The 144,179-nt window shown below is 39.5% G+C and overlaps 3 protein-coding genes and 1 non-coding gene across 7 annotated transcripts; 1 reads left to right on the top strand and 3 right to left on the bottom strand.

Moving 5' to 3' along the window:
• Positions 1-9,775: 9,775 nt before the first annotated feature.
• On the bottom strand, positions 9,776-33,573 carry DYRK4 (dual specificity tyrosine phosphorylation regulated kinase 4). 2 transcript variants are annotated; one of them, XM_010330027.3, is made up of 13 exons: positions 33,454-33,573; positions 33,236-33,346; positions 31,722-31,860; positions 29,916-30,079; positions 26,519-26,655; positions 26,076-26,216; positions 23,642-23,780; positions 23,034-23,115; positions 19,044-19,216; positions 16,523-16,583; positions 13,608-13,737; positions 10,864-11,033; positions 9,776-10,280 (listed from the first exon to the last, which is right to left on the bottom strand). In XM_010330027.3, the coding sequence occupies exons 2-13, from the start codon at positions 33,293-33,295 to the stop codon at positions 10,039-10,041; spliced, it is 1,638 nt and encodes a 545-aa protein (XP_010328329.3). In that variant the 5' UTR covers positions 33,296-33,346; positions 33,454-33,573; the 3' UTR covers positions 9,776-10,038. The 2 variants fall into 2 exon arrangements, with proteins under 2 accessions (XP_010328329.3, XP_010328330.2); XM_010330028.3 differs by lacking the exons at positions 33,236-33,346; positions 33,454-33,573 and having other exon boundaries at positions 9,984-10,277.
• A 28,067-nt stretch (positions 33,574-61,640) lies between these two features.
• On the bottom strand, positions 61,641-80,920 carry RAD51AP1 (RAD51 associated protein 1). Its single transcript, XM_003942182.4, has 9 exons — positions 80,815-80,920; positions 77,946-77,995; positions 75,724-75,865; positions 73,270-73,373; positions 71,447-71,533; positions 70,787-70,936; positions 69,097-69,261; positions 65,636-65,785; positions 61,641-62,996 (listed from the first exon to the last, which is right to left on the bottom strand). The coding sequence occupies exons 1-9, from the start codon at positions 80,829-80,831 to the stop codon at positions 62,860-62,862; spliced, it is 1,002 nt and encodes a 333-aa protein (XP_003942231.3). The 5' UTR covers positions 80,832-80,920; the 3' UTR covers positions 61,641-62,859.
• Positions 80,921-81,256: 336 nt separating this feature from the next.
• FERRY3 (FERRY endosomal RAB5 effector complex subunit 3) lies at positions 81,257-125,975 on the top strand. Of its 3 annotated transcripts, none has more exons than XM_074403414.1 (14): positions 81,257-81,365; positions 83,984-84,178; positions 85,888-86,033; positions 89,294-89,475; positions 93,697-93,796; positions 93,901-94,022; positions 96,936-97,042; positions 97,551-97,748; positions 98,585-98,713; positions 104,271-104,345; positions 109,319-109,521; positions 118,243-118,300; positions 118,885-118,952; positions 121,360-125,975. In XM_074403414.1, the coding sequence occupies exons 2-14, from the start codon at positions 84,001-84,003 to the stop codon at positions 121,504-121,506; spliced, it is 1,713 nt and encodes a 570-aa protein (XP_074259515.1). In that variant the 5' UTR covers positions 81,257-81,365; positions 83,984-84,000; the 3' UTR covers positions 121,507-125,975. The 3 variants fall into 3 exon arrangements, with proteins under 3 accessions (XP_074259515.1, XP_003942233.3, XP_074259516.1); XM_003942184.4 differs by lacking the exon at positions 121,360-125,975 and adding an exon at positions 119,573-120,828; XM_074403415.1 differs by lacking the exon at positions 81,257-81,365 and adding an exon at positions 82,370-82,550.
• On the bottom strand, positions 99,687-99,803 carry LOC120360792 (U5 spliceosomal RNA). Its single transcript, XR_005577211.2, has one exon. It is a non-coding gene; the product is annotated as a U5 spliceosomal RNA (small nuclear RNA).
• Positions 125,976-144,179: the final 18,204 nt, after the last annotated feature.

Here is a 144,179-nt window from a genome sequence, read left to right as displayed (position 1 = left end):
TTACAAAATATTAAAGAAATATAATTTCTTGTAGAAACTGAAATGGCAGTGTTCTATGTGTATTTGGGAGAATGAAAACAGAGAAACTCAGCCTAGATGTAGAAGAGGAGAACAAAGCATAAAGAACTCAGAAACAATAAGGGCTTTGAGTCCTAAGTTGAAGAATTGGGGTTCCAGCCAAATTCGCCTAAAGCTCTGGTAGATAAGAAAACCCAGCCACAAAGTCTAGGGTCATCCTCAAGACTTTGCTAAGTACCATATGTAAAGCAATTCTTTTTGCATTTATATTTTGTGTGTTAGAGACTACTTGTACTCCTGATGCGTATTCTGCTCTACATCTACAATTATAGGACAAACATCTGGGCACATAACCCACTAACTAAAGTCTATACTTCCCAGACTCCTTTGCGCACAGGTGTGGCCATGGGACTAGGTACTGATCAATAGAATGTGTAAAGAAACAATATACACAACTTTCAGATAGTGCTCATAAAAAAAAAGAGCTTGCTTTCTCTTTCCCCTTTTTCTCTTCCTACTGGCTAGAATACAAATATGGTGTTGAATGTGGCAGGACCACAAACTAAACCTCTTGGTCCCTATCACCCTAGAGCTGCCATATCAATACTGAACTGCTTAGGTTCAAGTAAGTTATAGGAAGGAGAAATTACTTTCTATCATGTTGAAGTTTCTGTTATTTTAGCCTCTGTCAGAGAAGCTAAATGAGCATTCTAATTAATATTCTTATAAAGTCATATCAAATTCACTTTGTACTATCATTCTTATGAAATACATTAAACGAAATGTTTCTCTTCATTTCACAAATGGGAAAACTGATCAAGACCACTGAATTTGTCAGTTTTCACATTTCTATGAAGAACTGTCTGAGACTGGGTAATTTATAAAGCAAAGACGTTTAATTGACCTACAATTCAGCATGGCTGGGGAGGCCTCTGGAAAATTACAATCATGGCAGAAGGCAAGGGGAAAGCAAGGCACCTTCTTCACAAGGTGGCAAGAAGGAAAATGAATGCAAGAGGAACTACCAAACACTTATAAAACCATCAGATCTTGGGAAAACTCACTATCAGGAGAACAGCATGGGGGAAACCCTCCCATGATCCAATTATCTTCACCTGGTCTCTCCTTTGACATGTGAGTATTATGGGGATTATAATTTAAGATGAGATTTGAGTGGGGACACAAAGCCTAACCATATCAACCATCGTCTAAAAAAAAGTTATTTTTCTCTGCCAAAGAATGATTATGGCTTAAGGTATAAGCCAGACAAAACTCAAAGTTCATTTGTTAACATAAATGTGGAGACCTGAGTGGGTCCTTATTGGGTACAGTACATGACTGTGGGTCATCAGTTTCAGTTAGAAAGAAATTAAACAGAGTGGAATGAAATAAACTCAAGAGGGGAAATTACTTTGTTCTTCCAGACACCACAGTGGAACAGAGATCACCTTGTCACAGGCACAGAATTTCAGGGCTTGGAGGAGATAAAAAGATCATCTTATAGAAGCTTAGTCCACAGTGAGTTAGCAGAGACAGCACTAGAGCTCAGGGTCAGTGTTTGTTACAATGCCACCCTGACATTTTTATTTTGTCATTTTTACCATTAAACATTTATTAAGGGTAAACTGAGTGCAACACACCATAGTTGGTGCTTGATGCAGCAGGGATGGTTTAGAGGGCTTCCTTGTATGTTGCACACAAACTCCTGAGTGGCAAAGCAGGATTTTGACTTAAGTCTGTCTGTCTCCAATGCCTGTGTAATTTCCACTACTTTCCATTGCCTCTTTTAATAGAAGCAACCCGATGTCAAGATGTAGAGTTTTTACTTGTTTTTCTTTGCTTGTTTGCTTGTTTGTTTATGCAAATAGTGTTGTCATCATCTCAAAATAATTTGTGACAAGATAGTATTGTAAGCCTCATGGGAATCCCTCAAACCAAAAAACATGCAACAGATACACAAAAAATAAAAAGCAAGAAACTAAACCATAGCAACAGAGAAAATCAACTTCACTAGAGGAAGACAGGATAAAAAAAAGGAAAGAAAAGACCACAAAACAACCAGAAAACAGATAACAAAATAGCAGAAGTAAGTCCTTACTTATCAATAACAACATTGACTGTAAATGGACTTAACTCTCCAATCAAGACAGAGTGCCTGAATGAATGAAAAACAAGACCCCCTGATCTGTTGCCTATAAGAAACATACTTCACCTATAAAAACACAAATAAACTGAAAATAAAGGAATGAAAAAAGATATTCCATATGAACGGAAACCAAAAAAAGAGCAGGAGTAGCTATATTTATATCAGACAAAATAGATTTCAAGACAAAAACTATAAGAAGAGACAAGTTCATTATATAATAATAAAGGAATCATTTAAGGTGATTCCTTAAGTACCTAGAAATAGAAATTCCATTTGACCCAGCAATCCCATTACTGGGTATATATCCAAAGGATTATAAATTTCTTCTATAAGGACACATGCACACGAATGTTCATTGTAGCACTGTTTACAATAGCAAAAACCTGGAACCAACCCAAATGCCCATCGATGATAGACTGGACAGGGAAAATGTGACACATATACACCATGGAATATTATGCAGCCATCAAAAACGATGAGTTCATGTCCTTTGTAGGGGCATGGATGAACCTGGAAACTATCATTCTCAGCAAACTGACACAAGAGCAGAAAATCAAACACCGCATGTTCTCACTTATAGGTGGGTATTGAACAATGAGAACACATGGACACAGGGAGGGGAGCACTACACACTGGGGTCTGTTGGAGGGAAATAGGAGAGGGACAGTGGAGGGTGGGGAGTTGGGGAGAGACAGCATAGGGAGAAATGCCAGATATAGGTGAAGGGGAGGAAGGCAGCAAATCACACCGCCATGTGTGTACCTATGCAACTATCTCACATGTTTTTCAAATGCACCCCAAAACCTAAAATGCAATTAAAAAAATATACAGATTGTGGGAGATTGTAAAAAATAGCTACGGACTTTCACTTCTTGGTAATGTGCTTTTTCAGCTTTTCCCATCAAGAAGTGAAATCTCTTTCCACTCCTACCCCTGTGAGATTGAACTTACAGTGTCCTTCAGCCAGTAAGATGCAGCAGTAGTGATCATACCAGTTCCATGCCTTGGTCTTAAGAAGCCTTGTGTGATTCACTTGATTTCCTGGAACCCTCCCCAGGCCAGTCTGCTGGATGATAAAGGACAGTAGAGCTCAGTTGATTAAACTAAGGCCATCCTAGATTGGCCAGCCCCCAGCCAACTGGAGAGCTGACCACTGAGCCCAGTCTAATCAGAACTACCCAGTTGAGACCAACCCAAATTGACAGCCAACAGAATTGTGAGTTATAAATACAGTTGTTTTTGAAGCCACCGTGTTTTGCAGTGGTTTGTTCCCACTAACTCACTCTAGCAAAAGCTAACTCATACACCAATGTTGGAGGAACTAGATGAATTGGTCTGAGATGGACCTTAGACACAGTATATTTTCAAAGCTCTGGGTGATTCTCATGTGCACCCAGTGTTGAAAACCACCAGTCTAGATGAAGACACTCAGTGCTTCATGGGCTGGGTTATAAGTTGAGTTAGACTAAGGGCTAACCCAATGGGACTCCTTTGAAGCTTGTTTAAGTTATTGGCGTATAGGTGGTATTTGATTACATAAGTTCTTTAGTGGTGATTTGTGAGATTTTGGTGCATCCATCACCCAAGTGGTATACACTGCACTATGTTTGTAGCTTTTATAACTTGTCCCCCTCCCACTCTTCCCCCAAGTCCCGAAAGTCCATTCTTCGTATCATTCTTATGCCTTTGCGTCCTCATGCCTTAGCTCCCACATTATCAGTGAGAACATACTATATTGGTTTTCCATTCTGAGTGACCTCACTTAGAATAATAGTCTCCAATCTGAGACATCTAAATTTAAAACGAATAAACAGGCTAGGTGAGAATCCCAGCACTTTGGGAGGCAGATCACTTGAGGTCAGGGGTTCGAGATCAGCCTTGCCAACATGGTGAAACTCCATCTCTACTAAAATAAAATAAAAATTAAGCTAGGTGCACGCCTGTAATCCTAGCTCCTTGGAGACTGAGGTGGTGGGAGGATTGCTTGAGCCCAGGAGGCAGAGGTTGCAGTGAGCCATCCATTGTGACACTGCACTTCAGCCTGGGTGACAGAGCGAGACTCCGTCTAGGAAAATAAAATAAAAGGAATAAAGAAACTCATTAACTCATTAACTTAGAGAAGATAATAAACCAAGTATAATCTGTAGAAAAACATTAATATTTTAGAAAATCTAGGGCAAATGCAAAGATGTAAGGGATTTTGATAAAACCAGGTTTAATCTTGACCTTGTACAGGTGGAGAAACTGAAGCCCAGAGGGTTTCAATGACTTGCTCAAAGCCATACAATTAATTTGTGGCAGGGTTTAGATTCTGTATGAGGCCTTATTATTATTATTATTATTGGTCTATTTTTCTTGATTCTTCCATAGAGTGACAATAAAACGATCCTTCTTTTGACTTACCATATGTGAACTCGTATAGAACATGTGCAAAGATAAGTCTAGGACAGGCTATCTCTAAAGTGTTAATAGGTTAAGGAAAAGATAGCTTTTATGGAGCATCTCTTCTCTTTTGTGATTTATAACAAGGATCACAGTTTTGTTGATTATAAGATGTGTCTTGCATACTGTCAGATGGAAATTGTAGTCTCACTAAGAAGAGCAACTTTACTGATTTTTATGAAACCACAATGGGATGCAGTAGGGGGAAGAGTGCTTAATTTCTTCCATGAAAAGAGAAAGAAGGCAACTGAGCCATGGTCAATGAATTAAAGTAGTTTATTTAACATTAATTGCAGAATTTACAGCACTACCATTTAATGATAGGAATAAAAATAGAAAGAATCCAGTGTAAGCGATGTCACAGACAAAACATCGGGGTAGGAAATGAGCAAAAGTGAAAACGCAATTAACATTCAAAGAAATCTTGCAAAAAGACTGGGAGCTTATCAGGGAGTGGGCATCCTCTTGATGATGAAGTGTGATCCTCATCCCCACCGGGATTTCAGGGCAGCCACCGAACATATACCCTGTTGACTATCCCTGGAAAGTCTTTCAGCACAGTCTGACTTAACATGTTTGAGATGAGGCAAAATCTGGCATATGCTTTGGAAATACAGCTCAGGGTGAAAAGACAGTAGTAGTGTGGGTTTGTGTGTGGGTTTTCTTTTTCAAAACAGAAGGGACTGCAAATTTTAGGGATGTGTTTTCCTGATTTTAAACATGAGAGGTGATGTCAAAGGGATCAACTGAAAAGAACAGTTTAAAGTTTTCTCCTATGATCTTCTTGGGAATAATATCTGTGAAAGCAAGAAAATAAAGCAAGAGGCATATATGTGACTGACTCTCTGATCTCTTGTCCTTTTGGAATCTGGAAAGAGACCTATAAAAGGTAGTTGGGTTTGTACTAAAGAGCTGAGTTTCTAGAATAGCTACCTAGAAGGCAGGTTGCAGAGTATGGTCTTTGAGCATATGGTCAAAGGAGGCTCACACTCTATAGCCATTTTCCCATAATTTAACGGGTCCCATCTTAAATTTTAAAACTTTAAACAGACCTGGGACAAATTCTTCTCTCTTTACCTTCTCCTTTCTTCCCTCATTATAGTTACCTTTCAATACCATCAAGCAGTGAACAGTATAGAAGAGAGGATGCAAATCCTGCAGGCCAGCAGGTGAAACTTAAAGGTATTTTAAATAGCAAAAGTAAACACATCTGAGGCCAGGGCCTAAAGTGGGAAAAGAACCAGGACTGACTTGGATTCTGAGAACAAAACTCGATAGAAGAAAAGACACTGAAACTTGTTTTCACTCATTTTGGTAGAAGGATAGTTTCTCTTGTAATAATTCACTGACCAAGGAAGGATCTACAATACCTATGTTAATAAAGTATAATCTTGGTGGAAATATTTGAATAAAAAGAATGAAAAAAAAAACTGGACAGGCTCTTTCTCTCTGGTCCAGGATAACACTTTTAAGAAATGCAAAGGATGAAGAAGAAAACTCATTGAAATGCTGGTCAATCCCTAATTATCTTTTTTCATGAAGCTCTTTGGCATCCTAGACCTGGGGAGAAACGACTGAACTGCTCTTGGATTGAAGGAAGATTAGGTGATGGAAGATATGAATTAAAAGAGAAACCAACCCCAAGAATTTGCTGTTATCATCTGAGTCCCTGCATCTAAACTTCAGTGGTTACTTATTATCAGTGTGAAGCTTGTGTTTTTATTTCAGAAATTTCAGTATGCCAGGTGTTTTCCAGCCTTTCATGGTAAGAAGTCTGCTGGCTCCACTTGGACTTATGTAACTAAACAGTATAGCAAAGAAAGGAAATCATATCCTACCTTCAAGGAAGTATCTGTTAATGATATGACTACCCATCCAATTGCCAGATAGTCTTTGGATTTCTTTTCTTCCCAGATGGCAGGATCCTTATCATAATCTGAAAGAAGTTTCCTAGAGAGGAAGCGGACTCTTAAGCTAAAGACCAAATTGGACCAAAGCAAAGGATATAGGGGGAAAAAAACCCACAAACTCTGCAACTTTTTGAACAGGACTTTCAAGCAGAGGTAAAGTAGGCATGGATGAGTCATGTTTTTGGCTGGGGCAACAGCTGTGGCTCAGCCTGTCCCCTAAGACACATCAACAGCACAGGCAATGTGCACCGCCCCTGCCCCCTGAGATGGGAGCAAGGCACAGGGAGATAGCAGGGTCTCCTTTTCCCTCTTATATTATCCAGATCAATGAATTGAGAATAATTAAAATATAACCTAGAAACAAAACAATAGAAAACCCCATTCCATGCTTTGTTTTCTAAATAATCATCTCCAAAAGGTATAGACAGGATAGTTAAACAAGATGCAGAGGCTGGTGGGAAGGGGCCTTCTGATCTGAAAGAGCCCCACTGGATGGGGAGTACCTGGACCCTTTGCAACCCCAGGATGAAGGAAGAAGCCTTTGTTAATGTCCCAGGTGAAACCACCAGATGGGCTGCAACCGCCTTGATTGGGTAGAGTGCAAGGTAGGGAAAGGGGAGTGCCTGGTGAGCCCCAGAAGATTCAAGGTTACTATTTTTTTTTTTCTTGCCTTTCATGTATGAATTGGAGTCTGCCTTCATGCTGGCACATGCTCAAGACCAGGGGATTGCAGTGAAGTGTTGGCGTCCAGAGAGAGTGAGGTTAGAGAGTTTTGGCCCAGTTCTCTTTAAAGCTGACAGATATAGAGGTCTCTTCCTAGTATCAAAACCCACCTTCCAGCCCATGATCTGCCTTTTCCCAGGCCAGGCCTATGTTTCCCCAAGAGGGCAGAGGGGAAAACCAGGCCAAGCTGAGGTCATTTCGTAGTTTTGTGTCTCCAAGGAAAAGGGCATCCACTGGCACAAAGCATTGAGTAAAAACCCTTGAATAACAAAATAACAACATTCACCATGTAGCTACTTCAGTTGTCTGGAAAACTCAGCTTATACTTGATTCAACATACCACTTTCCACAATATTTAAAAAAAAAAAAAGACATAAAATGGCATAACAAAATACACCTTGGATTTCATAAGACAAGTCTTCTTGGCAAAGTGTAACGAGCCAGACCCATGCATTGCCTGTGGTTAAAAAAAAAAAAGCGGCGGGTGGGGGAGGCTGGGTACACTCATGTCTCAAACACCGCTCTGTTTTCTTTGGTGAAGCCAAAGAAACAAAAATGCATTTGAACTTGGTAGATTCTATAATATCTGCATTAAGAGGAACAGTTTGTGGGTTTGTGGGTGTCAGGAAAACTTTGCTGATGTGTGGTCTATACATGTATCAATCTGGTAATTCCTCATTCTAATAAAGAATTTTTTTCTTTTCTGTGATACACACTGCCACACTGATAATATGTATATGAATATTTTCCTTTTCGTATCTCCAGATGATGTTTATTGTCTGAGATTAATTCCCACCAAGGTTTGCTGTCAGTATTTTAACACCTACATTAGTATATGGGTCCAGGGTCATAACCCCCTAAAAGCCATCATGCAACCTTATTAATCTGTCTTGGGATTCCAGTTTAGTGCTTGGATTTATTTCCTGATTACACTACACAGAAAAGTAGGACATCTACCATCCCAACTCTAGGAAAACCATCTCGTATACAACCGTATGAATGAAGGCCATCTTGATGGTCTCAACACTAATTTTTATGATGCAAATTTATAAACTGATTTTTGTAAAGGACAAGGTTTTAAAAGCATCTTTAACTTGATGTTTTCTATCAGCATAAATAAAACAGTCATGAATAGTCATTAAAACCGGTTGCCAGTGATAATCTGCATGAAGGAAAAAGAACCCTGCGAATGGCTATTGAGTTGGAAGTACTGTTTTTGATACGTAAGAGATATTCAGAATGCTCACACTGAAAACGCCTCAGCTTTTTAAAGTATAAGAAACTACCGTGAGTGGTGTCTAGATTTCTAATGAAAGAATGCGAAATAACAACGTAACAACATTCACCATGTAGCTACTTCAATTGTCTGGAAAAAAATGAGGATACAATTTGGATTAACTATCTTGGACTGGTTTTAAATAGTGCTTTCTACTGGATTGGCCGAAGCATCTAAACAGCCTGGTATCCTGTGAGAGTTTGTTATTTTCTGAGTAGACGTTCTTAAAGAGTATTGTCTTTAAAATCAGATTGTCTCTTCTATATTGAAAGCATTTTTATGTTTTCTAATTTAAAAATTAATATTTTCTTATAGATACTGTGCAATAAAGCTGAAGTAGAATGTGTGGTTTTTGTAAATGCTTTAACAGTTGATAAAATTTTACATTTGTAAAATTAATATATTGTATTGGTACAAAAGTTTTAAATTATATTTTTAAAAGCTTACAAAAAAATAAAGCTTCTCTGTGATATTACATCCAAATCCATTGCTTTAATGACTTGGTGTCAATGTTCATAAAATATTACACAGTAAGTAAAATGAAAAGTGTATTGAGGGGAGGTTATTCCAAATGGCAAGTAAAAAAGAAAACTAAAACTATTTTTATATACTCTATATTGTTTCTGATGCTATAATCTTAAGTTTCATGTAAAAGTCTATCTGCCCTATTATAATCACATAAAGGTTATGTATTTGTGTAGATAAGGATTAGAAAGGGAAGTGAGAAGGCATACTTAGATGTGCGGTCTGGTGGATACATGAATATGTCCTGCGTGTTTACTCAGCTTCCCCTCCTTCGGGAAACCTTCTGCCCCTTGCTGTAGTCTGGAGAAGCATCAGTCACGGTGCCTTCACCTTCGCTGTGGGCTTGGGGCCCAGGCTGCATCCCAGTCTCCCAGGCACAGTTTCTGTGTCACAATCATTCTGGAGACTTCCAGTCAGCAAGGAAGCCTGCATCTTTTGACTGGATGTTGGTGGTTAATTTCCGGGCAGAGCCTGCCATCAGGATGAAGTCAATCACAGAGAGAAGCAAGGCTAATAGATGAAGAGGGATTCTGAGCCCTCCAACGTCATTTGAATTCCTGGATCCTGCTGTGCCTGAAACTACATCTACCCTTTCAGAGTCCCCAATTACGTAAGTCAATAAATGTCTTCTGTTGTTTAAGCTACTTTTGAATTTGGCTTCTATCATTTTTAAACAAAAATGCTGACATAGGCTGGGAGTCATGGGCAAGAACAAAAAAAAGAATGTCTGTTTAGAGTTCCATTAATGATGCTGCAACACTGATAGTTAAAAACTATTCCCACCCCCAACACACAAACACATATGGAACGAATTTAAGTGTGAGGACATCCTCCCCCATCCCTCATAAGAGAAATCGTGCCAATTGGCCATATTAATAGAGTTTTTTTAAATAAACTTTTCTGTATTAAAAAGCAACAGTCTGAAGTATTGTCCAACGTTAAGTGCTGCTTAATGCAAATCCCTGGTGGAAAGGAGCAGGGCACGCCCTCAGCGAAGGTCATACGATGGGGGGCAAAATGTTTGTGTTCTTTGGGGAGGAATTTTTGCTCTGTCCCGTGGGGGTCATGGACACTTCTGCCCCAACAGCTGCCTCTGACTTCGAGGGAGCTTCTACCAGTTGAGGCAGCTGAACAGTGTCAGCTGTGCGCTGGCGAGAGTCCTGCTGATCACCTGAATGCTGAATATGCTTCACGGGGCCATCTTTTGTTTTGTCTGTAGCCTCTCTGGTGATCTCATCTGCTGAAGGAGAGAGAAGGCAGAAAGAACAAGCATTCAAATGCGGATTATATGCGAACCGTCCTTTGGGCTGTAAATCACTTAGTGGAAACCATGACTGTGATGATATAAAAACAGCTCATTTGTAAAGCGCATTCCATGTGCCAGGCATTATTCTAAGCACTTTATGTGTACTAATTCATCTGATCATTTCAGCGACCCTGGAGAATAGGCATTATTCTCGTTCTCATAAATGGAGCTACTGAGCTACAGAGAGGTTAAGTCCATACCTGATCAGCGGTGGAGCCAGAATTTAATCCCAGGCAACCTGACTCTTGTGACCATGTGCCTAACCACTAGGCTATATTGCATATAAAAAATTGCATAATACCATTTTCTGGCACTGACAGAAATTCTAAAGGTACCCCTTATAGGGCATTAAGGGGTGGACACAGTTAAGGAAAAGGGGAGGAGGAGAAAGGAAATTGATTATAGGAGAATAATGGAAAATCCTAATAAGGAGCAAAAAAGGAAAATCGCAAAGGTAAGACATGGCAGGCTTCCCAGACTATGTAGGGAATGGGACTGGCTATTTGACAGGCTGTACCTTTTTTGCTCAAGTGATGACAGCCTTGAACCTTGTTCTTCCTTGTCTCAGAGGAGAAAACAAAACTGGATTTCCTCAGGTTCTGGGGCCTGGCCTTGAGGTTCCTAGACTGATGAATCCAGGCATGCTTGAGGGCCTGGTCCGGGGTCATGCGAAGAGAAGGTTCCCATCTGCACCCCAACAAAGCCCAGCATGGGTTACTGTTTTACTTCCTTTTAGTATATTAAAACATTTAAAAAACCCAATGAATATTTTTATTTAAGCTATGTTGATATCTCAAAGATATCATCATAGAACAGAGATTATGGCATATAACTTAAAAGTACCTGGAAACAGCTATTGAAAATAATCTTTTTAGAAGATGTGTATAACAAGCCAGGGAATATATATTACACAAGTCTTCCAGAATGCCTAGAAATTCCCTTATAAGAAATATTATTTTACAAAAGCTTAATCAGTGGGATTTAGGTTTTGGTAAGCTAAGCATATTAAAAACAAAGAGATGCTTAATTTCAATTTCCAGACTACAGAATTGGGGCTTCCAAATATATTGCAAGAAGAGTTATAGAATTCTAGAATATTAAGATTTGCAAGGGGACTTGGATATAATCAAATCAAACTTCTAATTCAGTAGCAGAATACATTGACCAAACTCCCACCATGGGATCACCCTACAATTCTTGAGTAATTTCAGTGACAAGGTACTAACTCTCAGAACCATCTATTCCAATTTTTTAAAACTCTGATTCTTTGAAAGTTCTTAACTTTTATTGTACCAAAACTGGTTTGCTTCCCAGTAACTTGAACCTAGGTCCTGATTCAACCCATTAGCATCATACAAAGTAACTAATTCTTATTTTATGTTTCAGCCCTTCAACTATCTGAAAATATTTACATCGCCACTAACTAATGATTATATGACATGGTTTTCGCCATCTGGCTACCTTCTGAGATAAGGATATTTTAGCAGTTGTCTAACTAATGTCCACATGGTGGGAATAGCTTCTATAACTGCAGGGAGACAGTATTAACATTCTAGACTAATCAAGATCCTAAACAGCTCAAGCTCTCATTTCTGAGTCAAATGAACTGCTGTTAAACAAACCTCTCCTTTCCTGGACTTTTGGAGTTAGCCTACAATGTCTAAACACCAGGCTTTACATTTATGCCTACTGAACTTGGCTCAACACTTTTAGTCTCTCATTCTAAGATTTGCTAATTAGTAATTAGGTAACAGTCCCCATCAGCTTGACTGCCTCTTGCAAGTTATGAGTAATCAGTCCTTTGCACTAAAGAAGAAAATAATGTGGCTGGGCATGGTGGTTCACGCCTGTAATCCCAGCACTTTGGGAGGCCAAGGTGGGCGCATCACGAGCTCAGGAGATTGAGACCATCCTGGCTAACATGGTGAAACCCCACCTCTACTAAAAATCCAAAAATGTTAGCCAGGCTTGGTGGCACGTGCCTGTAGTCCCAGCAACTCCAGAGGCTGAGGCAAGAGAATCACATTAACCTGGGAGGCAGAGGTTGCTGTGAGCCAAGATCACACCACTGTATTCCAGACTGGGCGACGGAGCAAGACTACATCTCAAAAAAAAAAAAAAAAAGAAAGAAAGAAATGAAAATAATGTCTTCCTTGGTGCTGAGCTGTGTTCTGGATGTTGGGGTTTCTGGATAACCCATCTGTCTCAGCAACTGGTTTCTGTTTGTTAAGGGAGAGGTAAAGATGGGGTATGGAATCCTTCTCTTCCTTGATTATTCTGATAAGTGAATCTCGTGACCCTCTAAGTTGGGAATACTTTCAACGCTACCTCATGGTTCCCCCTCTGAGCTAGTACCAAAATTCCAGAGTGCACAGAGGCCAGAAGAGTATTTTGCTAACACCTCTCCATCCAACTGGAAGAAAAAGAGAATATAATGATATGGTCTTCTAAAAATACTAAATTATAGGACTGATAGAACTGGAAGGGAGCTTAGGAATATCCCATTTTATAGGAAAGGACACTGAGGCCCAGAAAAAAGTGATGACTTGCCAAGGATCACATGGATAATGCACTTGCTACTCAGTGGAGACAGATTTACCTCTTAAACAGTTGTAAAATAATAACAACAGCTAACATTTTCTAAACACCTTTTAAGCTAGGCACTGTGCTCAGTACTATGACTTAAGTATAGATCTAATCTCTAAGATTCAAAACATGCATATAGGTTGTAAAAAATTTTACATAATAAATGGTTTACAGCTCACCCTTCCCCTAATTCTCTACTATAAGAGGATTTGGGTACTAAATCCTAGGGGGTTAGGGACAGGCCCTGAAACCAGTTTAAACTGGATGTGTATGCAAATCATTACAACAAGCACTCAGGAGCCTGGCTTCAGCTCACAGAGCAGGATACTTAAGACTGGCCTACGGTCTCGCTGCCAAGCTGTTTGAGGCCAGGAAGATGCTAAACTCTACCACACGCCGTGTAATCAAGGGCAAGTCACTTAATCTCTTTGAACCACAACCTCCATACCTGCAAAACAGAGCAAATCACCTGCCCTGAGAGCACACAGTAGGGAGAGAGAGACGTCTGATGAGTCAACACATGTAGGAGCAATTTGTAGACTTCAAAGGTCTATCGTTAGCATTTCTTGTTACTTGTATAACTGTCTCCCAGCCTTAGACTTTTACCAGCAAACGTGTGTGAAAGGACAGCGTTTAAGAGGAAACCCAGAGGCAGAGATATTCCAACAAACTCACACCAAACACCTTCTGAGAAAGTCCAGGAAGCTGGTGTCATAGGTTTTCAGCACCATCGTGAGGTCCTTGGAGTCTGGGTATCTTTTCTTCCCCTTGTTGTTGGTTATACTTTTAGGTAAGCCTTTGGAATCTGTAGAGATAAAACATTCTGTATTTAGTTCCAGGCGTAAATATTTAATGGTCACATCATGCTGCTGCTTAGAGTGGCCTCTGTGGCTGTTTTGCTCTTGGTCTTACACACTCGCCTCATGCCACCCTCCAATAAACATACACACAAGCACACCCACAGTCTCAGTTTGAAATAACCATGTGTAGATTGTCCAAGGAATACAATTAACTTTAAAAATTTATATTTTTCTACTATTCAGTATGTTCTGAGCTTCCTTCTACTACCTCCTCTCCAAATCAAATAGTTTAAATGGTTTAGCTCTAGCCGAGATAAGACAACCCTAACGATGACAATAACAATAGTAAAGTGAAACTTAAGGGGCAAGGTCCTGTGAAATCGCACAAATATCCATTTCCTTTTGAATCATGGCCTTAGCCCTCCCACTTCATCCTACATTGCCCTTTTTATGAATGACCAAAGAAGAATCAAGCTCACAGTCTTATAAATAACAAAGCCCGTAAAGTCATGGTCATGTCATCGTTTTCCTGTGTAAGTTTTTCTCACTCTAGCCCTCATGCCTCATTCCGTCCATCCCCTTCTTACGGCCTGGGCCACCTCAGTATAATATCTTACCAGGCTTAAGACAACACCATTTTGCTGCTAATTAGGGGTTTTAACCAGGAGTTTCCAGGGGCTGAGGAGCTGTTGGGAGCCCAAACCTGGGAAAGGGGGAGTCAAGAAGTGAAGAGAACAATGTTTCCCAGACTCATCTTGTCATAAGAACCACAAGGAGCTGTTATTAAAAATATTAAATCCTGGGTCCCATCTCGATCTTCCCATAGCATACGTTATAGAAGAGAATCATAGGAATTAGCTTTTTTAGCAAGCTCCCCAAATGATTCCTACATTTGGATAAAGTTTGGAAAACACTGACGAGGATGCATTTTTCTCAGCAACATTCCTTCTTTTGCAGGAAGCGAAGATACGGATGTTGCTGCAAAAATCCCATCACCATCCTAAAGCCTAGTGCTGATGGTAGAAATAAGCAACTCTACGAAGTGGACACGCCCATGTCTTCAGTACCTTCCCACGAAGGTGCTCTGTGCTTCCTTCCTGCTAGTCCCCACCTAGATGCTATCGCATAGTTCAGTGTTACAGGCTCAAAATGTGTCTTCCCACAGTGACTCTGTCTAGTCCAAGAGCCTGAATTATTAAGTTGTGGGTAGAAAAAGTATATTTGGGATCCACAGACTAGTTCCCTTGCTCCATGTGTAAGTTATAATGGGGTGCCAGACAGAACCTCTCTGCCCACCACCAGATTGCTCGGTTAATGTGTGGGCACCATTCTGCGGCAACCAGGACACTGCCCTGCTCAGAAGCAATGTCTCCAAAGCTCCAGCCATGATTACAAGGCAATGCTTAAAAGAGTTAACAATTGGAATGAATGGCATGGGACCAACTAATCAGAATGAAGACAGCCGTGGCACTGGGATAGGATCACCGAGCACCTCCGCTTGCTTGGCCTTCAACTTTGAGATTTTTGGATCATAGGGAGTCTAAGGAGTCCTGGGAGAGGGCCAGGGAACCTGCAGCTGTGGCAGTGCTCAGGGCTGTGGCTTTTTACGAAATGGTAAAGAAATAGACAAATTATAACCCCCACATGGCTGAATCAGTGCACACTGACCAGAGTGACTCAATCCCTTTTGTCCATGAGGAAGTTTTGGACCTTCCTACTGATGGGGCGAGTTGTGAACAGAAGTTGTGTGATTTGCACACACATTCAGAGGCTGCTCGCAGCTGAAATTCAGAGGTGGGAGGACCAGGAATGTCTGGGATTGCATAGTCGGAGGGAGTCCATGAACCGACCTGACGATGGCTGGTTAGAAATGTCACTCCAGGTAGCGTGGAGTCGCTGTCTATGGAGCTCCCTTTTGCTCCTGTCTAGCTTTGCTCCACTTTGCTGACCTTCAGGCTACTTTGGCTGTTTCTATCCTGGACACTTAGCTTCCAGTGGTTCTTTACAGGGATTTTAGGTTTGGGACTTGCTGCAACTTTTTGGTGCATGTGCCTTGAAAGCGCTGCCTCAGTTCGTTCCTTGTTGACCCATCCTCCCTCTTGTGTAGCACCATTTAAATAGAAAGGCAGCGGATCATAAAAATCCAGATTCTGGGAATCAGTAAGGAGGGGCAGCCTGGGCTGTGGACAAAGTTTACTCCCTGCAATCAGACAAATGACATACATATAACTCCCAGCCACAACTCATCAAAGCAAAACTACTCTGATGGTCCTTGCTTAACCATTGCAATGAACCTGGCACAGTGAGGATCTGGCGGATAAGAAGACTTTTAGCAGGGGAGACAATAATGCAGCAATGCAGGAATTTCACTATTCTTGAAATGAAGCTTCTGCTCTTTGATTTCCCTGCACAGTGCACAGTGTGAGAGGACAAGTTGCTTGGGAGAGTGAGGAGAACTTCCAGGAGAGGATGCAGTTACAGTATTTTGAGGCTGTAATACTTGCTGATAGCTCTTCTCAACAGGGATCTAGCCATTCTCTTTCTTCTGCACATTTTTACTGTCAAGATCCCATTCCCATTGTGGCTGCCCCATCCCATCTCCACCATGCTATCTGGGTCCACTGCTCATTATCTTTTACTTCTGCGGAGGAAGCTCTTAATCACAGCCCACCCTTTGGTATGGCCAGGGGAAAAGAAAGAAATGAGCTTTAAGGTATGGCAGGTGTCTTCGAGGCCTGCAACACTTCATTAGACACAATAAGGAAAAGAGAGTTAGACCTGAGGACTCACCGAAAAAGGTCTGTCTCCTGGAGGCCGTCTGAATGAAGCGGGCTGGCGGCAGGCCCAGCACCTTAATAAGGACAATTCAATTGATTCACTCTTTGTGGGATCAGAGATTCAAAGACCGAGGGGCAGGGCATACTTTGGCCAGGCTTTGCCTTCTACATATAAGGATTTAACGTATTAAGTAATAACATCGGGTGAGTAGCCGAGCAAACCCAGAGCCTGGGCCTTTTAACTCCTAATCCAGAGCTGGTTTCATATGCTAAGAATCAACAGCGGCCATGTTATTCTAAACAGACATCAGCACCAACTAGAGGTGGGCCACCACCTTGATGGCAGCCAGATGTCCTTGCCAGAGCAAATAAACTGGTATATGTGCTGCCACGCCTGAACTAAAGAGTGACATGTCCCAGCATGGAGCACTGGAAAGGGAGGAGAATAGAAAATGAAAATCACCAGATGAGCATCAGACAATTACAAGACAAACACCTTCTTGAAAGGAAAAGTGTAGCACCTACTTGTTCATCTTCTCCTTCTGCAACTTAGAGGGGCGCACAGAGATAAGGAAGTTACAGTGTGGGTCACCTACCCTTGCTGCTCAGTTCCCAGCCATAATCCATGCATGATCCTGCTCTTCTGTTCCTCAGCCCCTTTGACACTGAGGTCAAGAGGAAGCTGAGTCAGTTCTGGGACTGTAGGAAAGTGGAAACATAGGCCCCATTTTCTCTGGCATTGGAAGCAGGAGTGGTCTGGGGATGCTTCATTCCTTACCAACCTTAGAAGCCATCTACCCGGCTCCCCTCATTTTATAGTCCAGAGCCGGGAAATGAGTGGTCAAAAAGACGGAGCCAGAGCGAGACCCCAGGTTTACTGACTCACAGGCCCATGTTCATTCCACCATGGCTGCTTCTACCTCGATTATTTTCATATTTTATTAATAGTTTCAATCATGAAATGAAATTCTCTATGTTTAGTCATTCTCAAGGCTATATGTGTTTCTGTAACTTTGAGACAATCTGGAAAATAGAAATTTGACAAAGATAGATAGATAGACAGATAGACAGACACACACCTGTTCACTGGGAAAATCCTAAAATGTAAAATTTTAAACTTTTAAGGTTATTTTTCTATTTTGTCTAATTTAGTTCCATAACAAGGTGGCTTTCAAGTGAAAGCATAATAGATCTAATTCATAATCATAACATGAGTTTTGGTAAAGCCTTGCTACTGGGAGATAGTTTTCCCAGAAAACTCATTTCCCACAGTGAATGACTACTACCTGAACAATACACATATTTTGAAGTCAAATAATTTCCAATTCTTTGTTTTTAACATTTTAATCAGGTTGTCAGCTGACAGGATGGTAAACATAATTTTAAATGACAGATCACCATTTGATTTTTACATAGAACTCAAAAGGAGTCACCAAATTAGACAGCCTTAACTAGAACAGGCTTCCTCTCTGGGTTCACATCTGCACCACCAAGCAATTGGAATCACACTGATTCTGAGCCTGGGCATTCTAGTAAGAAGCATCATTCACCTATGGGTAGAAGCATTAATTGGAAAAAGAAAACCTGGCTCTATTCATTTTTCTAAGAGCTGTATGCTCAATAAAATTTCACATTTTACTTTTGATAATTATAAAAATTTGCACACCAGATATATTTTAACGGTAACTTACCAGAAAAAAATTTTTACACATGAAGCTTATGGAATCAGGAAAATTTTAAAGCTATAAAGATGATAAAAGTTTCTGAAAGGCAGGTGCAGTGGCTCACACCTGTAATCCCAGCACTTTGGGAGGTGGAGGTGGATGGATCACAAGAGATCGAGACCATCCTGGCCAATATGGTGAAACCCCATCTGTACTAAAAACACAAAAGTTAGCTGGGCATGGTGGTGTGTGCCTGTAATCCCAGCTACTCAGGAGGCTGAGGCAGGAGAATTGGCTGAACCCAGGAGGCGGAGGTTGCAGTGAGCCGAGATCATGCCACTGCACTCCAGCCTGGGCGACAGATCGATACTCTGTCTCAAAAAAAAAAAGTTTCTAAACATAAGCATATATTAAATTAGAATAAATTCCATAGAGGAAGTAAAGAAAATAGTAAAAACAAGAAGCAAAAAAGAACAAAGCAAAATAAATGTACAACTCTTAAGAACTTGTTCACATACTTTCAGATAGATTTTAATGGGTGTCATGTCACTCTGGTTTTGTATTCTTTTGGACATTTCTGAAAAGGTGGTGTAACACTTTTATTTTAAAATGTCACTATTTACAGTATGATGGAAATGACATCCTCTGCAACTATTTAAATTTAAGATAAAAATGTTAGATGTCAACCTGACAATGTACAAGGGGGTACACAATTTCAAAACTACTTTTAGGAAACACCCAACCAAAGGGGGAAAAAAAAAAAAAAAAAGTAGGCAGGCCATGGTCCTGGGCAAGTCTGATGCAGCCCAGGGTCTGAGAGCCAGCCCACGGTCTCCGTGGGAGCCGACCTCCGGCCAGCCCTCCCCGTACCTCCATGATGCAGGCCAGCTGCTCCACCTCATTCTCCCCTGGGAACAGGGGGGAGCCCGTGTACAGCTCTGCCGTGATGCAGCCCAGGCTCCACATGTCAACGGCCATGTCGTAGGGGTGGCCCAGGATCACCTCTGGGGATCGGTAGAACCGGCTTTGGATGTACGTGTATTCTGCGGAGGCAAAGCGAGAGAAACCTCGTGGGAAAAACTTGGCGCTCTGCAGAACACGCTCCTCCAGGACGCCTTCTCGGGGACGCTGCGCCCCCGCTGGCAGGGACGGGGAGTGCAGCCGGCCGGCACTTGGGAGTCCCGTTACACGTAACAGCATCAAACCCGCACAGTAACCCAATCACAAGGGAGGTGTTACCGTCCCTGCTTTGTAGATAACGAACTCCAACGTGGGCATTGTTGTAGGACAGTGAATTTAAGTTAGCCAAGTTTACAACAAACAAAACATAAGACAAATATAAGACTAAGTTTTCAAAACTGTCAGCTTAATTTGGGGTAGACAGCTTCTGAGTCTTGCGGCTTGGCAATGGGAGAAGCGTGTCGAGTTGGAAAGGAAGCGTGCGAAGTGTATATTCAATACAGTGTGTGCACGTATTGTATGGAAAGAAAATCTCAACAGATGAGGATGAATGGACTGAAGTTGAAGAAGTTGAACGCGGTAGTTATTTCCACATAACTGGGATTACTGGTTACCTGGGGAGGTGCAGGGATTCTGTAATCACTTCTCTGTTGTTTAAATTGGTTACTGTCAGAAGATAATAATTCTGTGATTTAAAACAAAATAAAGATTTAATAAAAATAATTTTTTTTCCATCCAGACTTTGATGGAACAGAAAATAGGAGACGATCAATTCATTTCTTCAAGATGTAACTTTGGTATTCAAACAGGATAAAGATACACACACACAAAACCCTACAGACTGGCCTCACTTAAGACCAGACATATAGAAATCTCACATAGATCTGTAGCAAATTAAAGACCACAAATTATTTAATTTTAAAAAATGTTAAAAATTGAAACAAAATCCAAAGAAAAAATTTAAAATCATCCATATCTTTAGTTTAAAAAGATATTTATGTAAAGTAAAAAGTTGAAAATTCAATCCCAGGCTCTTCCAGGTTCATCTCTAGTGATCACCACTTTTAACAGTGTGGTGCAAATCCTTTTACATCTTATTTACACTTATCTATTTACATCTCATAAGTTTTATTACTCAGTTTTTTCCACTTGCTTCATCATGGACCTCTTTCTAAGCCATTACATTTAAATCTCTCTTTTCAAATAGCTGTGTGGTATTACAGGATTAATTTATTAAACCATTTTTCATTTGTAGATGTTTAGGTTGGTTCTGATGTTGCACTAGTTAACAGTGCTGCAGTGAAGATGTTCATTCTGTGGGAACATCAGTAGTCTGTAGGAGAGGTTCTTTAGAAGGGAATTTATAATTTTTGAAGGTTCAAAGTGAAATGTTTGGTTAAAGATGCAAAAGTAACCTCCCGAAAGATAATATGAATCTGTAGTTCCTCCAACAGTGTGCGGGGAGTGAACGCTTTATCTGCTCCTCCAACAGTGTGCGAGAGTGAACGCTCTATCTGCTCCTCCAACAGTGTGTGAGTGAACGCTCTGTCTGCTCTCCAACAGTGTGCGAGAGTGAACGCTCTGTCTGCTCCTCCAACAGTGTGCGAGAGTGAACGCTCTGTCTGCTCCTCCAACAGTGTGTGAGTGAACGCTCTGTCTGCTCTCCAACAGTGTGCGAGAGTGAACGCTCTGTCTGCTCTCCAACAGTGTGTGAGAGTGAACGCTCTGTCTGCTCCTCCAACAGTGTGCGACAGTGAACGCTCTATCTGCTCCTCCAACAGTGTGCGAGAGTGAACGCTCTGTCTGCTCCTCCAACAGTGTGCGAGAGTGAACGCTCTGTCTGCTCTCCAACAGTGTGCGAGAGTGAACGCTCTGTCTGCTCTCCAACAGTGTGTGAGTGAACGCTCTATCTGCTCCTCCAACAGTGTGCGACAGTGAACGCTCTGTCTGCTCCTCCAACAGTGTGCGAGAGTGAACGCTCTGTCTGCTCCTCCAACAGTGTGCGAGAGTGAACGCTCTATCTGCTCCTCCAACAGTGTGCGACAGTGAACGCTCTGTCTGCTCCTCCAACAGTATGCAAGAGTGAACGCTCTGTCTGCTCCTCCAACAGTGTGCGAGAGTGAACGGCTAACACTGGGTGTAATTTAATGTCTTATTTTTTCTTCAAATTAATGATATCTATGATTGTATATGATCACGTACAAGAAACAGTAAGAAATAGATAGAGGTCTCTACCCCTAGTATTTGGCACAGAGCTCCTAAAACCTTTTTAATTTCTTGAGGGATAGGGGTTCCACATGTATCTCTTGCTCTAATAATTGACCTTTTATTCTGGATTCTGACACAGAACTCCTAATCCCCGGGAACTTCTTAGGTGATAGGACTCTCTTTGTTCTGGTGAGATGACTCTTGGTGAGCTCCTGGACAGGGGCTGGCTGCCAGAAAGACTAAGCCATGATTAGAAGCTTGGAACTTACAGTTCTAACTCCTTTCTTCTAGGAAGGGGAAAGGGCTAGAGATTGAGTTAATAATCTCAGTGACTATGTGATGAAGCCTTCATAAAAATCCCCGAGCTGCAGGGTACAGAGAACTTCCAGGGTATGGGAAATGTGATACTGAAAACGTGGCATGCCCCCAAGAGGGCATGGAAGCTTCACATCCCTTCCCAAATATTGGCCTTGTGTATCTCTTCATCTGTGTCTTTTATTATATTATTTATTAATAAACTTGGAAATGTGTTCCCCTGAAAAAAAATTGATCTGCCAAGCATTTGGAAACATCCATCTAGCAGTCCTTTCTTCAGCCTCGAGAAGCTTCCTGTGACAGCCTCCGCCACCTCAAAGGCTGCTCCCAAAGTCCCTCGGTTATGTGTCCTGAACACAGCCATGTTTATCTCTAATCATTGTACTCATCATATTATTTTTATCTTTCTGTCTCTTGCATTAGTTGGTAAGCAACCTGACAACAGAGAATGTTCATTTTTTGTTCCTGGTACCCAGGACAGTGACTGACACAGAACAGATAATGTCTGTCTAATGATACATGTTCTCTATAGCAAACCTGATAGAAGGCAAAGGAACGCACTATTAAATCGAGTTCAGTAAATGCTGTGAAAATGTACACCAGAGCTAGTTTTTGGATCCTAGTAGAAAAAGTATAAAACCTACAGGATCTGGGGCAGCAAATTCCAAACTTCAGAATGACTATGGTTTCTGAAGTGCAGGCTCCTAGCTACTTCCCAGAAATCTGGATTAGGAACACGTTGGGTGAGGCCCTGGAAATAATAATTTTTCAGAGCCCCAAGGCAATTTGGATACGCATTTAGTTAGTTTTGGGACTCACCGTTCTTGGGTAATTCCATATCCACAGAATATGAGAGCTTGAAAGCACCCTTACAGTATTTGGATACAACTTTCTTGTTTTATTTTATTTTATTTTGTTTTTTGAGATAGAGTTTCGCTCTTGTTACCCAGGCTGGAGTGCAATGGCGCCATCTCGGCTCACCGCAACCTCCGCCTCCTGGGTTCAGGCAATTCTTCTGCCTCAGCTTCCCGATTAGCTGGGATTACAGGCACACACCACCATGCCCAGCTAATTTTTGTATTTTTAGTACAGACAGGGTTTCACCATGCTGACCAGGATGGTCTCGATCTCTTGACCTTGTGATCCACCGGCCTTAGCCTCCCAAAGTGCTGGGATTACAGGTGTGAGCCACCGCGCCCAGCCAACTTTCTCATTTTATAGATGAGGAAACTTGGGCTCAGAGAAGTGAAGTACCTTGCTCAAAATCATGCTGTAGGGGTGGTGGCTGAGCCCAGGCTAGAAGCCAGGTGACCTTGTATGTGAAGGGAGGGAAATTGCAATAGGAAAACTCAGATGACAGGACCGGCATGGGCCTACCTTTCTGGTTTTCATAACAGCTGGATCCGAAGTCAATGACTTTGACAGAGATTTGGCCCTTTCGGTACAGCACGATATTTTCCTAGAGAGAAGAAAAGACACACGTCAAGCTACGGTAACGCTGCCCGAGGCCCTCTGCTTACCTAAATGCTCCCCATCCTTCAGGGTCCAGTTCAAACATGACCACCTCCAGGGGCCTCCTCCCACATCCTCTCCCAAATCCCGTCCTCCTCCCCTCTGACTTTCCATTTGATTTGCGGTCGGTATTTCTCGTTTGGACCTCACACTCACTGCTTTGCAGAGTTTCTTTTGCATATATTGTGTCACTGTCCCCATATTGATTGTGCAACTCCTGAAGATTGTGACTTTGTGTTTATCTTCTGTGGCACCCGGTTCTAGGCCTTGCTTGCATAAGGCCTTAGACAAGCCATTGACTGAATTGGTTGGGCATTCCCATTAAACACCTCCCTTGACATACTGCTATGACAGTAGAGCACCAAAAAAATGTCAAAGGCAATGATTCCATCGGAGTTTGTGATTCTTACACAGCCTGGGGAATAGAATGGGTATTTTCAGCATTTCCATGCCAGGACGGAGGTGGTACTTACGGGCTTGAGATCGCAGTGAATGATTTTCTCCACGGAAAGCATTTGCAAGCACTTCAAAACAGAGAGAGTGAAGCGCCGGACTATCGACAGACTGAAGCCTTGAAAGCTGTTATTCTTCATCAACTCGTACAAGTTGATTCTGGAAAAGAGAGGGGGAAAGTGATGCATGTGGGGGAAGAAACAACAGAAGGCTGAGTTGGAACCTGCAAACAATTGTGTATCACCTGGTTTCCCTTGAGTAGGAGGCAAGCCTCAGACCAGGAGGCGGGGCTTTCATGTCTTACAGATTCGGCTTTCCCACTGAATCACTGGGCCCAGGGTGACGTTCAGCTGTGCCAGACTCTCATATGTTTTCTCATTTCTTACGTGACAAGGCCCTGAAGCACTTGGTTATGCAGGCGGGTTAAGAGGTTGGCCCAAATGTCTGAAATAGTCATAGTTCCTCAGGCCCTTGGGAGGGACCCAGGAAGCCCACCAGTCACTCAAACAAGTAGCCACTCCTGCCCAGGCCTAATGAGGACTGTCTGAGGACATCAGGCTCCTGACAAGTAAGGAACAAGAGCGTGGGCAGGTGGGGTCTGAAGCCAAAGGGAGCCCCTGCTCTACTCCAAATGTGGCTGTTTGGTCCCATCTACCTGTTCCCTTGAGAAATGAAAGCTCGCTCTTGCCAGAGAATCTTAAACTCTCTAGGGTGGCAGAAGCCTACTACATTATTTGAAGTCTACAGAATGTTAGAACTTAGGAATGTTAGACACTAATACAATACATTTGAAAAAGAAACATTTACTTGTGAGCTGCCAGTTGCAGCCTCCGTGCAAGCTGTGAGATGGGCAGAGAAGGGGATAGCACAGCCCAAGCACAGCGTCAGCCTGCCGCTGCTTCCTCCTCACCTTCCATTTCTAAGATCATCTGGCTTTGGTAGTATTTAGCAAGCCACTCATTCTTAATTTTTTTTTAAGAGATGGGGTCTTGCTATGTTGTTCAGGCTGGTCTCAAACTTTTGGCCTCAAGTGACCTCCCAACTTGGCCTTTCAAAGTGCTGAGATTAGAAATGTGAGTCCCTGTGCCCAGTCAGAAGCCATTCATTTTTTTTTTTCTTTTTTGAGACAGAGTCTTGCTCTGTTGCCCAGGCTGGAGTACAGTGGCATGATCTCAGCTCACTGCAACCTCCGCCTCCCAGGTTCAAGAGATTCTCCTGCCTCAGCCTCCCAAATAGTTGGGATTACAGGCACACACCACCACGCCCAACTAATTTTTGCATCTTTAGTAGAGATGGGTTTCACCATGTTGGCCAGGCTAGTCTCAAACTCCTAACCTCAAGTGATCCACCTGCCTTGGCTTCCCAAAGTGCTGGGATTATAAGCGTGAGCCACCATGCCTGGTTGCCTTTCATTTTTGAGGGCTGCAATGGAGATGTGAGACCTGGCTCTGGCCCCATCCTAACTAGTCACCTGGGCAACTCCCTCATCTCTCTGGGCTTTGGGCTTTGGATTCCCCCTGCCCACCCCTGGCCCTCTGACTTCCCAGAGCTCTTTAAGCATAATGACATCCTAACTGTGCACTGTGATTCATGGCCAAGAAAGGCAGACTGGGCTGTCCTTTTAGCCACAGAGAACATAATTTACCTCTGCATATCAGAGTCTCAACCATACTTTGTAATAGCAGGTGAGGAGAGTGTCACCTTACCTGCTAATTTAAATGTAGCCGGATCCTAGAATTTTAGTATCAGCAGTGGTATCATGGGAGCACTGAGCTGCCAGCTTGCTGAATCCAGTAACACTCTGAGAGCTCACCCCTGATTATTCTCCTTTGCTAAATGCATTCTGGGTTTCTAGTTTTATGTAAATTGCATCAGATGGTCTTCCCAGAGAGAAAAATAATCAAATTAGCATGCCCTTGCAATTAGCAGGCCTTGTCAGCTCCAATATTCAGCCAGGCCACGCTGATCTATTTAAGTCAGGCTCTGCTCTCTTACCAAATATATCTGCTCTTGTCCTTATTTACTCAAAATCGAAAGCCTTTTCCCACCCTGAGCAGCCAGCTGCCTTTTCCTTTGGGTTTCAGCCTCTGTACGATCAGGTCTGACAGCCAATGAGTGCAGAATATGACAGCAAACAAAGAAAAGTCCTTTTGACTACTTCAGTTTAGCTCTTGAGGAAAGAGGGCTTGTTTTGGTTATGTCACCTAGCTCAGTCCCCAGCACCAGGGAGGTATGTCACAGGCATGCTGGCAGGTGACAGGCATATCGAGATGGCCCACATTCGTCCCAGCCTCCTTGCTCCTGGGCCTTCTGGATAACTGAGTGACTGTCAGGTCCATTCTAGTTATTTAATATTCACGTCCAGAAAAATCTAGTGTTCTGACCGCCACGTTTCCCTTCTATCACTTAGGTAACTTTTCCAGAGCAAATGGGTTAGGAAGAAAAGGAGCTGACCCCAGGAGTTCGAAGGTGATGCAGAAGTGATTGCGAAAGTAGAAGAAGTCCTTCATGTGCACCACATTGCAGGCATTGTCTCTGTCCTTCCTTCTGAGAGCCTCCAGGATCTTCAGCTCCACCAGGGCCTGCTGGTGAAATCTGACGTGATTGGGAGTGGCAGGGAGCGGGGGAAGGAGAGACCGAAACATCAGTGTCAGGTCACACTGCAGCCATCAGCCCCTCCCCAGGACCCCGGCAAGACTGTCTAGTGGGAGGAAGCACTGGAAACGCCGCGTTCTCACCTCCTCTTTCCCCCTCATGGAATCAGACAGGTAGAGTGAGAGAAAGGAAAGCCAAAGGGAGATGGGAGGGAGAGGCAGAGTCAGGAAGGGCTGTCATTCTTCAGGGGCCAGAGGCACGCAGTCCCTCCTCTGTGGCCTATGCCACTCCCCAAGCCACACCTCTTCTTGTTCTTGATGATTTTCAGGGCCACCAGCTCATTGTTTTTGTGATCCAAGCACTTGGCCACCTGTCCAAAGGACCCTTTCCCGATCATCTCCAGAACCTCATAGCGGTAGGCAATGTGATCATGCAGGACCTGTGGAAGCCAGGCCAGAGGTGAGAGGCAAAGCCATGGGCTCCGGGGCCTTCCTGGCACGGGACCCTGGCATTCCCATCCCCAGATCGTGGCTCACTCCTGGAGGAATTTTCTGACTGCACTGGTCACTTGTGTGACTCTTGCCCTCATCTCATTGCGACTGCAAGGGGAGCTTGTTGCCTGGATTCTGGGCCACCCACGTGGTGCCAGGAAAAGTCCCACAGGCTTGATCCATGTCAAGCAGCACAAAGAACACTGGATGGTTTTAGGAAACTTGAGATCTAGTCCCGGTATTGTAGCTCTACTTCTAGTCCTCTAGTTTTCTGAGTGTTTTAGGACCTATACAATATGAGAGTTGGACAAAGTAGCACTGAAGGTCCCTTTCAGTTTGGACATTTTATAAGTCTTGAAGCTAAGCAGCATCTTTGGTTTGGGGAAAGTTGTACTTATGACCCCTGATGTGTCTCTGTCAGTCAGAGAAGGATTTAGGTCTCCTCTGCCTCTTCCTGGCCAAATTTGGTTCCCCTTTGGGCTTACTGGGATTTAATCCTTTCCTGGAGTCAGCAGTACAGAACTCAGACCTTTCTTGGTGAAGAGAAATATTTCAAGAGCCAGAATCACCCATGTCTCTCCCTATGCTGGAAACTAGGGAACAGGGGGTTAATCAAAGCCACAGGAAATTTTCTATTTAAAAGACTTCAGCTTTAGACAAGCCATTTATTCATTCTGAGCTGCAGGGATGTTGTCTGTAAACTGAAGACGCTGGGTAAGATTATCTCTAAGGTCCTCAAGCTCTGTGGATCTCTAATTTCTAGTGTTACACTCATGAGTCTGGGAGAGGTGAAGGATTAAGTGTTTGTGGGCAAGTCCTCAGGATATGTTTGTAAATGTGTGCTGGGAGTCCGTTCATACAGGAGGAATCAAGACTGAATTTGAACATGTACAGCTTTCCTGATGTAAGGATGTAGGTTAGTCTGTAAGGGTCTGTCGTGAGAATGTATGGGAAAAGGACAGGGATGGGATCCGCACACATGTTGCTATAAAATTACATATGCGTTTTCTTAGCATTTGTGCTAGCCTTCTGCATACCACCACTTTGTGTCATAATTGTTTGTTTGCATGTCAGCTTTGACATTGATTGTGGTTAGTTGAAAGCAAAAACCATTTTGTATTCATTTGTGATAGCTTCCTTTATATTTCCAGAGTCCAGCAGATGTCCAAGCTTATGACAGATTATCACTCAATACATAGGCATTCAATTAACATTGGTTGACAAAATAAAGTGAGAATGCAGCTAGGCTGCTGGCTTGGGAATTTGGCTATGTGCAATATGTATTTGCATGTATACTGGAATGCAATAAGGATGGTGATTCTGAGCTTACAGAGAGCACACATTATCCTCTTCCCCCCGACACCCCCTCCCCCACCCCGAAAACCAAGATTTGAGACTGAAGAACTGAGCTCCAATGAATTAACTTAAAAGTAGTACTGACACCCTTAGGGAATTCCCAGAGACCCTAGGCTCAGGTAGGAGCAGAGAAGGGAGCAGGGAGGGAGGGGTTGAGGAGATCTAGATGAATCAGAGTTGGACTTTATACTGGAGACTCCTGGCTGGCACAGTGGCTCACACTTATAATCCCAGCACTTTGGGAGGCCAAGGCGGGTACATCACCTGAGGTCAGGAGTTCAAGACCAGCCTGGCCAACATGGTGAAACCCTGTCTCTACTAAAAATACAAATAACAGCTGGGCAAGGTAGCAGGAACCTGTAATCCCAGCTACTCTGGAGGCTGAGGCAGGAGAATCACTTGAACCTGGGAGGTGGAGGTTGCAGTGAGCCGAGATTGTGCCACTGCACTCCAGACTGGTAACAGAGTGAGACTCTGTCTTAAAAAATATTAATAATAATATATATACCCACATATATGTGTGTGTGTGTGTGTGTATATATTTATATTAGAGATTCCTAACCAAGTGTTGTCGTTTCTGGGATGACGACCTATAGCTTTTATCAGGCTCCCAAAGAGATTCTTGACCCAAAAAACGAAACGAAATCCTTGCTTCTCAAAGTATGGTCTGAGGATCAGCGGTACAGGCCTCACCTGGAAGCTCAGGCCCCAACCCCAGAACTGCTGCATAAGCATTTTAACAAGATACTCCAAGTGGTTTGTGTTCATAGGAATGCCAGACAAACACGGCCCTAAATGCTGTTAATAAAATCTGCCTTGGGCCGGGAGCGGTGGCTCAAGCCTGTAATCCCAGCACTTTGGGAGGCTGAGGCGGGTGGATCACGAGGTCAAGAGATCGAGACCATCCTGGTCAACATGGTGAAACCCCGTCTCTACTAAAAATACAAAAAATCAGCTGGGCATGGTGGTGCGTGCCTGTAATCCCAGCTACTCAGGAGGCTGAGGCAGGAGAATTGCCTGAACCCAGGAGGCGGAGGTTGCGGTGAGCCGAGATCGCGCCATTGCACTCCAGCCTGGGTAACAAGAGCGAAACTCGGTCTCAAAATAAATACATAAATAAATAAATAAATAAATAAATAAATAAATAAATAAAATCTGTCTCTTCTATGAGCCATCAAGAGACTCTTCTTGCCTCTTAAATCCAAAGTTGTGATGAAATGTCCTGAAGAGGAAACTCCTGATAGCCCACAGCCTAGTGGACGAAGCACCACACATCCCACCATGCTGTACCCTGGGAATCGCTGCTCAGCTTCCGCCTTCAGGCTGGGAAGAGGCAAGGTCCTGGGGAAGCCCAGGGTACAGTCAGGAGGAGGAGGTGGAGTTGCTGAATGAAATTAAGCTCTATGCACGGGGGACTACAGTGACAACACCTTTTTTGTCTGTGGGGATCTACTGTAAATAAAAAAGAGTCCATGTATGGGCTCGTACTGAGGAGGCAAAAAAGGGGATGTTGGGAAAACTGCACCTTATTCCAGTCTGGCCTGTTCCAGTGGGCTATGCAGGGAAGGGGCGTGCACCCAGGAGCTCACCCAGGATATCTGTATTTTTAGTAGAGACAAGTACTCTTGGGAGAAAATCATCTTCCATGAGTAGAGTCTTTTGCATACTAAATTGCAAGTTTCCCCATTTTAAAACGCGGTATTTCTTTGGTTTGGCACCTACTAGAATACTTCAGGACATCTAGTCTCCAATATATCAGCACCAAATATTACAAAATACCCCTGCTTTTTTCTTTCTAGACTATCTCTTGTCCCCAGGCCCCTGGAGGTTCCCATGTCCCCTCCCCCATCACCTTTAGATAGGAGCCGTGCTCATCATCAAAACTCGTCTTGCTGAATTTCTTAGGAGCCACGTTGAGCTTCTTGGCTTCAAGCCCCAGGAACCATAGCTCCGTGTAGCCCAGGATTTCACTTTGCTCATACGGAGAGAGCTGGTTCTTAAAAAGCTTTAGGGCCTCTGTGTGAAAAACACTGCAATTGTGAGTTAAGTTGAGGCAGCATGGGACTTGCCCAGGATGCAGACGGTGGCATCCCTTCCAGGTCACCAGCCATCAGCCTGTTCCCCAGCTGGTTGGCTCACTGAGGACCGAGCATCTGGCATCTCACAAGATGGAAATATGGCAAGGATAAATGTCAAGGTGTTGTATTTATTTCAATAAATCAAGAAAAGAACACAAAGAGAGGGAAAGGGAGAATGCAGTCCTCCAAAACCTGTGGGTTAGAGCAGCATGGGTGAAAATTCCAGGAGTAAAGTTAGAGTCAACAATCGTATATAGTTTAGGTGGCAAGTTGCCCGAGTTAATGTGGAATTTATAATTAGTCTGTCTTGAGAAGCTTTGAAAACTGTAATGTCTGCAGGGCCAGACTTAAAGGCAACATTAAAGGCCCAGAAGGCTTCACACTCAAATCTGCAGTTGAATCAAGAAGGACCTGAGAGATTGCGAGGAGAGATTATGAGTTAGGACTTATTTACGCTGGCCAGATCACATCAGCGCTCTGGTGCATGGTCAGGGGTAAAATTCACAGTAATTGATAAACTAAAGCATTCTCAGAGAAAAGAAAGTAGGATTAGGACAAAGGGCACCATATGATTTGACAAAATCTCTAATGCTTCAACTGCAAGGAAAAAGAAAAAGACTTACAGGGAACCAGACTTCTGTCTTCATATATGTGAAGGGCAGTTGTGTGTAAGCTGAATAAGGCATGTTCTTTGCCCAGAAGACAGAGCCAAGGCCTAAGATAGCAGGGGGCAGATGGCAGCTCTGTAAAGGCAGAACTAGCTCAGGACTGAAATTACCTCCTCATGCATAGTTCCTGAGGTTGTTTAAGAACAAGCACCAATTTCAGTTTCTAAGCCGTGGTAGAAGAACTGTAAAGCATCTGATGATGGCACATAGCGGATACTCTCTTCCTTTGCATCCTAATAGGTTATGAGTCTCTGAACCCTATTAGGAGTCTAGCTCCTGGCCAAAAACCCATGTGTAATCTTTCAGGCTTGACCGCAGGCAATCCACAAAGGCTTCACCTGGCAAGCCTCACAGGCAAAGCTGCCCTTCCTGCACCAGAGCTGGCACACAGCCAGTGCATTGCAGTCTCTGGAGGAAGCTACAGCCAAGGACCGGGACCCCTGGCTGGCCATGCTCTTCTACAAATCTGTATTTCTAATCAAGAGCCCCCCATAGAGGCTCCTCTCCAAGACCTCCTTATCAAGAGGAAGGAGCAAGCTTCCACACCGTTTGCTCTGTCTGACTCGGCATTCACCTAGCTCTTCCACCCTCTCAGTGCCTTCCCCCTGGCCCCTGGGTCCCTAAAATGACAGGAGCCTTTTGTCTGGGCTCCTTAGGCAATGTGATGCTTCCCTCCGTCTGCATTGGTACATCTGATCCTTGCCCAGAGCCACTCCATGGGGGGAAATGCAGCCTCTTGCTTATATGTGACAGTCAGAGGTTCAACATTTAACTTCTACTTTCCTCTTGGCTTGCTGCCTTCATTGACTACTCTGGCACCTGGCAGCTTAGCTCACTCCAGCGCAGCTTAGCTCTTCACACCCTGACCTTCCATAACCGCCTCCCCACCCTGCTACTGCCCCAAAGGCATACCTGCTGCTGTCAGAGGCACCTTGTGCTTCCTTGGTGACTTCTCCTCTGCCTTGGAATCCTGGGTTTCAATGCTAGGGTGGAAAGGTATTTCTGAAGCCTTGAGCTCTGAGGTCGGCATCTGATTGTGAGCTTGATTCTCCTGTCCAGGAAAAGAGATTTGCAATAAATAACTACTTAAGACTCTCCTGGGTGCCATAAACCACTTATCTAATGAAAAGACACCTAGCTCCAGCCAGGCTGTTTACGTAATTCTCCAGGGAGGAAAGAAGGATTAAGAGACTGTAGCTTCTCCCCATCTCTCTCCCAAAGGAAGTATCTGTCCGACTCACACTATTCCCTGGGAACCCCCTGTACCTTACAGTAGGCTGCTGACAACCCCAGCAACATCTCACTGTGGGCACTGTGGGAAGGGATGGAAATGGGTTTTTCAGAGCTGCTCTTTTTTTTTTTTTTTTTTTTTTTTTTTTTGAGACAGAGTCTTGCTCCATTGCCAGGCACCAGGCTGGAGTGCAGTGGCGCAATCTCGGCTCACTGCAATCTCCACCTCCTGGGTTCAAGCAATTATTCTGCCTCAGCCTCCCGAGTAGCTGAGACTACAGGCGCACGCCACCATGCCAAGCTAATTTTTATATTTTTTTAGTAGAGACGGGGTTTCACCATGTTGGCCAAGATGGTCGTGATCTCTTGACCTCGTGATTCGCCTGCCTCAGCCTCCCAAAGTGCTGGAATTACAGGTGTGAGCCACCACGCCCGGCCTCAGAGCTGCTCTTAAGAAGGTGAGTTCCCGACTAGACAAAGTGACTTGCCCAGAAGCACATGAAGTTATGTGTGTATGACACCTCTTTAAGTTGGCCATTTCCCATATATTATCTCATATGGTCCCTACACAAGAGAAGTAGGGGGACGTGGGAGGAAACTCATATTTTATACGGTTCCACCTTTTATGCACCAGCACTTCATTTTTCCTTTCTTCAATGAATCCTCCTGACAGCTCTATAGAGGGTCAGTTTTGTAGCTAAGAAAAGGTCAGGGACTTATTTGCTCAAGCTTATCGTCATTGTAAAGAGTGAGAACAGGACTAGAACCCAGCTCTTCAGCAGATACTGTGCTTTTCCCCCCCATCCTGGGCCTTTGTAAAACTGATTTTGCCTGTAATCCCAGCACTTTGAGAGGCTGAGGCAGGCGGATCACGAGGTCAAGAGATCAAGACCATCCTGGTCCACATGGTGAAACCCCGTCTCTTCTAAAAATACAAAAAATTAGCTGGGCATGGTGGCGTGTACCTGTAATTCCAGCTACTCAGGAGGCTGAGGCAGGAGAATTGCCTGAACCCAGGAGGCAGAGGTTGCGGTGAGCCAAGATCGTTCCATTGCACTCCAGCCTGGGTAACAAGAGCAAAACTCCGTCTCAAAAAAAAACAAAAACAAAAACAAAAAAAACAAAAACAAAACTGATTTTGAACTAAAACCAGGTCTTTCACATACCTGCTCAGGGTCCCATCCTCCTGCACTCACCTGATACAGCAGGGATGACGTCAGCAGGACTTTGTTGCTAATGCGTGGGAAGCTTACCATATTCTTCTTCCCCTTAGTGTCCACAAAGGGAAGTGAAGTAATCCTGGTGTTCTATAGAAGGAGAAATTGGATACATTACAGAAGCCTTAGGCAAGAAAATGTCTACAGGGTTCGTTTCTTCTAGCCCCTCCCCAACCCCCATCAAGAATGAGCCTAACCCAAATCTGGACATAACGCTATTCTTAAAGTTCTTGGCAAGAAAATCAGATTCCAGAGCAGCAGAGTCAACAAGCACACGGGCTCTGGGTTTGAGTCGCTGCTCTACTACTTCCTAGCTGTAGGCTTTCATCAGGTCACACTGACTCTTTCTCTAACCCTCAATTATTTCATCACTACCACGGGAACAAAAATGGGGTACCTCATAAGGCTTTTGTGAGGTAAATGAGTCCATCTCTGTGGAGTATTCTGTAAGTGGTGGCCAGTATTATTATTACTGCAGTATCTTCTCACCCAAACACAGGGAAGTCCTTCCTGTTATATCATGCAAATCTTCCTCAGTGCAACTTAAGCTTCCATTTCCTGTATGACTACATTATTGACTTGACTGACTCTCCTGGATCCCTGCCCTCACACACTGATTGACTGACTGACTAATCAGGAGAGAGGTCACAATAGCTACAATTTAGAAGCGACCTACGTGTCCATCAGCAGATGGGTGAATAAAGAAAATGTGATATTTAAACACAATGGAATACCTGTTCAGTCATAAAAAATAATGAGATCCTGTCATTTGCAACAATAGGGTTAGAACTGGAGATCACTATGCTAAGTGAAATAAGCTAGGCATAGAAAGAGAAACATCACATGTTCTCACTTATTTGTGGGATCTAAAAATCAAAACAATTGGATTAATGGAGGTAGGGATTAAAAGGATGATTCTCAGAGGCTGGGAAGGGTAATAGTGGAAGGGGAGAGGTGGGGATGGTTAATGGGTACAAAAACACAGACTGAAGAAGACCTCATGTTTGATAGCACAACAGGGTGAATATAATCAATGGTAATTTAATTGTATTTTATTGTATGTGACACAAAGGATAAATGCTTGAGGGGGCGGATACCCTATTTTCCATGATGTGATTATTACACATTGCATGTCTATAGCAAAACATCTCATGTACCCCATAAATTTGTGCACCTACTATGCATCCACAAAAATTAAAAATATTTTTTAAAATCATGTGGCAATGGGGCATGGTGACGTGGATAGAGTGCTGTCATCATGTTATGATACCTGGTGTGATAAACTGGCCAGACTTACCCGTTCGAAGCTACCCTGGCGATCTGCCTCCCCTCATTGTCTCCTAGGGAAAAGAAGCTGACCATCACTCCCTACCTTATAAAGGGCTTGGGTCATTCTGGAGTGCTTGATATTGGAAGGTGGCTTCTGGACTTGAACGGAAAGTTTACCTTCAAGCTGGATCAATTGAAAGAAAATAGGAATGGTGCTTGGCATGGCGTCATCCCAAGCTGCACATTTTTGTTTCATGACAATGAACAAACTATGCTTAAAGCCAGCTCTCCTGACCCCTAAGCTAGGAAGAGCCAAGGGAGGCTCCAATAAGTACTCAGTGAATGTATGAATGTATGATGATCCGAACAAATGATCGTTCCCAAAGTGTTCATCCTGGATGGGCTTGGCCTATGGTTCTCATGCTTTAAAAAAAAAAAAAAAAAAAAAAAAAAAAAAAAAAAAAAAAAAAAAAAAAAAAAAAACAGGCCAGGCACAGTGGCTCACGCCTGTAATCCCAGCACTTTGGGAGGCCAAGGTGGGTGGATCACAAGGTCAACAGATCGAGACCATCCTGGTCAATGTGGTGAAACCCCGTCCCTACTAAAAATACAAAAAATTAGCTGGGCATGGTGGCACGTGCCTGTAATCCCAGCTACTCAGGAGGCTGAGGCAGAATTGCCTGAACCCAGGAGGCAGAGGTTGCGGTGAGCCGAGATCGCGCCATTGCACTCCAGCCTGAGTAACAAGAGTGAAACTCTGTCTCAAAAAAAAACAACAACAACAACAATATGGCCTTTTTTTCCCAACAAAATCTTAACTAGAGACCCCGGATATGGTAAGGAGTAACAGCTGAGCTGCTCTTGCTCTTTAGAAAAGAAAATGCCCATTGCCTTGCCTGGAAGTCTTTTCACCCTGAGTGTGACTCTGAAGGTGTCATGGTGGAACCCACCAGAACACAGGCACCCAGCCTGGACACCGGTGACCTGATCAGAAGAGACTTCCCACTCAGAAAGGGTAAGGAGGAGAAAATCAAAATACTAGAGCAGGCCGGGCGTGGTGGCTCAAGCCTGTAATCCCAGCACTTTGGGAGGCCGAGGCGGGTGGATCACGAGGTTGAGAGATCGAGACCATCCTGGTCAACATAGTGAAACCCTGTCTCTACTAAAAAAAAAATACAAAAAACTAGCTGGGCGTGGTGGCGCGTGCCTGTAATCCCAGCTACTTAGGAGGCTGAGACAGGAGAATTGCCTGAGACCAGGAGGCGGAGGTTGCGGTGAGCCGAGATTGCGCCATTGCACTCCAGCCTGGGTAACAAGAGTGAAACTCCGTCTCAAAAAAAAAAAAAAAATACTAGAGCAGTGTGTCCCAGAGGGTAGCAAGCACACCACAGAGGAAGGTGACATAATGTGTGCAGTACGCAGATAGACAGTTACCAGGCTGGGCGCAGTGGCTCAAGCCTGTAATCCCAGCTTTGGAAAGCCGAGGCGGGCAGATCATGAGGTGAAGAGATTGAGACCATCCTGGCCAACATGGTGAAAGCTGGTCTCTACTACAAATACGAAAATTAGCTAGGCATAATGACGCACACCTTTAGTCCCAGCTACTTGGGAGGCTTTGGCAGGAAGAATTGCTTGAACCCAGGAGGTGGAGGTTGCAGTGAGCTGAGATCGCACCACTGCACTCCAGCGTGGTGACAGGTGTACACTCCCAAGCCTAGCCAACTATTTGTATTTTTATTTTTGGTAGAGACAGGATCTTGCTATGTTGCCCAGGCTGTCTTGAACTCCTCGGCTCAAGCAATCCTCTTGCCTTGGCCTCCCAGTATTAGGATCACGGGCATGAGCCATCATGCCCCCAGCTAAAGCTCTTTTCAATTCTCCTTTTTGTGACCGTCACAGCTCACAGAAGCATTCTAAACAGCCAGAACTAAACTGTGAAGCTTCTTTATTCCAAACTTTTGGTATCAATGTGTACTGCTTTTATCATCAACAATACCACTGTTTAAAAGCAAAAGATATTATAGCAGATAACTGTAAATGGTCCCACGAAATGCAAGGGAGGAGAAGGCAGTAATAAGTGCAGGAGCACTTTCTCCATGAGAGCCTGGAGAGAGTGGAACAGGCTTTAGGAGGCAGCAGGGAAACTGCGCCGGGAGAGCCTCAGTCTATGGAAACAGCAACTGTGGGAATCAAGAGAGGGTACTGGAAATGCTGGGCTCACAGGTAGCCTGAGGTCATTAAGATTCTCTCACACACAGGCCCGCATTGGAATCTTGGGATTCCCTGGGGTTTCTGGCTTGCTTGCCATCACTAGGCGACATCACTAGGCGATAGACCCATAGGACCCAGACAGTGCGTCAACACGTCACAGGTGGGCCGATGGGGGGGTGAAGTGTGCTCCAGTCTCAAGTCCTGACCCAGGGCCCTTCCTCTGCCCTCATGTGTGTCTGTTTTTTGAGCTAGCTAAGCACTTGGTTTCGCACACTTCTGTTTTCTCAGAAAAAAAAAAAAAAAAACACAGCAAATTCCATCCGCCTGTTTCAGCTAGCTCACCTTTCTCCAATAAAAGCTGAGTTCAGCTTAAAAGCTGATGATTAAAGGAAGGGGGAAAGTCTAAACCAGCGTACTCACCCGCCCCTACTCTGTACCTGGCATTTATGCAAAATAGCTACAAATGTGCCAAATTGTTCTGTCCAATTACTTGGTCCTGTGATCCTGCTCTCCTTCTTGCCTCAAAGATTCTTCCAGCAACACCTCCCTCCTGCCTCCCCAAGCCGGAAGGACACACAGAATAACTGAGTTGGGAGGGACCTTGGAGATGCATTTATTCTTAACGCATTTACGGAGCGTGTCTATGTTCCAGGCAGTGCACTAAGCACAGAAGATCACACAGTCCAGGCTCCCTAGAGGTAGAGCCCAGAAACCTGTATTTTAAGCTTCCCCAAGTGAGTTCTGTACAGACAGATTTGTTAGCCACATTCTAATATAATCCCCTCCTTTCGAACTAGTCTCTCCCACCTCTGAACTTGTGTTTTTCTTTATGTCATTGATGTGTATGTATCCTTTCTAACTTTTTACGAATTCTTCTCATACTCCCCCAGGAGATTCCATGGCAACAAACGTTAGGCTTTCCATGATGTGCCAGCTCTGGAACTTCAAGACCAGTTCCTCTGGTTGGGTCATCGGAGGGTCCCACAGAGCCTACCCTGTGTGTCAGCGTCCATGCCATCATGACAAGAGGCTAAAGTGAGCTGGGACCGGCTCCAGAGCCAAGGTTGGATCTGCTGTGTGTCTCAGGAGGGAGTAGGGTTTCACTGAGTGTCTTCTTCCTGACACTGCTTCTTTGTAGGATGTCACAGGGAAGTGCCTCAATTGCAAATTCATATTAATGAACACAAGCTGACAATCATCTCACTTTCAAAAGTGAGTCAGGGCTGGATGCGGTGGCTCATGCCTGTAATCCTAACACTTTGGGAGGCTGAGGCAGGTGGATCACCTGAGGTTGGGAGTTGGAGACCAACCTGGCCAATGGTTTTAGTAGAGATGGTGAAATCCCGTCTCTACTAAAAATACAAAGATTAGCCAGGCGTGGTCGCAGGTGCCTATAGTCCCAGCAACTTGGGAGGCTGAAGCATGAGAATTGCTTGAACCCGGGAGGCGGAGGTTGCAGTGAGCTGAGATCATACCACTGCATTCCAGCCTTGGCCACAGAGTGAGACTGTCTCAAAAGAATAAATCAATAAAAGTAAGAGGCAGAAGGCTTTTTCAAACTTCAAATTTGTCACCTGATTTCTCACTGTGAGTGGCATCATTATATGAGAATAAAGATACCCCTTCACGATTCTTTGCCCACTACACCCCGAGTTCAACCACTTGCTGTAATGGTCTCTTAAGCAGCTTTCCCGCCTCTCCCCAGTCCATCCTATCCTCTACCCTGCCTCCTGAGCGCCCTCAGAAATTAAACGTGAGCCTCTGATCACGTTAGTAAGTTGCCTATATCTCCTAGCGACTTCCCAGGAAGTAGAAGTCCTGGTTCACAAAGCGCCCCCAGCCTCAACCCTTCTCATGGCCCTCTCCCTGCCTTTGGGCTCCTGCCATTTTCAAATATGGCACTGTTCCACATCTCAGCACTTTTACTCCTGCTCTGTTTCTGCTTGGAGTGTTCTCCCATCATTCACCCCACCACCACATCACCAAGTCCATGTCCTGATCGTTCACCTGCATTGAGGCCCCGGCCGTAGCAGCGCTTTCTCCAGGAAGCCTCTTTGATCATTCCCTCTTGCATTCACATTCGTAAGCCACTCGCTACCCCATGCTCTGTACTTCTACCACAGCACCGGCAAAGGCTTGTTAGACAAGGTTGTTCTACTAGTTTCTTCTGCTGGTCTGTAAGACTCTTTAATAAAAGCCCTGGGTCTTATCTCAAAGCCTAACATAATATCCTGCATTAGAGACTGGGCATCCCTAACCTGAAATGCTCCGAAATCCATAACCTTTTGAGTGTCAACAATGACACCACTCAGGTGCACAAACTTTGTTTCATGCACAAAATTATTTAAAATATTGTATAAAGTTGCCTTCAGGCCATGTGCATAAAGTGTATCTGAAACATAAATGAATTTTGTGTTTAGAGTTGGGTCCCGTCCCCAAAATATCTCATTATGTATATGCAAATATTCTTAGATCTAAAAAAATCTGAAACTCAAAACACTTTTGTTCCCAAGTATTTCGGATAAGAGATACTCAACCTGTAGTAGGCATTTAATATGCACTAAAGGAGGAGGTAAAGAAGGTGAGAGGGAAGGAAAGGAGAGAGGGAGGGAAGGAGCAGGAATTTTCAGGACCTAGCACTTGTCCTGAAAGATCTGAGACAACTTTAGGCCGCCCAGGGAGACAGCTGAGCTTTGACGTCGGTCCTTCCCCTCCTGGTGGGCAGTCCGCCCTTGCCCCGTTCTAGCCTCATTCCCTGCTCCTAGTGGCTTGTATTCCCACCAGGAAGCAGTGATCCCCTGTTCCCTGGCCTTTCTTTTGGAAGAAGAGCCTCTAATCAGCAAATTCACACAAGAGAAACTTCTCTGCTCATGCCTGCCTCTCAAAGGCAACTGCAATTGCAAAGAGAACCCTGGAAAAGGAAGCACTTTGTCCCAAATAAATGAACTGGTACTCAGAGGAGGCAAGAGATGGTTCACGGTGGGGAAGAAGAACCCACCTGGTAGAAGCCTGTTCCCATTACGAATCGCGCGGACCTGACCGTGTAATCTCTGTGTCGGAGCGGATGAAAGAGGAACCCCGAAGGATGGAATTCCCAGTCCCAGGTCCACTTCAGTGTCTTGTCCCTAGGTGCTCTGCCTTCCGTCTACTCTGCATTCTCATCATGTCAGGCCCTGCCCCCCAGCATGTACAGGCTCTCTCACCTTGGGTAAAAAGCTCCGTTTACCCAAGGGCCACGGGGGAGTATATGTCCTGCTCCTTTACCCTAAGACCCAAGGGATAATAGGACTGGTCTATTTAGGGCTAGTTAGAGCAGAACTCCAGAGGCATTGACTTGTCTTATTACCTTGGACCGAACGCTGGATCTCCTCATCTGGACAGTTCAGGGAAGACAGCAAGTGGACTCTGCAGGCCTCAGGCCACCCAGCCTTTTCAGAAAGGCACACCTCCATCATACCATCCCTCCTCAGTCATACTTCACAGGCGATTTTCCTATTTTCTCAGCTGACACCTCTTTCCCATTTAAAAAAAAAAAAAAATCCCCAAGTGCCTCGTGGTTGGATGGGCAAGTGAAGCTCAACTTCTGTGATATCAGCTCACAGCTTCTTCCTTACAGGCTCTGTCATCCTTCCCAGAGGCCAGAACTACCAGGAGTTAAAAACAAATGCATTCACACAGGGAGCAGGTGTGACCAGGAGAGAGAAAGTCCTTGGGGATTTTCTGCAGAATTCAACTAGTTAGACAATTAGGCTCAGCAGAGGAAGGGAGGTGCCTGGGCTCCTAAGAGCCCCCATAAGGGATTAAGCTACCCTGGCTGCTACTGACTCTGAACAAATCACAGCATCTCTCCCACAGCCACTTGAAGCTAAGAGTCTACCTTTAAAGTCCCTTTACTGTGCATGAGGAAGCCCAGGAAGCCTAGATAAGGAGGAGCCGCCTTCAGATCACACAGACAGCCACAGTTGCACCCCCGAGACCCATTAGTGGGATGACTGTAGCCAGCCTCTTGGGAGGATCAGATTTTCATCTTATGGATGTAGTAGCCTCCCTGGGGTCATGCCCACCAGCTCTGTCCCTGGTAGAGGTGGAAAGAGGAGACCCTGCCATCTATTGTCCAGCTGTCTGGACCTCCAGGCTCTTGCCCTTCCTTCAGTGACAGAGCACTGAAGGAAGCCTGGAGGTCCAGACAGCTGGAGTCAATTTCTAAGGCATTCGGCGCAAGGTCTTGGGGAGATACTTCGTCTTCTGGACTTCTGTTAAATGCATCTTGGAAAATCATGATGCTGAATGTAATCTTAGTGCATGTGTTGTATAATGCCCTTATTTTACAGACGGAGAAAGAGAGGCAAAGATTATCCAAGTGACTTGTCCAAGATAACACAATTAACAGCAGCAAGCCCAAGTCTAGAACCTAAGCCCGCTAGCCTCTTTTTACCGTCTCATGCTGCCACCCAGTGATCTCCTCTGACGTCTTTGTGTTCTGCCAGGAAATGGAGTGGCAAGGGATTATAAACAACCTTCCCTCCAAAGATCTCTGATTAAAAATAAGATCATGCTTTTACTCTGATAGTGCCTGAATACAGCTGACAATGGAGACATTCAGAAAACAGACATTCATTCTATAAATCAGACATGAAATTTTCTATAACATAACGTGTATTTATGCATCGTATAGGAGGGTTTGAGTAGATGATTTCTAAGGCTCTGTTTGTATCGATGTAGAGAGAATGCCTTTGCCTGCTCTTGCATATGTTATTTCTTCTACCTAAAATGCCCTCCCTCTGGTCCACATGCAGCCTCTTTGCATAACTCCAGGGGGAATGATCCATTCAGAAGAAATTATGAATAAGGAGTCCTGTAACACATGCCATGTGACAGTACCAAAGTGGCTGGCATGTCAGTGAAGCATGAAATGGTACCCTGGGCATTAGCCAATGGCTTCAGAAAACTTTGGGCTCCCAGAGAGATGTTTCTACCTGCATGAGAGCACTGCCATTCCTCCCTGTCACTTGCCCACATGCTCCCACTAGGCTGTGCATGCTGTGAAAGGAGATGTGCGTTGTTTATTTTTGTATCCCAGCACCGAAAACAACGCTTGGCCCTCAGTAATCACATATGGGATGATTTAATAAAAGAGTTCATCAGCCAAGGGTCTTGAAGACTTCACAGGATAGAGAAAACTACATAGACTTCAGAGTCAGACAGATTTTGACTGGCATTCTTACTCTGCCACTTGCTGGCTATGTGGCTTTGGCCAACCATTTACACTCTCTCAGGCTCAGCTGCCTTTTCCACAAAATGAGACTAGTAAGCTCATATTTTTAAAAAAGAAAAAGTTAAAAGACACAAGACAACAAGGTGCTGTGGGTGAGAATTAGCAGAAACTATGAACACCAGAATCTGATCCCGCCCCTCGTATTTCCAAGTACTTATATTTCCAAATATAACATCCAAATATTGGAATTATCAGGTAAAACTTATAAGTTAAAGAACCTAAAAATATTAGTAAAGTGTATGACTCCATGCAAATAACCAAACAGATTTAAAAATGAACAAATTAGAACTTTCAAAACTAAAAAATATAACAGTTGAATTTAAAAACCAAATGAATGGGTTTAATAACATATTACACATAGCCAAAGAGACCGTGAGTGAACTGGAAAAGATGGGTTTGAAGAAATTAACCAGCAAACAGCAAAGAGACAAAGAAATGAAAAATCTAGTCAGAGATTATAGATGTAGAGGGTAAAACAAGTTCTAACATACATTTAATTTGAGTTTCAGAAGATGAGAAAGAATATGAAAGACATAATGACAAAATGGCTAGAAGAAAGGCAAAATTATAAAACTTGTATAACTTCAGAGTAGGGAACGATTTATTAAGGCAAAAAGTGCATACCATAAATTTACCAGCTTTTAATTCATTACTTCTGTTTATCAAAAAACAACATAAAGAAAGTAAAAAGAAAACCCAAGATTACATAAAAGCTGCAGCATACAAGAGATTACTACACAAATGTCAACTGCTCTCTTATATACCAGAAATGAACCATTGGAATTTGAAATTAAAAGCACATTATCATTTACATTAACACTCCCAAGAAATTGAAATACTTAGCTATAAATATGACAAAATATGTATAAGATCTATCTGAGAAAAACTACAAGACTCTGACAGAAGAAATCAAAGATGATCTAAACAAATTGAGATATTTTCCATGTTCATGATCAGAAGGCTAAATCTCCTTAAGATGTTAGTTCTTCCCAACTTAATCTGTAGATTCCACACAATCCCAATCAGAATTCCAGCAAGTTATTTCACGGACATCAATAAACTGATTCTAAAGTTCATATGGAAAAAGAAAAGACCTAGAATAGCCAACACAAAACTGAAGAACAGCGAAGTTAGACGGCTGATGACCCAACCTCATGACTTACTATTAAGCTACAGCGATCAAGATAGTGTAGCACTGAAGAAAGAATAGACAAATAGTTGAATGGAACAAATTGAGGTCCCATAAACAGACCCACACAAACAGAGTCAACTGATCATTGACAATGGAGCAAAATCAATTATGGAGAAAGGAGTCTCTTCAACAAATAGTACTAAGCCCAGCATGGTGATACACACCTTTCGTTCCAACTACTCAGAGGCTGAGGCCAGGAGATCACTTGACGTCAGGAGTTTGAGGCCAGCCTGGGAAATGCAGCAAGACCTATCACAAACAAACAAAAACAGTGCTGGCACAACTGAACACCACATAAAAAAAATATTAATCTAGACACAGACCTTATACCTTCCACAAAAATTAACTCAAAATGGCTCATAGACCTACCTATAAATCACAAATCTATAAAACTTCTAGAAGATGACATAGAAGAAAATCTAGATAACCTTCAGTTCAGTACTGACTTTTTAGCTACAATAAAAAAAGCATGATCATGATGAAAAAAAATGGATAAGCTGGACTTCATTAAAATGAAAACTTCTTTGCAGAAGACTTTGTTAAGGAAATGAAAAGAGAAAACACAGACTAGTAGAAAATAAGTGCAAAACACATATCTAATAAGGGGTTTGTGCCTACATATACAAAAAAACTCTTAAAATTCAACAATAAGGAAACAATCCAGTTAGAAATTGGCAAAATATCTGAATAAACACCAGCTCTCCAGATAAGATATATAGATGTCAAATATGCATATGAAAAGATCCTCAATATTATGTTATTAGGCAATTGCAAATTAAAACAATGAGATGCCACTACACACCTACTAGAATGTCCAAAAACATACACTGTGACAACACCAAATGCTGGCAAGGAGGTGACATAACAGGAATTCTTATTCGTTGTTGGTGGGAAGGCAGAATGGTACAGCTAGTTTGGAGGATAATGCAGCAGTTTCTTTTGAAGCTAAATGTAGCCTTAACCTGCAATCCAGCAATCATGCTCCTTGGTATTTATCCAAATTAACTAAAAAATGTATATCCCTATAAAAAACCTGCACATGAATGCTTACAGCATATCTGTTTATAACTGCTAAAATATTGGAAGCAACCAAATTATTCTTCGATCAGTGAATGGATAAACAAACTGGTACATCCATACAGTGTGGTATTATTCACTGATAAAAGGAAATAAGGTATCAAGCCATGAAAAAGACGTGGAGAACTTCGCTAAATGAAAAAAGGCAGTCTGAAAAGGCAACGTACTGCATGATTCTATGGTACGATACTCTAGAAAAGGCAAAACTAAGGAGATAGAAAAGAGTGGTTGCTAGGGGGTTTGTTGTGGGAGAAAGGAATGAATAGATGGACAATGGAGTATTTTTAGGTCAGTGAAACAATCCTTTATCATCCAATAATAGTAGATAAATGACACTATGCCTTTGTCAAACTCCATAGAATGTACAACACAAAGGAAAACTGATGTAGACTATGAACATGAGTTAAAAATGTATCAATCTTGGTACATCAATTGCACCAACTACACATGAATGTGAAATGTTAATAATAGGAGAAACTGTACAGAGGAATAGCGTATATGGAAAGTGTACTTCTCTGCTCAATTTTTCTGGAAACCTAAAACTCCTCTTTAAAAATTAAGCAAATAAAAAACAGACAAGCCAACAACTAGGAGAAGGTATTTTCAGCACATACAACTGACACGGGATGAGTAGACAGAATATGTAAAATATTCTACAAATCAATAAAAAGGACAAACAACACCACAGAAAAATATTTAAACAATAAAGGCATGACAAAGCTTTTCAAAGAAGAGGAAACACAGATGGCCAATAAATATATGAAAAAAGGTTCGATCTCATTAACAATCATCATCAAAATACACGTTAAAATGCAATAAATTGGCCAGGCGCGGTGGCTCATGCCTGTAATACTAGCACTTTGGGAGGCCGAGGTGGGCGGGTCACAAGGCAGGAGATCAAGACCATCCCGGCCAACATGGTAAAACCCCTTCTCTACTAAAAATATTTTAAAAGTCAGGCGTGGTGGCACGTGCCTGTAGTCCCAGCTACTCGGGAGGCTGAGGCAGAAGAATTGCGAAGATCACACCATTGCACTACAGCCTGGGTGACAGAGCGAGACTCTATCTCAAAAAACAAACAACAACAAAAAAATTAATTATTGTTAGTAAATTGGCAAACTTAAAAAGTCACACAATATCAGGTCCTAAAAAGGACGTGGAACGACTGAACTGTGTGCGCACTGCTGTTGACCAGGTACACTGGTACCAGTGTTTTGGAAAACAGTTTGTCATTATCTGGTAAAGTTAAGCATTCACATATCCTGTTACCCAGCAGTTTCCCTCCTAGGAAGACACCTTAGAAATGCCTAGACAGGCACACTAAGAAACATGCACAAGAATGCTCATAGCTGCATCATTTTAAATAGCAAATATGGCTGGGCACAGTGGCTCACCCAGCACTTTGGGACGCCGAGGCTGATGGATCACTTGAGGTCACAAGTTTGAGAGACTACCCTGGCTAACATGGAGAAACCCCGTTTCTACTAAAAATACAAAAGTTAGTTGCACGTAGTGGTGCACACCTGTAATCGCAGCTACTTGGGAGGCTGAGGCACAAGAATAACTTTAACCCGGGAGGCAAAGGCTGCAGTGAGCTGAGATCACACCACTATACTCCAGCCTGGGAGACAAAGCAAGACTCTTGTCAAAAAAAAAAAATCAGGGCTGGGCATGGTGGCTTACATCTGCAATCCCAGCACTTTGGGAGGCCAAGGTGGGCAGATCACTTGAAGTCAGGAGCTCTAGACCAGCCTGGCCAAAATAGTGAAACCCTGCCTCTACCAAAAAAAACAAAAATTAGCGGGGCATGGTGACAGACGCCTGTAATCCTAGCTACTTGGGAGGCTGAGACAGGAGAATTGCTTGAACCTGGGGTGGAGGTTGAAGTGAGCTGAGATCTTGCCACTGCACTCCAGCCTGAGTGATAGAACGAGACCATATCAAATAAATAAATAAATAGCAAATACACAATAAAAAACAAAATATCCATTAATTGTAAAACTGATTTTAAAAATGTGGTGTTTCTTTATAATGAAACACGGCAGTTAAATTAATTGATAACCAGTGTTCCTAGAACAGAGGATCATCGTCTTATTCAGACAATCAGAAGAGGCCTGATCTATCCAAGTGAAAACCAGCCAAATGTTATACCAGTGTACACTGGCTTAGTACTAAGCATAAAAAGCAAGTTGCAGAAGAACGCGTAACAGTATGATTCCATGTATATAAAAATCAAAAACATGCAAAATTAGCCAATATATAGTTTAGAAGATTTAGAAACAGATCATCAGTGGAAAAATAGATATAGAACTCAACAAGTAGTTATCTCAGGGGACAATGAACAGGACAAGATGCAGTGGGAAGGGACACGCAGGGGACTGCTTTTGTAAAATCTTGTGTTAGGTACACACAAAAGTGGCCATGGCGCTGCAGTATCATTCTTTATACCTTACACATATCTCTTTAAGATTCTTTCACATATATTCAACACTTAATAATGAGAATTATTTCTTGAAAAGAATGTATGAATTACAGAATAAAATCTGAATCCTGATTTCAGCTTTTATTCCTGACTGACTTTGGGTACCTTGCTATATAAATCTCTTTGGATCTCAGTTTCCTTCTCTGTAAAATGGAGGCGATGACCACCTCAACATTGTTGAAAGAAGCGAGCATACACTGCTATAACACACACGGGAAAGGCAGGGATTGCATTCCGAACATCTCTACTCTCACCTCCAACGTCGAACTGCCACTCTATTTGTCATGGCCTGAAGAAGCTTTCAATAGAAGTATCTATTGCTCTGATTAATTCTTGTACTCAGACATGCGCAACCCCCCGCCACAATTCCTGCTCATTTCACATTCCTTTGACATAACCAAAAGTAATTTCAAATCTTTGTTCTTCTTTCTTTTATTAGAAATCAAAGCACCAATGAAAATGCAGAACAAAGAAACTGGTACTTCCCATGTAGATCTCGGGAAGAATGGGGCCCTGGGAAAGAATGGGGAAGAGTATATAAAACTCTCCTTCAGGGCCCCAATTCATCCCAAATGTAGATATTATATACAAGTATATGCCTATCTTCATTGAGACACTGATTCTAGATTGGCTGCTTGTGATTACATTTTAGATGTTTTAATGTTAACTTGTAATGATCATTACAAGTTCTTCTAGTCTGAGTCTTCCATTTGCATTTAAAAGTTGAATGCAGGCTGGGCGTGGTGGCTCACTCCCATAATCCCAACACTTTGGGAGGTCAAGGAGGGTGGATCACAAGATCAGGAGTTTGAGAACGGCCTGGCCAATATGGTGAAACCCATCTCTACTAAAAATACAAAAATTACCTGGGCGTGGTGGCACACACCTGTAGTCCCAGCTACTCCAGAGGCTGAGGCAGAAGAATCGCTTGAATCCAGGAGGCAGAGGTTGCAGTGAGCCTAGATTGTGGCACTGCACTCCAGCCTGGGCGACAGAGCGAGACTCCATCTCAATTAAAAAAAAAAAAAAGTGAATACATTACCATAAATAATAGTGTGCCACCTTAAAAACCTAGACAAAACTAGCAATTAACATTTCTGCTGCTTGCTCTCTCTTCAGTTTCGTCTGATTTCCATTCCTTTGCCCAACACCAAATGGTCGGATTAGGGTTTTGTTTTGTTCCTGCTTTTTGTATAGGGAGTGCTGATGAGACAGGGAAATGAAACAATGAATGGCCCTCAGATATCCTCTTCCACTGTGTGACACTCGTTGATAAGCCCATCTCTTATAGGAAGAAGCCCCTTTCTGTTAAATGGAGAGACAGGGGGAAGGTAAAAGCAACCAATATTTATTGGGCTTCCAACCTTTGCCAGCCGGAGAGCTCACATTCTCTTATCTCCTTTAATATCACCGCAATCAGAGAATGCAGGAATTATTCCAGTTTCACAAACAGCGAAGGGTCAGAGACAATGAACTAACTGAGGTCTCACAGCTGATGATGAAATGGACACCTGTCCCCACATGACAGAAAAGAGCTTTTAAAAAAATGTACATGACCCCTAAATATTCTGATTTCAGTAATCTTTAAAACTTCCCTGGGTGTTCCCAACACACAATCAAGGCTGAGAACCACTGGTCTATTCAATTCCAACTCTTTAACTGCCAGGGAAAATAAAGGTGAGTCACTACCGTTCTCAGCATTTAATCAAAACATCTCATCTTCCTACAAAGAATCCCAGTTTTACAGTTTTTGAGTGTTTTATGGCCTATTTTGTTCTCCACTGCATTCCTAGCCCCTAGAATGACATCTGAAATGAGTAGACAGTAAATATTTGTAGGGGGAACAAATGAATAAACACACTCCTAGTTTTTATTCCACAAGTACACATCAAGTGCTATTCTGTGCGAGGCTAGGTTCTGAGGATCTGGCATTGAACCAGTCCAATAAAACTTTGCCATTGGGCAGTGTCCATTCCAGAGCAGCAATGTCCGACAGAAATATTATATGAGTCATGCATATAATTTTTAATTTTCTGGCAGCCACATTAAAGAGGTAAAAAGAATCAGATGAAATTAATTGTAATAATATGTTTTATTTAACACATATTCAAAATACTATCTTAACATATGAACAATATAAAATTATTCTACAACTTTATTGAGGTATTAATTGGCCTATGATAAAATATAAACTACAATATGACATAAAGAAAATACAATAAAATAAGACAAAATACTAACCCAACTATAAAAAATTACCAATACGTCATTTTACATTTATTGTTTTCACACCAAGTCTCTGGAATCTGGTGTGCATCTGACACTCACAGCACGCTCCCCCCGCCCCAGTAGGAGACATGCCAAGAGCCATGTGCCAAGGGCTACCATATTGGACAGTGCAGTTCTAGAGGGCAAGACAGACAATAAACAAGCAAAGAGATTTGTAATCAGAAAGGGCGGGGAAGGAAAGCCTCTCTAAGGAGGTGATATTCGGCAAGTGAAAGGATCTAAGAAATTAACTGAGAAAAAGTACCTATGCTTCTGATGCTGAAACTGCAAATGTGTCTTCAGAATGATTCTGGATGTACCTTCTAGCATATTGTGGTTGTCAGGGAGACTGAAATGTAATATCCTAAATTAACAGCTTCCCTCCCTAGGACTCTCTCCCAGTTTCTCTTCCTGGCATAGCCTAACCTGTGATCCTGGAGCTCAGCTAGCTTCTCAAGTCCCAGAAACCAGGTGAGGCAACGCTGAGATGCAGAAAAGCCAGAAGTCGTCCAGCCTACTGGTTGAGATGACTGAGGACCAAAAGACCTCTGCTCCCCCTGCCGGCAGTTAGGATAAATACAACACAGAGCATTTTCCTGAGAGTTCTTTTTTTTTTTTTTTTTTTTATTTTAGGTTTTGGGGTACATGTGAAGAACATGCAAGATTGTTGCATAGGTACACACATGGCAGTGTGGTTTGCTGCCTTCCTTCCCCTCACCTGTATCTGTCATTTCTCCCCATGCTATCTCTTCCCACCTCCCCACCCGCCCCGTCCCTTCCCCATTTTCCCCCAACGGACCCCAGTGTGTAGTGCTCCCCTCCCTGTGTCCATGTACCAAAATTAACTCCAGATGGATTAAAGACTTAAACATCAGACCTAACACCATAAAAACCCTGGAAGAAAATCTAGGCAAAACCATTCAGGACATAGGCGTAGGCAAGGACTTCATGACTAAAACGCCAAAAGCAATGGCAACAAAAGCCAAAATAGACAAATGGGACCTAATCAAACTCCACAGCTTCTGCGCGGCAAAAGAAACAGTCAGTAGAGTGAATTGGCAACCAACAGAATGGGAAAAATTTTTTGCAGTCTACCCATCTGACAAGGGGCTGATATCCAGAATTTACAAAGAACTAAAGCAGATCTACGAGAGTTCTTTTCTTTTTCTTTCTTTTTCTGACACGGTGATTCACGCTTGTAGCCCGGGCTGGAGTGCAATGGCGTCCAGATCTTGGTTCACCACAACTCCACCTCCCGGGTTCAAGAGATTCTCCTGCCTCAGCCTCCCGAGTAGCTGGGATTACAGGCGCGTGCCACTAGGTCTGGCTAATTTTGTATTTTCAGTAGAGACAGGGTTTCGAAATGTTGATCAGGTTGGTCTCCAACTCCCGACCTCAGGTGATCCGCCCGCCTCTCCCTCCCAAAGTGCTGAGATTACAGGCATGAGCCACCGCTCCCAGCCTCCTGAGAGTTCTTTGATCCTTGCCAGCTAAGCAAAAAGGATAGGGAACCTCCAGTGGCATCAAGGTTTTACCTCATGTTAGCCAAATGAATAGGGCGTTCTGAAAAGCACTCCAGATTACTAGAGAGAGGGCTACACTATTGTCTTAAAGTCAAGGGAAATCACATTTTAAAATTTCCCTTGGCTGAAATGTTACCAAGATCCATATTAAAATATGTGAATAATGGGTTATTATAAATATCACACTTATCGTTTGTAGTTTTAAATACTGTGGAAACATAAATTATGATTAATTTATTTAAATAGTTAAGTTGTCCTCTTAACACCTGGTTGGGGCAGTAGACATCGTAGGATCCATAGCTCTCTCTTCAGTGTTTTTTTAGATGAAGGGATTATAATTCATACAATGCATTTTCTTTCTCCAATAAGTATCGTAACTGTCCACTGAAACCCAAGACTTCATGTGCAGAAACCAGTTACTGACTTGTTTGCATTTCCTTACTTAAACCTCTTAAATTCAATTGGATGAGTAGTCCATTGAGGAAAAGCAATAGACAGTAAAAGATTTATTTAAGACCCATTAGAATGACTAGCAATATGAAGACAGTAGTTTTAAGTTTAAAGAGTATTTTTAAATGATACTGCAAATTTGCCAGTAATTATTGTAAAATACAACATGAGCAAATCAATTTTGAATGTGGAGTTTCTATTTTATTTTATTTTATTATTTATTTTGAGACAGAGTTTTCTTCTGTTGCCCAGGCTGGATGCCGTGGTACAAGCGTGACTCAGTACGGCCTCAAACTCCTGGGCTCAAGCGATCCTACTACCTCAGCCTCCCAAGTAGCTGGGACTACAGGGGTGCACTACCACACCCAGCTAATTTATTATTGTCATTATTATTTGCAGGCATGGGGTCTTGCTACGTTATCCGGGCTGATCTCAAACTCCTGGGCTCAAGTGATCCTACTACCTCAGCCTCCCAAAGTGCCGAGATTACAGATGTGAATCATCATGCCCAGACATACTTTATTTTTGACAATTTCTATCATTGTAACTGCAACAGAGTTTGCTTTCTTTCAAATTAATTGTAATGTACAAGGAACTTTACAGAAAAACATTTAACAGAGCTGTCATTATGCCACAGAGAGGCATATGGATTTGGTCGGGTGCTGCGGCTCACACCTGTAATCCCAGCAGTTTGGCAGATCAAAGTGGAATGATTGCTTGAACCCAGGAGTTCAAGACCAGTCTGAGCAACACAGCAAGGCCCTTGTCTCTACTTTCAAAAATTTTAAAAATAACAATTAAAAGAGAATATGGGTTTGAATTCCATCCTCCACTCACTGGCATTATAACTATGGGCTAGTTGCCCTTGCTTGTATATCAATTTCCCTTTCTGCCCAATGGGGATAATAATAGCACTTGCCACTAAGGCACGTGTGTGAGTCACCTCAGCATTCAATAAATGTGCACTCCAGCAGCTTAAAAAAGTGCAAGTTGCAAACCTCATGATGATGTTGCTAAAATAAAATCATAACCAAAACTGTTCTGTTTGCATCATATTTTAACACTTGAAGAGAATGCCATCTTTATTATATTATCATGTTTTGCTGGAGATTTATTATTTCAAATATTTTACAGTACTTTTTATTTTATCAAAATAAGTTTGTTTTAGGTATTCAAAATTGCACCTGTAAATTGCAAAATAGACGTGTTTTGTTATACGTGGTAGTGGCACCGGTAGCGGGCTAGAGCCTTAGGGTCTATTTGTATGAGTTCTAATCCCCAGAGGGACAATACTAGGGTTAAATCAGGAAGAGCGCTTGGAAGAGGAAACCTAAAGTCATAATTTTAAGGAAGTGTATGTGATTTATAGGAGGACAGTTTTTGCTAGGCCTTGTAGGCTGCTGAAATCCAGTTCTCCCAATCAGTGGTACAGGCAGGATTCAGAAGTCAAAACTGAGTGCTTTGGGCTGAAGTTTGCTGCAAAACTTTCAGGACAAAGACCCCAAACAATATGATCTTTTGAACAAACTAAGAAATTCCAACTGAGTGCTGTTAGATTGTAAAAATACACCTGATTTAGATTGACCCCATAGATGGTTATCACAGAGTCATCCCACCACAATTTTAACGTCAGTGCAGTGGCACTGCACTAGCTTTTGAGCCAGAGTAAAGGGAAAGACACCATGTCTGTGTTAGGAAAAAAAAAAAGCAGATCTTTACTGGAAATCTTCTTGAATTATTCCAGGACACTTCCGGTAGGATCCCACTTATATAGGGCAGAATAAAAGATACCATGGATGCCCTCACCCAGGGTCTTCTGGAATACAGCTCACCTGTTAGATTAAGGCCTTGCCCTTCTGCTGATTTTCCTTCCACACCCACCCCCAGATTTGGCCCTGCCAGTCAGCGTGAACCCCCACACCTTTCCCTTTGCACTGTCCCCAGAGGTGCTTGGAGTACAACCATCCGCACTGGATCCGGAGTCCCTAGGTCCTTGCAATACCTCACTTCCCCAATGAAAATTCAAAGATCTTTACCTTAGCATACTTTATATCGCATTTCCTTGGCTTTTTAGCATCCATTTGAGTCCTGCAAGAGGGGGAGTAAAAAATAAATTGGCAGGAGGAGTAAATCTAAGTAATGGCGCGCACACTCAGGGACAGAAGAAAGCGGGCAGGTTTGAAGAAAAGAAGGCAACAGGCCTAAAGGCAGGAGCAAGGTCTTTGCTTTTCCCGTGCTTCCCTTCTCATGGCCACCTGAGGTCAGGAGGTCAGAGCAAAAGACAGAAGCCAGGAAAGGAGGAGATAATCAAATGATTAGGGGTTCAAGAAACTAAGAGGGAAAAAAAACATTTCCCCTAGTTAACTGGAAAGTAAACTTCATGCTTTTGCCACAAACATAACATGCCCCTGTAAGATGGGCATATCTGTGGGCTACTTGGATAGTTTAACGCCTATAGAAAAAGAAAAGGGGGACAATTGGTGGAAACGCTTTCTCTAAACCTCATTTGGTCACATTTGCATTTTCTGTTCAGAGCACAGTTCTATGAATAATTAACTTACTGCAAGACAAAAAAAAAAAGAAAACATTGCAAACGTTTATGGAATCTAGTGTAAGCGGTAATTTCTGTAAGTGGAAGGTGAGTCTTAGAGGGCTCTCGGACACTCACACTCCCTGTTACATTAGCAGGGCACCGCTGAAACTGCTTGCTCTGTGTCCTTTGCAAGTCCCTTTTCAGCCTCTAATCTTAATCAAGGGCTAAGGGAATCAAGACTACAAGCAACAGGGGCAGAACAGGAACCAATGCAAATGTTATCACAGCTTCTACAGATCACTCCGCTGGCAGGCTCCTGCACACACTATGTAAATGATGATGGCACCACTACTTTCAAAGTATTCAGAGGATTGAAGAAAAGTCAGGCTAGCATTTGTTGCAGCATAACTATTGAAAAATCATAAGCTGTCCATACTGGAAAGTTAAAAAACTTGGCACACATGTATTAAAAATTAAGATAGATATTTATGTGTGCCTATAATGTATTGAGCAAAAACAGTAGAATATGTGTGTAATGTAAGTCTGTATTTATTTAACAAAAAACAAAAGGCTTTCAGGACTTTATACAGGCATATTGAAAGATCTGGAAGAAATGAACTATAATAGTGACTTCTGAGAAGTAGGGTTGGGGGAGGTGAGTGGGAACGTTAATTTTAACACACACACACATACATACAATATGAAAATATCCTGCACAAAAGCAAACAAAAATTGCCAGTAGCTTCTCTGCTTATGATCATAGTTTCACTTCTTCCTTCCCTCCCTTTCTTTCTATAAACATTTGCTGAGACAATTTCACTGATAAACCACACATGGTCTCTGCCCTCAAAGAGAACTCCTTATTCAGGAAAGGAGCTATGTAGAAGTAAGTAGATCATGATGATGCATGTGATCGATGTGTTAATAATGCAGGCTTGTGCAACCGGCTCACAGAGCATGCTTCAAGGTGTTGACTCAGTCAGCTGGGGGAGCTGGGGAAGCGTTTATGCTTGAGCAGGAAAGACCCATCTCTGAAGAATGATGGGGGCAGACAGGGGTGTCAAGGGCAGATGGAGGAGGACACACGTAGAACATAGATACGAAAGAACATTGTCTTTTCCAGAAATTCTGAGCACTGTCCTTGGACATTGCTGGTGGAGGGCCAGGAAGGTAAATTCGATTGTAAAGGGTCACATAGTCCAAGTTAGAGTCTTAGGGCCTGTGTGCCTACACTAAGCCTGGGCTAAAGATGAGATATGTATTCTGGTACCATCTCTCTCATAATACCATGAAGCACAATCTGGAGGAAGTAGGAAGGCATTTGGGGTGTCTAGATAAGACGTAATGAGAGCCTCGATTAAGGCAGCGACAATGAGGATGGAAGTATGAACTCGGGAAAGATTTGGGAGACAGAACAGGTAGAATTTTGACCGTCAACTGGACATGGGATTTGTAAAATCTCAACACTGGACAAAAACGAATACAATAGTTTTTCCTGTCAAAACTCTGTAAGGAGTGTTCTCTTCCTTTACTTCACAGAGATGTAGGAGACTGTGAAAGTACATGAGCAAAGGGCGCAGTGGCTCACGCCTGTATCGCAGCACTTTGGGAGGCCAAGACGAGTGGATCACCTGAGGTCAGGAATTTGAGACCAGCCTGGCCAACATGGCGAAACCCCACCTCTACTAAAAATATAAAGGAAGTTAGCCGTGCGCAGTGGCAGACGCCTGTAATCCCAGCTGCTCGGGAGGCTGAGACAGGAGAATCTCTTAAACCTGGGAGGCAGAGGTTGCAGTGAGCCAAGACCACACCACCACCCTCCAGCCTGGACAACAGAGTGAGACTCCGTCTTTAAAAAAAAAAAAAAAAATAGTAAGTGTGAAATCTTCCAAACAACTGGAGCCCTTTCCTCTGTTCAGCTCTGACAACTCTGGAGGTAGAGAAAGAGCAAGCCCTGAAGGAAATGCTGTGGAATCATGGAGTCTTGTCTCAAAGCCCCCTAACACTCAGTGCCATGATTTTGAATGAGTCGTTTATCCTCTCTGTGCTCAGTTTCCTCATCTGCAAAATGATGAGACGGGACCAGATGATTTCTAAAGTCCTTTTCGAGTCTACATTTCTCTAATTCTACAAAAATACTGACAAGACTGAAAAAAATAAATATGTTGTGACTTATTCCAACTTTGCCATCCCTTGGATAATTCTGTGTATATTAAACTATTTTGTGCCTTTCTTTTTTTATGCACGAAATCTGGCTTCCAACAGTACAACTTAACCCTTGCTCAAAGCTTTGCCAGTGTTCCCTTTTTATCCTCAATATATGTGATGAGCTATGTGAAAAAGAATTAAAATGCTTTTTATATTTCTTATGTATCTTCTTGAACGAAAGATTGAAGATAACTAATAAACTCAGCTCAGAGCTACAGTGAATGTTCCTTTGAGAACTGAAACCAAAAGTTTGGCCATCCTCATTTTCATCTTACATGCAAGTCAGTGTTCCCCTTCCTCTTCCTCTCTTTCCTCGAGTGTTCAACAGCTCTTTTGCCTAACTCATTTCTTCACTTGGTCAAGAGCTTTAGTGTAACTTAATTATCTTAAGTGTATATATATATATATTTTGTCTCATATGGCTGTATTTTGGGAACATAGATGGTAAGCCTGCTTTTTAAAAAATTCCTTTTGGAGTGAGGACAGTGAATTGTCTATTGAAAATTTGGTACAAATTTGCAAAAGGAAGAGAAATCTAAAATAGATTAATTCATCAAAAACTTTCAGAGCATCCACTGTGTGCCAGCTGCTGTGCTAAGCATGGATGATTCAAAGATAAATAAAACAGAATCCTTGTTTTCAAGGAGTTCGAAGTCTTGAGGGCAAGACAGATCCACAGAGGTGCCAGCCTTACTGCCCTGCATAGGATTTTATTCTAATACATACACATTATCTATGCATAAAGTACTTCCATATCCAGAAAGGAAACAAATCTTTTGAGATTTATCTGTTATGATTTTAGCATTTCTATTACAATTGACAGTAGCTTGATCTTTATGCCCTGGGGGCTGTCTTTGGGGCAGAAAGTGTGGCAATGCAGGATTTGCAGGGATTCCCTTTGCATTTTGTGAACAGGAGATAATGTATTTAATGAACTTGTTATATTCATTTTTAATTGATACATAATAGATGTATATATTTATACATTTATATAATATATAATCAAGTCAGGGTTTCCAAGTATTCTCTACTAGTTAGTTGGAAATATACAACAGATTATTGTTTACTATTGTCACTTTTCTGATTTATTGAACACTGTGTCTTATTTCTTCCATCTAACTGTATTTTAAGTCACAGTCATTTCAGCCATAGAGAATTCCTTGGACCCTTTGCATATATCCCTGAAACTCTTGAAAGTTCACTGACTCCCTGACTCTAAAGAGCTAGAAGTGGTTTTGGAAACCATCTCATCTATTTTCCCACCCAGGGGAAGAATCCTTCCTATGGCATTCCTGACAATCACTCTATCTAGGCAGGAATATTTCTGTGACAGAGTGCACTGTTTTTCTAGGCAACCCATTTCACACTCAGCTGTTTACATATGGTTGTAAACATACATTTACATATGGTTGGTGCTTGATAAATATTTCTCGGAAAAATAAATGATACTGAGCAAAATTTCCCCCACTGATCCTTGCTATCCTCTGCAGAGTACAAAGGAACAAATCTGTCTCTTTCCTACTCAAGAGTTCTTGAATGTTCCAAACCTGAGTAGAAAAAAGCCTGTTTCTCTCCCCGGCATCTCCTCATCTCCAGGCATTCTGTGAAGTTTTTTTCAAACCTGTCTTCATATGATGGCACATCCAGGCCTGACAGAGACAGCCTACCTTGTGGTTGTTCCTATTTTCTAGTTTTTTTTTTTTTTTTTTAATGATCTCAAAGTGGCTATAGTCTCTAGAATCTGGATTATGTTCTAATCATTGCTAAGTCAGGCAGCAAGACCATATCCTTTGATGTGGTCATTGCATTTCTATTAGTGCAGCCTCCACCAGCATTTGCTCTTTGGAGAGCTGTCACAACACACTCACAATGGGCTTGGAGTCAACTAAAACCACTAATTCCCAGTGTTGGGTCCTTCACGGGCTTGAGAAGTATGGATTCTAGCCAAGTTGTAGATAACAATATGTGGAGTTGGAGAAGGCAAAGTCAGGGAAGAGTGGCTGGCATACTGCTAGAGATTCCCTTCCGGTTTATCTCTGCTTTCTCCCTAAGAACCAAAACAAACGGGAAACCATAGATGTAAGTAATAGAACCAATCAGCCAGAGCCCATGCTTGAAGAATTTCTTAGACCTAAGAGGTTTTACATACCAAACACGTGTAGGTGATTAAATCGCTCAAGCAAGACCAAAGATATTTCCATTTGTTGTTTCCACTGTTTGAACTTTTCCACTAAATGGCCTCTTGCTTTTGCCAAGTCTCCGCTTAAGCCTAGACAGTGAAGCCTGGACAGTGAAGCTTGAATTAATATTGGTGGCCAGGTGTGGTGGCTGACACCTGTAATTCCAGCACTTTGGGAGGTCGAGGCGGGCGGTTCACCTGAGGTTGGGAATTCAAGACCAGCCTGACCAATATGGAGAAACCCTGTCTCTAACTGAAAATACAAAAAAATTAGCCAGGCGTGGTGGTGCATGCCTGTAATCCCAGCTACTTAGGAGGGTGAGACAGGAAAATAGCTTGAACCCAGGAGGTGGAGATTGTAGTGAGCTGAGATTGCGCCATTGCACTCCAGCCTGGGCAATGAGCAAAACTCTGTCTCAGAAAAGCAAACAAAATATTGGTGATACTGTCAGTTGCTTAAGACATGTCAGAGGGGTCACAATTTTCCTAAGCTCTGAAGAGCTGCTGGACATTTCAAATGCAGCAAATGTCACAAAATAGCCTTCAAAAACCCTCAAATTGTGCACTGTTCATCTGTTTTTAAAGGAGAGATTTGCTAATATTAGGAGTTTCCTCAGAGCGGCAGCTCTGGGTGTATGATCTGCACACCCCTTAGCGTGCTTTTGTGACAGGCGCTGGGCTCTGGTTGAGCACAGAGGTGCCCAGGCATATGGGCTGGGTGCGAACATGGTTAATGCCTGCCAGAGCCTCAAGGCGAGGCGTGTGGTCATGGACACACTTAGGACTACCAAGTGGACATGCAGTAAATAAGAGAAAGAAAGGGAGGAAGAAAGTCTGGCGACCCAGTGAGGGCTGGAAGGACAGTTCCAGGGTAGGTCTGATGAGTTCCCCAGAAGCCCTCACTCCCTGTCCCGCACTCAGCCTGGAGTCGGCGATGCATCAGCATCTCAACAGAAAAGCATACTGACGTTGGATTCCGGGGATGCGGCTGTTGCAAAAACGACAACCGTGTTGTCCTTGTCTGCGCACCACACCCCGCCCCGCGCTCTCGGACCCACACTCCCCAGTCTACTCTTGCATTCCGCGCGCTTTTCATTCTCCCCCGCGACCCCGTCTCCCAGCTTGGTCACCTAGAAGAGCGTGGTGGACCCTAGCTGGCTCGTACTCTTGCCGGAATGCTCGCGAATTAAGAGCCTCCGCGGTCCTCTTATTCTGGTGCGGGTAGATGGCGACAGGAGCTGCCAGGGGCCGGCGCTGACCGCCAGCCGCTGCGGGAGGCTGGGCGCGCCCCGCGGAGGGAGGGAGACGGCCACGCCCCGCCGCCGTCGCCATAGAAACGGCCTCCGCCCTTTTGTGACTCCGGAGCTGAAAGGGCTTCCTCGGGCTGTGGTCCAGTCCCAAACCGCCTTGCAGAGCAGCAGCCTAGGAAGTGCGTGTCCTTCGTAGGGCCATGGAGGAACCCGGAAACCATCATTCTCAGCAAACTGACACAAGAACAGAAAATCAAACACCGCAGGTTCTCACTCATAGGCGGGTGTTGAACAATGAGAACACATGGACACGGGGAGGGGAGCACTACACACTGGGGTCCGTTGGGGGGACATGGGGAAGGGACGGGGGGGGTGGAGAGGTGGGAAGAGATGGCATGGGGAGAAATGACAGATACAGGCGAGGGGAAGGAAGGCAGCAAACCACACTGCCATGTGTGTACCTATGCAACAATCTTGCATGTTCTTCACATGTACCCCAAAACCTAAAATGCAATTAAAAAAAAAACATGGCTTTTACAATATTGCCTAATAAAATAATGTATCTAGCAGAAAAAAAGAAAAAAGAACAGATTTCTCCTCCTCCTCCTTCTCGCATTCTCTTGTCCTAGTTCTTTAAAGTACAGGGCAAGAATGGAACAAAATCCCAGCATAAAGAGCTTCATGTTGGTTGCCCAGACCAGACACATGAAATTATACCTACTCTTCCCTTCTTCAAACAAAGCATGTGGTTATCAGAATTGCATCACAAAAGTTCTGGCCTGGCACGGTAGTTTTACACCTGCACCCCCAGCACTTTGGCAGTTCCAGGTAGGAGTTCACTTGAGGTGTGGAGTTCAAGACCAGCCTGGCCAATGTAGTGAGACCGCCTCCTCCACCGCCCACCACACCCCGTCTCTATTTAGAAGTTTTTTTGAAAAAGAAAAAAAAAAAGTGCGTTGCAAAAGTTCCGGGTAAAGTCCATTCATCAGCTGAACACTTTTTGAGCGCTTACTCGGCACCAGGTTGCAGGAAAGCATGAAAAGCAAGGGAAATTTATAATTGAATGACAGTAGGTTGACTTGGAGAAGCACACAGTCTGGTCCAGGCAGAAAAGACATTCAAATGAAGCTTTCTGAAAGAACTGAGTTGAATTTGAGTCTTCAAGGACGGGTAGCAGTTAGCCACGTAAAGGAATCGAGTCCTAGTCTGAAGGCCATGGAAAAGCATGGCACCATTGTGCCAGCACCGAGTTTAGTGGGGCAGGGGTCAAAGGTGCGCGTGGGCAGACAAGGTTCAAACAGCAGGAAGGGGCCAGCCAGACACGAAGTAGCTTGTGAACTGAACCAGGGTAAGGTTTGTGTGTGTGGACTGTAGAGCGGTGTTCATGCTGACTTTATTTTACAAAACCCTCTGTGGCTGTAACAATGGAAGGTAGGCCCGAGTAGGTTAGGAATCAAGGCAAGGACGCCTGTTAGAAATAGTGAGTATTGATGTTTCAGAGTAAGGGAGAGGACATGGAAGGCTAGCTTTTTTAGCACATGGAAGGCTAGAAATTTAGGAAGTGGAGTAAGACTTGGTGACTGGATGTGAAGGTCAAGAGAAGATTCAATCCCAGGATTACCTTTGGCAGCTGCAGTGATCGCAGGGCCATTTGTATACCAACAGAAAACACAGTAAGGAAGATGTCAGGGATAGGAGAGGTTGAATTTTGGGGGGGCGGGGGTGGAGTCTCACTGTCACCCAGTGGTGCGTTGCACTGTCGTACAGTGGTGCGATCTCAGCTTACTGCAGTTTCTGCCTCCCAGCTTCAAGCAATTCTCCTGCCTCAGCCCCCTGGGTAGCCAGGACTACAGGTGCCCGCCACCAAGCCTGGCCAATTTTTTGTATTTTTAGTAGAGACGGGGTTTCACTGTGTTAGCCAGGACGGTCTTTATCTCCTGACCTTGTGATCTGCCTGAATTCAATGACTGATCCAGTACATCAAATTGTCAGTGGACCATCCACAGGTTTTGTGTCAAGAGCAAGGTGTAGGGTAGAGATCCTGACGTGGCAGTCACTGTTGCATAAGTGACCACTGGAGTTTGCATAGAACGTGAAACTGGTAAGACAAGTAGGTACAGGAGACATAAAAGATTAGAAAGCTTCAAAATAATGAAGAGTAGGCATGGAGATGGGAAGAAAATGACAAAGAAATGTCTCACATGAGCCAAGGAAATAAAATGTTTTCATCAGCGTATAATGCACAGGGTGTATAAGATTAGGTGAGAAAACTGTCCAGTGGGTTTGGCAACATGAAGGTATCAGTGCCTTCAGCCAGGCTGATTTTAACATACTTTGAGGCAATTTTTAACACCCCCACCCTCCCAAAAATAAACTATAAATATGAATAACATAGCAAAACAGGTCATTAAGCTAGTGCCAGATGATTAATCAATTATATCAATACCTAATACAGAGTAGACTCTTGTTTATTGTTGATCTGCACCAAATAAGAGTACCTCAATGCTACATAACCAGAAACTATGTTTTTAAAAAGGAGACAGGTGGGGCAGATTAGGGGGCTGGTATATGACACTATAAAAATATACACTAGATAAGAAAAAAGTATACAATAGCAGTAGACAAATGCTCACTTTAATCACAATTCTAAATTAATTATTTTCACATTAACATGGACATTTCAATAAACCAAGAAAAACTGAGTTAAGTATTATATATTTTTTAAGTTAACATGATTTGAAAATTTTTTATTAAAAATTGATCAGAAGCTAGTTGAAATTCTCACCATGAATATAAAATATTCATTACAATTGTTTTTCAAAGTAAATTCAAATCTAAGCTTCCTGAAAAGCTGTATTATCTGACATCACAATAGGGGTGACTAAGTGCTTGACAGCTGCTTTCAAAAGAACTTAACAAAAAGGGACTACTTGAAGGAACAGTTTTCACTTGTTCATATTTACAACAAAAAGGGTAACATTCTCTGCAGAGCTCTCATTTTATCATGAAATGCGGACAATCAGGAACAGGTGGATGCAGTGGCATCAAGAAATAGAGCATTTCATAATATTTCCACTTTTATTAAAGGTTTTGACAATGAAGATTGAATAAAATGTCTTTAAATTCTATTTGCTATAGAATAACCATCTACACAGGAGACGCAGGCCATAAAATTACGACCATTTTAGTGTGTAAAATATTTCCAAATTCGTACTATAAAAAGAGTTGGCTAAAATACAAAAAACCTTTGCAATAAAACTGACAAGGTAGCTTAAGTAGCGTATAAGATTTCAGAAATGTCTTCTGAAAAATAAGAATGTTTCCTCTGCCAGATAAAACTGAACAGTTAAGGTGCTATAGACTAGCTAAAGCTAGAAAGGGTCATCATGTAACTAGAAAAGAAGAGCATGTGATGTGGACTTCCTTCATGTAGAACTGATAGAAAAATAGAATATGCTCTTCACAAGGAAAGGCATGAGAAGACAGTTCTTAGAAACAAAACTCTCACTGAAGTCTTGAAGAGCTTTACAGAGAACATGAACATAAAACAGCTAGAGATCATTTACAGGACATGGTAATGGATTCCTTTATATTACAATACCTGCCTCGAATATAAACATAAATCAAATATAAACACCCTTGTAAAGCTGTGATTCTCTCAACCAAACATTCCTCTGGTACCACACTCAGCTGCTAGTGGCATTCGGATGCAAAGGTTTAACTCGTGCTAATCTGGACAAGCCAAGGCGGAGACTCTGATTTGGAGACTTCACAGACGCTACCGCCAGTGGGCCGCTGCTATTTCTGCTACCTCCAGATGCCGCTGAAAGGAAACATATGATGCAATGCTGATTACGTCAGAAACCTCTTAACATGATTAATTTAACAAACAAGAAGCAAAAAAAGAAAAAAAGGTAGTTAAGCATTATTCTGCTTTCCAGAGTCTATCAAACAATAAACTAGAACAAAAGAATGAAATGTACTAAAGAGCAGAAATAATATAATATTGCCTATTTCCAAACATCCCAGAAGTCAAGGTAATGACACTTAAACTTCACCACGAAAGCTGAAAATGGAAAGCTGGGAACAAATAACACTAGTCATAAAGACATAGAGAAATGCATACCATGATAATTTCAAAAGTCAAATAAAAAGCAAATGCATTTTTAAGGTCCTTCCATTTTTACAAGTAGTCCTTGAATAGTCTAGTTTTCAATTATTAAATACCGTTTAAAGTGGCAAACATTGTTTTTATTTATACTAGTTTCATTTATACTATTATCCTATGTAGAAATTTTCCATCTATTTCAAAATTATCCACATTAATATTCACAGTTGATGGTGACTGTAGTTGCTCACCTACACAATAGTATTATAAATTTAAAATAAATAATTATACCTGCTACCCTATAACTCGGACTATACTGCTTTATCGTTTTCTAGTTTGAGAGGCATAAAATAACATTTTATTTTAATTAACATTTCCTTAATTACCAGTGAGACTGAAATTCTTCCTATTTTCTCATCATATTAATAGTTCTTAGGGACACTGGTGTATTTATGCCCCTGGCTGATTTTACTTTTGGGATCTTGGTAGTCTTCTCCAGTTATGTAAGATAGGTAACAAACTGGCAATCTGTGGGCCAAATCTAGCTCTCAGATGCATTGTTTGGTTCACATGGTGCTTTAAAAAAAAAAAAGGCAACTTACAAAGATTAGAAGATTTCATATTAAAATCTGGATTTCTGGCTACTCTTGAAAACAAAAATCAGATCTAGAAATACCAGGGCCATAATCCTTTATAAGACAGAGCTGAGTAGCAGCTGCTTCCTTCCAAAGGGTTTGTGCTCCTCAGTCCAACAAAATTCCTACTCACTCAACTCTATTGCATGTGCCCAACTCACCTATCACATCACTTGCCTGACCCCATCACATACTGACTTTATAAGCACTTTGTGCTTTATGATACTAACTCTTTATCCATCATTCTACTGTTTCCTTGTATCTTTTTCATTATGCTACTTCTAAATTTCTACAGTTATGTCATTTCTTTCATTGGGGAAGCACTAATTATTCTTAGAAATATACTAAGTATTACTCTTTGAATGATATGACACCATTATTTCAGTAATTAATCTTCCTTCCTTTCCGTCTCCAAAGAGCTTTTAGGTCCTCATTAAAAATCTTAGAATTGGCCGGGCACGGTGGCTCAAGCCTGTAATCCCAGCACTTTGGGAGGCCGAGGCGGGTGGATCACGAGGTCGAAAGATCGAGACCATCCTGGTCAACATGGTGAAACCCCATCTCTACTAAAAATACAAAAAACTAGCTGGGCGTGGTGGTGCATGCCTGTAATCCCAGCTACTTAGGAGGCTGAGGCAGGAGAATTGCCTGAGCCCAGGAGGCGGAGGTTGCGGTGAGCCGAGATTGCGCCATTGCACTCCAGCCTGGGTAACAAGAGCGAAACTCCGTCTCAAAAAAAAAAAAAATCTTAGAATTTGTAAACCAGAATGGATTTTAAAGACTATATTTGCTTCCAATATTTCATATGATGAAATTAAGACTCTGTTAGTTAAGTAATCATGCAGCCTCACGGTTCAGGCCTAAATCTGAATACCAGTCATCAGGGGAGTGACGACTGTGGATGAATCAAAAAAGGGCACTCAAAAGAAAAACAGGAGTAGAATTGGAAGGGCTTAGGAAAGGAGAGGGAACATATCAAGAAAGATATACCAGGCAGAGGAGGATAAAGACAGGCCCTGAGAGAGTAAAACATGGAACATGTTTGAGAGACAAAAGGTGTTTCACCGAATAGAGGGTTTCACTGAATTAGAGGGTCCACGAATGAGAGAAAGTAAAGACAAGACTGGTTAGGAAGGCAGCAACAACTTGGGCCTAGATCCGGGTTTTAGTAACGTCAAGAAGGGTGAAGATCAAAGAATTCTTGAAGGATCCATGAGGCTTGGCTGCGGGGCAAAAGAAAACAAAGAGAAGTGAAATTTGTACAAGTCAGAAGTTGACTTTGCTAGAGCATTTGTTAAATGCTAGAATTGCCACATATAGATCCCAAGGCTTCAGTCAGACTGTGGAGGTCAAACAGGTCTTGAGCCAAAGATGTGCTGCCAGAAATAAATATATCAGGAATCTCAAATGTTTATACCCTTTAACACTGTAATTATCCTACTAGAAATTTTATCCTAGGAAAATAATCAGTAATGTGCTCAGAGATTTCTAAAATAAGGACATTGGTGCATATTGCAATCTTACTTATAGCACTAAAAAATCGTAAACCTGGATGTCTAATAATAAGGGAATGGTTAAATAAATGCAGCAACCAGAATTTGGTTTTGAAGAATATGTAATAATATAAGGAAATGCTCACACATGACATTTATAACTAGGAAAAAAATTTACCAGTGATAATTTTCCAAGCTACTGCCCTTGATGATAAATATACCATACCTGGTGGGACCCATTTAGGTCTCTTATTTTCAGCTGAAGGACTGCATATTTGTAATGGTTTCCTAGTGGCATCTGAAGAAAGAGGAACCTTTTTTGGTGAGGAATGAGATTCTGATTTGACAGCAGCTGGAGCAGAGTCTATCGAAGTCACTTATTTGAAAAACAAACGTAAAAAAGTTTGTCATTCAGGAAGAAAAAGTAAGTCTGGCATGTATGTGTAAAAATTATAAAGTTACATAACCATATAAAAAATAAACTTATTAATCAACAAACATTTATTGAGAGCCTAAGAACAGCCATCTTTTATAAGCATTCATATGCTGGGTAGTGGGTGGGCATATCACACACATTACCTTTAACCTTTTACAACAACTCCAATACAGATATTACTCTCCCCACTATCAGAGAAGGAAACAGAGACATTAAGCAATCTGACTATAGTCTGACAGCTAGTTAAGCGTCCAAGCTTAGAAACCAGTTTTTCCTCCAAAGTCCATCCTTGTAACCAACCATTACACAATAATGTCTCATGAGTATGTGTCAGTGAGACCACGTGTCAGGCTCCAGGGTTACAAACAGTATCATTCGTGGCTCCTGCTTCCAAGGACTTTATGGTCTAGTCACTAGACTCTAGTGGAAAGAACAGGAAAGTAAAGATGTGTAAATTGCAGCGTGGTAAGGGATATGACAGACTCTAGAGGTATGCCAAGTAGGAAAGGAAACTACAATCTGGGTGTATGTATTTTGAAGTTAGAAGGAGGTGAGTGAGGATGGTCTGAACCCAATCAAGATTGAAGAGTAAAGGTAAATTGAGGGAAGCTTTCCAGGCAGAGGGAGTACAGCATGCAAAGATGGAGGATCACCAAGTTCTAGGGCCAGTAGTACTGACTGGTTCAGTATATGGCTGGAGCAGAAATCTCAAGGGTGGGAAAGGTGAGAGATAGATACAGGGTATAGATCACTTATGAAGAGATTTGTGAACCATGTAAAAGAGTCCAGCTAGTCACAATCATGCATACATTTTCCTCAGGCGTGATTTGCATTTTAAAAACATCTTTCTGGTGGTAGTGTAGGAGAAGTAGGTCACTTAAAAGACTATTATGGCAATCAGGTAAGAGGAAATGGGGGTCTACTAAGGTGGCGAATAGAAGGAAAACAGCACATCAGCTATGTTTTAGTAAAAATAGACAGGTGGGAGGCAGCAGTGGAGACGAAGAAAGAGTCCATGACTTGCAAGTTTCTGTCATGGGCACAGGCATGACATGGGCATGACATGCTTGATGGTGCCATTGATCTAGAGAATGAACACAAGACTGGAAGTCTGTCTGTCTTTTTCTTTCTCTCTCTCTCTCTCTTTCATGGTGGGGAGGGAGCAGAAAAAGTGGCATATAAGTTCACTTTAAGATAGTGCTTGTTTTGAGATACCTAGGGGTATTTAAATGCATATGAATATGAACATTCTCAACAAATACTCTTCCTAATGTTAATATCTGCATCCTCTAGATCAGCACTGTCTGAATGAACTTTCTGTGTTTATAGAGATGTTCTGTGTTTTGTGCTGCCCCATATGGTAGCCACTAGCTATACAGTTACTGTGCACTTGAAATGTGGCTTGCAAAACGAAGGAACTGATTTTTAAATTGTACTTAATGTAAAGTAACTTAAATGTAATATCGTCACACATGGCTAGAGGTTACCATATTGGACAGCACATTTCTCAACATTTTTTCTATCAAGGGAAAATTATAACAAGTGCTAGATACAATTCTCAAAGTTTACCCAATACATTACTAAATATATCAATTTTTCCTAATTCCTAATCCTATCACTTAATGGTTAAATTTTATTTCTAATATTATATATTAATCTCAGTTGTGAAGCAACTTGCTCCAAGGGATACAGAAAAGATTTTAAATGGTTAATTCCAATTTGGGAACTGAAATTTTATTTTTAGTTATCAGTGTGTCTTGGTGAAGAAGCATAAACAAACATCTAAAGAAAATACAAAATATATTCACAGTGTTAATAACTTTTTCATATTATAGCTTGTAGTAGGCAGAATACTGGCTCCTCGGACGTCTACATCCTCATCACCAGAACATGTGAATATGTTACCTTACATGGTAAAGGGACTTTGCAGATGTAATTAAGAATCTTAGATGGGGAAAATTATACTGAATTATTTGGAGGGGCCCAATGTAATCACTGGGGCCCTTATAAGTAAATGTGAGGAGGAAAGTCAGAGTCGAGTAACATGATGTGAGAAAGTCCTTGCCATTGCTCTGTGAAGGTGAAAGGGGCCACAAGCCAAGAAATGCAGGCACCCCCCAAGGAGCTAGAAGGCAAGAATGTGGATTGTCTCCTAGAGCACAGTCATACTGACTGCTTGATTTTAGCCCAGTGACAACCACTTTTGACGTCTGATACTCAGAACTATAAAATAACAAATATGTGTTGTTTTAAGACACTACATTTGTGGTAATTTGTTTTAACAGTAACAGGAAACTAATATACCGTTTTAACTCTAAAAGCCCTTGTATTTAATATCTAATTTCTGGAACCCAGATGAAGTAATCAATTTAAAAAATCTCTAATTAAAACATCATTAATTCAGAACATAGGACACAGAAGAATATAACTCAATCAGTACTTAATTCTCATTTTATTCTTAGTAAGTACGCAGCAACATGCTCTTTAAGGTGACAGCAGCTCTTATAAATAAATGGAAAGACTAAATAATGGAACTTTTAATATCAATAGCATATGCATTAAATAAACTAAGACATAAAAACAATTATCAAGAAAAACAAATTCAGTTAATGACAGATATATTTTGCAATAACCTATCATACACTATGAACTCAAAAATATCCTAATTTCTTTTACATAAGAAACATGTATTCCATGTTTGAGTCATCATACATTTTAAACGTTTTATCCTAAAAAGTTTCTAATGGAATTTGTTTTGGAGAAATTTTAAAAAAGGGCCCTAAACGTGCCAAAAGAGCTCTCAAATCAGACTAAGTAAGCACAAAAGCAAAAAATTAGAATCATGCAAATGTCCCTGTTTTGCCTGGAGAAAATATGGTCCAAGACACTGCTTAGACACTGAATGGCCAAACATGGGTTCAAATTCTAGCCCCTCACCTATTAGATGTAAGAATTCCAACAAATTATTTAACCTCTCTGAGACTCAGTCTTTCACCGCAGAATGCAGGTGACAACAGAGAGTGGCCATGAGTACCAAAGTGAGGTCCCGTAATAAGTGCTAGCATAGGTAGTGGACTCGGCATTCTTGTCTGCTTTTCGCCCTTCTCCACCCCTACCTTCCTTTTACATATTTTAACAAGAAATGAACATTAGGAAAATGTCAAAGAGAACAAAGGCAAAGATAAGAAAAATACAGCAAATAAACCACATATATTGCCTTTATAAAATTAAGTGTTTTGGACCAAGCTTACCCAAAGCATTACATTTGGATTTAGATTTCTTCTCTTTCTTTTCTACTGGGGATTTTACCTTCACTTCTTTCTTTTTACTTTCTTTAACTTTACTTTTTCTCATAGAGAAGTCTTCATCATTATCCTCACTCTCACCAAAATCAGAATCATCCTCAGAATCTCCACCTGAAACAGAAGATTACATACTTCATCTTTGCTCTAAAAAGTCAGGACTCTGTTGCCTTAACTTTTTCCACAGCTTTGGCAGCAGATCCTTAGGCACCTTTGTGCTGCACTGTTTCCAGCAGCAGAACACTGCAGCTGACATTGTGGGTGCCTTGGGTTTGAATCCTCGGACAGGTCACTAACTTCACTGAGCCTCAGTTTCCTCACCTAGAAAATGGGGATAACCATAAACCTCCATCAAAGGGTTGTTGTGTGGATTAAATTAGTTAATATATACAAAGCCTTTAGAATAACATCTGGCATATACCAAGCAAAATATAATTGTTTGCTATTACCACTATTACTATAAATTTCCCATCAGTAATCTTTACTTCAGATTTTACCGCTTTAACTCAGTAACTTTTGAAAAGAATGGTAGGGTATGACAATAGCTAATCTTTCAAAACAATGCATTTACGGTAAGAGTGAAGCTTCCCTTAATCACATAAACTTCAACATTCTGGAATAGACCAATTGAGAATTGAGATAACCATATACAACAGTCTTAACAGATAATCCTAGAGCTGATTTCATTTGGGACAAACTTCTATTTCTCAAAAAGGCTTTTCTGCCCTTCATGGGGCAAAATAAGCCAGTGATCTAATTTTGAAAGTGCTGCAGCTGCTCTGGAAAAAAGCACGTCCTAACCTGAGAGTTAAGCAGTTATCCTTCTATTTTTTTGAGGAGGTTAGATCAGAAAACCATGCCTTGTAAATAAACTCTGAAAACTAAGTGTAAATAGGGTTAGTCCTATATTCATATAAAACTTTCTTACATTTTTAATAGTATGAACATGCTTATTGCAGAAAATGCTTACAGCAAAAAAAAATGTACAAAATGACTAGGTGATGATGAACAAATCTGTTATTGTTTGTTGATAGTATATCAAAATCTAAAATAAGGTATCTGATTTGGCCTAAATTTACGAATTTATTAATTTGAATTTTTAATTACTGTTATAATCTCTGTCAAGGTCATTACACTTTCCATTTGCCCAATTTCTAAATGAGTCTAAAAACCATCATAATAAAATACAGCTTTCATATCAATTCTGCCTCAGAATAATTCATGAATTTCTACTGCCTACAGATAGAAAAGTCTAGACTTCTCAGAGTAGTTCTGAGACTCCCCGTGATTAGTACCAGCCTCCCTCTTGAGCTTCTTCCATGTTCGTCCCAGCAAGCCTCACTCAACTCCTGTATGAGCATTTGTCTATTCCATGGGTAATGCCTTTCTATCAGTCAGAAATGCTACTTTACACCTTTAGTTTGCTGAAATGCTACTCATTTTTCAAGGCATAGCTTAAAGGTCAACTACTAGAAAAAGCTTTTTCCCCAAATGTTATCACTGAATTTAACTGTTCTGTGTGTCTCTGAAGTTTGCACACCCCAAAGTTTTAACACAATGCTTTGCATAATTAACGGCTTTCAAGAACTTTTTTGACTGAATTCCCATAGAATTAATTTTGAAGCAGGATAAAACCTACCAGATGCAAAGTCTGGTTCAGTGTCATTAGCACTATCACCATCACTGCCTTCCAGAAGCATCTTCCTCTGCTGTACTGCTGCTTTAGATGCTGCTTTTCTTTTCCCTTGAACACCACCGCCATCATCTTCCACAGTAATCTTATCCAAATCTTCAGGAGAGGCATAAAAATCAATGGAAAACTTTCTGTGACAGCTGATACTTCAAGAACTGCAGAGCAAACTCTATTACAGCTATTGCTTTTATTCACCTAGGTTCACCCCTCCCCTGCTTCTAGTAGTAAGATTATTTACTAGCCCAATCTGGGTCAACCATTCTACACCAGTGCCCTGGAAACAAACTTTAGTTTTAGGGATAAATCCAAGACACAAACAGAGATAATCTTTCCCCCAAAATTTTCAAACTAGCACTAGGAAGACGCAGCCCCTTTCTTCAAAGATCAGTTGCTCCAACTAGAAGCCATGGGTACTTATGACCCTTCAGGGAAGAATGTGTGTCTGCAGTACCAGAGAATAGAATAAAACACAAAGAAATAAAGGTCATGACATCAAGAGAGTCTTGACAAATTTCAAGAACTTGCTTTTAGCCACAATTTCATCAATTTAAACAAAAGTCAAAAACAGCATTGTTGATTTAAAAAATTATTAATATAATAACTTACCTAAATAATCACTGGCTACACTGCAATTAGAGATATGAGGAGACTTATTCATTGCTTCTGTTTTACTATTGACATGTTTTTCAACACCTAAATGTAAGGAATAAGAAAGAAAATTCAGGTATATCTCAATCAAATAATGTCTAGAAACAGAAAAATTAGTACTAAAATGTAATAGCATTTTGATATAGATAAATGATCCCAAACTCGAACTAGCACAATAATTTTATTTGGAGAGGTTAACAAAACAGGTCATAAGTCTGGGCTCTGAAATCTAACATACTTAGGTTTAAAGTCAGGCTCTACCATGTAAACTGGCTATACGACCATGCCAAGTTGCTTATCCTAAAACTTCATTTCCTCATCTATAACGTGGAGATAAAAAGTGTCTCACATAGTGGTATTACAGAAGACTAAATGTGGATCTTACATGGAAATTGCTTATTATTGTGTCCAATGCACAGGAAATGGTCATTCGATATTAGCTGTCAATTCTGTGTAGGCAAATCCATGCTTTTACTAACATAAGAACTCACCAATCATTATAATAACCTTAGAAAATCCAAAGCATTTTAAGAGGACTTTAAAACATAATAATTGGTACTATTAAATCCCAATGCTACAAAGTGGATTATTTAATAAGAAGTGGTAAAATATTAATACTTCTAAGGAACTCCCCTTACACATTCTATAATGTCTTAAAAGAGAGAGAGAAATTTCAGTGCCTCAATTTTAAATGTAATTCATGATTACATGTTAATGTAATTCTCTTTTGATGTTTCTTTGATTCTTGGTTACTAAAAGTCTTCCTAATCAAACTTTCATTTCTTTTTAAAGAGGAGGCAGCCAGGCAAGGTGGCTCTCGCCTGTAATTTCAGCACTTTGGGAGGCTGAGATGAGAAGACTGCTTGAGGCTCTGAGTTTGAGGTCAGCATGAGCAACATATTGAGACCCCTCTCTACAAAATAAGAAATGGCCAGGCATAGTGGCACATGCCTGTAGTCCCGGCTACTCAGGAGGCTGAGGCAGGAGGATTGCTTGAGCCCAGGAGGTCAAGGTTGTACTAAGCCATGATCATGCCACTATATTATTGTCTGGGTGACAGAGCGAGACTCTGTCTCAAATAAATAAATAAATAAATAAATAAATAAATAAATAAATAAGGAGGCAGTACTGATTTAGAAAACAAAGAAAAAAAGGCACACATATAATAATAAGATAATGAGCTAAAATATCCCCCAACATAAAAACTTGAAGCCAAAAAGCATTTAAGCAGTTTGAGTATCTTTTTCAGAAATAATGATTTCTGCCTCTCTAGAGTATTAATATATCATCTGCTGCATAGTTGCCAAAAAAAAATCAAAGGTGAAAACCAACAGAGAAATCCAGAAGCCATTCTCTTAAGTCTGCTGAGCTTGCTAACCAAATCAGTAACTATGATCTTTGTAAGTAATAAAAATTACCATGATTAGGGAATGTTCAACTGATCTGGAAAAAAAGGAGATGGATTGCTAGGACTGTAAAGATCAATTCATTTGATGGAGAAATTAAATGTTCACTGTATACTAACACGCAATTTGAACATTCAGGCTCACAGTCCATGTCCTCAAGCTTACTCTGGGTGTTAAGCAAAGATGTATGTCTGTTTCTATGAGATTTAGGCAGCTGAATTAAGAACTGAATGCAGGTGTACCCTCTGCAAATGGGTCTACTTATAGTGCAAAGCGGTTATATTTTACCCTTTCTTCTGTGAAGGCCCACCCAAAGAAATAATTACAAAAGCATTAAGAAGGTTTTAAAGCAAAATATACAGAAAATAAAATTACCTTTATCTTGAGACTTCTGCACATTAGTGGTGACTGTTGGAGATTCCTTCACTGATAAAGCTAGTGCAAAAGCTCTCTGATAGAGCTTGTCATCTAAAGCCATCCTAAAATAGATACACAAATAATAATGAGTTTTTCAAAATATCAATCTCACCTAAAGAGCAAAGTTTGAGATTTTCCTAAATTACTATTTAAGAATTGCTAACTTCACAAAAATGTTTTTAAACAATCATCATCACTAATAGACCTTTGATGATAAAACTCTAAAACGTCAGTGTCATGTTACATACAGAACAAGCTGTCTGAAATAGGAGGACCATGTGCCTCTGCAGTGACAGTTCCCTTTCATTGCGATGCGTCACCTTACTATCAGGTCTGTCCAGGTGGAAAGCACCTACTCAACCGAAAACAGACTTGGTTAAAACATCACTTCCACTTAGAACTCTTCCTTGACCTCATCCACTTCCCTTTAGCAGATATTATGGCTCTTATGTTAAAATTATTATCACTTTTTAACATCTGTTCCTCCCAACACAGACTTTAACAAATATTTTACCAAGCACTTACTTTATACAAGGCACTACACTAGCTGGAATACTAAAAGTACCTTCAGGAAGTCTGCAATTTAAGGAGGAGAGTGGGGAAATAAGACATGCTAATAATTATCCTATAAAAGGCAGATTATAGTAAGTCCCATTCAAATTGGTCAAAAGTGCTATGGAGTATAAAAGGAAAAAAACATCAAAGAAAGTAAGATAAGGAAAAGTTACATAAAGGAGGAAGCACTGAGATGTACCTTAAAGAATTAATTGTTTTAGAATAACAGTTTTCTTGATATAATTCACATATCATAAAGTTTACCTTTTACAGTGTATAATTCAGCAGTTTTTTAGTATATTCACAGAGTTATAAAACTACCATCACTATCTAATTTCAGAACATCATTATTACCCCAAAAAGAAACCCCATTACCCATGAGCATTCACTTCCTGTTTACCCCTCTCCCAGCTCCTAGCAACCATTAATCTACTTTCTGTTTCTATGGATTTGCCTATTCTGGACGTTCCATGCAAATGAAATCAGAGAATATGTGGCCTGTACATCTGGCTTCTTTCACTCAGAATCATGTTTTCAGGGTTCATCCACATTGCAGTATGTATCAGTTATTGGTAGTCATTTCTTTCTATGGCTGAATAATATTCTATTTTGTAAATACCACATTTTACTTATCCATTCATTAGCAGATAGATATTTGGATCACCTCCATTTTTTTTTTAACTATTATGAATAATGTTGCTCTGAACATTCATGTTCAGGTTTTTGGGGGGGCATATGTTTTCATTTCTCTTGGATACATACCTAGGCTGGGTCATATAATAACTCTATGTTTAATATTTTCAGGAACTGCTAAGCCATTTTCCAATTTGGCTACACCATTTTACATTCCCACCAACAATATATAAGGGTTGAAATTTCTCCATGTTCTTGTCTTTTTTATTAAGTCATCTAGTGGGTAGGAAGTATTATCTCATTCTAATTTTGATTTGCATTTCCCTCTCAGCTAATGTTGAGCATCTTTTCATGTGTTTATTGCTTATTTGTATATCTTCTCTGGAGAAAGTCTATTCAAATCTTTTGCACATTTTAAATTGTGTTGTTAGTAGTTTTACTGTTGAGTTTTAAGAGTTCTGTATATACTCTGGATATAGTTCCTTATCAGTTATCTGATTTATAAATATTTTCTGCCATGTGTGGGTTCCTTTTTCAATGTATTTAAAATGTAATACAAGAAACTCAAAAACCAAAACCAAAAAAGAGCATGACATGAGGTAAGTTTCTCCACGCTAACTTTTCATAGAGAAACTTGTAACGGTAAAACATTATCTAAGCCATGTTCCATTTGTTAGTATTCCTCTTCCATCCATCTGTTCTCCATACTGCAAGTTCTGGGTCTCTAAGGATGTCCTTCACTCCTTTCTCCCTCTTGGCACTATCTAATGAAATTCTGTGATTAGTCCAGAAACTACAAGAACTTATGACTGCTGGACAAATCTTAGTAACATAGGGAGAAGACATCTTTTTCTGCAAAAAAAAAAAACATGGTTTTATATTCTAGAAGCTGTCCTAACCAATGTCATTTTTAAGAAAGTAGTCTTGTATGAATTGAGGACTTCAGAGACAAGTGCTGGGTCCTGTCAAAGCCAATCATAACTTCTAAATTCCACAATCATTATTATCTTAATATTTAAATGGTATTTCCTTATATGTTTGTGAATTTCTTTTAAGTCAGAAAGTCAGAAAAAAATTAATAGTACATCCTGTTTTCTGACAGGCACCTAGTAAAATAAGACCTATGACTGTTTAAGTTCTAATTTAAATCAAGGGTTTGACTCTGGGTCTCTTTAAAATTAACACATCTAATATCATATATTTACTGTATGCCTTACCTCTCACCTTTTTTTAGGGGTTTTCTCTTGTACTGGGATTTCTTCTTTCTGGAGATTGTTCAAGTTAGGTTTTGGTTTATCTTGTTTTAACTCCTTAGGTGTTGTTTTGGATTTCTTGTTTAAAGGTACAGTTGCAGAAACAAAATCATCTATTCATGTGTGAATTAAAATCAAAAGATTATTTTCTTAGTAAACGAAATTAATTACACTGTGTGTTCAAGTTTTTATAGGCTAGGCCGGGCGCGGTGGCTCAAGCCTGTAATCCCAGCACTTTGGGAGGCCGAGGCGGATGGATCACAAGGTCAAGAGATCGAGACCATCCTGGTCAACATGGTGAAACCCCGTCTCTACTAAAAATACAAAACATTAGCTGGGCATGGTGGCACGTGCCTGTAATCCCAGCTACTCAGGAGGCTGAGGCAGGAGAATTGCCTGAACCCAGGAGGCGGAGGTTGCGGTGAGCCGAGATCGCGCCATTGCACTCCAGCCTGAGTAACAAGAGCGAAACCCTGTCTCAAAAAAAAAAAAAAAAAAAGTTTTTATAGGCTAGGCAAATTGTTTAATTTCCACAATTTAAAAATCATTGTTAGCATTTTGTTTATCTTTATTATTATGCATCTATTTTGACTTTTCTTTGTTTTGGTGACCTTTATATTTAAAAATATCAGTCTGTCAAAAACCAATTCACTAAAAACTGCAAAAGCAATTAAGACAGCATATAAATGTCAAATAAAAAATGATTAAAAACCTGTAAAGCCATTAGAAAAATTGTAGAATTTAATCACATTGAAAAATGGAAATAACTTATTTTTTATGGGAACTTCACAATGTAACCAAATATCTTCTTTCAAAGACCATTACCTGGGCCAGGCATGGTGGCTCACGCTTGTAATCCCAGCACTTTGGGAGGCTGAGGTGGGTGGATCACTTGAGGTCAAGAGTTCAAGACCAGCCTGGCCAATATGGTGAAACCCTGCCTCTACTAAAAAATACAAAAATTAGCCATGCGTGGTGGCGAATGCCTGTAATCCCAGCTATTCAGGAGGCTGAGCCGGGGAATCACTTGAACCCAGGAGGCAGAGGTTGCATTGAGCTGAGATTGCACCATTGTTCTCCAGTCTGGGCAACAAGAGTGAGACTGTCTCAAAAAAAGAAAAAAGAAAATGTCCATTACCTATTTCTAGTATATTAACCATGCCAGAGAAAAGAAGCAATATGGGGGAAGAGAAAAAAGCTCCTATTTGAGGATTTTTGCAATAGTAGTATTTCGTCTTTCTATTACCGTAACGATCTTCCTATGACCCTACCACAGTAACTTCTTATTTTCTGGCAAAAGAATGTTCTTTTCCAGTCCATTATTGTTTCTCACAGGTTTTTCTGTCCTACCAATCCTCAGAACTGTTGTAGTTCTTTTGACTGTCAACAAAACACTGCCGTGGCTTTTCAACACGCACACAACACATACAGGCATACCTTCAGGGCCTATGTAGTCTTAATCACGTGCTTAGCAAGCATTAATACTTGTTGCCTCTTATATGCTTCCCATAAATAGGATAATTCATGACCCCCTCCACCTGCTGCCACCCCCACCTACTACACACCTGGCAGTTCATAAGTATCTTGTGACACACTGATGACAGTCAAAAAAAAAGCTAGAGGCTGTATTCTATACCTTTTTCTCAAGTGGCAGATACAGTTAAGGCTGTGCTCTAGGCAAAACAGACTGCTTCAAACCAAAGACTTACTAAATATTTGACTTACAGAAAACTCTACTGGTCTAAGAAAGAAATATTAAATCCATTTCAACGTATAACATAATCTAATGCAATGTTCCTCAACTTTCCAATCATAGCAGAGTCAAGTAAGCATATGACTAACGGTTAAAAGGCATAAGCCTAACCTTTGTTCGAGGTCTTGTTTTACATTACAATTACTAGAGATTCTTTGGGGATGAGATAGGAGACAAACCCCAATGTGGTAACTATAGACCTGGAGTAGTTTAGAACTAAAGAGACTTTTCACCTGGCCCTGTTCATTTATCACTTACCAACATAATTTTTATCAGTGTAATTATCAGCATGATTACCCAAAATGCTTAGAAAACTATCTTTCCAGACCTACATCATATGCAATTGGGCAGGTCAGTCAGTATTTGAACTATCTTGTCATATAAATTCTCAGAAAATTAGTTTCCAAATCTTTAAAGCAAAAATAAGAAGCTTTACTTACCATCACTGTCAGAGTTGTCAAACTGTGAGTAATTGACTGGTTTCTTATGTCTATGACCAAAACAGAATTTTCTCATTAACACAAATGTTAATTTCTCACCTCTATTACTTAAGGCTATGAACAGTCTTGAATAAATAAAAATGTGTTTGGGTTCTCGTAAGAACATTTAAATCTAAAACATGATTTGTATTTTACTGCAGGGATTTATCATTAGCTAAAATAGTTACAACTATACTTGATATATCTGGGTATTGTTGGCTTTTCAATTATATAATAAAGAAAAAAAACTCAGATAACTTATTAAGTAAGAATAATCCATATAATTAACACTTATAATTTCTCTACTGTTAATTGCTATTGGGCATTTCTAAGTTCCCGTTTTGTGTTCTTCTGTTTTGTGTGTACATTCTATCTTCCTTACTAGATTACAAATTTCTTGTCACTAAAAGCTACTTTCTTTTTTATCAATCTCTCCACAATACCAAATAATGTTTTTATGCAATGGACACTTAAAAATAGTGAATGACCTTGTTCCTCCTACCTAAGATGAATCTTTATACAGGCTGAGTATTCCTCACCTGAAATACAAATGCTTTGAACCAGAAATGTTTTGAATTTTGGATTTTTTTCAGAGTTTGGAATATTTGCATTATATACTTACCAGTTGAACATCCCAAATCTGAAAATCTAAAATCTGAAATGCTCCAATGAATATTTCCTTTTGAGTGTCATGTAGGTATTCCAAAAGCTTCAAATTTTTGAGCATTTCAAATTTGGGATATTCAACCTGTACTACTTTAGAGGACATAAGAAGAAAATGATATTCAAAGTGAAAAATAATTTTCTTCCTCCCTCCTCTAGGCACTAGGCACATACAATGGTTTTCTAGTTTTTATTTCCATCTTTTGTCAAATGTCCAAATGTGAATAACCTAATTTGTCAGCTGGTTGTTCTTTCAAGTAAAAATAATGTTACATGAGAAAGATAAGCTCAGCTCACAAAGGAAACAATCTCACAAGTGCTTTTCCTTGAGATAACTATCATGCATCAGTATGCAGAAGTGCTTATGCGTACTTCCCATTTCCTCACACAAAATAATAAAAAGTACACTCACATTACTTTCTTCTTCAGAGTTAAAGAATTTAGAGCTGCATAAGACATGAAAACCCCTTTAGAAATTCTGAACTTGAACAATAGTAAAATAAAATCAACAGCCTATTTTTAAAAAGTATATTCAGGGGTTGAGCTATAATGAATATGGTAATTTTCACTACTTCATCAAGCATATTCTTAACTGAATTTTCTTTTTTCTTTTCTTTTTTTTTTTACTCTCGAGAGTATGGTAGTAAACAATGCAAAGACTAGTAGCACAATTTGGTATCACTGCCTTAATTGTTCTGAGGTGCCAGCAGTTTTATCATCACTGCAGCGCAAATGACAAAAGTGATGAAAAAGGCAAATCATGTCTTAGTTTTGTTATAAAGAATTTTTATCTCATAGACCTCTAAAGAAGTTTCCAGGGACTCCCAGAAGTCTGCAGAACATACTTTATAACAACTGCTGTTCCATACAATGGGATTATGACTTCACTGCCTGAATGCTTAAAGCCCATTTCAAATTCAACATGTTCAAAACAGAAATCTTGATCCCTCACACTTCCTGACCCATTCATTCCTTTTCCTAGTCTTCCTTATCTTAATTAATACAAAGATCATCCATTCTGTACCTCAGACCAAAACTATTGTGGAGCCATCTCTGATTCTTTCCCTTACTTATACATCTACTTCATCAGCAAGTTCTGTCTGCAGTGCCTCCAAAACACATCTCAAATTCATCTGTTCCATTCCATGTCCACTGATAATACCCTATCCCAAACTGCTCTCCAATGATATAATAGCCTGATTTTCCTGCTCCCATTCTGGTCACCCCATCATCCATCATTTATTCTCCAAAAGCAGCCAGTGACTTTTACAAAAGCAAACTTAGATTTCTCTCCCCTACTTAAAACCAAACCTAAATTCCTTTCTAAGACTTACAAGACCCTCTCTGTTCTGGCACCTATTTCTCTGACCCAATCCCCTACGATTCTCCCCACTGCTTGTTAATCCTACAGCTTTAGACTGTCCCTAAAACACAGTCAAGTATGGGGCTTTGGTTCCTCTTCCCTCTACCCTGATTCATGACTCAGTGCATGTATTATCGCCTCAGAGAGGCAATAAAATAACTACTATATTTAAAGTAGTGCTTTGCTCCTTTGCACTCTATCATACTTCGATGCTTATTTTCGGCCCCTAACCTCACCTCCCACTAGAATGTAACCTCCAGCATCTCGTACATTATAGAAATGAATATGTTCAATAACTTTACTGAGAATGGCTAATCGCAGGCTTCCATGGCACTCAGCTGTAAATAGAGGAATCGTTTCTAATACTGTAATGGAAAGCACAGACGATCTGCAGTGTGATGAGTGAGGTTTGAGTATTGCCCTGCCAATGACTGGGCTGTATGACTCAGGTGATGTACCCTCTACACGCAGAACTGTTAAATCAATAAAACAGGAATGTCTACTCTTTCTATATCAAATAACTACAGGGACGAACAGCTAAAATAACACGAAATTGGGCGCTCGGTGAAATGTAAAGCGCTGTTCAAACGCTAACATTACAAGGTCTTGATAAAAGAAACGGCTACGGCTGTGAAGGGAGGCAAAGCGAAGGACAAAGCTACGATGCTAGGATAACTTCTGAGCAACAGGTTATCACTTAACCGTCCATCCTACCCCCACCACCGCTGCGATCCTTTCCCCTTAGTCTCATGTATTGTCCCTACATTTTCTTCCCACCCCCGCCGAATGTCAGGAACTACCCACCTTACGGGCCGCACCATGATCCCTTTCGAGACTTGATATTTACAGTTCTCAAGTTCTTGTTGGTCGCAGTGGCGGTTTCAACTCCCGCCCAAAACCAGACACCGGCGCCCTCCGCCCCCTACTACCCGTCATCCAATCACTATCAGCCATGCTTGAGGGCTGCGCACGCGCAGTTGGGAAAGTGAATTTGCTCCCGCCCTTCCCAAGGCATCACTTTTCCGTATCCGGTCCACCAGAGCCGAGTTTGTGCTTTGTCTCTGCACTTTCGTCACGACGGCAGTTTTTTTTTTGCTGTCTCGGAAATACAGAATAACAGTAGAAATACACCTTCTTGCACTTTGAAAATGGGTAAATTGAAGCAGGTTGGAAAAAGGGGCACTTGGACTGAGAAATTTTCTGCAAGATGCCAGGAACTAGAAAAGGATGTGGCGAATCTGCGGTGGCGGATCCGCGGGCTGTAAAAATAAGTCGGTAAGCCAGCTGCTTTTCCGGTGCGAGACGACTTGACAGCTCGAGTGAACGGACGGCTCAGGATTTCGGAACTAGGCGAGGTGAGCCCAGAACCGAGAGCGAGGAAGCCCTTTCAGACTGACACCCGCGGCAGAGGGGTTAGTCCCCTCACCCGGCTGAAGTTCCTTAGCTCGACCGTCTGCCTGCCTTTTCCCTGACTCATGTGAGCCGCCGCTCTGCTGGCCGTGTGTGTTCGGTCCCGCTCTCCTCTCAGCCCGTGTTCTTGTGGGAAACCTTCCTAGATTTCACGGTGGCTAAAACTGAGCCAAAGCTTCTGGAGACACCATTAGTCTAAAAAAGAGTGAGGAGAGAAAGCACTAAAGTTATCGGTTTCTTGAAACACACGTCTAAATGTTGAACCAGAGCTTTTGTGTCTTTTTTTTTTCTCTAACATTCCAGATTCATTCATTTATTAGTGGTAGGTTCTTTTTTATTTCTGTGTAGTATTTATCTAATAAAATAAACAAGTTTACCATTTTCCTCTAATAGGCATTTTGGTGGTTTCCAGTTTGGGGCTATTATAAATAAAACTTATGTGAGCATTCTTCTGCGTATACTTTAACGAACATATGCATGTGTGTGTGTTTGGATATATACTTAGGAGTGGAATTTCTACATCATAGACTAGACCTTTGTGTAGTTTCGGTAGTTTTCTAACACTATAAAAATGTTTATTGCTTTAAGTTTAATAAATGTTAACTAATCATTTCTGAGTAAAACATAAACACCCTTCCTCTTTGCGGGATGGTGAAATAAATGAAAATTTTGTGTATAGCCTACATGCAGATTTGAAAATATAGTCTAGATAATTCAACTCATCAGCCCCGCCCCCACCCCTCCCCCCCGCCTACTCCCCCCACCCCCTCCACGTCCTTCCCCCACCTCCACTCATGTACAAAAGTCCTTTGAGTTTTTTTTTTTTAAAATATATTTCAGGTTATATATTTTTAAAGAACTGTATGAATAATTACTTGTTCTGTTCTTTATTTTTCCAGTGAGTACCGTAAAATAAAAACGCCATACAACCCGACAATTATTTATCAGTTCTTGCCATTATATTCCCAGCATTCTGCCTAATACATGGACTACAAGACAGTATTCCTTCCACTTCAAGAAGACTATTTTCTAGCAAAAGTAAAAAATAGAGCGTGACAAGTGCCATGATTCAAATAAGTCCAGGCTAATCTGAGAGCCTGTCGGGACCCAATCCAGTTTTAGGGAGTTCAGTAGTCTTCCGAGGGGCTAAACTGAGACCTGAAGAATTAGCAATTGCTATCCAAGGAAATTAACATCAGTGTTAAGAGTGCTCTAGACAGAGGAAAAGACATTCAAAAAGATTTGGCATGGAAAGAGAAGTCTGGTGTTGACAGAAGTTCAGAATGGCTGGAAAATAAAATTTGTGAATTTGTGTGTTAGGAAGGAGAGGTGCAGTTTCTGAGAGAAGAGTGGAAATACAAGTAGGGACATTGTAAACTGGCCTAAGGAGTTTACATTTTATCCTGAGACCAATGGAATGTCATAAAAAGTTTTTAAGCAGATGAACATGATCAGATAAGTAGATTCCTTTTTTTAAAAGGGAGATTATGGGCCAGGTGTGGTGGCTCACGCCTGTAATCCCAACACTTTGAGAGGCTGAGGCGGGTGGATTTCGTGAGGTCAAGAGTTTGAGGCCAGTCTGGCCAACATGGTGAAACCCCGTCCCTACTAAAAATACAAAAAAATTAGCCGGGACTGGTGGCATACGCCTGTAATCCCAGCTACAAAGGAGGCTGAGGCAGGGGAATTGCTTGAACCAGAGAGGTGGAAGTTTCAGTGAGCCGAGATTGCACCACCGCACTCCAGCCTGGGCGACAGAGGGAGACTCCGTCTCAAAACAATAAATAAAATTAAATTAAAAAATAAAAGAAAGATTACTATAACTTCAGTGTAGAAAATAATGTGAGAAATGATTTGATGGAGAAAGCCTAGCCATAGGGAGTCCAGTTACAAGGCTGATGAACAAATAAATCTTGATAATCAGTGTTGATTCTTACTGCCTTTAACTAGATTTTCTTTCTTAATAGTGTCTAGTTTACCTTTGGCACCCTTTGGGGTGGAAGTGGAGGTCCCGTACCCTCTATTTTCTGTATATGTTCTTCCCACATGGAAACCTTTCTAACACTTTCTTACTCCCTTTCCCCTAATCAGATCTCATGACCACAGTCTCTGAGTTCTCCAGGATCACTGCTTGGTCCCTGATCTGTTTCTTTGACTTCCTTTTTACCAACTGTTTCATAAGCTTTGTATTTTCCCACCCATGAGCTCTCCCTAAGAATTGTATCTGCTCTTCTCTCCATGGTCCTTCCTTGTTGTTGAGAACCCTGCCTTGGAATATAAAGTACTTTATAGGCATAATTTTTTTTCTTAAATCAAGTTTAAAGCAAAGTGGGTTTTGTTTGTGTTTTCGTTTGTTTTGGTTTTTAAAAAAAGAAGCACTTTGTTTTCATCATGAAGATGGGAGTACAGGGATAACACTTGGGAAAAACTAGAATAATTGGCTCATAGTCACACAGATAAAATCTCTTGAATGGTGGAATGTTTTCTTAGAAGTGGGACAGCAATAATGAAACATAGTATCTTCATGGACTGATAACCTACTGCTTTTTTGTTACTTCTATAGAAATCCTGTCAAAGAATATGAAGAAAAACAGAGAAAGATTCTGCAATCGAGAGAGAGAATTTGTGTATGAATTTAAAGTAGGAAGTCAGTGCTTAGAACTGAGAGTGCCACTCAGATTTCCTGTTCAAGAGAATGCCAGTCATTTGCATGGACGTCTGATGCAGCTGCACAATTTACCGTGCTTTATAGAAAAAGGTGAGGACTGATTTTTTTTTTTTTTTTTTTTTTTTAGGTAATACCACTTTGTTATTTCCAATAGCGTTTGTCATTAGAAGTTTCATATTAGAAAGCATAAACCTAAGAAGCTTTGGAAACAGCCGTAAAATAGGAATTGATTCCAAGAATAAATGCACTTTCTCAGAGCTTTCTTTTATTGAGTGTTTTTTCCTATAACCCTGGTAGTTGTTTATAAAGTATACAAATTTGATTTTATAATGAAAAATTAGTTATAAAGTTTGGACTAGAGGAGCTCTTTGAATTTCGTTGTGAAGTCATAAGGCAGGTCAGCTATCACTAATTGTGGTGTTATAGAATTGTAGCGCTAGTTCGGTTGCCCTTTTAATAATGTGGTCATTAATTTCTGAGATGCCATAGAACAGAAAGTCTTCTAATTTTTGAATAGTATTTGCTTACCTAAATTACTTTTATAAAGTGATATGTATCAAACCATTTTTAGAGGTCTGTGTCCTGTCTCACAGTCTAGGAAAAATTTTAAATTCGGAACATGTGAGATCATAGGCTAGAGTTTCAAGAGACCGTAGAAACCTTATAACCCAGTCATATTGTACAAATAAGGAATCTGGGACATAAAGAGGTTAAATTATTTACCTAAGGCAGTGGTTCTTGAAATACGACTTTTGGCAACAGCGTCACCTGTGAGCTTGTTAGACATGCAAATTCTCAGGCTCCATCCCATTCCTGCTGAGTCAGAAACTGGGGTAGCATCCGGCAGTCTGTTTCAATAAGGCCTCCAGGGGATTCTAATGCACGTTCAAGATTATGAACAACTATCTAAAGTCACAGACATCGTGACAGAGCCCAAGCTAGAACACAGGTGTCCTCACTTCTTTCTCAGTACTCTTCTATTATGTCATTCTCTAAATGGTGTCTGTAAAACTGAAATCTGTCATCTGAGTTAAATGTTTTAATAAGATAGTCATTCCTCTTCTCTTTCAAGCATGTGACAATGTACCCTTTAAAGTTACATGGAAAACTGTTTTTAATCTAAATACAGTTATGTTCAGAGCCCCAAAATCTGTAGCATTTTCTTTATGTGCTTATACTCACTTGGCTTCAAACTGAACTATCAGGCTTAAGAAAGTAACATTACTTTATTATAATTAAGGGTCTACATAAGAGATAAGACTTTTGACCTTTCTCTATGCAATAGCCTGTAATAGTAAAGAAAAATAATCATGAAATTAGTTAAATGATCCTCTAAGCTGATTTCATTTTAGTTGGAGATTATATTAAGAGTATCAGCTTGATAAAATAAAATTTCATGTCCAGGTAAGGTGGCTCACACCTGTAATCCCAGCACTTTGGGAGGCTAAGACAGGTAGAAAACTTGAACTTAAGAGTTTGAGACCAGCTTGGCAACATGGCAAAAGCTGTCTCTACCAAAAATACAAAAATTAGCCATGCATGGTGGCATGTACCTTTGGTCCCAGCTATTCTGGAGGCTGAGGTGGGAGGATCACTGGAGTCCAGGAAGTCAAGGCTTCAGTGAGCTATGATCATGCCCCTGCACTCCAGCCTGGCTAACAAGAGAGAGACCCCGTCTGTAAATAAAATAAATAAATAAAACTTTAAAAATAAGATTTCACATTGGAATTCTCAGCCAGGTAAAATGTTCCCTATTTGTACCTTTTTGCTGATGATGGTGTTTGATGTCCCTGCAACAGACTTAAAAGAAGCTCTAACTCAGTTTATAGAAGAGGAATCCCTCAGAGATTATGATAGAGATGCCGAAGCATCCCTGGAAGCTGTGAAATCAGGTGAAGTAGATTTACATCAGCTGGCGAGTACATGGGCCAAAGCTTATGCAGAGGTAAGAGAATACATCAGATGGTAAATTTCAAGTATATTTTGGATTTTGGTGAGAATTTTTTAAATGCTATGGTAATCCTGAAATAGTTATAAGATCCTTTTTCTCCACATACCAATATTTATTCTATAATATATATGTTGCCGCCTCAGTGCTTCCTATATCAGGGTGAACACATAAGACAAAATGCTTTTTATGTAATACCTTTGTAAAACAAGAGGCTACTTTTATATATCTCACCAGAATAAGGTCACCAGATTTAGTAATTAAAAATACAGGACACACAGTTAAGGTAGAATTTCAGATCAATGATTTTTTTTTTTTTAATTTTTTTTGAGATGGAGTCTCACTCTGTTGCCGAGGCTGGAGTGCAGTGGCGTAATCTCGGCTCACTGCAACCTCTGCCTCCCACGGTCAAGCGATTCTCCTGCCTCAGCCTCCCAAGAAGCCAGGATTACAGTTGCATGCCACCGTGCCCAGCTAATTTTTTGTATTTTTAGTAGAAACGGGGTTTCACTGTGTTAGCCAGGATGGTCTTGATTTCCTGACCTTATGATCCACCCACCTCCACCTCCTAAAGTGCTGGGATTACAGGCATGAGCCACCAGCCAATTTTTTAGTATGCCAACATATTACATGGAACATAATTATACTGAAAAATTTTTCACGATTTATCTGAAATTCTAATTTAAGTGGCTGTTCTGTATTTTATCTGGCAACCCTAAACCAGCAGTAATAATTCATTTAATCTTTGGTTTACCTTTATAAACTTATCTTCATTATTGTTGTAAAGTCACATAATATAATTTTCTAGTTAAGTAATATACTGTTTCATAACATCAGACAATGACTGAAAGACCCTCTTTTACATATGTGTGTGTAAATATATTTGTGTGTATTATATAGGATTGTCTAAGTATAGAAAAAAAATGTGGAGAGATATAGACTAAGTTCTTAATAAGTTACCTGGAAGCAAAATGAGAAGAAGGTACTAATGTGGAGGAAGGGACAGGAAGCGTCCACAATAAAAGCATATGATATGACCTCATTTCTGTGAAATCACACACACACACACACACACACACACACGATCAACAAAATGCTAATGGTGGCTATTTCAGAACAGTGGGATTTCTAATAGCCTTTATTTATATTCTAACATACTGTATGGTAAAATAACTTGCATGCATTAGTTACATAATCACACATAACACCAGATGTTCAGTAGCACCACTGCAAGATCATCTGGCTATAAAAATCTGCAGCATTAATTTTAAACTCCGCCTAGGGAAAGCCTTATGAATAGGTAGAAGATACCTACATGAGAGAAACCAAGTATAGTTTTTCCTTGATCTAATTTACACCATTCCCTCAGGACAGATGCTACTAGAAAGGAGACTGTGATGGCTGAGAGGAATGGGGCACTGAGGAAGTGGCTGCAGAGAGAAAGCTGTTCATGTCCAGGCCATTATTTCTCCACCTCTACTTCCAGGCATAACACCTGGCTTCTTTAAGGTTCAAACCATTCAGCACCCCTTATCTTTCATGGCCATTATCATCTAACAAGATCAAAGGTTGGTTTGTTTTTTAAGGTGGCAGAGTTTAGGACTAGAAGGAATAGAATCCAGAATTCAAATGGAAAATTAATCTTAACTGGGAAGACAGATACTTCTCCAGTTATAGCCAAAGAGAAGCAGGAGAGGTTGAATATAAATTCAGATAATTTTATTGATTTAGTAGCAAGAATTCGAGAATATTCTCTTCTGATTGTTTCAACTTTATATAAGGAAAGACAAGTTGGTTGTTTAGATGAGGTGGTAGGTATAATCAGATTGTTGGATATTTGAGGAGAAAACTGAGCAGGGAATGATAGGATTGCCAGGCACCAATGAAGCCAAGATTAAGAGTGGTACCTGTTTGTTACCATAAACTTACAGAGTTTTGTGATTTTTCTGTTGCAGCTCTCTGAAGCCTGACTGCAGGCCCAGAGAAGAGAAATAAGATTAGGATTTTGTTAAGTGGGTAAGACAAAGTCCACCCGTCAAGGAAGTTAAGGATATTGGCATGACAGTGGCTGAATGCTAGATCACAAGATGTGAGCTACATAGGGAAGGAAGTGAAGCTAGGTGGCAGTTGATGGCTGAGAAAAAAATGAAAACATTGAGGAATTTATGAATTGCAGATCCTAATGAGGTTAAATATCAATTACCTGGGAAGTACTGAGTGACAATTTTTGGGTGTAGGTTATAGTCAGACTAGAATGTTTGAATACTGACTGACTGAGTTTCTGGTGAGGATACTAAATGGATGGTCGAGGTGGTGTGGAGAACTAGTAAATGTTGCAGATGAACGATGAGTATCTGGGCTGGTGGCGCAGGGGTAAAAGAATTTGCCAAGACAGCTGTAGATAAACAAAGGTAGACTTAGAGAAAGCAGGAAAGTATGTTGAGAGGAAGCAGTGGGCAGGCCATAGAAGAGAAGCTGACTTCAAGGAAACAAAGGCTTGCTGGAGATTTTAAAGGACAGTGTTTATACTGTATGCTGTAGAGTGGTACGTGCAGTACTGATATCCCCAATCTTGCAGCTAACTTGCAGGTGTCTGGTGAAAGTTGGGTGCAGAAGGGCTACATGGCCTGGACCAGGGGTGTCCAATCTTTTGTCTCCTCTGGGCCACATTGGAAGAAGAAGAGTCATCTTGGGCCACACATAAAATACACTAACATGAAGAATAGCTGATGAGCTTTAAAAAAAAAAATTGCAGTTTACGAATTTGTGTTGGGCAGCATTCAGAGCCATCCTGTGCCACAGGTTGGACAAGCTTGGTCTGGACAATGAAGAAAGGCAGACTTAGAGCTTATCTGCTTTCTCTTTTTGCTTTCCCCTGGTCCTGCCAGCTTGACTCCTTTTCCCTAATTGGGACTCCACAGTAAAGATTGTAGAGTTCAGGAAAGTAAGAAGCAGGGCCTTGGATGGGTTATCCACGTGGATATCTAAGTAACCCAGGTTGATGGCAGGATGTGGGGCAGAGAGGAAATCTGTAAACTTGGTGCCAAAGCTCTACAGGAATCACAGTGAGTGACAGACAGGTAGGCTGTTAGGCATCTAGTTTCCACACTCACCAATTTACTGAAACTGATCTTGCCACAGATCAGTTTGTCATTGTCTGATGTACAAAAATGGGATCATAATATACATACTTTTCTAGTAGTGTTAAATAAAAATACTATGTCATGATTTAAGAATGTCTGTATATTATCTTGCAGACTACATTAGAGCATGCAAGGCCTGAAGAACCCAGCTGGGATGAAGATTTTGCAGATGTTTACCATGACTTAATTCATTCTCCTGCCTCTGAAACTCTCTTAAATTTGGAACATAATTACTTTGTTAGTATCTCAGAACTGATTGGTGAAAGAGATGTGGAGCTGAAAAAATTACGAGAGAGGTATTTCAAATTTCTTGCATTATCAGAATTCAATGTTACATTGTCAAATAGGTGGCCTGCAGAACAACTTGCTTTTATTTTTTACGGAAATGATAAGATAGAAAAAATACTTCAATATTAGAAATCAATTTTCTTGTATGTTTAAATGTGTCACTACAACTGGGAGGGTCCTCATAGGTTTACAGTATATACTTTCTAAGTGGTTTACCTAAATAAATGATGCTGGTGGCCTGATATATTCTTATCTCTAATAAGAAGAATAGATTACTTCTGTTGAAGGTGTGCTTTGTTCTAGGCACTGTGCAAAGTGCTTTGGATGTCCTGTCTCATTTGATCTACCATAACCCTACTATTATTTCCATTTTACAGATGAAGAAGTTTTTGCTTAAATAAGTTAAGTAACTTGTCCAAGGGCATGCTGGAATTTGAAATCTGACTTCAGGAACTGTTAACCACTGTACGATTCTGTGTCCCTGTTCAGAACCTCTAACTCCACGGCCTCTTTCAGTTCATTTTGTACACTCAAGCACATTAGGATAAAATAATAGCACTAGTATTGTTCCAAGAAATTATAATTAGATTTGAATTCCTGCTGTGTGGATTACTTAACACAGTATACAAATAGTACTTTTACTATTATTTATTTTTTCTTCAGAGTATGATAAAAACTTCTTCTGGCATTATTTATTTTAAAATAATAAGTGTTTTCCTTGATTGCTTTCTAGTAACTATGTAAACTGTGATAGGAATTCAGGATGTGTTCTTCTAGATAATCCATTTTAATATAGCAGAATCTAACAACATTTATTATCTTAAAAACACATATTTAAGATATTAGGTTATATGCCATTAAGATAATTTTTTAGTGTTGATTTGATTGTGAGGGTACATTAGGACTAAATCACTTCTTTTTTTTTTCTCTTCTTTTTTTTTTTTTTTAAGTATAACTGATTTAATAGTCCCAAAGGAGTAAATCTAAAAAGATGTGCCGGTGTGTTCCTGATTCTCATTAGCTTCCCATTAGAAAACAGTAAGGCTAACAAGATGCGAATACTCTTTGGAGCATTGTCATGGCTAAGAAAAAAAAAAATGCAAATATATTTAATAATTGTTCTCAAGGGATACTCTCTTCTGTGTACCAAATTAGCGTTTTAATTATATTGCATAGATTTGTAAATTTTCATAACAATTGTACTCCTCTGGACCATTTATTCTCATACTTTGTAAAATATTAGAATGATCTCTTTGTCAAAAATAACACTATGTTTTATTTGTCACTGTTTATAGGTTTGGTTTTATTGACCAGCTGTATTGAGGCAGTTTATTCCTTTTAGATGAGATACCTGCAGTGAGTGGTTGTCACTAGGTATATAGTAGAAGCATATTTCCCTAGGAAAAACAAAATTTTTTTCTAGTTCTTTATTGTGTAGCCAGTAAAATTGTGAATATAGTTTAAAAAGAAGAACAAAATACAGAATTAGGTTTTTAAAAATGCATAAAAGTAGATATTAATTAATTACTTTCTGTCGAACTTCATGTGTTTGATTTTTCCTCCTAGGCCTTCAAATAATATAACCTTCAGTTCATCCTGAATTTATTATTAGCTCTCAGGTTTTCTGTGACTATACTCATTCTGCCTCTTTGCGTATATTGAGAAATTTTGGCTACCTATCTTCCATTCGTAGGACTTTCAGCTGTGAGTGACTAACTTACAGCACAATTGGCTGCCTGTACCTCCCAGAAAACTCTATATCTAGCCATTAATAGTCTATAATTGTTTCTTGTTCTAACTCAGAAGATTTCTGTTCTACATGATTCTTCGTCTTTTGGGAAGTTGAATTAACTTACTAATTCACTTCATTTACTGGTACTTTATGCTTTTTCATGGAAGAGTTTTTAATAGAGGTTTGTTTTGGCTTATTTTATTGTTTGAATTAATCTTTGCTATATTTCTTCATGGGGTTTTGCCTTCTTTTTTCTTTCTAAACATATAAATAATACTTGAATTCATCTGTTTTTAAACCATTTGTAATTTATTTTTCGTTTGTCCAAATCATTAGCCTGAAAAAGAAGAATAAGCTATATTCCCTGGTAGGTATATTTATTGCAAAGGTGAAGAGTATGACTTAAGCTGAAATTCACTCATGTCTGTGGAGGTTCACCTGAAATTTTGATACTTAATTTATTTATCCAATTCACGAGCAGAAGTGACACATTTTCTTATTTCTCCATTCATATTAATGCTATTGTACATCTTTAAAAGACAGTTTCTTGGCACAGCATCTATAAAACAAGTTATAATGATCTTTTTTCTTTAAATATCTTCAAGATAATATACAAGTTGCCATAGCTGTCGCATCTGACATACTGAGCCAATCTGTATTCAGTATTTCATCTGAGATATAATAAAATTTCTTTCCATCTTAATTGTAGAAAATATATATTGAATCATTATGTGATTAGCAAGTTGCATTTCGGACATATTTAGGATGAAATAAATGTTTGTGAAATTTTATTTGTTTAATTTCTATCTGTCTTCTTTTTTCTTCACAAGAAATGTGCCTTTTATTTTTTTTTTAGCAAACCAGATTCTAGGTATTTCTTTAAAAATGGCAGTGATACCTTTTATCCACTAGAGGGAACATGTGTAATGTAAGACAGTAATACATATTTATAACTAACTTTGTATTTATAAATGTTTAGCAGTTATTTCTGTTTCTAAATAAGAATCTCACTTGCAAGCATAATTTTCACTTGACCTGTAGTAGTTATTAAAAGTTAATGGAGTCATCTGCGTTAGAACTAAGTGGGATTTAAATGATATTGAATATTTACTACCAGAAGGTATATATGGAAATGTATACATGTATAACTTGTTTGAATTTAATTTATCATATATATAAGTATCTTAATCAATGTTAAAAATAAATATAAATTCACTCTTTTTTTTAATATATTTTTAAGATGGAGTCTCACTTTGTTGCCCAGGCTGGAGTGCAGTGACACTGCAAACTCCGTCTCCTGGGTGCAAGCAGTTCTCCTACCTCGGCCTCCCAAGTGGTAGAATTACACCACGACACCTAGCTAATTTTTTATTTTTAGTAGAGACCAGGTTTCACTGTGTTGGCCAGGCTGGTCTCGAACACCTGACCTCAGGTGATCTGCCCACCTCAGCCTCCCAAAGTGCTGGGATTATAGGACTATAGGCAGTGCGCCCAGCCATAAATTCACTCTTAAGAGCAATTTACTTGAATTAACTAGGATGATGATATCCTTTTAGTTTATGTCTGTGTTTTGTTCTTTCCCAGTTTGTTAGAAATTTGTTTTAGAACAAAGTTTTTGCATACGTTTGTATTAGAAGATAATCATTAATTTGAATTTTTTAATGAACTTATTTATTAAAATATACATACAGAAAAGGCAACAAAGAAATGTGCCTTTTTTTTTTAAGCAAACCAGATTCTAGGTTTTACAGCTCAGCAAACTTTCACAAGTTAAGCACAATCATGTAACCATTGCCCAGATCAAGAAATAGAATATTTCCAGCATTACAGAGGCCTCTTTCATGCACTTGTAGTCCTTCAACCGTTCCCTCATAAATAACCATTATCTGTACTTCTAACACCATTGATTAGTTTTTCCTGTAGGGAAAACTATTTTTAATTTGTACACATTATTTATTTGGATAAATGCAGAAGATGTGACCAACATCTTTAGACTGTATTTTACATCCCTCTGTAAATTTGATGACTTAATAATAATTTGACTCCTAGGATCTAATTGTCTGCTTCTGGATATAAAGTAAACTAACTTTCAGAGGCTGAAGACACTTCAGTTTATATACAAATAGAAAATCCATTTAAGCTGAAATTGCAGACCCTCTTCTTTGAGGAAATTTGCAGGTAAAAAGGGATCCAGCGTTTTTAGCATTAGCCATGGTAATTGAAAGGTAACTTAGATTTTGACCGCTTTCATTTATGCAGTAAATTTAGGTTAAAATTTAGCTGCACAGATGATGTTGCTGTTATATGACACTATCATCATTATTTGCTAGTCTCCATTTCCAAGGATTCTAAGTACTTTCCAGTTATAATTCTCATTCCTGGACATTAATAAAATAAAATTTTTATTTTCACTTTATAGAGATTGTTCAATGAATCTGAAGGATCATATACCTTGAAACTTTGATGGATATTCCTGATTTGCTTATTTGTGTTTTAGACAAGGTATTGAAATGGAAAAAGTGATGCAGGAATTGGGAAAGTCACTGACAGATCAAGATGTAAATTCACTGGCTGCTCAGCATTTTGAATCTCAGCAAGTAAGTGAAATATGGTGACTTTTAGGTATACAGTTGCATTTCCTTTTATTTATTTATGTAGTTGGTTAAAAAAAATTAACCAAATGGTACACTGTTTCTTTTAGGACCTGGAAAATAAATGGTCGAATGAATTAAAACAATCAACTGCCATCCAAAAACAAGAGTATCAAGAATGGGTAATAAAACTTCACCAAGACCTAAAAAACCCCAACAACAGCTCCCTTAGGTATTAGCTATGTATTGTTCTTATTCATGTAATAGTCCATTGTTAGTTTATATTTACTACAAAGTTAAACCTTTTAGCTATATGTATTTTTAAGTTGCCAGTGAAAGTTCAAGATAATTTTATGCTTCTTTTACTACTTTTTGCATTATAGGATTTAGGTGGATTATTTGGGCCGCAAGGGTTATGATTAGTTTGAAATAGAACTTTCTTTTATGTTCTAGATACATATACCTAAATACTTAAATACTATCTTCATTTCTTTAGTTTCTACTGCATGCAGTAAACATTGGTGGAATGCCAAATATTCTCTAAGCAGAAAAACAAAAAAGATACCTGCCTATATGGAGTTTATATTCTAGAAAGAGAGACTGATCTATAAATAAAATGATACTTTATAGAGTGGTATGTGCAGTAACAGAAGCATGTAGAAGGTACAGAAATAGTGCGGAGGATTTCTCATAAATCATAACTTGTGTGGCATCTCATGGCCTAAATAAATTGTGTTTCACATATTCCCTTAGAGCTTGACCATGCCTATGTTATTTCTTGGCCATGTATCTGTATGTTTGAGAATTAATTTTTGTCAAATCTCTAAGTATACTCAATTGTAAATATACTGAGTACAGTATAATACTCTTATTTCTAGCATATGCCAGTGTATACTATAAATATTTTTAAATAGCATTTTATCTATATAAGGTCAGTCTCATATCTGTTTTTTTTTTTTTTTTTTGGTTTTTTTTTTTTTTGGTCATATACCCAGCTCCTTGGCAAGCGTTTAGCCCTTGACCTCTTGACACTATAATACATGCTCAGCAAAAATTTATGGGATGGATGGATGAACAGACGAATAGGTTGTTGTTGACTCTTTACCCGACATCTGTATCATCTCTTATCTATTACAATCTTTCATTTGTGTCACTGTTTTCCCCAAACTGTTTGTTGCAGCCTGCTATGACCCATTTTACATCTCTTATTTTTCAACCAGCCTTTTAAAAATACCAATAGCATAGAATAGGAAAAAAAAAATCAGAGTGCATCATACAAGAAGCTTTCTATAAATGAACATGTTGTATTTAGCCAAAATGTAAAATATATACTGTATATTGTAGTCAGAAACATTGAAAGCTACTGATTTAAGGAAGCTGTGAAAGCCCCTTGCTGTAAAAGTTATCTCTTCATGAGCATGCCACTGCATTCCAGCCTGGGTAACAAGAGTAAGAAACTGTCTCTTAAAAAAAAAGTTATCCCTGGCAGGACAGATTCAAGATGGCCAAATAGGAACAGCCCTGGAGTGCAATTCCCAGCAAGAATGCAGAGGGTGAGTGATCACTGCATTTCCAAACGAGGTTTTACTGCCCACAGACCAAGAGATTCCTGGGTGGAAAAGTGCCATGAGTTTCCAGCACGGCTGTTTCAGCCAGCACAGTGGGTCTCCGCACAAAAACTCACACAAATCTGGGTACCATTTCAACTGGTACCTGGAACGCCTGGGAGACAGAGTCACCATTCAACTCACTATCTTGATTCTCAGCATTTCTGTCTGTGCCATTGAGAAGGCTCTCTTGTCTTCTGCCCTCAGTCTTTTCTGGAAATACCTGATGGAGGCCAATGGAAAAGAGTTTGCAAGTTCATGTGCCTGTGGCTCTGACCTATTCTAACTTTATGTGCTAGCCCACTTGGCCTTTAAGAATCTGTTAAAACTGTAGCTGCTTTCTTTTTATCCCCTTGTATGACAGCATTCTATTGCAGCTATGCTCTAACAAAGATAAAACTCTTTATGTGTCTTGTCTGTCCTTGGAGGGATATATCACAGTTTGAAATTCAATTTACTAGATTGCCTTATTATCACAAATCTTTGAACTCCAGAAAAGTGTGATTTTGTAGATCAGCAGTCCTCAACCATTTTGGCACTAGGGACCATTTTCTCGAAGACAATTTTTTTCCAGGAGAGACAGGAAGGGTTTGGGGATGAAACTGTTACACAAGAAGCACATAGATCGCTTGCATGTGCAGTTCACATTACAGTTTATGCTCCTATGAGAATCTAGTGCTGCCGCCAATCCCTGATCTGATGGCAGATGGCACTCAGGTGGCAATGCTCACTCACCTGCTGCCTGCAGGGGTGGCGGGGGGGTGGGGTGGTGGTGGAAGAGGTTGGAGTCTCCTGTTGTAGATTATCTGGCTAGGTTTAAATTTACCCTATTTGCTAATGAAGTCCGTCACTGAGTCTAATGGGGCTATTGGGATTAGCCCCAAAAATTTAGCCAGGGAAATGGGTGACTCTTACAGACTTGCATCATCTTCAGCATACCACTGTTTGAATTGAACAGTGATACAGTTATTGCTGTTTTGTGGAAGGCTTTTTAGGAACTATAAAGAGGAGGGGAGAGAAAGGCAGTTTAGTGGGAGGAGAATGTTGAAGGTAAAAAACAAGAAATGGTGAAAATAAAGGATGTGTATGCATCAAAATGAACTTAATCTTTTTTATTATTTATTTAACTTTAATGTTAAATCGTTATTCTTATTCATCTATTTTCTAATTTTGCCTAGAGCTAGCCCTAGCATAGGATGTATTATATATTTTAAAATGTGATTTTAAACTAATAAGTTAATCACTTTATTTAATCATTCTCTTAGGCTGCTAAAAATGTTAAATGGCAATATATTAACTGGCATAATGATTGAAAATAATAATCTGCTTTATTTATTGTGAGGAAATGAAAGAACAAGCGGGAATTTTAGAGCCTGTTAGCACTTAACGGTCTTAACTTGTCACCATGGATTAAGGATGAGTTTAAGAAAAAATTAAGCAAGACTTTCAGCTGTTCAGTTTTCTCTTGTTATAAAACTTTCCTTTAAGAAAAGTTCTTGACCAACTTAAAAGTATATCAATAATTTTACTACTTTCAGTGAGGAAATTAAAGTTCAACCAAGTCAGTTCAGAGAATCTGTAGAAGCAATTGGAAGAATTTATGAGGAACAGAGAAAGTTAGAAGAAAGTTTTACCATTCACTTAGGTAAGTGTATTAATTTTTTGCAGTTATAATTTATTGTAACTTCTGAAGTCTTTTTTTAAATAATAGAGACAAGGTTTCACCATGTTGCCCAGGCTGATCTTGAACTCCTAGGCTCAAGTAATCCTCCCACCTTGACCTCCCAAAGTGCTAGAATTATAGGCATGAGCCACCATTCCTGGCCACTGAAACTTTTTGTATATACTGTAAGAGAAAAATCCCTAGTGTATGAGTAGAGTATACCTATATTATTTTGAATTCCAGATCATGTTTTGCTTTAAGAAAGACTATAGGTTATTGGCTTTAAGTTTTGTATTTTAGCTTATATAATTTTTTTTGCAGATAGAAAGATTAAATTGAAATAGTCATTAAAATGGGAAGTTGCAAGGCCCATTTTTAATTATTTTGTATTATAGATTTATCTGGAGTCTTGCCATAGAGATTTGCATCCTCTTATACTGGACTTCTTGCAGCTGTTTAAGTATCTTTCCTGGACTATTGCCACCCCCAGGAGCCCAGTTGAAGACCATGCATAATTTGAGATTGCTGAGAGCAGATATGCTGGACTTCTGTAAGCATAAAAGAAATCATCGAAGTGGTGTGAAACTTCATCGGCTCCAAACAGCACTGTCGCTTTATTCTACATCTCTCTGTGGCCTGGTTTTACTAGTGGATAATCGAATTAATTCATATAGTGGTATTAAAAGAGGTAAGTTACCATCATACACATTTATTTTGTTAAATTTCACCCTGTAACACCATTCTTACAAAGAAAGGAATTATGGGGAAACTGAAAAAAAATTTTAATCACCTTAACATTCAAGTAGACCAAAAAAACATACTCAGCCCTAGTTATTTTATTTCAAACTGTAGCACTGATAGAGTGCTTCATGATATTTATTTTTCTTAAAATGCTATTATATTATAAATAATGTTCTTATAGAAATCTCATTACAAGGTAAAACAAAAAGAGCAATCACGTGTTTTCAGTTTAGAAGCAAATCCTGGCTTGGTGATTTTTAGCTGATCCATTTGTCTCTCTCTATTTTTTTTTTTTTAATAACGTACCTCTTAAATTTGCTAGGTAAAATTCTACCTTCCCTCTTAGTACAACTCACTTTTTATGATTATTTCTAAATTTCTAAATATGTAAGATGTAAAATATATAAAATATATGAAATGTATACCTATTCTTGAAAGAAGCTTAAATAGAATTTATTTTCCTTCATAAATATAAAAACCTTCTCATATTTTGTAGCACCTTTTGGGGTAGATTATGATCAAAGTATTATTTAAAGAAGACCTAGAATTATGTTAACATTTCTTTGTCTCTTAATTGTTTACTCTTCTGAGTGATTGAGAGGTTAAGTTTCTAATTAAAACGAAATTGTTATGCCCTAACTTAAAGCATAATTATTTAAAGGACAAGTATAAGATATCATACTTGTATTATTTTCTGTTTCTACTAAATCTCATTGTCTGTAAGTAAATACTAAATATTTGATATTTACATTTAGAAGTTTGTAAATGTTTTGGGTCCCTTAGATTTTGCCACAGTTTGCCAAGAATGCACTGACTTCCATTTTCCCCGAATTGAAGAACAATTAGAAGTTGTTCAACAGGTGGTCCTTTATGCTAGAACCCAGCGGAGGAGTAAGTTGAAAGAATCACTTGGTGGGTGAAACTCACTTTTATTATGTTCTGTCTGTAATCAATGTAATAGCACATGGATCATCATTAAGATCATATAGAAAATTCTATAGACGATAGAAGAAGGAAATTAAAAACAAAATTTAAGATATTTTTTAGTTTTTTTTTTTTTAATTTAAAAAGACCATCAAAATGTATTTTTGTTTTTCTTAATTTTTTTTTCCTTCAACTTTTGTTTTAAGTTCCAGGGTACATGTATAGGATGCACAGGTTTGTTACATAGGTAAATGTGTGCCATGGTGGTTTGCTGCACAGATCAACCCATCACCTAGGTATTAAGCCCAGCATCTATTAGCTATTCCTCCTGATGCTCTTCCCTTCTTCTGACAGGCCCCAGTGTGTTGTTCCCCACCATGTGTTCATGTGTTCTGATCCTTCAGCTCCCATTTATAAGTGAGAACATGTGGTGTTTGGTCTTCTGTTCCTGCGTTAGTTTGCTGAGGATAACAGTTTCCGGCTCCATCCATGTCCCTGCAAAGGATAGGATCTCATTCCTTTGTATACCTGCATTGTATTCGATGGTGTATATATACACCACGTTTTCTTTATCCAGCCTATCATTGATGGGTATTTGGTTTGATTCCATGTCTTTGCTATCGTGAATAGTGCTGCAATGAACGTGTGCGTGCATGTATCTTTATATAGAATGATTTCTTTTCCTTTGGATATATACCCAGATCTTTAGAAGCTTGAACTCTGTGCCTAATTTTCTTTTTTCGGGGGATGATTTTCTTCAAGGTTCTTAGTGAAAACTATTGTTAATTTTCAGTACTATAGTTATACTTGAGATAGGTACTCAGTGGAAAGTTGGTGATCTTTTAATCCAAGTTCTATATCTTTGAAGTGGACACAGTTATTACTACAGAGGGGACTGGAAACAGAGTAAAAGGTAGCACAAAATATATACTTTTTGTGTATCTTTTTTTTTTTCTTTTTTAGCCCTGCCTAAGCAGGACTTCAAAAAATTTGGTTATAAACTCATAGTTGTTCTTCCCCATGGAAATTTTTAGTAAAAGGTAAAAGATTTACTTGTTATGAAGAAAAACCAGAGCATTGTATGTTATATCTTTGACTGACTTAAGTAGCATGAAGTCAGTTAAATGAATTATTTTTGGTTCTTTTTAAAAAAAATCACTGTATCCTTAAATGACTGTTTTTTCTATATTTATTCATAACATAACATTCTGTTTAGGAAATTTACAGAAAAAAATTTTTAAATTTATTGAGATGTATTTGATAATTAAAGATTGTATGTGTTTGAGATATACAATTTGATGATTCAATGTGCACAGATGCTGTAAAATAATCACTTCAAACGATTTTATTACCTCAGATAGTTGCCACTTTTTTATGTCCATGGTGAGAACACTTAAGATCTATCCTCTTAATGAATTTCAAGTATACATTAGAATATTGTTAAATATAATCACATTGTCATACATTAGATTTCCAGAACTTATTCATCTGTGGCTGAAACTTTGTATTCCTTGACCAAAATCTCCCCATTTCCCCCCAGCCCCAGCCCTGGTAACCACCTACTCTATATCTATGTGAGTTCAACTATTTTAGGTTCCAAGTATAAGTGAGATGATATAATATTTGTTTTTCTGTGTCTGGCTTATTTCACTTAGCATCCTCCAGGATGCTTAGTATCCTCCAGGTCCATCCATGTTGCTGCAAATGGCAGGATTTTCTTTTTTAAGGCTGAATAATATTGTGTGTGTGTGTGTACATTTAGGTATGTTTTTAGTATCTTGATTATTGCAAATAATGCCCAAATCAAGATAACTCTTTAAGATACTGATTTCATTTCCTTTGGATATATACCTTAAAGTGGAGTTGCTGGATCATAAGATAGTTCTGTTTTTAATTTTTTGAGAACCGTCCGTCCTGGAAATGGTTTTTAAAGCTATTGAAAGGGTTAATGGCATCTTTCTTCATAAGCTTTCTATCTGCATAGGAAGAGGGTTAAGGGAAGACAGGTAAAAGAAAAATCTCTGGCTGGAATCACAGAGTAATTCAGCTGGCTTTTAATTGAAAAATGAAAATTTGAAGAGTGATTTCTTTGTAAATTAAATTGGTACCATAGGTTTCTTTAGTTAGAACCTAAATATTAAGGTAATAGTCATTTCAAATATTTTTAAGATGTGTTTTCCTTACACTTTATATATCATAGACATAAAATTACAGTGCACGCTCTTGTCTGGCTTGAATGTATACGGAGTATTTTATTATTTCTCTCTCTTTTTTTTTTTTTTTTGGAGACACAGTCTCACCCTGTCATCCAGGCTGAAGTGCAGTGGCATGATCTCAGTTGCCACAACCTCTGCCTCCCAGGCTCAAGCAATTCTCGTGCCTCAGCCTCCTCAGTAGCTGGGATTACAGATGTGTACCTCATGCCTAGCTAATTTTTGTATATTTAATAGAGATGGGGTTTTACCATGTTGGCCAGGCTGATTTCAAACTCCTGGTCTCATGTGATCCCCCGGCTTTAGTCCCCCAAAGTGCTGGGATTACAAGTGTGAGCCACTGCACCTGGCCAGTATTTTATTATTTCTTGTAAAAACCTGATGTTGGTGCCCAGGAAATAAAACATGGCAAGTTTTAAAATTGGGGATGTTTGCACGTTTAAATCTGCTTCTGGTACTTTGAATGCTTTTATTCTTTCTTTCCTTACTTTGTTTGCACCTGCTGTGTTTAAAAGAAACCATTATAGTACTTTAGGTACATAAGTTTTGTGTTGTACAGGTGCAGAAAGATATTATATCTTTGCTTGGTGTAAGGAAGACCTTTCTGAAGTCTCTTTGTTCCCCTCTCCCATCTTTTTCACTCCCAGAAATTATAGAATTCTTTCCTTTCTCCTATAACTGGAATGTGGCTATCTAGTCATAACTTGACTAGGGTTCAATACAGTTTCCTTATCTATTCAATAAACTTTTAAAAAATGGTTTATATGTTTTTAACCATTTTATAAATAGGTAAAACATTCTCAAGATTCACAATTCAAACTACAAAAGAGCATACAGTGAAAGTGTCCCTAACTCTGTTTCTAGCCATCCAGTTTCCCTCTTCAGAGGCAGCCATTGCTATCACATGTACCTTCTAGACAGATGTTTATGTATGTATAAGCAATGTATGTATGTATTTATTTTCCTTTTTCACACAAATGGCAGCTTTCTACATACACTATTCTGTACTCTGCCTTTTTCACTGAGTAATTTCTCTTGGAGCTCGTTTTGTATCAGTCCGTAAAGACCATCCTCATACTTTTATGCTGTTGCATAGTAGTCCATTGCAGGATATCCTGTTATTAATCAGTCCCCTACTAATAGACATTTGATCTATTCCTCATTTTTGTTATTATAAGCAGTAATGTCTAGTAATGACAAATAACTTTGCATATTGTGCATGTGTGTGAGCAGTAAGCATATCTACAGAAGAGATTCCTGAAGATGAATTCCTGGGTTAAAGGACACATACATTTATACTTTTCATAGCCTTGGCAAATACTCTGTATAGTTTTTCTGCCAGTTTATATTCGCACTAAAGGTAGTTATGGCTTCGCTATGGCAATATGTGTTACATATAACAGAGCCAGCTGAGTATTAGAAAATCACTATAGAAATATATCCTAACATAACCTATCAGAAAATCTCAGTATACCCTCTTATTCTTCTACCAGCTTCCTTCTCATTGAAACTAGCAGTGATGTGATCAGAAACATTTTAACATTATTCTTAGTAGGGAGTAAAAGCATGAAGATGGAGATTATGACAGGTGTGGAAGGAGGAGGAGTATTCTAAGTATATGTGTGAGAGATAGAAAGTGTGCAGTAAATGACAGGAAGTTGTTAAACCGCACACGGCTAAAGCATTGCGTGTATATCATGGTTTTATTTTGTTCTTGTTCAAGCAACTACTTTGTGGTTTCAGTGAGTCAGTGATGCAAGTAGGTTTATAAAAGACTTTCTTAAAGAAAGCTGCATGTTGTTATAGAAGAACTTTGTGAAAATACCTTCTCCATCTTTTTCTGTGCACGCCTACATATTCTGCAAGTTTACATCTTGATTTGCAAGGACTTGTTTATTCTAAGATGTTGCATTACTTTTCTTATTTTGGTTGTTATATTAACATCTTTATATTTCTGTGGTCCATGATAAAAAGTCAAAAATTGTTTTTATGCACATTTTATATACTTTAAAAAAAATAAAACTAGCCATCTTGTTACTGTTACTAAACAAGATGTTGCCATGAAAACATGAAAGGGAAATGGACTATGAACTGTTCTCTCTTGTTTACTTAACATAGCTTCCATTTGTTCATACTCCATGTGAACAAGATTAGAGTCCTTTATTGTTTCTTGTAATCTGTGCTATGATGAGATACTTATTCAAAGCCTATCAACCACATGGCTCTGTATTAGAAATAATATTTCATTAAATATAGATTCCAGCAACACAGAGCCTTCTATTTCTCTGTGCCTATCTCTCTGACTCTTGATTTATAACATATGTGCATTTACAAGGTACAATGTTATAAATCAATTTATCAAAGTAGTCACGAGATAAAAATATTGTTACTTTTATTCAGATCTCTCTTAAAACTATAAAATTTTGATATTTGCAGGTTATTCATTTGAAGGTCTGTTGTCATGTGATTTTCTGATGCTGAAAGCCATTCTGAAATAGATTCCAAAATAGTTTTAATTGGAATAAATATGCAACCTCTCAAATATTCAGTTTGCATTTGTGAGTTCTGATGCAATTCTTATAAAGTTCAGATGTCTCTTTTATTAAAAGATGTAAAATAATTTGCATTCAATCTTTATAATGTATGTTCAACATAATTTTACCAACATTTGTTCTTCTAAGAAATAGCATGCCTTCAAAAAAGAAGAGAAACTGTCAAATAGCTGAAAAAAAAGTTCCATGTGAGACAGTTTCACCTATCTTATAATTGTGCATAGTGTTAGATAGGAAATAAATTTCAGGAATGGGCTAAATATACAGTGATTCCTGATGCCACTAGCCATTTATCTGTAGTCTGAACAAGTTGTATCAACAACAGTGACTCCGAATCTAAAGATAAAGATGGCCACACCACAACTACCTAATGAAGGTATTTTATGTGTGATTAACTTGGTTCCCTGAACCTCCCAGATGAAAAATAGGATACTGGCATGTCTAATGTGATTAATACCATAAGAGAATCTGAGTATGTGAATTCAAGACCAGGCTCCACCACTTATCTGTGCATGCTTGGTTAAGTGAGTTAGCCTAGCCAAACCTCTGTCTCCTCATACATAAAATGGACATAGTAGTAGGACTTACTCCCAGGGCTGTGGTTTTAGAGGTTTTGTAAGAATTAAATGAGATCATCCATGTAAAGCATGTAGCAGAATGCCTGGCACATAGATGCCCTCAGAGAATTTTTGTTGTTGCTGTGATTCTTTTGGGAGCAGTCATAGTAACATGTTCTCATATGTTGTTATGTTCTTTCATACTGCATTGTCTTGTGAATAGATTCTGGAAACCAAAATGGAGGAAATGATGATAAGACTAAGAATGCTGAGAGGAACTATTTAAATGTTTTACCTGGTGAGTATGTTTTTTTTAATTTCAAATTATTATTTTCTTACACCAAAAACATTTTATAATATATACCATAGGAATTTATGTTTTAAATCTTTAATTTTAGCATATGTCATTAAATCACTTTAAAACAACACTTTGTACCTCTATAATACACTTTCACAGATGTTCCCCAGTGTAAAACTTAATTTTTTTGTTTGTTTTTTTGAGACAGAGTCTTGCTCTGTCGCCCAGGCTGGAGCACACTGGCGCAATCTCAGCTCATTGCAACCTCTGCCACCCACGTTCAAGCAATTCTCCTGCCTCAGCCTCCTGAGTAGCTGGGACTACAGGCCTGTGCCACCATAGCCAGTTAATTTGTTTGTATTTTTAGTAGAGACGGTGTTTCACCATGTTGGCTAGGGTGGTCTTGAACTCCTGACCTCAAGTGATCCTCCTGCCTCAGCTTCCCAAAGTGCTGGGATTACAGGCGTGAACCACTGGGCCTACCTAAAACTTAATTATTAATATTATACTAGTACTGACTTTCTTTCTGGGTCTATAAAAGAAAAATTGCCCAAGAAGTTACCTGAGTTTTATTATGTGCTATTGTAAATTTTTTCTTATACATTGTTTCTTAGTTTCTTAAGAAATAATGCCATATAGCTAAGAACAAGTAAAATATGAACAGTAGTACATAGCTATATAAACAGTTGAATTTAAATATAAAGTGGGTCATCTCATTTAGAATTTTATTTTCATTTCCCCTTACATTTTTCTGCTTTCCATTTTATTTCCTTTATTATTCTAGATATGTTGTTTAACAACTGAAAATTCAGTTTCTCAGTCTTCTTTCTAATTGAATTCACTCTGATGACCCTTAGTGTTTGTATCACAGAGCATAACAAGGACTATTTGTATGTATCATAAAATTTTTTAACTAAGTGATACATTTTACAGTTTCAGAAATAGCCATCTCCTGATAGTTTTTTATTCTCCTTTAAGGTAATTTTCTCACATTTTCTTCCCCAGATCTTTGACATGTAGGTCACATTTGACAGTGGAGATACACACACACACGTGTGTGTGTGTGTGTGTGTGTGTGTGTGTATCTCCACTGTCACTCAACACATTACACTTAATCTAAGCAAATACTATACTCATTTCTGGTATTCATTTTGTCAGGCCCTGTCCATTAGCCTGTAATCATCAGCCTTGAAATTTGCTTTCACCTTCAGGTATTCCACCTTAGTGGGTAATGTTAGAATCACCACGTGTTGTTTCCTCCACTGTGTGGGACAGGAAACCATCTTCCTCTTCATCTAAAAATACCTTCAGTGAAGTATTTATTGTATTTTTCTTCATAGATCCGTAATTTAAACCGTCCATATTTTGTGTCTTTCTTAAAATGTGCCAGTCTTATTACCACTCTGGAAGAACCAATGTCTGCCTGATTTTTAAATGTGACTCTTTGTTGCTATTTGTATTTCCTTCCCTAGCGTTTTTTGGAAAAAGCCTATAAGGTTTTTTAACAACTGGGAATTCAGTCTCTCAATCCTCTTTCTGATTGAATTCACTCTGATGACCCTTAATAGTGTTTGTATCACAGAACATAACATGGACTGTCTTATTTGTATACTTTATCTCTGTGTTAGTAGCAAGTCAGAAGGATATATCATAAGTCTGAGTTAGAAAAGTAATATATTCAGTTTGAGATAATAGCATCTTAACTTCCATTTAATTAAAGTATACCTACACAACTAGGATGTTTACAGGAGTTGGAAAAAAATCTAAATCAAAAATTATTTTAACTTTTAAATTGCAAAGAAAAATAGTTTTATTTATATATTTGTAAGCCAGTCATACTTGACTTAACCATGATCTAAGTATTTACAGTTTATGTAATCTAATTCTCATAATAACCTTATAAGGAAAGCAGTCAGCATTATTTTTCCCATCTCATCCACTAAGTAACAGAGGATCAATAAGTTGAATTGATTTGCCGAAGATCACTCAGTCAGTAAGTGCTAGAAATCAGATCTTCTTAACGTCCAATCTAGTTCTTTTTCTACTACATCATATTAATTTGATTACTACTGCCAGCCCCATGGCCCCCATTTTATTAATGGGTAAAATTAGGCCAAGAAACAAGTCATTGAAGGTCAAAGAAAGCAGTGCCAATTTGGGGATTAGGAGCACCTGACTTGTTCACTAAGTCATTCTGCCATACTCCTGGATCATGGCCCATATCTAAAGCTATGACTTCCATCATCTGAATTATCAGTAGCAGTTTAGAAGGTAATAAACTTCACTGGGCCCAGAAGGATATTGTCTCATAGTCCACCGGGTTTCTGATAAGCAGTCTGTGTCTTTTGCTGCCTTCCTGGAAAATTATAACTAACTATTCCTCACTAGTTTTCTTTCTTACTTTCACTTTGTGCAGTTTATAGTGATATATCTGTCACTCTCCTTTAATTTCCTTCTCTGTTTATCTAATTCCTTTATCTTGTTCAAGTTAAAATAAAAAATAAAAATATCTTTGCCTGGGACCTTTCAGAGGCATCTATGGATACAGCTGATACACACTGGTAACTAGAAAAGTTAACCATAGGGCTAAAGTATATTAAGTATTTTAAGCATACTGTATGTTTATAATTAGATCCTAAGATAATGATGTTGACACAAGGGGGAGTGGAATTGGGGACGGCAAAGGTTAAGAGTGGGAGAGTAGAGATACGCAGACCTTTCCCAGAAGGCCTATCAGAATCTCCAGTGAGGTATATGTATTGGTAAGAACATATCCTTTCTATGTTTTCTGTTTTGTTTCTCTATATTGATAGGAACTACAGAAACTAAAAGCTGATGAGATTTTTCTTGGTTTGTGGGGCTGCGTTAAAAAAAAAGTGACGGTAGGAAGCATGGATTTTACTTTAATGTTTGAGATAGACTGCTCCAACGTTCAGCCTAAAATACTCATTCACTCAACAGATATTTAGTGAGTACCTTCTACGTGCCAGGTGCTGTTCTACTTGCTAGAGATAGAACATTTAACAAGATAGAAAAAATCCCTGTAATCGTGGCATGTACACAGTGGGCTCTTTAAAATAATATGTACACAAAAAAATGGCAGTGCTAAGAAGAAAATAAAACCAAATCAGGTGAAAGAGTGAAGGGTGGAGGAGACCATTAGTAGATAGGAAGTCAAGGAAGACCTTTCTGAGGAGGTGATTTTTGATCTGAGATGTGATTGATGAAAGGAAGTCAGCCATGTGAGAATCTTGGAGAAAAGCCCTCCAGGCAGCAGCCTGAATTGGGAACAAGCTCTGCATGCTTGAAGGACTGAGCAAAAGCCTATGTAACTGGAGTGAGGAAAGGGAATGAGACAAGAAGATATTAGAGAGAGAGGCAGGGTTCAAGTCATCTAGGCCTTAACTTTTTGGCACCAGCACCAGGGACCAGTTTCTTAGAAGATAGTTTTACCACAGACCATGGGTTGGGAATGTTTGAGGATAATCCAGGTACATTAAATTTATTGTGTACTTTATTTCTGTTATTATTACATTGTAAAGTATAATGAAATAATTACACAAGTCACCGTAAGATCAAATTAGTGGGGGCCGTGAGCTTATTTTTCTGCAACTGGATGGTCCCATCTGAGGTTGGTGGGAGATAGTGACAGATCATCAGGCATTAGGGTCTCATAAGGAGTGTGCAACCTAAATCCCTCACATGTGCAGTTCACAATAGGGTTCATGCTCCTGTGAGAATCAAATGCTGCCAGTGATCTGAAAGGAGGTGGAACTCAGGTGGTAATGCAAGCAGTGAGGAGCGGCTGTAAATACAGATGAAGCTTCACTCACTTGCTGGCTGCTCACCTCCTGCTATGCAGCCCGATTCCTAACAGGTGATGGCCCGGTACCAGTCCATGGGGGACCCTTGTTCTAAACCATGATAGAGAGTTTGGATTTTTTTCTGAATACTACAGTATGAGCCTGTTGGATGATTTTAAGTAGGGGAGGGATATAATATGATTTATATTTAAGTCGTAACTATATGAAGAGTTGGTTTATAGGTGAGCAAGCAGGGAGTAAGATCAGTTAAGAGAATATTACAAAAACCTAGGTGAAAAATTACAGTAGTGTGAACTGGGGTAACACCAATAAAAGTGGAATACTCAGATTTGGGCTGTTCTATAGATAGAACTGAAAATAGTTGGTGGTAGATTGGATTGTGGATGGGGTGATAGGCATTGAGGGAAAGCAAAGGAATTAAGGACACCTATCTTTCTGTCCTAAGCAACTAACTGGACAGATCAGTCTCATAAGTTGAGAGGAGGAAGAGCAGATTTAGGGCATGGAAAAAACAAGTAACCTTTTTTACATGTTAAATTTGACATTTTAGGCCAGACGTGGTGGTTCACATCTGTAATCCCAGCACTTTGGGAGACAGAGCAAGGTGAATTACGAGGTCAGGAGATGGGAGACCATCCTGGCCAACATGGTGAAACCCCGCCGCTACTAAAAATGCAAAAATTGGCTGGGCATGGTGGTGGCAGTCACCTATAATCCCAGCTACTTGGGAGACTGAGGCAGGAGAATCACTTGAACCAGGGAGTTGAAGGTTGCAGTGAGCCGAGATCACACCACTGCACTCCAGCCTGGCAGCAGAGCGAGAGTCAAAAAATATATAAATAAAAAAAAAACATTGTAGGCATTTACATCAAAATAAAGATGAGTACTCATTTGATTTATTCACTACTTGGTGGTCACTTCATACCAATTTATGAACCTATTGCAAAATTGACTATTGTCTCTTATTTTCATTAGCTTCTCTTCAAGAAATTAAGGAGCAGTAATCACAGTTGCTTCCTGAGCCCAGTAAATGTTCGTGATACACCCCAGTAGTTCAACACATTGATTGGCCATCACAGTTATGTATAAAGCCCATTGATGAATGTGACTTCGGCACTTGATAATCATGATTGTATTTATTGTTCACAGGAGAATTTTATATCACACGGCATTCTAATCTCTCAGAAATCCACGTTGCTTTCCATCTTTGTGTGGATGACCACGTGAAATCGGGAAACATCACTGCTCGTGATCCTGCCATTATGGGACTCCGAAATATACTCAAGGTTTGCTGTACCCATGACATCACAACAATAAGCATTCCTCTCTTGCTGGTACATGATATGTCAGAGGTAAGCAAATAGAAAAATTGTATCATTTTATGAATATGTTAACCCCCAGTATTATATAATAATCCATTTTAAAGGCACTTTTTAAAAAATTAATGAATTCTTGCATCTCCTATCTGGTTAATAGAATTGAGTAACCTATAATACAAAACAGTGAATAATCCTTAACCATTTATGTTCAGAGAGCTATAGCATTGTCCTGTAGTAAGTAAACTAGAAAATCCAAATAATAATTAGCTTTGGATAAGGCATGTGTCCCTACACCTCTTTCTCCTCCTCTTCCCTGTCTTCTCTCTCCTCTTTCCCCTCCTTCCCCCTCCTTCTTCTTTTTTGCTATAAATAGCATTAGATTTACATACATGTATTTATTTGGCTTAGGCTGCCATGAAAATTAGTTTGCATTTTCTAAGTATGTATTAACAGGTAATGGAAAGATATGCTAGATGACAGGAAGAAGCCATCCTTGGTTTAACATTTTCTCAAGGGTTCTTTTTACATAATACAGTTCTGCAATTAAGATATAGCATGATCATTCATCCATTTTGTTATGTAGTATAATTTAATTTTTAACAATCTCTTTCCATGGCTGGTTTTCTTCTTCCTTCACCCGCACAGAAACTGGTTAGAAGGCATACATTGTAGAAATAATATAAAGACTAGAATTCAGTTTCACATAGTCTGGAGAAACAAATGTGTCTCAAACCAAACGGTTCCAGACAAGTCCTAGGAGAGCCAGTGCTTGACTTGTTGATGAAGGACTCAATAGCGACTCTGTGCCTGCTTATTTTGAGGAGGCATTTTTTTAAAAAGCAAAATTGACACCTGTAGTCCCAGCTATTCCAAGGACTGAGGCAGGAAGATTGTTTTAGCCCAGAGTTCAAGACCAGCCTGAGCAACACAGTAAAACTGTATCTCTTTTAAAAATTGCTGACTGGGAAGTGGAGATTGTGAATGTCAGGAAAGAAGTTTGATTATTGATTATAAACAGTTATTTACCAAAAGAAAAATGCTGTATTGTAAAGGACAGTGTAAAAGAGTTTATGTTTTACTTTTTAGACGAAGTCCCCACTTAGACTCATTATATTGCAGGAGGCCTCATTTTAAATTTCATATCCTGTATAACAGGGGTCCCAAACAGCTAGGCCAAGGACCTACCCCACAGCAGGAGGCGAGGGTCGGAGGACGAGAATTACCACCTGAGCTCTGCCTCTTGACAGATCAGCAGCCACACTGGATTCTCATAGGAGCACGAACCCTATTGTGAACTATGCATGCAAGGGATCTAGGATGTGTGCTCCTTATGAGAATGTAATGCCTGGTGATCTGAGGTGGAACAGTAGCATCTTGAAACCATCCCTGCTATCCCCACCCTCACCCCCACCCCCAGTCTGTGAAAAAATTGTCTTCCACAAATCTGGTTCCTGGTGTCAAAAAGGTCGGGGACTGCTGCTTTATAAACACACACAAAAATTCCTGTCCTTCTGAGACAGGGTGATTTTAAATGATTTCCCACTTATAATCTATGCTGGTATATTTTTACTAGGTACTTGGTTGTTTTGATGAGGAGAATTCCAGCACTATCCTATGAAAGCTTCATCAGACTTTCTAATTTCTCATTCCATTCACTTCTGTAGCCTCAGCCATCCTAATATGGTATCAAGAGAGATGGACAAACAATTTTTCCCCCACTATAGCTTTATAAAGTTTTAGTTCCATCAGGAATTTTTAGCTATTGTTAAATCATCATCACTAACTAGTCTATCTATAAAAGGGTCTTTGGGGAGTAACAAAGTTAATGATGAATTCCCACCACAAGGAATTCATCCAAACATTCCTGCAGCTGGACTCCTGGTTAACCACTTTATAAAAATGGTTATATGTAGGTGGGAAACGACCTCAAAAACTGTTTCCAGAAGTCACTAAGTTCAGATTTACTTCCAGACATCTGATCTACTAGTTCCTTCTCCCACAATGTTACAAAAGTTACATGTTTTAAATTGGGAAGGCCAGCTGCAGAGCATTAAGTTTGTTTCCCAAGTGTCCAGTTTAATTCACAAAAGTATATTGAGCTATGATTCTCCCATTTGTTGTATTTAAACATCCATTCAGGTCAAGAAGTTTCTAAACTCAGATAACACTACACAGGATATGGAGGTCAATGTTGGTTTTAGCTTTGGGGCAAGGATCCCAAAGCATTGCAGATGTCGCTTTCCTCTTCTAGCAGAATCATCAGACACTCAGTTAACCACGTTTTAGTGTGTGCAAGATGATAATGAAGATGAGTGAAACAGCCCATGTCCCGTAATAGATAAAAGGGCTATAGAAATTAATTGCAGTTTAAAAAGAAAAAAGGAAAAATAACCTATCAGCAAGAAGAAAGACATATCAGTTTTATTTCAATAAATCCTTTTACTCTGAAGATACAGTCTTATTGGAGTCCGTCTTGTGGAATGAAGCTACAAGCCAAGAATACTGAATTCTTAACTTCCTTTTATTGTTTCTGTTAACTTGTTGAATAATTTGGGCTTATCAAATCATTTAGTTTTGTAACTGTTGTTACTAATGAAGATTTTGTTGTTTTTCGCTTTTATATTGGAGTATAGCACACATATAGATGTTTGTTTTTAACTTTTACATGGGAGTATAACATACATATAGAAAAGTATGCATAGGTACACAGCTCAAATCTTCATAGACTGAACACCCATGTAACAAATATGCAGAACATGAGGCAGAACATGACCAGCACCCCAGCAGCCACCTCCCTTTCAGTTAAACTACGCTCCCTTCTCAAGGGTAACCACTGTTTTCATCTCAAAAATTATGGATTAGTTGGGCTTGCTTTTGCTGTTAATCTTATATCTGGCTTCTTTCCTTCAATAGTATGTTGTGAGATCTATCCATAATATTGTGCATGGTTATAGATTGTTCATTGTTATTGTTAATATATTTCATCATGTGACTATACACTCTATTTATGGACATTTGGGTAATTTTTCCAGATTTTTATGAGTAGTATTGCTATGAACATTCCAGTAGACACCTTTTGACATTTCTTTTGAGAATATACTTAGGGATAGAATGTTTAGGTCCCAGGGTATATTCATGTTTAGCTTCGGTAGATATGCCAAATAGCTTTTCAAAGTGGTGTGACCTGTGCTGTTATACTGAATGTGAAAAACAAGAAATAAAGCCAGACTATTCCTCCTCTTCTGATAATGGCTGTGAAACTTATTAACACAGTGTTTCAGGTACCTCAGAGGCACATACTTGAGAGGTAAACAATAATCTTGGAATATTCCCCATTGGTACATAAACTCAGATAATAATTCTTATGTCTAAATTCCAAGACAAATAGTGAAGACTTAAAAGTACATACTGAGTAACCGCAGTTCAACCTTACCCTAATGAGAGCATTCATGTTGAGTAACAGTCAGCTTTAGTATAAGATATTATCTCAATTATAGTCAGAACTGATATTTTAATTTCATTTTCATAGGTTTAGAATCTCTTCTGTACATTTATCATCTAAAGTGTGACAGTAGGGTCCAATTTTTTTTTTCTTGAGACAGAGTCTTGCTCTGTCACCTAGGCTGGAGTGCAGTGACGCGATCTCAGCTCACTGCCACTTCTGCCTCCCGGGCTCAAGCAATTGTCCTGCCTCAGCCTCCTGAAAAGCTGGGATTATAGGTGCCTGTCACCATGTTCAGCTAATTTTTGTGTTTTTAGTGGAGATGGGGTTTCACCATGTTGGCCACGCTGGTCTCGAACTCCTGACCCTATGATCTGCCCACCTTGGCTTCCCAAAGTGCTGGGATTACAGGCGTGAGCCACTATACCTGGGCCAGGGCCCAATTCTTTGCTTGTTATAGAGTCTGTAGTGTTTCACATCATCCTTTCAGCTTCACTGGATTTCTCTAACAGTGCGCTCTCACAGGCATGTCACTAAGATGTAGTCACTTTTTCATTATTTAGAATTCATGATCAAAGACTTTCTCTACTGTTACCCTGTCTATGTAGAGACAACATAGTGTTGTCTATATCATCTACTATATTATATATACTAAGATTTGTTTCCAGAAGTAAGCTCCTTGTGAAACTGCTGACCACAACTCATGACATTCAGTAAGTCGTTCTTCTCATGACTTTATTGACTTCTAAACTTACAGTTTACCTTTTCTAAGTACCCAAAGCCATTCTTTTTAGGTGCTGGTTTTAATCAGAGACAAAATGACAGGATTAAAAAAACCTTGCAAGTATCTCTCTTAAGCTTATGGTGGAATCTCTATGGAGGCACATGTAAGATTTGAAAACAACTCGGGGGTGTGTGTGTGTGTGTGTGTGTGTGTGTGTGCACACATACACATGCACATACAGGTAGCTGTCTAGTTTCCTCTTAGAGTAATATGCTGCTAAGTGGCATTAGGTTAAAGTATACTGAATATGAGAGTTTATATCATCTGAGATTTAAATTTCTTTTTAAACGGTGTCCATCACTTCAAAGATGTGCTGGGGTCCTACCACAAATTGATATTTTGGTATATTCTCTAAATAGCATGGATGAAACTTTGTCATTAATTCACATCATTCCAAAAAGTGTGAATTTCTTAGTTTGTATCACAAATATTTGCTCTAGACCATGCAGTTAAGCACACATGTACAAAAAGCAAGAAAGCAGGGTATTAATCAGTAAAATCGTGGTGACCTTTGGACAAGTGGGACAATGAACGTGATTACTCTTCCCCTACCTACCACTTAACCCATTCCTATGTTAACTATAATATTTCATTATTACCATTAGTATTTTGATTTTAATGCATTGGAATAATATATATTCTGTTTGTTGGTGTTCAAAACCAGCCCTTCAATAAGCTCTATGCTTACAATTTACATTAGTTGTCCTCATGTGACTAGTGGTGCTTAGATTTGACCTTAGCCTGAAATAATTCAAGGCTAATCATAGATGTCAGTAAATTCTAGATTATAAGACAAGTTACTGTCAGAAATGCTTTTTTATATTTAAAAATGAGTGCTTCATTAAAACAGTATAAATAGTACTAATTCTGATTACTAGCATAATATTTCAAAAGTGATTGGTGTTAGAGTAATATTTTAAGATGATACAAGTACTCAGTTATACAATAGTATTTATTCCTACATATGGTTCTTGAATAAAATGTTTAACATAAGTGAATAAGTAGGCCCTTAATGAAATTAGATACCATGAATGAGAATCAGCAGAAACAACTAAACGTGAAAACAGATGCACAAAGACTTGAAGCACAGATCATACAATAGTTGATTACTGTGTTTCAAGAACTGAAAACAAGCTTAAAATGCCTTCAAGTAAAAAGATGTTATGAAAAGTGACCTAGCAACTGCAAAACATTGCTGAGGGAAACTTCAAGAGACCTAAATAAATGGAAATATATACTGTTTTCATGGATTGGAAGACTCAATATTGTCAGGATAATAGTTCTCCTAAAATTGGTCTATAGATTTAAATCCCAATCAGAATTCTTACAAGGTAATTTTGAGATTTTGACGAGCTAATTCTAAAAGGTATATGGAAATGCACAGGACCTGAAACAGCCAAATCCATTTTGAAAAAGAACAAAGTTAAAGGACTGACACTAACTAACTTCAAGACTTGCTATAAAGTTATAGTAATCAATGCAATGTGCTAGTGGCAAAAGAACAGACTATGAATCAGAAAACAGCATAAAGCGTCCAGATATAAATTCATACATATATGGTCATTTGGTTTCCAGCAAAGATGCCAAGGCAATGCAGTGGGAGAAAGGATAATCTTTTCAGTGTTGTTGAAACAATTGGATATTCATATAGAAAAAACAGGCTTAACCCTTAGATTATATCATATATAAAAATTAATTTGAAATGGTTTAAAGACCTAAAGAAAAGAACTAATATTATAAAGCTTCTAGAGGAAAACATAAAAGAAAAGCCTGATGACATCAGATTAAGCAGGTTAAAATTTGTTATACCACAAAAGCATAAGCCATAAAAGAAGAATAGTACATTCTAAAATTCAAAACCTTATCTCATCAAAAGATACTATTAAGAAAATGAAAATTCAAGCCTCAGGCTGTCACATGACCTTGAGCAATTCCATGTACTTCTCTGAGCATCTTTTTTTTTTTTTTGAGTGACATCTTTTTTTTTAATTTATAAAGGTTATTTTTGTGAGATTATGTACATTGTAAAGTTTCATGTAAACATAAGACATTATTATTGTAGTTTTTAGAGCAATCAGCATTGCTCCGTAGCTGTAGACATTTCTTAGTCACCTTGTTCTCTCTATACATCATCTTTTAACTAGGAGGAAGTAAGACAAAAAACTGAACACTTGTCCCTCCATGCATGTGTGTACCCCATAAGACCACTGTAGCTCTTTTGCAGTAGCCTTTGCAGTTATAAGAAAATCCTTTTCTTTCTGGGAACTTTGAAACCAAAGTGTTTATAGACATAACTTAAAGTTGAATATCAGAAAATTCTGGTGAATTTTTAGAAGCTTTCAGGACGTAACCCAAGAAAATTATTTCCTTTTTAGCCAACTAAAAAACTAGACCGGACACAAATTTAAAAGTAGTTTTCTATTAAACCCTATTTCTGGCTACAAATAAAGTCACACTCTTTAAATGTCCATGGATAAAAAAAAAAAAAAAAGCTAATTCATTCAACCTATGTTTTCAAGCATGTATATGCTCAGTATTATAGAAGGCATTATAAAGGTAATAAAAGTGAATAAAAAGTGGCTTCTACCTTCAGAGAGCACGTAACTTAATAAAGAAGAGAAAGAATAAATCCCATCCTTCTGCCCATTCCTCTGCCCTCCTCCCCAAAAACGACAGGATAAAAATGTGAGTATTGAGATAAGAGAACAGTAAATTACCTTGGGAGTTCAGAAAATGGAGACGTATTTGTAGCTGGGAAAATAGGAGATGATGTAATAGGTGATACTGTCTGGACATTGAAGAATGAAGATCAGGTTCAATAGATGGAATTACTGAGAAGGGCATTGTAGGTAGAAGAAACAGATTGAGGAAAAGTGGGGAGGGAGGTGGGTGACAGGCATGGCAGACCATGTTTAGGCAAATGTGAGCAGATATACTTGAATGAAACCTTCATTTTTAAAAATTTAAAAGTCACAGAAACTTAAAGTAGCTTTGGCTTTAAAGTATGTAGCCTTAAATAGTAAAAGAAAGGCTTACATATTATGTGTGAGACAGTAGGAAGCAATTTTAAGTTCTTAAAACAGGAGTATAATATAATCAGAAATGTGCGTAAAATAGCCAGAAGTAGTGGTTTAGAGGGGAAATACTAGAATTCAGGACACTAGATAGGAAGCTTAGCAGTAACTAGCCATGAGGTCCAAGGACCTTCAGAGATAGGTGAAGAACTGAAATAATTTGATGATACATCAGCCCCAGGGCAGAGGGTGGGAAAATGTCATGAAGAAAAGGAGTGGTCACTAAGTATGTGAATTACAACAAGAAGGTCAATTAGAATAAGACTGAGAAAAGGTTTGGTAATTAATAATCATTGATGATCTCACATAAAGAATTTTCTGTTGAGTGATGGGGTGGAAGCCTTCTTAGAAAAGGTAAGAGACTGAATAGTTGGTAAGGAAGACATCATTTGGCTTTTCCATTCTTATTCTTGCACAAGTGTCCAGTGAGTTTTTCAGAAGCTACATGCTGTGTGATAATATAACAGATTGAATGCAGAGACAGCTATAAGAATCCAGATGTCTTCTGTTAGGCTAGGCTTTAATGAGATTTGTAGAAATTTGAAACGTTATTAATCATACTAAAACATTTTTGTTTTGCAAAATAGTTATTTTTCATAAAAATATTATTTAGGTTAACATGAATGGGTTTATCATTGTTTTTAAATGAAATTAATGTTTTCTTAGTTTTAATTCCTAATGCAATAATTATCAAAAGATGTAATCTACATAAAGAATCTACATAAAGAAGGAATCCTCTTCCTTTAACCTCCCAAGTAGCTGGGACTACAAATGTGCACCATTACACTAGGCTAATATTTAAGAGTACAAAAGGTCCTGAGACCCACAAAGTTTGAGAATCACAATAATGAAATAATCTACATGTTTTATAGTTATAATTATGAAGACTTAGGGAAAAACAATCCCGATGTTTATGAAGAGGAATAGATTTTAAAATGACATATGCTCCAATCATACTATGGAAAATTATAAATGTTTTGGTAAATGAAGATTAGAAAGAAATGTAGAAAAATGAATGCATTTGTTAGGTGGCTTAGATGGGGCATTTGTTTATTTCCATTCATTTGTAATAACATCCTATACAGTAAAAATATTTTATTGCTTATGCAAATATACATTGTAATAGAATTATTTGATGCTAACATTTCAAGTAGTAGAGTTCCTATGTCATTTATATTTGCCTTTAGAATTATCCAGAAAAAATGATATGTTTATTTTTTAATTATATTTATAGGGCTTATTAAATTAATTTGTATTCCACAAGTATAGTCTAAGAGCCGGAAGAAGTTGCATGCCTAAAAACTAGAGGAAATCCAGTTGGGATTAGCAAATAGTTGCCTAAATCCATTCACAACAACGTGGATGGTCAACATTATAGATAAATGAAGATCTGACTTTATTTTTTATACAAAGTTCTGTTAAAAACATAACTTTTGTTTTATTTCTGTTTTTAGGAAATGACTATACCCTGGTGCTTAAGGAGAGCGGAACTTGTGTTCAAGTGTGTCAAAGGTGAGCATAATCTTATCTCTGACAACCACCACCTATATTTCCTCCCAAATATTCAAAGTAGAGTGACCCAGAAGAAAGAATGTGAAAGATGCCCGTGCAATCTAGTGCCTCAGTTAGATAGTTCAGCAAGCAAATATTTCATAATAGGCCTTTTTATTTTTATTTTTCTAGTCACAAAGTGAGTCTCCAGCCCCTTTGAAATACAAGGATATTTGGACACTATATTTTGTTCTGCTGCTAGCTTGCTCTCTATTTCCTTTATTCTCTTAGAAAAAAAAATAGAGCCACATATTTATTAACTTTTAATAACCTGTCTTAGCTTCATTCTGTGGAGACTAAATTTGATTTGAGAAATCATAAATAAGAGTGTGTTGACAGAACTCTGTTACACCTCTCTGGCATGAAGAATTAGGGATTACAGACATTTATCTGTCCTGTAGGCGTAGCGTATCCTGCAGGCAAATGGCAACCTAAAAAGTCAAGACATGAAGACTTACAATGAAAATTCAGTTTATTTCAGTAAATGACTGAAAGGTTTGAAGGCCAGAGCTTGTAATACAGCCACATCTATTTTTCTATTTTAGGTTTTATGATGGAAATGGCTTCATGGGATGGAGGAATTTCTAGGACAGTGCAATTTCTAGTACCACAGGTATGTTATCTGTGTAGATCTCACCCCAATTTAATCTCTTTTATTGGATTTCTCACAGATTCAGCTAGGCATCCTGCCCTCAAATCCTAAATCCAACATAAAATGCTAATCACTTTCTGTTTTTTAAGGGGAGAAGTATTTGGATGTTATAAAGGCACTTAGTCTATTGTCAAAGGTATCAGCATCTACCACTCCAGGGATTTGTTATTTAACCCCCAGACAAAACCCAACTCATCATTCCTTTGTTTTTCTCCACATTTGTATCATATAGATTACAAAGGGTTCATCAGTAAGGCCATTAGCAGAGAATGATTTTGTAGTTTGTGAAGAACTTGGTAAAATGAATGGTATTTTATTACTGATTTACACTAGTATTATCTAGAGGTTTTTCTACTCATCAGACTTAATATTTGACAGAAACGACATATAAGTTCTCCGAAGATGGAGCAAGAAAAACAGCTCTTGTCCATAGCCATGCAGTTACATCAGTCATGAAAGATAATTTTCACATAATTGCACTCCATATGTAGAACTAGGTCCATATTTTAAAATACTTCTAAAATTATTTTAAAAATCAATGATGATGTAACAAGTGCAATTATTATTTTTTCCTCTTACAGAGTATTTCTGAAGAAATGTTTTATCAACTTAGTAACATGCTTCCCCAGATCTTCCGAGTATCATCAACACTCACTCTGACATCCAAGCACTAAACCCTTAGAGATTGACATGCTGGCAGAAGATGATTGTTAAACTCTCCAGAAACTTGGGCTGTGTTGGGATTCTGTCAAGCAAAAGATTTCCAGAAAGAGAACCTGCAATTAAGCCACAAATCAAGATATATATCTGTTAAAGCATTCCAAAAATTTATAGACTGCACAAACTAATGATCAACCACTAACTTTAAACATTTTTTTTTTCCTGAGATGGAGTTTTGCTCTTGTTGCCCAGGCTGGAGTGCAATGGCACCATCTTGGCTCACTGCAACCTCCACCTCCCCGGTTCAAGTGATTCTGCCTCTGCCTCCTGAGTAGCAGGGCTTACAGGCATGCACCACCACGCCTGGCTAATTTTGTATTTTTAGTAGAGACAGGATTTCTCCATGTTCATCAGGCTGGTCTTGAACTCCCAACCTCAAGGTGATCCACTGGCTTCAGCCTCCCAAAGTGCCGGGATTACAGGCGTGAGCCACTGCACCCAGCCCAACATTTATTCTTAAAGTCTCTTTATGAATTTCTCTTTTTTTCTTCTCTGTGTTACCTGTGAATATTAGTAAGTTAAAACTTTTTATTTATCACACATGGACACTTGCTGAAGGAAACTTGATTATATTTACATGGAGACATTTGACTTTTTCAAAAGGTTTATATCAAGTGCAAACCTTAATTAAACATAAATAGAATCTTCCTTTTACTTTATTTGCCAAAACAAAATTTAAAAGCACTAAAATATACATTGCAAGTACAAATTTCCTGTGAAAATCTTTTTATAGAAGCACAAATGTATGAGACAAATGTGCTTTTTCTTTTAAATTCTCCTGTTTCAGAACCCTCCTTTAATCTACTGTTTCTAAGGATGTACAAGTTAGAGTCAGAAAACATTTCAGATTTTTCACTCTCTCATCCTCCTCTCTGACCTTGCACTTACATATTGATAACATTTCATAGACTGTGAAAATAGTGTTCTTTTTTGCAAGCTTGTTGTCAAGTTAGTCTAAACCAGCACCTGGCAGTATTTTGGTGCCCATCAACATTGTGACAATCAGACAATGAAGATCATTTTTATTTTTCTGTCCTCCCTGCGTTCTCAGCTTGCTTAACCACTCCTCTGCCTCTTGCAATTCTTTGCTAATAAATGTGTCCCTATTTCTGCCTGTTCTCTGTTTCCCCTCCTTTTCCATTGTTTTTCCTTATGGTACTCCTTTCTCAGGTGCTACATATCATATGTTTGTCCCTTCTATAACATATTTGCCATGAGTAGTGACTCCGTTAAAGGCATTTACAAAAGCACACAGGTGTTTAGGAAAGCAATAGTTTCATCAATTCCAAGTTGTGTGGATGTTGTAACTGGCCAGAAGAATGAAATGGAGAGCATTTGGGTCGTAAGATGGCATGTTTTGATGACAAGAAAAAAAAAGCCCTTCATTAGTATGCCTAAACGTAATAACTGAAACTCTATTGGCAAGCAGAATGCTTTCCTGGAACAGAATGTCCTAGTTTTCTACTCAAGGAAAAGGTGTATCCAAGTGACAACACTGAAGACAACCCTAAGAACACCCACTCCAGCAGTATGTCCATTAGACAGTCAAACTCCAAATTATTTGTCCAGGAGCCTGGTGATTCTGCCAAGAAGACAGGTGTTTTGCCCTTTGAGCCTATGCAGTTATCTTGGAGAAATTGTCTTTCAGGTGCCACCGTTAACCACTGGACTGATTCTAATGCAAAGCGGGGAAGACAGAGGTAGAAACCAGGAGAGTGGCAGGTCAGTGTCAGAAGCTGTTTTTGTTTATACAGTGACAGGTCGAGTTGGAAGTGGATCAATTAAAGGCACCTGAAAATGGGCATTGAGAATCTTTCTGCAGAATTACGTAACTAATCTACAGGTACAGCCAACAGCCTGAAGGGTGCAGCCCAGGTATCAGAATAGAGGAGCAAAGCTTCATTCATGGAGGTTTGTTGAATGCTGCTGCCCAACTCTTCCTTTGTCACCTCTAGGCTATTCTACTGAATTACTTATAAACTGGTGGCTTTAACCGAGGGCTGTGTAAAGGTGCTGTTTTGCCTATGAAATCAAGATAAATTTATCGAATTTTTCCATTTGAAATTGATAATGAAAATTTATCAATTTTTCACATGAAACTGTTATAGAAGCAGTAAAATTGGAAAAATCATGCTTATGGTGTTACATTACCACTGATGAAAACACACCAGACTAATAATAAATACATGATTAATGGACTTAAATGGTGGGAATTTTAGTGATGCAGCAATTGAGGAGTCTGGAGTTTTGTATTTGGACCAAGAATAATGAGATTAGGATCTTTTTCTGAGTGTTCTAAAGTGCTTCTTGGAGGGGAGTGGTTTCAAGCACTTCATGAGTGATGTGAAGAAGGTACCTCAGGCTGAGACAGCATTCTAGGTACAAGTGGCACTTTGTATCTAAGGGTTCTGCATTCACGGATTCAACCAACTGTGGATCAAAAATATTAAAAAAAAAAAAAAAAAAAAAAAGTACAGCAATAAGAATGATTTTAAAAATACAATATAACATCTGTTTACATGGCATTTGCATTGTATCTGGCATCAGTAATGTGTAGATGAATTAAGTATATGGGAGAATATGTGTAGGTTATATGCAATTACTACCCCATTATATAACTTGAACATCCAGGGGTTTGGGGATTGGCAGGGGATCTGGAATCAGTCTCCTGCAGATACCAAGGGATGACTGAGTAAGGTGCAGATAGCAGAAATAGAATGGAAGCAGTGGTAAATGGCCAATAAGTTGAGAGGAGCTGACCACAAGAGTCTTTGAAGATGGAGAGATTAGCACAAACACTGGCACTGGTGAGGATTGTGAGTTAGAATCTGTTTTCTGTTTGTGTGAACAGTTACATATTCCTAAATGGCCCTCAAGGCCTTAAAAGTGTGCCTTGGAAATCAGGCAAAGGCACTGAACCTGAGGTCTCCATTCTGTACTGCTCTTTCCCTCCCTTCCCCCATTTCTGCTCTCAAAGCAGCACACAAGCAAAGCCATTGATCTAGAAGTGTGGCACCAGCTGTTTCTCAGCATGGCAGTGTGACCAGAATGGAAGAAATGCATGAAAGAGAATTTCAGCGGGAAGAGACAGCTTGCTTGGGAGTTGGCAGATCTCTTATTGGCACAATACACACCATCATTTGTGTCACTTCAGTTGGATCCTGGCTAATTCTCACAGGAAGAAAACATGTTTCGCAAAAGAAAAATGAAGTCACAGAAACATTTCTTTTCTAGAAGCTCTATGAGAGATTTCACAGAACTGCAGAGAGAACCCACCAAAATTAGAGACTGAAGCCTCAGGCCTATTTTTCAGTTTCTTTTTATTTTATTTTCTATTTTTCAGTTTCTAAATGAAAATGGCTGCTTTTCTTGACTAAGTTTTCCCATTTATGTGAAGTGGGACTGATTTGCTCAGTAGGACTAACAGAAGTATAAAAAATCATTATAAGTGTCAAAAAGAGTACAACACCTATTTGGAAAAAGTACCATCTTTTTAGAACCTTTTAAATTAGTGGTTTTTTATCCTTTATTCAAGAACCTTTCGTTATCCATCTTCTCTTCATCTGAAATGTTTTGAGAACATAAACAAATCGGAATAATTATTTTTTATAGCAGAATAGGATGATTATAGTTAACAAAAAGGTATTGTCCTCGGGTGATGGACACCCTAAATATCCTTGAATGGCTCACTGTACATTATATACGTGTAATAAAATTTCACATGTACCCCATAAATTTGTACAAATATATATATATATTTTTAAGAAAAAAAAGAGAGAAAGAAAAGAAAAAGGAAGAGAAAGAGGGAGAGAGGATGGGAGTCTTGCTCTATTGCCCAGGCTGGAATGCAGTGATGTAATCATAGCTCAGTGCAGCCTCAAACTCCTCACCTCAAGCCACCCTTCCACCTCAGGCTACCCTACCAAGTATCTGAAATTACAGGCATGCACCTCTGTACCAAGCTAACCTAAAGTCAAAATTTCATTTTCTTTCTTTCTTTTTTTTTTTTTTTTTTTTTTTTTTTTTTTTTTTTTCTTTTTTTTGCACTAATAACGTTTCAGAGGCTCAAAGGCTCAAAAGCCACAAGTTAGTGGCTATCTTATTGGATGGCACAGATTATCAAACATTTCCTTTATTGAAGAAACTTCTACTAGACAATAGGATGCCTTAGCTAAAGTCATGAGTTCTTTCGGATCAGAATTCATGTCTAATCTTCAGTAGGAATTGAGCAATTTTATAAGACTATAACATTTAATCCTAAAGCATTCAAAGTCCAATTTTCTCATTCCATTTTATAGTTACAAATTTCTCTAGTTCTGATTTAGAAATTACCTGACCATATTTGCTATCTCCCCAACTAAGCTGGAAGTGTTTTAAGAATGGGGCCACTTTTTATCCAATTTGCCAGTCTGTGTCTTTTGATTGGGACATTTAGTCCATTTACATTTAGGGTTAATATTGATGTGTGTGAATTTGATACTGCCATTTAAAACTAGCTGGCTGTTTTGCCTATTAGTTGATGAAGATTCTTCATTATGTTGATGCTCTTTACCTTTTGGTATGTTTTTAGAGTGGCTGGTACTGGTTGTTCCTTTCTGTGTGTAGTGCTTCTTTCAGGACCTCTTGTAAAGCAGGCCTGGTGGTGATGAAATCTCTGAGTACTTGCTTGTTCACAAAGGATTTTATTTTTCCTTCACTTATGAAGCTTAGTTTGGCTGGATATGACATTCTGGGTTGAAAGTTCTTTTCTTTAAGGATGTTGAATATTGGCCCCCACTCTCTTCTGGCTTGTAGGGTTTCTACTGAGAGATCTGCTGTGAGTCTGATGGGCTTCCCTTTGTGGGTAATCTGACCTTTCTCTCTGGCTGCCCTTAGCATTTTCTGCTTCATTTCAACCCTGGCGAATCTGACAATTATGTGCCTTGGGGTTGCTCTTCTTGAGGAATATCTTTGTGATGTTCTCTGTATTTCCTGGACTTGAATTTTGGCCTGCGTTGCTAGGTTGGGAAAGTTTTCCTGGATAATATCCTGAAGAATATTTTCTAGCTTGGATTCATTCTCTTCGTCACATTCAGGTACACCTATCAAACGTAGGTTAGGTCTTTTCACATAGTCCCATATTTCTTGGAGACTTTGTTCATTCCTTTTTAGCCTTTTTTCTCTAATCTTGCCTTCTCGTTTTATTTCATTGAGTTGATCTTTGACCTCTGATATCCTTTTTTCTGCTTGGTCAATTCGACTGTTAAAATTTGTGCATGCTTCGCGAAGTTCTCATGTTGTGTTTTTCAGCTTGATCAATTCATTGATATTCCTCTCTAAGTTGTCTATTCTCGTTAGCATTTCGTCAAATCTTTTTTCAAGATTCTTATGTTTCTTTGCATTGGGTTAGAACATGTTCTTTTAGTTCACAGAGGTTTCTTATTAGCCACCTTCTGAAGCCTGATTCAGTCAATTCACACTCATTGTCCATCAAGCCTTGTTCTCTTGCTGTTGAGGTGTTGTGATCCCTTGTAAGCAGAGAGGCATTCTGGTTTGGGGTGTTTTTGGCCTTTTTGCACTGGTTTCTTCCCATCTTTGTGGATTTATCCACCTATCGTCTTTGTAGTTGCTGACTTTGAGATTGGGTCTCTGAGTGGCCATCAAGTTTGTTAATAATAAAGTTATTTCTATTTCTTAGTTTCCCTTCTAACAGTCTGGCCCCTCTGCTGTAGGACTGCTGAGGTCCACTCCAGGCCCTACTTGCCTGGGGATCACCTGCAGCAGCTGCAGAACAGTAAGGGTTGCTACCAGTTTCTTCTTCTGCTGTCTTTGTCCCAGAAGTATATCCGCCAAATGTCAGTCTGAGCTCTTCTTTATGAGGTGACTCACGGGGGTCAGGGAGCTCCTTGAGGAGACAGTCTGTCCTTTATAGGAGCTCAAGTGCTGAGCTGTGGGCTCCGTTGTTCATTCAGAGCTGCTGTGTGATTTCCCCTGTGGCGACCCACTGTGCCGGCTGAAACAGTGGCACTGAGATTCGTGGCATTTTCCTGCCCGGGAATCTCCTGGCCTGGTTTGCCATCTCAGTTCCCTTTCTAATCAGCTGAATGGGCGACTGTGCCCTCCTGGAGCTCCACTTGCCAGCTAAAAGAGCACCCAGTCCCGTTTATTTTGTATTGAGAACTGCCGTGAGGTTGTGGTGAGCCGAGATCGCGCCATTGCACTCCAACCTGGGTAACAAGAGTGAAACTCGGTCTCAAAAAAAAAAAAAAGAAAGAAAAAAAAGAACCACCATGCTGGGGCACCAGCAAAACAGCCGCACTGGCCAAAAGAGTTGTGGTGGTGACCTGTGGGGCTCCTCTGCCTGGGAATCTCCCGGTCTGTGGGCAATAAAAATCCATCTGTAAATGCGGCATCCACTCACTCGCTGCGCTTTCGCTGGGAGCTGCAATCCTGAGCTGCTCCTAATTGGCCATCTTGGATCTCTCTCAAAGTTGGAATTATTTGAGCAATCTTTTTTACTAAATCAAAAATAGGTATGTCTGGAGAAAAGCATCTGATTAGCAAGTGATACATAGTATCACAGTTATCACTGTGCATTCTCATGCATAGTATTACCACATAAAATACATAGAATTATCATTGTGTAATTCCAGGCAAACTTGCAAAAACAAAGCCTTGGTGTTTGACTTAATCTGTGCGACATCATCCAAGTGAATTGTATTTAACATCTTAAAGGATGACTAATTCCAGGAACCTCAAGCTGGGAACCACAACCTTCACCAGAAATATTTACAAGAGAGTATGTTACAAAGGAAAGGTAGAGATCAAGACAACATAAATAGCAGATTGACCCTGAGAATCTCATTCAGTAAACAGCAAGTGTTATATTGAGTTTCTTCTAATATGCAAAGTTATAGTGCAAGCAAGATTCAGCCTCTAGAAGGTTATACAACTGCAATGGGACTTGTGAAGACAGAAGACTTGGGAGGCTTTTCTGTAATCTGTGATGCCAATGATCTCTAATGACTAAAATAAAATCTCAGCTAAAGCAGGGGAAAGGAGGAGTAACCTCCTGAGGTTACTTGCGGGACCAATATGTGCTTGGAATGGCCTATTCAACTATACACAGCTAAAATTACAATACACTTCGGACCTCTCTTGCTGTTAATTTCCTGTGTTCCTACGGGAAGACAGTTATGTCCAAATCGAAGACATATCAGGCTTTTTAATATATCCAAATCTAAGGCTGGCTGAACTTCAGTCCTCATTAGCTGAAGATACCATATTTATGACATCACCTGTTCACTAAAATTTATTTGTAACTCTGAAATTGTTAAAGACATTTACAAAAGCATACAGTAAGTTACAAAAACAATGGATTCATCACATCAAAGTCATGTAGTTGTTGTAGCTGGCCGATAGAATGGAATGCAGGGCCTTTGGCAGCACTTTCAGGTTACCTGTGGACATGTTCAGAGCACCAAAAAGTTTGAGTCGCCCAACACATGTTCCTAGCTCAGATGGAGCAAGGTGACGCTCTGCCGCCTTGTTTTAGCTTTCATAGTGCAAATAAATGTCCCTTCATGGGTCTGTTTAGCACCATTTTTTTTTTTTTTTTTTTTTTGGGGCATTGCTTTTGATGGTGATTTTGTTGTTCAGAACGATCCAAGCATAGTGCTGAAGTGCTGTGTAGTGTTCCCAAGTGCAGGAAGGTTGTGATGTGCCTTATGAAGACAACACATGTCTAGATTAGCTCTGTCCAGGTACGCAATGTAGTGCTGTTGGTCAAAAGTTCAATGTTGATGAATCAGTGATGTATATTAAATAAGGTGTCTTTCAACAGTAGCACACATAAAACAATATTACATATTGATCAGCTGATGAGAATGTTGTGGCCAGAGACTTGCAGGAATCTATTTCCCCTAGGAGCAATGATTTAGTATTCACTAATTTAGTGTTCACAGCAACTTTATAGAACATAACTACTGTGAACTGTGATGACTGTATATGGTCTTCTCTCACCAGAAAGAGCATATAAGAGCTATTTATAGATATCTTTGGTGCACAGAGAATGAAAGCTGGAACACGTTACCAAAGAAGCAAACAGAACCTTTCTGGAAATGTTCATGAATTAAGCAAAAACTCTGCTGTCTGTCATATATTAGGTGTGACATCTATGGAAGGAGAATGCAATGATGCATCTCTCCCTCTTTCTCCCTTGTTTTCTACCCTTCTCTCCTTTCCTTTCTTTATAATACATCATCATTCCCTATTATCAACTCATCTATGCTCAAGAGATTCTACTTTGAATAACAATGTAACATCAGAGATAAAAAGCATGGTCTCTAAAGTTAAACCTGATTCAAATGCTGACTCCAGTTTATTTGCTGTGGCTTGTTACATTGGGCATATTACCTAACCCCTTGAAGCATGTTTCCTCATCTGTAAGCTAGGGAAAATTAATAATAGTATCCACCTCATTTAGTGGTTGGAAGGATTGCATAAGAAAGCACACACTACCTGGCATATAGTCATTCTATAAATATTTGCTGCTATTATCCTTCCTTCATTCCTTCCTGTCTCCTCTTCCTTCCTTTCTTCCTTCCTGTCTGACCTTTCTCCTTCTTCCCTTTCTTCCTTTCACTAGACAGAAGGGATGCTAAGTCATTTAAAACACCGTGTTCTCAAGAAGCTTACAGCCTAACTGAGTTGGTAAGAGAACACATAGTCACTCACAGTACCAGTCAGCATATACTAGAGGTATACAGTCAGTGCAGAATAAAGCATACAGAGTGCTGTAGAAGTCAAAATAGAAACATTAGCAATGCGTTGCGCCAAGAGACTTGTTGAGCCCCTTGAGAGCAAACTGCTCAGCCCTGCCTTTCTCTGGCACTGACTGAGTATCCTCTGAGCCCTCATTCAACAGGTGAAGCACAAATCCTCCTGGCAGATGGGCAGAATGCCACCTGTGCCAGCAATGGCAACAACTTCAGATACAAAGAATAGGCAAGTTAGAATGTCAGGAGGAAGTCACAGGGTAGGTGACTAACCCTGTATTTGAGTAGAGCAGGAAGGACTATCATATTTTTATATGAGGGGAACTTAGATTTTAGAAATAACAATAGTATGAAGTACTTATGGAATTTAAAGTCTCTCATCCACATAGCAGCTCAACGAACAACTTGCCCCTGTAATGCTTTTCTGGTTCAACTCTGACTGTCTTGTCAGCAAGCTGATCATGTTTCCTGTATTGCAGATGAGCAACTGAGGCAAGAGGATTAAATGCTAGGAAGGCATAGAGGAGATGTCCTGGGATGAGAGAAGAGGATCAGAACTCAGAAATCACTAGTGTATTTAGTCTACTTTATGTGTGTGGTGATGGGGATGGGGGAGGCTCACTAGGATACTTTTTATTTTTAAAGATCGTGTTAGCTATCTTGGCTAGTATAGTGGCTGGGTGCAGTGGCTCACGCCTGTAATCCCAGCATGTTAGGAAGTCGAGGTGGACAAATCACAAGGTCAAGAGATCGAGACCATTCTGGCCAACATGGTGAAACCCCATCTCTACTAAAAATACAAAAATTAGCTGGGCGTGGTGGCACATGCCTGTAGTCTCAGCTACTCCGGAGCCTGAGGCAGGAGAATCGCTTGAACCCGGGATGCAGAGGTTGCAGTGAGCTGAGATCGTGCCACTGCACTCCAACCTGGCAACAGAGTGAGACTCCATCTCAAACAAACAAAATCATCTTGGCTATCTTGGCTAGTGTTACACATTGACTCTTCTATCTGAATTTCCTTTTATCGTGAAATACTTCAAAAATAAAAAGAAGTTAGAAAAATTATAACAAATAACTGTGTGCCTACTACCTATATTTCTTAAAGCCTAAAATGTCACCACATTTGCTTTAAGTTTCTCTTATCACATAAAGCATCACAGATGCAGGTTCTCTTTTCTCCTCTAGCTCTAGTCTCTCCTTGTATCAGCTACTTCTGAGGAACACGCCGCTCCAAGATTAACGGCTGAAACAATAAGCATTTATTCTTTATGATTCTACGGGTGGTCACCTCAGCAGTTCTGGTTTCACCTGGGCTCATTTTTGAGTCTTTGGTCAGTGCTGGGTCAAGTAGGCCACTCTGATGATCTCGGCTAGGCTTTGTCACATGGTTAGGGGTTGGCTGGCTGAAGGCTGGAATAGATGACTCGCTGGGGCAACAGGACTTTCCTTCACTGTGAGTCATCCTCCATGAGGCTAGCCCCGACGTGTTTACATAGTGGTAGTAGAGTTGGAAAAGAGAATTGACACACCATCACTTCTACCACATTCTGTTGTTGATTAAATCTGGTCACACAGCCATCCCAGACTCAAGAGGTGGGGTAAATAGACTCCTCATTTCCGTGAGAAGTGCTGAAAAGTCACAATGCAAAGAGCATGGACACAGGATGAGGAGAAGAATTGGGAATGTTTTTGACTTCAATGTGTCTTAGTCTCTCCTCAGCCGTAACCACTATCTTGACTTTGTTGTTATTCATTCTTATAGGTTAATTTATAGTTTTAATGCATATCTATAGAGTGTAGCCATAGATGTATATGGTGTTGCATTGAAAGCTTTACCTTCTACATATCATTCAACATTTGCTTTTTTAATAATCCAATATCATGCTTTTGGGATTTAATCCTACTGATATACATATAGCTGCTTTACTAATTTTGGTTGCAGTATATTTGAAGACTCTGAATTATATGCCCGTAGTCCAACTTCTGTATTTATTCATTCTCCTATTTATTGACAGTGAGGTTGCTTTCACTTTTATGTCATTTGATACTGTGCAGCACCAACCACATTCTTGTACATGTATCACTGTGTACATATGTTACAGTGTTTCCATGGTTTATATCTCTGAATAGATTTTCTGGGATTTTATATATGGACATCTTAAAATCTAATAAATTCCAATTTAACTCCATAGTTTTTGTACCAAATTCCCCTTCTAATGGCAGTGTATAAACACTCCTTTTTCTCCATATCTTCATATAAACTGGGCAGGAACTTTCGGAAATTTTAATTCTTACCATTCTGATACATATGAAATGGTATCTCATTGCTGTTTTGTTTTGCATTTCCCAGTTAGTGGTGATGTTGAGCAGCCTGGCACGTTTGTTGGCCATTTAGATTTTCCTTTTCTTTAATTTTTTCTTTCTTTCTTTCTTTTTTTTTTTTTTTTTTTTTTTTTTTTTTTTTTTTTTGTCTTGTATTTTTGTTTTGTTTTTAGACAGAGTATTGCTCTGTCACCCAGCACCCAGGCTGGAGTGTAGTGGTGCAGTCTTGGCTCACTGCAACCTCTGCATTCCAGGTTAAAGTGATTCTCATGCCTCAGCCTCCTGAGTAGCTAGGATTGCAGGCGTGCACCACCATGCCCAGCTAATTTTTGTATTTTTAGTAGAGTTGTAGTTTCACCATGTTGACCAGGCTGGTCTTGAACTCTGACCTCAGGCAGTCCACCCTCCTCGGCCTCCCAAAGTGCTGGGATTAAAGGCATGAGCCACTGTGCCTGGCATGGGTTTCCCCTTTCATGAGTTGTCTGAATCCTTTGTCCATTTTTTTCTTTTGAGTTGTTTTCCCTTTTCATATTGAATTTGCAGACATTCTTTCTATATTCCAAATATTAAACTTTTTTTTTTTTTTTTGAGATGGAGTCTCACCCTGTCACCTAGGCTGGAGTGCAATGGTGTAATCTCAGCCCACTGCAACCTCCACCTCCCAGGCTCAAACGATTCTTCTCTCTCAGCCTCCAGAGTAGCTGGAATTACAGGCACCTGCCACCACGCCCATCTATTTTTTGTATTTTTAGTATAGACGGGGGTTTCACCATGTTGGCCAGGCTGGTCTTGAACTCCTAACCTCGTGATCCACCCACCTCAGCCTCCCAAAGTGCTGGGATTACAGGCATGAGCCACCAAGCGCCCAGCCCCAAATATTAAACTTTTATAAGATATTTCTGAAAATCTCTTTTTTTCCCCCAGGTTGTGGTTTGTTTGTTTTACTTTTTATTATGTTTTATTTTCACAGAGGTTTTAAATTATAATATAATATAATTTATCAATTTTTTTTTTTACAGTTTAAGCTTCTTTTATCTCACTTGAGATGTTGTTTCTTACCTCCAGGATCATAGCTAAATATTCAGGCCTTTAATCTATTTGAGATTCACTTTTGAATGTTGTGAGGTGAGCATCCAATTGTATTAGCAGTGTAGAGAAACTGGAGAAGACAATAATAAAATATGACTAAAAATTTCCCAAAAGTGGTGGACGTGAATCTTCAGATTCAAGAAGCAGGTTGATATCTAAGCAAAAAAAGAAAAATAAATCTACAGCTAGACCCTTTGTGGTAAAATTGCAGAACACCTAAAACACAGATAAATCTTAAAAGTCTCTAAAAATTTGGGAGGCTGAGGCAGGAGGGTTGCTTGAACCTGGGAGGCGGAGATTACAGTAAGCCAAGATCGTGCCACTGCACTCCATCCTGTCAACAGAGCAAGATTCTGTTAAAAAACAAAACAAAACAAACAAACAAAAAAACAACCAAGGCACTAAAAACTGTTTTAAGAATCAAAGAGATTTGCATGATGATTTTAAAAACCATAAATTTTCAACAGCAACAGTAAACACCAGAAAATGATTAGGGTTAAGAGAAAATAACTGCCAATTAAAAAATTTATAACCAACTAACCTGTCATTTAAGCCTTACCCATCAGTTTCATTACTAGCTGTGACCTTAAACAACTTATTTTATCTTTTTGAACCTCAGTTAATTTGTCTGTAAAGTATGACTAATACATTTTCTCTCTCTAATTCATAAAACCACGCAAGAAAAAAGTAAGAATACTTTACAAATTATAAAGTTACCCAAAGATATAGTTTACTTTGGTCCTTGAGAATAGGTTCATATTTGAATGTGGCAGTCTTCATATATTTTTGCGGATAAGACAGAGCATGGACAGATCGATGCATGGATGGAAGGAAGAATATATTTGTGCATTAAATGAATATTTACTGAGCATCTTTTGTGTACCATGCATTGTTTTAGATACTGGAAACATTGCATAATAGTGAATAAGACAGATAATCTTATCCTCTGTCTAGTAGAAGAGACAGTAAAATCAATAAATATATATGTAATTATAGATTATTGTGGGTCCTCTGAAAATAACAAGAAGAATACAATTGATATGCAAATAAGACAACCTTTTAGGAGGAAATTATGTTTACACTAAGACCTGAAAAATCAGTAGCAATTAGCCAGATAAAGAGTGGAGGAAGATGCTTTCTCAGGCTGGGGAAACAAAACAAAAAAACAAAAAACAAAAAGCAGGAGTTATAGGATATACACAACTAAGGAGTGGGGGGGACTAAAGCCCTGGATTTCTGTCTAGAAAGCTGAAAGTGGGAGACGCACGGTAAATCCAAGGAAAATTATAGAAAGGGGGAGTTTGGAAGCCAACTCATAAAGTTGTTTATGAACTCCTGGGCTTACCCTAGAGATGTGCCAGCATGAATCTAATTCTAAACTTCATAACGAAGACTTTGAGAGCTTAGACTACACCCAGATTTTAGACTGGCCACTGAGTTACACACATGCAAGACAAATTCAAATAACACTGCAAAGTCTTTGTAAATGGGAGTGGCATTGAAACCATAACCCACAAGAGATTGGTCTGAATGTGTGGCCTGAAACAGACTGGTTGATTGTCTGCTAAGAGAAGAATATCCACATTCTCCATAGAATTGAAACAAAACTCAGAGTCTCATAACCATAGTAAAAATGACTTGGATAAAATCTAAAATAACTTGTCTTACAAAGAACCAGAAAAAAATCTCAACTCTCAAAAAACAATCAACAGACACTAATTTTGAGGTGACAGTTGTTGGGATTATAATACAAATACTTTAAAACAGTCATTTTAAAAGTCCTTTTAAAACTCATTTGAAATATGTAAAACAATAGAAATTCTTAGCAAAGATACAGATATAAACAAGAACCAAATGGAAATTTTGGAGATACAAAATACAATCTCAAACATTTAAAAGAAAAATTCACTGGATAGGATCAGAAGCACAATCAAGATGGCAAAGAGAAGAGTAAATGGCTAGTGAACTTGGAAATCGATCAATAGAAAATTTCCATGTTGAATATAGAGATGGAAAAAATGAAAAAATGATCTGAACCTTGTTGGCTGTATGGAAGAAACAAAAAGTTCTAAATTCATGACATTGGAGTTCCAAAAGAAAAGAAAAGATGTGGTGCTGAGAAAAACATACATTTGAGGAAATATTGGCTGAAATTTCTCCAAATTTAGTGAATGATATAAACCTTTAAATTCAAGTTCAGTGAACTCCAAACAGAATAAACTCAAGGAAACCTATGCCCATAAACCTCATAATCAAAATACTGAAAACTAAAGACAAAGAAAATAAACTTGAAAGCCGCCAGAGAGACCCAATGCATTACTTATAAGGAAACACCAGTTTGAATGACTACAGATTTCTCATCCAAACTTGTGAAAACCAAAAGGAGATGGAACAATCTTAATGTGCTAAAAGACTGTCAATCCAGAATTCTTTATCTAAAACAAACATCTTTCAGAAATGAAGGGGAAATAAAGACATTCTCCAAGAAAGAAAAACTAAGAGAATTTGTTGCCAGCAGACCTGCTAGAGGAAGTGTTGCTAGAGGAAGTTCTTCGACAAAAGGAAAATGACTTTCAGGATAAAACTTGGAACATAGGAATGAAGGAAAAGGACTAGAAATGATAAATGTCTGAGTAAATATAGTATTTTCCTCTTGAGTTCTTTAAAGTATGTTTGATTATTGAATGCAAAAATTATAACATTCTCTAAGAGGTTTTCAACACATTTATGCAAAGAAAAACCAGAACATAAGAGAAACCTATATGGTGACAAGGTTTCTACATTCCACTGAAGTGGCAATATTGAGTTTAAGTAGACTGGGAAATAAAAACCAATATTGTGAGACAAGAAAGTGGAACATTCATGTAAATGAGAGAAGTCTAATAGTATCAATGGGCTATTGGGTCACTACTGCTTCTTCCTCATCTTGGAGAAATTCCAAATAGAAAGTTTGCCTGATGTGCTATCTCTCTCACACAATCACACAGCTGATCACCAAATCCCCATCTTTCAAATCTGTTCATTTACTTTCATCCCTTTGGTGCCTTCATAATCAAGGCCATTAATTCTTGCCTACATGCCATCCTTCCAACTGGTTTCTCTAACTCCAGTTTGCCTCTTCTTCTTTCTTAATCTCCCCATAATTATCTAAAATTCAAATATTATCGTGCCATATTCCTGCTTCAAACATGTCAATTGCTCTTATGTTGCTTTTAAAGCAATGAGTGTACTCTTTGGTCTGTCTCCTGATTGCCTCTCCAGCCTAATTTCTGGCCACTCCTTCCCCTAAACAATATTCCCTAGACCAGCATAGTAAATATGTTACGATTTGAGGACCAAGTGTTGCCCATTGCAACTACTCAACTCTGTAGCTGTAGTGCAACAGCAACCATAGATAATATGCAAATGATTATGAGTGGGATTATGTTTAAATAAAACTTAAATTACAAAAACAGATGACTTGCTGGACTTGACTGATGGTGATCCCCTGCTTTAGACAACTAAACTACCTACAGATCTGTGTAGATGACATTTTCTTTCATGTCTTGAGTACTGAACAATCTACTCTCTGAAATATGTCCCTCCTTTATCTGGCTACCTTCGATTCACCACCAGGCCTCAATTTGGATGCCACTCCTTTAAGGAACTAGAGTCTTTATCCCTATACCACCATTGTTGCACTTAACCACACTAATATATTTATTTGATAATTGTCTGGCTTTACCTATTTGTCTATAATCTTTTCAAGGGCAGAAACTGCCATGTCTACACTTTAATCCCTAGTGCCTAGCCAAGTACCACTACCAAGCCCTCAACAAAACTTATATTTGCCATTGAGTGAGTGGAAGCCCACTAGCCCTCTGTCTGACCCAGGACTAGTCTTAAAACTTCAGGGCTGTCAAAACACTGCCTGACTCTGTAGTTGTATCTCTATGGAAGCCGTGATCTGTTTTGAGCAAGTCATCCCTTTCCTTTGGCCTGGACTTTTCTCCCAGAGCAGTAGAGGTCCAAAATTAAGGACCAACCACTATATCTCTTCTTGGGTAGCACCCATCCCATCCACCTGGCAGCTCAGAGCCCTCATCTCTGTCTGATCCCACTTCCGACAAGCACTCTCAGCCACTGACTTTAAAAATAAGCCCTGGGGTGGGGGTGGGGGGGAAATTGCTACATCTCTTTCCAAATACTGTTGGAAATGCCAAAAGTGGTGGACAATGAACCATTTGTGGTTAAGGGTGGAGCAACCATTCAGCCAGGCATCCTGGGGACTCTCCGCCTGCCTGTTCAGTGTCCTCCCTTTTCAGTGCACCACCAATAAAATGTAAAAGGCACAACTTTCTCTGCCAAGCCATCAGGTAATTAAGCAGCTGAAGTAGATCTAACTCACTCAAGGTCAACGATATGTCTTGTTCTGAACTTGTACCAAATCTCAAATAAAGATCTAGACCCTTTCTGCAGGACCTTCAGACAAATTGAAGAAACAAGACAAGCACATATGAACCATTTAGATATGAGTAAAAAATGCAGTTTATTCATTCACTTTTCAAAGTTATACTCAAGACCCAGGCACTGTGCAGGATGCTGAGTTACAGAGATGAAAAAGAAAGGTCTATTCATTCAAGAAACTGTCATTATACTAAAGTTTATGCCAAAGTAGGAATACTATAAAAGCAAAGAGAGTTTAGAGTCCAAAGAAATTAACAAAGACTAGTTTTCAGAAAAGTAGGGCTTGATACTGATGGAAATGCCATCCTTCTTTCAAAGTGTAAAATTCAGCGGTTTTTAGTGTAGTCACAAAGTTATGTAACCATCACCATGATCTAATTCCAGAACAGATAACACCTTTCTGAATATTTCTGAACAGAGAATTCATGGGATAAAGTTGTTTTTCAAGCAGATTACCCTAGCTACAAGAGCAGGATTGATTATGTGCAATATAGAATTGGACATGGAAGCAAGCTAACAGGCTCAGAGGTTTGGGGACCTGGACCAGAATAGGTCACAGTGCCACCTCCTTTCCATGGTATTCCCAACTCATCTGGGAGGTGAGATAGCAGGATAATTTATTGAAATAATAGGCCAGGCACAGTGGCTCACGCCTGTAATCCCAGCACTCTGGGAAGCCAATGTGGGTGGATCATGAGGTCAAGAGATCGAAACCATCCTGGCCAACATGGTGAAACCCCATCTCCACTAAAAATACAAAAATTAGCTGGGCATGGTGGTGTGTACCTGTAGTCCCAGCTCCTCAGGAGGCTGAGGCAGGAGAATTGCTTGAACCCAGGAGGCAGAAGTTGCATTGAGCTGAGATCACGCCACTGCACTCCAGCCTGGCACCTGGTGACAGAGCAAGACTCTGTCTCAACAAATAAAAATAAAAATAAATAATAATCTGCATATTTTTCTCCTTGTATTTTTCCTCCGTCATGCCAAGAGCATGTCCAGACATTTGTGTTCTCTAGCCTAAGCAGTACTGGAAGCTAAGCTAAAATCCTTTTCTGACTTCTCTTTTGGGAATTCTGAACTCAGTGTTGGGATTATATTGGGGAAGGGGAGAAAAGGGACTATTTGGGAGCAATGGAAGCTGAAGCTGAGAGAGCAGATATTCCCCAAAACTGGTTGTATATCACAGGGTTAATAGCACAGATTCTGGTGCTTGACTATCTGCAATTGAGCCTTGACCATGGGCACGTCACTTAACTTCTTTCTATCTGGATTTCCTTGAACTTGGGATAATGTGAATCAATGATCTTGTTCTGAGGATTAAATGAATGAGCATACAAGAAATACTTATACCACTGTCTGTCACATAGAGAGCTATATAAGGATTTGCTTGTTACGATTAATAAAAGAGAGAAGGCTGGGCATGGTGGCTAATGCCTGTAATCCCAACACTTTGGGAGACTGAAGTGGTCAGATCACGAAGTCGGGAGTTTGAAAACAGCCCGACCAACATGGTAAAATCCCATCTCTACTAAAATATAAAAATTAGCCAGGTGTGGTGGCATGTGCCTATTATCCCAGCTACTCAGGAGGATGAGGCAGGAGAATTGCTTGAACCTGCGGGGGCGGAAGTTGTAGTGGCTGAGATCGTGCTACTGCACTCCAGCCTGGACAACAGAGTGAGACTCTGTCTCAAAAATAAAAACTAAAAAATAAATTAATGAAAGAAAAATACATCATTGGTATAGGGTAGTGGAGTGTTGTCCTGTAAGGACTATTGGGTGGAAACAAGGGTAGGAAAATATTTAGGAGTAATGAAGAAGAAAAGCCTGAAAAATAGAGGGAATATTAAGGATGCAAGACTTTTAAAAATTAATTTTATTGACAAAATTATACTATTTACGGTATACAAGTGTTTTGATAGATGTATGGGGGAAATGCTAAATCAAGCTAATTAATATATTCATTACCTCATATACTTATTTTTGTCATAAGAACATTTAAAATGGATTCTCTCAGCTATTTTCAAGTATGCAATATATTTTTATTAACCGTAGCCACCATATTGTACAGTAGATCTCCTGAACTTATTCCTTCTGTCTAATTGAACATCTACCTAATTCTCTCCCTTATTTCTCCAACATCTGCCTAATTCTTCCCCCTCACCAGCCCTAGGTAACCACCATTCTACTCTCTGCTTTTGTGAGTTCTACTTGTTAAGCTTCCACATATGAATAACATCATGCAGTATTTGCCTTTCAGTGCTTTGCTTATTTCACTTAGCATAATGTCCTCCAGTTTCATCCATGTCATCACAAACGTAACAATTTTTAAATCTATTTTAAGGCTGAATAGTATTCCATTGTGAATACAGAAATATATATTCCTATATTCCTCACAATTCTATGTTAAGGCTGGATAGTATTCTATTGTGAATATAGGAATATATATTATTATATTCCTTGAATTTTATTGTGTGCAAGGATTCTCTTTTCTCTACATCTTTACCAACACTTGTTATCCTATCTTTTTGAAAATAGACATTCCAACAGGTGTCAGGTGACATCTCATTGTCATTTCAATTTGCATTTCCTTGATGATTACTGATGTTGAGCATTTTTTTCATATACTCAGCCATTTGTATGTCTTACGTCTTTTTTTTTTTTTTTAGAAAAAGCTGCTCAAGTCCTTTTAAAATTAGGTTACATGTGTTCTTGTTATCTCGTTGTTTGAGTTCATTGAATATTTTGGATATTAACTCCCTATCAGGTATGTGATCCCCAAATATTTTCTCCCATTCTGTATGTTGTTTCTTTATTTTGTTGTTGTTTTTTCCTGTGTTGCGAGTAAGCTTTTAGTTTGATGAAAGCCCACTTGTCTATTTTTGCTTCTGTTGCCTATGCTTTTGGGGTCATACCCATAAAATCTTTGCTAGACCAATGTCAAGAAGTTTTTGGGTCTTACATTCAAGCATTTAATCCATTTCAAGTTGATTTTTATATATGGGGTGAGATAGGGGTTCACTTTCCTTCTTTTGCATGTGGATTTTAGGTTTTCCCAACAGCATTTTGTGCATAGACTCTCCTTTCTGGGCTGCATGTTCTTGGCAACTTTGTGGATGATTTGTTCATTGTAAATCCATGAATTTATTTCTGGGCTCTCTGTTCTGCTCCATTGGTCGATAATATCTATCTTTGTAGCAGTACCATGCTTTTTTCTTTACTATGGCTTTATAGTAGATTTTGAGATCAAGTCGTGTGATTTCTCCAGCTTTGTTCCTTCTGCTCAATCAAAACTGCTTTGATTATTCAGGGTCTTTGTGCTTCCATATAAATTTTAGAATTCTTTGTTTCTATTTCTGTGGGGAATGTCACTGGAATTTTGACAGGGATTGCATTGAGTCTTAGATCACTTTGGGTAGTACAAACATCTTAACAATATTAATTCTTCTAATCCATGAACACAGGATATCTTTTCATTTATTTGTCTTCTTAAATTTCTTTCATCAATATTTTATAGTTTGCACTGTACAGATCTTTCATCTGTTTGATTAAATTTATGCCTAAGTAATTTTTTATATTCTATGTATTTTGATATTATTGTAAATAAAATTATTTTCTTGATTTCTTTTTTGGATATTAGTGTGTAGAAATGCTACTTTTTAATATTGATTTTGATTCCCACAACTTTAAATCATTTATAAATAATCACTAATAAGTCCTAAGTCTTTTCGTGGAGTTTTTAGGGTTTTCTACATATGAGATTGTGTGATCTGCAAATAGAAACAGTTTAGTTTCTCAGAATGAAAAGCTTAAGGCAGATAACTATTTAGAACTAATAGAGAAAGGACAGGAAAGTAAAAACAGATGATAATAAATATGGATAGAGAAATAAATTATTTGATAGGCAATAGATAGGGAAATTGATGTGAAATAGAGATTGAGAAGTAAATATATCACACAATGAAAACATAATAGAGATAGAAAATAGTGGCAAAAATTAGCTGATAAAACTGGGAGAGATCAACTAACACAGATAGATGGAAAGCTCAGAATGATATATAAAAAATAGTGTTAAATGCTAAATGGAAAAAAGTCATAATGGGAAGACAAAAGGGAGGGAGGATATAAGAACTGGGTCAGGGGGATTAAATGGCTTCAGTCTGTGGGATAGAGAAGACTGCTGTCCTAGCCCCTGCCCCTTCCTCTCGCTCACCCCACCCCCACTAGCTCAGCGCTGTCTTCTCCAACTTCTAGACCACGTTGTCCTCTTCCTTCAGTTAGCAGCTTTCTGTTCTTTATTCTGAACAGTTCAGAAACGTGTTTCCTTCTGTCTGATTTTCTAATGGTTTTGTGTATGCAATTCTTTGTCTTTATTCTGGAAGACTGTGTCTCCAATGAGAGTGGATCTCCCACTCCACTCTTAGTATCCTACTCAGTATGAGGTTAAGAGAAAATGTGTTGCGGTACAGTCCTGGTATAGAAGTTGGGCCAGTAAGAGCACAGCAATCTCCAAATACCACTATCATCACCTGTAGAACATCACCAATCACTCCTGGAATGGTTCTCTCTAAAAGCATAGAATAGCAGAAACTTGTCCAGCCTGCCTTGGCACAGAAAGAAAAGTATATGCAGTATCTGAAATATATTCCCCTCTGTGCTTCTTAAGGGCCAGACCTCTGTAACTTTGTATTTTTCTCCAAATAATTTATTTCCCCTGTAAAACAGTGAGCTCCCAGAGGACACAGACTATGTGGATAGAGTTGCCAAGATGTTATAAAATGATCAGGAGCTTATATTCTGTATCCATCACTTCCAAACATCTTAAAGTTTCCGGCATCTCATAGTTTATGTAGTTGGTCCTAAGGACAGAATTTGTGTGGTAAGGAGAAGGGAGATTTTGGTACAATAAAAGAGACAAAAGAATTTCCATGACACATGTTCTGAATATAGGACAGGAACCCTGTTAGGTTCCAGAGAGAGTTCTGGTCATCTCCGTCAAAGGAAACTCCCCCAGACTGATCTAAACCAGTTCCTTTCCTCCTAGACAAGAGGAAGGAAAAGTCCCATTCATAACCACAGAGAAATAAAAGTCTTCCTCTCTGATTATATGCAATTTACAACAGAGTATTTCATTTGGTGCCCAAGAACCTGTAATAGCTGGAATTACCCTTGTTCCTCTTCCTTTTTGAAGGGTCAGAGCTGAGAAGTGCTCTGTGATTATGTGTCGGGAATGGCATCTCCATGCCAAACTCAGCCAGCTCTAGTTTTGTGTGTATGTATGTGTGTGTGTTTGTGTCTCCCACAGCTAAAATTTTCCCATCTCCTTGCACTGTTTTTCGATTCGTAAGTAATGAATTCAGATGTTTTTGCCATTTTGCCCATCCTTTTTGGGGAAAGGGAAGGAAGAAGAAGAGAAGAAAGAAAGGAAGGAGGGGAGACTAGGAAGAACCATGCCCCCATCACACAATATCACATATGGAATGAGAGCATTAGAATGAACAAAGCAGAACGACTGAAGTGGGGTGAGTTGTGATATACCTATGGTTATTGTGGCCCGGAAGCTGAGAACCTGGAATGACAGACTCCCTAGATGGTGACGGTGAATGCTGCCACATGGATATATGTTGTGCCGGGTTCTACCCAGGAGTTTTGCAACAGAAGCCCCAGGTAGGATGGGACACAATATGAAATATTAGAAACCCTAACTCGTGGTGGTGCAGACTTAAGTTTTGTGAGCCATATGATTTCTGTTGCAACCACTCCACTTTGCCATTGTACTGCAAAAGCAGATATAGACAATATGTAAACAAATAAACATAGCTATGGTGCAATAAAACTTTATTTACCAACACAGGTAGAAAGTCAAACCTGGCTGACAGATCATGGTTTGCTGAACCCTGCCCTGAGTGGTTATAAGGACCTAGTTCTGAAAAATCTTGCAACTTTTAGAGTAACTGCAGAATCAAAACGAATGGAGACAGAAAGGAAGAAGAGGAAGAGGCAGTGAATAACTAGAGCTGTTTTTAGAACAGAAATGACTTGAAGCGTCTGGATCTATGGCCTGGGTAAAAATCCTAGTGTGAGTAATTTTGGGGGTAAATTTAGGAAAGCCTCCAGCAGGACTTTGGGTAATTGTAAGGAAAGCTGTTGTGACTAAGAACTGAGAAATATAATGCGGGTCCTAAGATAAAAGGACTTGCTACCTGTATTAATTATCTATTTCTGGGTAACAAGTTTACCCCAAGTTAGTGACTTAAAAATAAATATTTATTATCTCTAATAGTTTCTATGGGTCAGACACATAGAAACTATCAGGTAGCCTGCCTGGCTCATGGTTTCTCATAAGGCGCAGTCAGAGGATGGCCAGACTGCAGTCTTCCAAAGGCTTGACTGAGCTGCAGGGTCTCTCCTTCACGTGCCTGAGAAGCTGACACTGGCTATGGTGAGAGGCCTCAGTTCTTCTCCACATGGGCCTCTCCTTGGGCTACTTGAGTATCCTTTCAGCATGGTGGCTAGCTTCCCCCAGAGAAGCAATTCAAAAGAACAAGTAGAAGCTTCAATGTCCTTCATCAACAAGCTGTGGAAGTCACACACCATCACTTCCGCCATAATCTATGGTCACAAAACCTATCTCTGATTCACTGTGAAAGGGGCTAACAAAGAATGGAAATACCAGTAGGTAAGGATCATCAGGGCCCATGTTAGAAACTGGATACCTAGCACCGTACTGTCAAAGAGAGCTAAGAGATGTAGCTCTCAGTATAGCATCTGTCTATTAGGATGGCCTAGGAATTTTTATTGGTTAGAAAGTATTTGACTGGAGAAAGGAAAGAACAAAAAAGACCCAACTTAATGTTGCTTAAGCAATGGTGTTTGTTCACTTAAAAAAGAATCTAGAGGTGGGAGGATTCAGGATTGGTAAATTCAGCAGCTTGATGATATCAGACTCTTATTAATTCTTCCTGCAGTTTTCTTGGCTTTTCCTTCTTGGTCACAAGATTGTTGCCACAGCCACATTTCATACTTAGGAAGCTGCTTGTGAAATCAGAAAGAAGATAGGAATATCTATTGGATAGCCAGCTAACAGTCTTGCCAGAGAAACCTGATATATGAACATGATGCTGAATTCAATAATCTGAAACAGTACACTTTTAACTTTCCTAGAATCAGAGGATCTTAAAGATAATGAAGTCCAATCTTCATATAATGTTTGTATCCCTTCTAGCATATCCAGGGAAAATAGATAAGCAACAAAATTTCCTTTCACTATAGTAAATTAGCGTGGACACCCTGCATATGTGACAGAGCCTTTCGGTCTAAGTACAGAATTATAAGAAATGTAAAAAGTTGAGGCCAAGCTATTTGGAGGACAATCCCTGAGCCCCTAACTGGTAACAGGAACTATGCAAGCACAATGGGGGTCTTTTTTTTTTTCAATTTTATTTATTTATTTATTTATTTATTTTATTGTACTTTAGACTCTGGGGTACATGTGCAGATCATGCAAGATTGTTGCATAGGTACATTCATGGCAAGGTGGTTTGTTGCCACCATCCCCCCATCACCCATACCTGACATTTCCCCCCATGTTATCCCTTCCCTACCCTCCCTTCCACTATCCCTCCCGTGCCCCGCCCCAAGTGGACCCTAGTGTGTGATGCTCCATTCCTTGTGTCCAAATGTTCTCATTGTTCAACACCCGCCTGTGAGTGAGAACATGTGGTGTTTGATTTTCTGTTCTTGTGTCCGTTTGCTGAGAATGATGGTTTCCAGGTTCATCCATGTCCCTACAAAGGACATAAATTCATCATTTTTTATGGCTGCATAGTATTCCATGGTGTATATGTGCCACATTT

The sequence above is a fragment of the Saimiri boliviensis genome, chromosome 7 (genome assembly GCF_048565385.1).
Source record: "Saimiri boliviensis isolate mSaiBol1 chromosome 7, mSaiBol1.pri, whole genome shotgun sequence".
NCBI lineage: Eukaryota > Metazoa > Chordata > Mammalia > Primates > Cebidae > Saimiri > Saimiri boliviensis.
The sequence above is the reverse complement of the archived record's forward strand: the minus strand, read 5'-3'. Positions and strand labels throughout refer to the sequence as shown.

Excerpts from the sequence above, each read along its gene's own strand:
- DYRK4 (XM_010330027.3), bottom strand. The coding sequence starts at position 33,295 with ATGGTAAGCTTCCCACGCATTAGCAACAAAGTCCTGCTGACGTCATCC. Across the intron at positions 26,217-26,518 it reads ATCATCAAGAACAAGAAGAG|ATTTCACCAGCAGGCCCTGG; the intron begins GTGTGGCTTGGG and ends CAATCACGTCAG. Across the intron at positions 23,116-23,641 it reads TTCACTGCGATCTCAAGCCC|GAAAATATCGTGCTGTACCG; the intron begins GTAAGTACCACC and ends TCTTCTCTCTAG.
- RAD51AP1 (XM_003942182.4), bottom strand. Across the intron at positions 71,534-73,269 it reads GCAGAAGTCTCAAGATAAAG|GTGTTGAAAAACATGTCAAT; the intron begins GTAATTTTATTT and ends CCTTACATTTAG. Across the intron at positions 70,937-71,446 it reads TGTAGCCAGTGATTATTTAG|ATTTGGATAAGATTACTGTG; the intron begins GTAAGTTATTAT and ends CCTCTCCTGAAG.
- FERRY3 (XM_074403414.1), top strand. The coding sequence starts at position 84,001 with ATGAAGAAAAACAGAGAAAGATTCTGCAATCGAGAGAGAGAATTTGTG. Across the intron at positions 93,797-93,900 it reads AGCATTTTGAATCTCAGCAA|GACCTGGAAAATAAATGGTC; the intron begins GTAAGTGAAATA and ends TGTTTCTTTTAG. Across the intron at positions 104,346-109,318 it reads CTATTTAAATGTTTTACCTG|GAGAATTTTATATCACACGG; the intron begins GTGAGTATGTTT and ends TATTGTTCACAG.